A 121,896-nucleotide genomic window follows, 5' to 3' on the forward strand; every position below is an offset into this window, starting at 1 on the left:
TCCAGTATTCTTTTCTGGAAAATTCCATGGACAGAAGGAGCCTGGTGGGCTATAGTACATTGTTATTGTTCAGTTGCTAAGTCTTGTCCGACTCTTTGCGACCCATGGACTGAAGCACTTTCTTGTCCTTCACCATCTCTCAGGGTTTACTCAAACTCACGTCTGTTGAGTTGATGATGCCATCCAACCATCTCATCTTCTGTTGCCCCCTTCTCCTGTCCTTAATCTTTACCAGCATCAGGGTCTTTTCCAAAGAGTTAGCTCTTCGCATCAGGTGGCCAAGTATTAGAGTCGCAGAAGTCAGATGCGACTTGGCAACTAAAAAACAACAGAGGACGTTGATTAAAGTTTGTTCAAGGAAAGAGTCTGTTAGAGCCAGAGGACAGCTCTCAGACCTGCTGGGCCAAGACATGGGACAGAAAGGGGTGGGTCTGGGGCCACCTTCACGGAGACAGGACAGCCTGTGGCAGCTAGGGACAGGGCAGTGCCTGCACAGGGCTGGTCCACAGCGCACGGTCACAACCTGCGTTTCCTCCTCTTTGCTAGAAAAAAAGCTTTCCCCATGAATTTGGTTATGAATATGTGTTCTTCCCAAAGTTTGAAGTTTTATTTTCAAACTTATGAAAGCCAAAGGGATCCCACATGAAGACTTATCTTGGTGGAGATCTTTCCAGGCATTAGAAATGGAAATGGTTAGATCACCATTGTTAGTGTGAATACAAGTAGAAAAGATCACCCAGTTAAAGATCACTAAGTGCCTGACCTCCGTCAGACAACTGTCTCTCTGTGGGTCATAACTGATTTCTGAGGCCAAGTTTGAACTCTATTAAAAATTTAGCAGAAACCTGTAAAATGAGTTCTGTAAAGTGAGTTCCTTCCCAAAAGGAGATTGTGAGTTACATCATGCAGAAGGAACCTTCTGTCCCTGACCAGGTCAAGGGTATTTTCCTTTCCACCCTCCAGGCTTGGGCACCAAAGGTCTTTCCACCCTCCAGGCTTGGGCACCAAAGGTCTTCTTTGCAGCAGTGAGACTATGTGGGGTGCTGGGGTAACAGCAGTGAAGAAGCAGAGAGGAGAAGTTGAGAGAGGAGCTGGGAAGGGATGTTTCTCCTTGGCTCCAGCATGGACCTTCTGAGCAGGCTTATCTAGGAAAGAAAAGTGCTCCTGCCTCAGCACAAATTCCCCCCAACCCTGCCCACCCCAGTTCATGATCTGCCATAATCATCTAACATTGGTGTTATGTGGTCAGGAGGACTGAAAGAAACAAAAGAACTTTACCCTCACCCAGGGCTATGCCCCTTCAGCCCTTCCTGGGGAGTTCTTGGCTTTTGGTCATCCACTGCCCACTGGCATTGCCTACCTGGCTGACCTAGGCATTTGGGCACTGGGCCTGACCTCAGGTGACTTTGGCCTGCTGCAGCTTGAAGCAGAATTTTGGTTTCCTGGCCAGAGACTGAAATCAGTCTGTAGCAGTGAGAGTGCTGAATCCTGGCTTCTAGACCACCAGTGACAGTGGCCAGAGATGAGACCCTGACATGTCAGCTGTGTAGAAATGAATTTCCATGAGATGGAAAGTAGTGAAATGAGTGAAGTGTTTATTAGGAGGAAAAACAGTACGTGCTAATAGAGTCTTGCCCTGGTAGTTTGAATCACTTTTTTTTTTTTTTTAGTATTTATTTATTTGGCTGCATCAGGTCTTAGTTGTGGCATGCAGGATCATGGTTGTCATGTGGGATCTTTCATTGTGGTGCATGGATTCTTTAGTTGTGGTGTGTGGGCTCAGTAGTTGAGATGCATGGATTCTCTAGTTGTGGTCTGAGGACTCAGTAGCTGTGGTGAATGTATTCTAGGTTGTGGTCTGAGGACCTAGAAGTTGTGGTTCATGGGTTCTCTAGTTATGGTGTGAGGGCTCAGTAGTTGTGGTGATTGAATTTTCTAGTTGTGGTGTGAGGGTGCACTAGTTGTGGTGCATGGATTCTCTAATTGTGTGGTGTGAGGACTCAGTAGTTGAAGTGCATGGATTCTCTAGTTGTGGTGTGAGGATTCAATAGTTGTGCTGCATGGATTCTCTATTTGTGTTGTGACAGTGCACTAGTTGTGGTGCATGGATTCTCTAATTGTGTACTGCATGGACTCAGTAGTTGTGGCACATGGATTCTCCAGTTGTGGTGTGAAGGCTCAGTTCTTGCTTCCACATCTGCAGCTAAGTAGTGCCTTCTTTCTTATAGAACTCTGGCCTCAAGTCTCTTTCTTGGGTCCCAAATTCTGGGAAGCAACTTTAACGCTTAATAACAATGTAAGAATATACTTTCTTTTCAAATTTTTTTAATTAAACATTTTATTTATTTGGCTGCATCATCTCCATTGCCTCATGCAGGCTCTGGAGTACACAGACTTAGCTGCTCCATGGCTTGTGGGATCTTAGTTCCTTGACCAGGGATTGAACTCATGTCCCTTCCATTGCAAAGTGGATTCTCAACCGATGGACCACCAGGGAAGTTGCAAGAATATATGTTCAAGCTTTAAAAATACAATAAAATCACAATAACAAAAATAGGACCTTCACAGCAGCTTACAGTCTAGGCCCTGTTCCCTTATGTAACATCACTCAGTTACAAGTCGTCTTTCCCAAGCTAAATGTACTTCATGGTAAAAACTCTCATATGACAACGTAATACTGAAACCACCTACCATACTAGTACTGGAGATTTAGTGTTTAACGGGTGAATACACAGACAGAAATGTTGAGAGAGGAAGTAAAAGCCTCCTGGTTCAGGCTCTCCAAGCAGTCAGTCCCTACCAGCTGAACAGGGTCGACCAGCGGTGACCTAGACTGGGGTAAGTTCACCAAAACAACATAAATTCTAGAGTCTCTTTTCAAAGAGGCAGACAGGCAACCCCAACCACTCATGGGAATGCTACCACTTGCTCTGAGGACATATAAGAAGCTGTAGGCTCATGCAGTCAGTCTCTAACACTCCCCCTTCTTTTTTTTTTTTTTGGCCCTACAACCAGGGTTCTTCACTCCAGTTTCTGAGCCCGTCTGTGCTCAGTCACTTCAGTCTATCCTACTCTTTGCAACCCTATGGACTGTAGCCCATCAGGCTCCTCTGTCCGTGGGATTCTCCAGGCAAGAGTACTGGAGTGGGTAGCCATTACCTCCGCCAGGGGATCTTCCCAACCCAGGGAATGAGCTCATATCTCTTGTACTGCAGGCAAATTTTTTACTGCTGAGCCACTGGGGAAGCCTGAGCCAGTCCCCATTCTGCAAATATTTTACTAGAAGTGGTCTTCACGTTTCACAACACATGAAATCATTTTAACTGCTGAGAAACTGGATGGTTCTTGCAATGGATTATCAGTAAACAAAAGGTTGTCAGGGTCATCAGAGATTGCAGCCACCGTGGAGAGTGAGCTGGTCAGCCTGGGAGAACTCAAGGAGGAAAGAAGACCTGCCATGTAGCAGCCATTGGATTGCAGCCACTCCCCACAGAGAGCCCTGAGGAAACTCAAGCTGTGAACACAGGACACCGGCCCCAGACAGGTGAGGTGTGTAACATGCATATGAGTTCAGTAAGCCCAGACTCTTGTATCTTCCCCAATACAGAAAGGCACTACATTCCTTAACTCCGGGTATCTGGTTTTCTTTAGTTTACAATAATCTTGTGATGTTCAGACCACCTGCCCATCGTTGCAAAACTTCCATGTAACCTGGCTCCCCTTCCCTTGCCTCCTTGGAGCAGTTCTCTCAGGGTCACTTGAGATGCTGTCTTCTGGGCTTGAAATTCTAAAAATTTTCACTGAATAAAACACAACTCTCAACTTTTGGGTTGTGACTATTTTTTAAGTCCACATGGCCAAGGTTGAAAAATGGAAACCGATATGTAAGAGAACAGCTCAGAAAGGTCTCACACTGGCTCGCCCACCGCCCTGCATGGACAAATCCAGGCAGGGCAAACCAGCCCCCATGATCACCCGCCCCCAGGGCCTCCGTCACACCCGCGCCCACGCATCCTCTGGTGTGTCTCCACAGCCCTCCGCCCAGTCAGCGGCGCCTCCATGCCTCCTCCGCCCTCTCCTCCCACAGCCTCATCACTCCTCCGCGAAGGCACAACAGGGCGGGCGGGCGCGGGCCTCTGAGGCCCCCATCTCGCTCTCCCGCTCCGGCAGCCCCTCGCCCTCCGGCAGCCGCCGTCACGCCCTCAGACGCGCGGGCTCGCGGGCGCCGGCTTCCCGGAGGGCGGCGGGGAGCGCGGGTCACCCCACCCTCTCCCCGGCGTCTTCCGGAGCTCGCCCCGGGTCCGCGCCCACGGGCTGCACCGCCCCGCCACAGCCCCACGGGCCGTGCCCGAGACGCGCGGCGGGCGCGGTGCTGAGCGCGGCGAAGCGCCACGGTGACGGGCAACAGGTTCTTGAGTTTTGTTTCCTTTTTGAGAAAGCGTTGCCTTTCGCCTCAAAGCAGCGAGAGCCACACCCAAAATGGCCCCCGCCGTGGACCGGCGCTGTGTGGCTTTGCAGCCCCTTTCACGACACCCCGGGACCCCTTTACGGTCACGCCCTGGGTGGAAACGCTGAGCCACCCCTACCCGGGTACGGGTTGGAGTTGGGCGAATGGGCATCAGTGCTCGCTCATTCCTCTTGCTAGTCGTGGCCTTTCTTTTGGGTTGGGTCTTGAGGACGTGGGTTTTAACTCTGAGTTGCAAAAGTGATGTTCCTGCAGCAGAAACCGAGTTACACCAAGCCCTGTAAGCCAGGGCTGCGAAGCCCACGTCTGCCTTCCCTTCCCGTCTCTGTGAATTCTCCAAAGCAAAGGCTGGTCAGATGCCTCAGCCCAAACCTGGCATAGAGCGGGTCCTCAGGGAGAGTTTATTAAAACAAAATCTTTACCAAACTAAAGTCTGTGAGGAGAGTGCTGACTAACTACTGGGAAAGAATAAGTGGATAAGTTTATGTTCTAGTCCTGTGGCACCCAGACACACAATAAATATTGTGTGTGGGGTGGGGGGTGGGGTGTGTGTGTGTGTGTGTGTGTGGAGAATCCTGTTTGTACAAATGCTGTGGACTTGGGCCTCAGTTTTCCAGTAAATCATGTGAAAATATTAGTCACTTAGTTGTGTCCGACTCTTTGTGATGCCATGGACTCTAGCCGCCAGGCTGTGCTATCCAGGGGATTTTCCAGGCAAGAATACTGGTGTGGGTTGCATGCCCTCCTCCAGGGTATCTTCCCTACCCAGGGATGGAACCCATGTGCCTTATGTTTCCTGCATTAGCGTGTGGTTTCTTTACCACTAGTGCCACCTGGGAAGCCCCAGTAAATCATGTAAAGGAAATGAATGTTGCCTGTCATTCCAGTTCTGTCAACGCCTTTGGTTGCGGTCTCACCTCACTGTGGTGTACCCTGAAAGGAATTCAGGATGGAAAAGTGGAAAGTGTTTTGTGCTTTGCATATACCAACCCCTAGATTTTTAAAAAATTAGTTTATTTTACTTTTGGTTGCGCTCAGTCTTTTGTTGCTGCGTGCTGGCTTTCTCTAGTTGCGTGGAGCAGGAGCTATTCTCCAGTTGCGGGTAGCAGGGGCTACTCACTGTAGTGGCTTCTCCTGTTGCAGAGCACAGGCTCTAGATACATTGGCTCAGTAGTTGTGGTGGAACGCTTACTTGCTCCAAGATAGGTGGCGTCTTCCTGGACCAGGGATCGGACCGTGTCCCCTGCGCTGGCAGGCAGATTCTTAACCACTGTACCACCAGGGAAGTCGCAACTCCCAGATTGTTAAGATACATATCTAAGGAAAAATTTCATTAATATGATCTCCCCCCCACCGCCCACAAAAAGTTCGTATATAGCCTTACCTCTTCCGTTGCCTCACTGCACCAGTTCTTCAGCCCTCGGAGGGGCTTGTTTCCTGAGCTATAGTCCTTAGCAAGAGCCTGAATAAAACTGAACTCACAACTGTTACACTGAGGACTTTTCTTTCAGTTGACAACCAAGTGGAGCTGGTAGTCCCACTTCAGAATGCCCATCAGGGCTACTGACAGGATTAAGTGAAAAAATGGGTGCAAAAGTACATCATAAACTTGGTAAAGTATGAGGCAGATAAGTGGCATTATTTTTAGACTATAGAATGTGGTGGTTGAGGGCTAAGTGTTGGCTTTAGACAGATCTGGGGCTTGGACCCTAATCCCACTATTTGCTGGCTGGAAGTATCTGGGCAAATTAGGTAATGGCTGGAAGATAGCCCTCTGGGCCTCAGTGTCTCCTTTTGTACCTAGTGGTGTTGGGAACCAAGACCTCTAGGGAAGTGTAGGAGGCAAAGTGGCCCCCAAAGAGGTCCGTATTCCTGATCCCTGGGACCTGAGAGTATATTGTGAATTACATATTTGGTAACTGTGAATATATTACATGGCAAAAAGGACCTTGTGGATGTAATTAAAGTTAAAGATCGTAAAATAAAGAGACTGGCCTGGATCATCCGAGTGGACTCAATCTCCGCCCTTTAAAGCAAAGAATGTTTGGGGGCTGGATTTAAAGAAATGAGGTAGAAAAGGAAAGCAGGAAGAATTAGAGATATCCCAAGCATGATATAATTGAATATGCTGATGCTGGCTCTAGTTAGCCTTGCAAGTTGTCGTCTGAGAGACTGGACAAATTTAAAGCACGAGAATGATCTGAGGTGTCATGGCTGAGTCTGAGGTGCAAGCAGCCACAGGTAGGGTGTCAGCCAAAATAAACAGTACAAGAGGCTGCAAATAAGAGAAGACTGCATTTGGGATCTTAGGAATTGCAGTTTGGGACACACAGGTTCAGGGTAACCACGAAAGTGTGTTCTGAGGAATAGAAAGACTCAGGGGCTTATAAGGACAAAAAGCTTTACGCTTGTTAAAAATTGCCTGGCAAGAATTTATCCGCTCTGACGTGAAAATATTTATCCTTAAGGAATCATAAACTGTTTCAGGGTAAGCGTCCGATAAGTAGATGGACTGTCACGAGTTACTTTAGGATAAAGTTGTGATAAGTATCTTGAGTTTCTGACAGGTGTTCTGGAAGACTTCATCAGGTCAAATGTCAGATTCCATCCTTAGGAAATGCGCATTAAGTCACATTTCCTTAGTGGCTTCCAGCTTCATTTTAGAGCTCTCTGAGCAATAATGACTCCACTTTGACTTTTTCCTTTCACTTTTCTTCCTTTTGACCAAGATCTTTCTTTAGAAAGCATTGGTGAGCAATCTTTTGGGTATTTGGCATTAGTATCATCTCCCTTCGGTGCTGGGAAGGCACAGTCCCAGAGAGTCACGTCTCACAGAGGAGAGAGAGCGGTGCTGTGTGAGAAGTGTGCCCTTAGAGAGCTTATGGCCACATTTGAACAACAAGCAGTCATTTTAGGACTATTACTTGGTCATTAAAAAGAATGAAATAAAGCCATTTGCAGCAACAAGGATGGAACTAGAGAGTGACATACTGAGTGAAGTAAGTCAGATGGAAAAAGAGAGAGATCATATGAACACCCCTTATATGTGGAATCTAAAAAGAATTGATACAAATGAACTTGCTTATAAAACAGAGACTCAGGACTTAGAAAATGAACTTATGGTTGCTGGGGGGAAGGGATGGCTAGGGATTTTGGGAAGGTCATGTACACACTGAAGCATTTAGAATGGATAACCAGCAAGGGCCTGTTGTATAGCACATGGAACTCTGCTCAATGTTATATGGCAGCCTGGATGGGAGGGGGTCTTGGGGGAGAGTGGGTACATGTATCTGTATGGTTGAGTCACTTTGCTGTTCCCCTGAAACTATGTCAACATTGTTAATCTGCTTTACCCCAATACAAAATGCTTTTGGTGTTAAAAAATTAAAACTGAATTGTAAAGACAAAAACAAGGAGTCATTTTAGGAAGCGAGTCGTAGGCAGTCTTCAAAACAGACATGGATCCTCATGAGGAGGAATCTTGCAAGAGTGATTAATCATCTCCAGATGGTAAACTATCACTATGCCCAGTTCGATGGTAAGACCTGAAAGCTTATCAGAAACTAATATTCTACAGTAAGTGTCAGAATCCTTTCCATGAATCTCTTGTAAGAGGAAGCATATTTGTGAAAGAATCAGAGTGAAACAGTAACTGCCTACAAGTGATCTAAAAATGCCCGTTATTGAAAACCCGAGAGCTTAAAAAGGATAAGAGAGAGTTGTCTAGGAACCGAGGGTGGCCCCAACCAATAGCCAGCAAGAATGTGGGGACCTCAGTCCTACATCCCCAAGGAACTGGAGTCTGCCAACAACCTGAATGAACCTGAATGAGCCTACATCCCTGGCCAGGCCTTCTGATAAGAGGCCTGTCAGCTAACACCTTGCTTTTTATATTTTTGTTCATTTATTTTTGGCTGTGGAGGATCTTCATTGCTGCATGGGCTTTTCTCTATTTGCCATGCACAGGCTTCTTACTGTGGTGGCTTCTCTTGTTGGAGAGCGTGGGTTCTAGGCTGTGCAGGCTTCATTAGTTCAGACCTTGTGCTCTGGAGCACAGGCTCAATAGCTGTGGTGCACCGCTTAGCTGCTTGATGACACATGGAATCTTCCCAGATCAGGGATCAAACCTGTGTCTCCTGCATCAGCAGGTGGATTCTTTTATCAGCCAGCCACCAGCAAAGCCCCTAACACCTTGCCTTTGACCTTGTCTGAACCAAAGCAGAGAAAACTGTTACATTGACTTGGACTTTGGGTTTTCAGAACTGTTACAATAAACTGTGTTGTTTTGAGCTGCTAAAATTGTAATTTGTTACTGCAGCAATAGAAAACTAGTGCAGGAGGGGGCTGTTGGAAGTGGGGCTTAAAGTTTAGCCTGCAGAACATTTGTATAAGGTTAGAAGAAAGTTGGTCATGAGCCTTAGGATACAGGAAAGTGAATAAAGACCCGCCCCATGCCTTCTCACAGATTTATTATTCTCTGACCTCTCTTTTCACTGATTTTTGACTGCTCCCCTCCTCTATCTCTCTTTTGCTAAGATGTGTGTAGCAAATATCTCCCAACTGAGACTTGACTAGTTTTTAAAATAGCCTTTATAGAACACTTTTTGGCTTACAGAAAAGTTGAGAAGATAGTAGAGAGTATGTGGTTCAACTTTTCACTTTAAGTTTTCTTTGATAAATGCAAGAGTGTAGTTAAAATTAAAAAAAAAATTATGGTCAAGTATGCATAACATAAAATCTGCCATTTAAACCATTTAAAAGTGAGCAGATCAGTGGTATTAAGTATATTCACGTTGTTACACAACCACTTGTTTTTCAGTCACTAAGTTGTTTCTGACTCTTTGTGACTTCATGGATTGTAGCATGCCAGGCTCCTCTGTCACCCACTATCTCCTGGAATTTGTTCAAATTAATCTCCATTGAGTAAGTGATGTTATCCAACCATCTCATCCTCTGCTGCCCTCTTTTCCTCTTGCTCTCAATTTTTCCCAGCATGATGATCTTTTCCAATGAATCAGTTCTTCCCATCAGGTGGCCAAAGTATTACTACCATCCATCTCCAGAACTTTTTCATCTTTCCTAATTAAAACCAAATTGGACCTATCAACCAATAATTCCTCATTTCCTTCCCCCAGTCACTGGTAGCCACCATTCTACTTTGTGTCTGTGAATTTGTATGCTCTAGCTTAAAAAAAAAATTGAGGTGAAATGCATGTCACATGCAATTAATCAGTTTAAAGTGTAGAATTCAGTGATGTTTTGTGTATGCACAATGTTATGTGACTGCCAGCTCTCTAGTTTTTTGTTTTTGTTTTTAAAAATTTTTTTAGTTCTCTACTTTTCATCACCCAAGAAGTAATTACCCATTAAGTAATAACCCCATGTTCCCCTTCGCCTCATCCCCTGGCAACCACTAGTTTATTTTCTGTTTCCAAGCATTTACCTATTCTGGATATGGGCTTCCCAGTTGGTGCTAGTGGTAAAGAACCCACCTGCCAATGCAAGAGACATAAGAGATGGGGGTTTGATCCCTGGGTTGGGAAGATCTCCTGGAGGAGGACAAGACAACCCACTCCAGTATTCTTGCTTAGAGAATCCCATGGACAGAGGATCCTGGTGGGCTACAGTCCCTGAGGTCACAAAGAGTCGGACGTGACTGAAGTGACTTAGCACGCACACTTTCTGGATATGTTGTGTGTAATAGTCAGCTAGGGCTGCCACAGTAGAATAACACAGAATGGGTGGTTTAAACAACAGAAATCTATATCCTTACAGTTCTGGCGGATGGAAGTCCAGGATCAAGGTCAGGGCAGGTTGGTTTCTCTGGATTCTCTCTCCTTGGTGTGTAGACAGTCATCTTCTCCCTGTTTCCTCACATGGCTTTCCTCTGCGAATGAGCATCCTTGGGATCTCTTCTTCTTCTAAGAACGCCAGTCATATCAGAGTAGTATTCCACCCTTATGACCTCACTTAACTTCAATTACCTCTTTAAAGGCTACCTGGTTACCATGGTCTGGCTGTTTGTGTCTCTCCCAAAATTCATATGTTAAAATGTTAACTCCTGGGATTTCCCTGGTGGTTCAGTGGCTGACACTCCATGCTCCCAATGCAGGTGGTCTGGGTTCAATCTCTGGTCAGGGAATTAGATCCCACATGCTGCAACTAAGAATTCACATGCCACAGTGAAGATCAGGATCCCGTGTGCTGCAACAAAGACCCGATGTAGCCAAATAAATAAATATTAAAAAAGAAATCTTGACTCCCAATGTGAAAGAATTGGGAGGGAGGTAATGAAGGTTGTGGAATTAATTAAAGAAAGAATCCTGAGCTGAAACTGGAGTCAGGACAGACCATACATTGTCAACAACTCCAAACAAGAAGAGACTCATGCCTATCTCTCAGCAGGAAGGTATCGCCTACTTTACTATCCAGCAGTAAGAAGAAAACTTCTCTCCACCAGATGACAGTCCAGCCAACCAGAGACTGTAGTGCCCCAACCGGTAAGAAACCTCCACACTTTGGACTGGACCCCTTGTTCCTCCACTGGACTCTTTGGTTATAATAGCCTTTCCCAAAGATCCCTTTTCCCCTATAAAAGCAAGTTCCTCTTCCTTGTTCTCTGGATTTGCATGTGGTACACCATAGTTTCTATATTCCAAATTCAATTCCCCCGGCTTTTCTTAAATCAGCTCAGTTATGCTGGTAAAATAACTGACTATTCTTAAAGTTGGCAGGGTAGAGTCCCCGTAAGTGGGGTTACTGCTGTTATCAGTGAGACCACCCAGTACATTCCAACCTTTCCCACCATGGGAGGATTCAGTGAGAAGGCCCTCGCTATAAACTAGGAAAAGAGACTTGGCAAAACTCAACTATCCTGGTGCCTTGATCTTAGACTTCCAGATAACTTTGTTTCTAGAAACCTAGATAAACTCTGCCACTAATGCTGAAGCTTCCCGGTGGCTCAGACAGTGAAGTGTCTGCCTGCAATGCGGGAGACCCGAGTTCGATCTCTGGGTAGGGAAGATCCCTTGGAGAAGGAAATGGCAACCCACTCCATTACTCTTGTCTGGACTGGACTGTAATAACCAAATGGCTGTAATAACCAAAGTGTCCAGTGGAGGATTTAACTAATGCTGAGGATTTAGCTTTCGCTGTTGTTGTTCAGTCGCTAAGTCGTGTCCGACCCTTTGTGACCTTTGAACTGTGAGAACCAAATTTCTGTGGCTTATAAACTACCCAGTCTGTGATATTTTGTTATAACAGCCCAAAAGTTAGACAAAGTCTTAGTCACATTTGGGGTTGGAGCTTCAACATATGAATTTATTTATTATATTCTTTTTCAGATTCTTTTCCATTATAGTTAATTACAAGATATTGAATACCATTCCCTGTGCTATATGTTTATCTATTTCATATATAGGAGTTTGTATTTGCTAATCCCAAACTCCTAATTTAGCCCTCCCTCCCTTTTGCCTTTGGGAACCATAAATTGGTTTCCTATGTGAGTTTGTTTCTGTTTTGTCAATAAGTTCATTTGTATCATTTTTTTTTTGATTCCACATATGAGTAATATCATATGATATTTGTCTTTGTCTGACTTCACTTAGTACGATAATCTCTAGGTCCATCCATATTGCTGCAAATGGCAATATTTCATTCTTTTTATGGCTGATTAATATTCCAATGTATGTGTGTATTTATATAAGGAGAAGTGGGTGGCAGAGGATGAGATAGTTGGATGGCATCACCAACTCAATGGCCATAAATTTGAGCAAACTCTGGGAAGTAGGGGAGGACAGAGGAGCCTGGCGTGCTGAAGTCCATGGGGTTGCAAAGAATGGACACAATTTAGTGACTGAATAATGAGCAACAGTATATATATCATATCATTTTTATCCAGTCATCTGTCGATGGACACTTAGGTTGTTCCCAGGTCTTGGCTATCATAAATAGTGCTGCTGAGAACATTGGGGTGTATGTGTTTTTTCAAATTAGAGTTTTCTCCTTATATATGCCCAGGAATAGGATTGCTGGGTCATATGGCAATGCTATTTTTAGTTTTTTAGGGAAACTCCATACCGTTTTCCATAGTGGCTGCACCAATTTACATTCCCACTAACAGTGTAGGAGGGTTCCTTTTTCTCCACGCACTGTCCAGCTTTTATTATTTGTAGACTTATTTTTAATGATGACAACTAGATTAGCTTTATGGTAAGTATTGATATCTGGTTAAGTACGGCATGTTCCCTTCCTGATTCTTCCTTAGAAATGTCCTGACTTTTACAAAGTTAATTAATTATTTTCCAGCTGCATTGGGTCTTCATTGCTGCATGGGCTTTTCTCTAGTTGCAGTGAGTGGGGGCTACTCTCTACTTGCAACAACAACAACACTGTATTTTAATAGAATTTTATCATTTTATGCATGAAGATTTTACATCCGTTTGGTTAAAATTTCCTAGTTACTATTTGTTCAGGATTGAATAGTGACATTTCCCCAAATGCATATCCTCTCTGACCCTCAGAATGTGACCGTATTGAAAACAGGTCTTTGCAGATGTAACGAGGTGAGACGAGATCTTACTGGCCTAGGGTGGGCCATCAGTCCATGATGTGTGTCCAATGTGAAGGTCAAGCAAAGACACAGAAACACTGGGAAGGTGGCCACGTGGCAAGAGAGGCAGAGACGGGGCTGGGGCAGCCACCAGTCAAGGAAGGCCACGGATTGCCAGCCGTCACCAGAAGCTGAGGGGGCGCGGAAAGAGTGTCTGCTAGATCCTTCGGAGGAAGCATGGTCCTGACAGCACCTTTACTTCTGATTTCTACCTTGCAGAACTGTGAGAGCACCAGTGTCTATTATTATAACTATTTTAAATTAATTAACGTTTGGCTGTGCCGAGTCTTCATTGCTGCGTGTGAGCTTTTTCTCCAGTTGGTGCACGGGCTCTCCCCACTGCGGGGGCTGCGCTTGTGGCAGAGCACGGGCTCCTGGGTGCCCAGGCTTCAGTAGCTGGGTCACGTGGGCTCAGCAGCTACGCCTCCCGGCCTCTAGAGCACAGGTTCAAACCCGTGGTGCACCGGCTTAGTTGCTTCAAAGCATGTGGGATCTTCCCGGATCACAGATAGAACCTGAGTCTCCTGCATTGGCAGGCAGACTCTTTGCCACTGAGCCACCAGGGAAGCCCCAATTTCCATTATTTTAAGTCACTCAGTTTGTGGCAATTATGGTGTCCAAAGGAAAATAATACATTGTTAAATTTTTTTTTTAAATAAGCAAATGGGACCTTATCAAATTTAAAAGGTTTTTCACAGCAAAGGAAACCATAAGCAAAATGAAAAGGCAACTTACAGACTGGGAGAAAATATTTGCAAATGAAGTGGCTGTCAGAGATTGATTTCCAAAATATACGAATAGTTCATGCAGCTCAATATAAAAAAACAACCCAATCAAACATGGGTAGAAGACATAGACATTTCTGCAAAGGAGACATACAGGTGGCCAACAGGTACATGAAAAGATGCTCAACATCCCTAATTGCTGGAGAAATGCAAATCAAAACTACAATGAGGTATCACTTTATGCCAGTCAGAATGGCCATAATCTAAAGATCTGTAAACAATAAATGCTGGGGAGGGGCTAGAGATAAGGGAAAACTTCTACATTGTTAGCAGGAATATAAATTGGTGCAGCCACTATGGAAAACAGTATGGAGCTTCCTTAAAAAACTAAAAATAGAGTTAACATATGGTCCAGCAACCCCATTCCTGGCACACATTAATAGACAACTCTAATTTAAAAAGATACATGTAACCCCAATGCTCATGGAAGCACTATTTACAACAGCCAGGACATAGACACAACCTAAATGTCCAAGAACAGATGGAGGGATAAAAGAGTTGTGGTACAGTATGTAAAATAGCCAACGGGAACTTGCTCAGAAAACTCAAACAAGGGCTCTGTGTCAACCTAGAGGAGTCGGGTGGGGAGGGAGATGGGAGGGAGGTTCAAAAGGGAGGGGGCATATGTGCACCTATGGTTGATTCATGCTGAGGTTTGACAGAAAACAGCAACATTCTATAAAGCAATTATCCTTCAGTTAAAAAAAAAAGGAAAGAAAAGAGAAAACCCAAAAGATGTGGTACCTATATACAACGAAAGATGACTCAGCTATAAAAAATAGAGGAATAATGCCATTTGCAGCAACATGGTTGCAACTAGAGATGATCATACTGAGTGAAGCAAATCAGACAGAGAAAGACAAATATCAAGTGATATCACTTATCTAAAAAATAATATAACTGCATTTATTTATGACACAGAAAAAGACTCATAGACATAGAAAACCAGAGGGAAAATGTGGGGAGAGGGGAGGGATAAATTAGGAGTGTGGGATTAACAGATACACACTATTACCTATAAAATATGTAAACAATAAGGATATACTGTATAGTACAAGGAACTATTTTTAATAACTTATACTGGAAAAGAATCTGAAAAACTTATATATAACTGAATCACTTTGCTGTACATCTGAAGTATTATGAATCAATTATACTTGAATAAAAATTTAAAAAAGTGTTTTTTGGGTTCTTTTTACAAACAATTCCTTTCAGAAAATATATTTCTTTGGAGAATTCCCTGGCTGTCCAGTAGTTATGACTCCACAGTTTTCATTGCTGAGGGCCTGCATTCAAGATCCCACAAGCCATGCAGTGTGGCCAAAAAGAAAAGAAAAGAATATTTTCTCATTGTTCCCGGTGAATAGAAACACTACTTACTTTTAGGTATTGATTTAGTTTCTGGAAAACTTGAAAACTTGCTACTTGCTAAGTACTAAACTCTACTACTAATGCTGATAATTTATCTTTAGACTCTTTCAAATCTGTGATGTCTTAAAAACATTTCATCAGATTGTAATGATAATAGCTGTGGTGGTTTTAATGTGTCCACAAATTCTTTGCTATTTCCCTTGTTGAGTGGTGAAACTTTTTTTTTTCTGGCCATGCCATGCAGCTTGTGGGATCTTAGTTCCCTGACCAGGGATTGAACCCCGGCCCACAGTAATGGAAGCACTGAGTCCTAACCATTGGACCACAGGGGAATTCCTCAGAGGTGAAACTTGATTCCCCTTTCCTTGGAATGTGGTTCTGGCCTGTTGCTGACAGAGCAAAGCAGAACCGATGGTATATTTCACTTGTGATATTGAGTTGTCTAAAGACTGCAGCTCTTGGGGAATTGCCTGGCAGTCCAGGGGTTAGGACTCTGCGCTCTGACTGCTCAGGTGTTGTTGCCGTTCTGTCGCTAAGACCCGTCTGACTCTTTGTGACCCCCTGGACTGCAGCACGCCAGGCTCCCCTGTCCTTCACCATCTCCTGGGGTTTGCTCATATTCACGTCCACTGAGTTGATGATGCCATCCAACCATGTCATCCATCCTCCTTCTCCTCCTGCCCTCAATCTTTCCCAGCATCAGGGTCTTTTCCAATGAATTGGCTTTTCGCATCAGGTGGACAAAGGATTGGAGCTTCAGCATCAGCATCAGTCCTTCTAATGAATATTCAGGGTTGATTTCCTTTAGGATGGACTGGTTTGATCTCCTTGGGTTCCATCCCTGATTGGGGAACTAAGATCCCAGGAGTTCCTGAGGTGCTGTTACAAAAAAAAAAAAAAAGACTGCAACTTTCACCTGGGCTTTTTCCACGTCTCTCGGATCACACCCTTTGGGGGAAACCTGCTGCCTCGGAGTTGGTAAAAGACCACTGATTACAAGTTCCATTCAGAAAAGGGAAGAACGGTCAGCACACAGCCACCAGAGTCCACAGGTGGAGGGCAAAGCCCGGCTCAGCCATCGAGCGCCCCCTGCTTTGCTGTGTAAGAGGGCCTATGCAGGGAGGCTCTTCCTTGTCACTCACCTTCTCAGGCCACAGATGAAGTATGCCGTGGGGAGTGCACCCTTTTGGCGCTAATGTAGCTTTGGAAGCCTGCTACTTGCCACTGCAAGTGCCAGACTCAGGAGTTCCTCCAGGGTTTAGCACACCTGGTCTGGAATTTCTTTGGCGATGTCATTTCTTCAATACCCAGGGATACTTCCTGTTTACTTCTGGTCAGGTCAATTCTAATGGGAAGGTAATCACAGACAAAAATCTCACGAAGACTCCTGGGTTTTGTTCAGTGGTCTCTGTGTCCTGTCCCTCCCGACTCTTTCAGCCCCGTGATGTCCGAGTGAAGCAGTGGCTTCGATAGGAAGGTGACAGTTATCCTTTGGTCTTTGTTGCTTGGCTGGCATTCACCATCTGGGGAAGCACCTTTAAGGGAGACGCTTGAAACAAAATCTTGGGGCCTTGGTCTCATCTCATTGGGAAGACAACTTCTGGAGCCATCTCTTATAGCTGTTTCAGGTTGGGGTGCAGAAATCCTTGCCATTGTCCACCCCAAATGACAGTGGTGGTGGCCTCCTAGACCTCCTTCAAGGCAGCTACTCAGAAAGCACAGTTGGGTGTCAACCTTCAGCCACAGTTTCTTTTGCTCCACCATACTGTTCATGGGGCTTCCCCGGTGGCTCAGTGGTAAAGAATCCACCTGCCAAGCAGGAGACTCAAGTTCGATCCCTGGGCTGGGAAGATTCCTGGAGGAGGAAGTGACAACCCATTCCATTATTATTATTTTCTTTAACTTTTAAAACATTTTATTTATTTTTAATTGGAGGATAATTGGGGCTTCCATGGTGGCTCAGAGGGTAAGGAATCTGCCTGCGGTACAGGAGACTGGGGTTCAATTCCTGGGTTGGAAAGATCCCCTGGAGAAGGGAATGGCTACCCACTCCAATATTGCTGCCTGGAGAATCCCACGGACAGAGGAGCCTGGCTACAGTCCATGAGGTCACAAAGACTGAGCAACTAACACTTTTACTTTCTGCTTTATCATAATCTGTTGGCTTCTGCCATACATCAACAGGCATCAGCCACAGGTGTAGCTTTGTCCGCTCCCTCTTGAACCTCCCTCCTACTTCCCACCCCAACCCACGCCAGTATTCTTGCCTGGGAAATCCCACGGACAGAGGAGCTTGGCAGGTTACAGTCCATGGGGTCCCAAAGAGTGGGGCCTGACTTAGTGACTAAACAGCAGCAGTAGTGTTCACACCAAGGGCAGACCCTTCTCCCTCAGGGAGACGGAGTTCAGGACTGCCTGTTACTCTGTTCCTCCCGTGGATGATGCAAGTAGATGTCAGCCTCGGGTGCTATTCTTCTGACAAGTTTCCCATAAAGCTCTCCTCCCCCAAACCCTCTCCTGGGCTTGTTGGAGCTGTGCCTGGCTCACCCACCCCCATCTTGCCCCTGGCTGGACTGTCCATGGAGAAATATGCCAACTTTGTGCTCAGGCCTGTGGAGGGAAAGCTGCTCAGTTCCCTGTGTTCCTAGTGCGTGCTCCTCCCCTCCTTCCCCAGCAGTGGAAGACACTGCTGCTATCTTCCCCCTTGTCTAATGGGACAGACATGCCTTTGGAGTGCTTGCTGCTCATCTGAGAGTCCTCTTCCTTTGTCATCCTCCAAGCCCCCTCCCCCACTGCACTGGATCCCCCACTCACTGCAGGTTTCCCACCTGGCTCCTGGCCCTCGTCCCCACCCCATACCCTGCCACCATCATCCTAGCTGAGTTCCATGCTCACACGGCCACCATCCCACACGTGGGGCCCCAGGTCCTCAGTCTCTTTGTATCCAATAAGCAGTTCCCACTAGCTCAGGGCATTGTAAAAAAAAAAAAAAAAAAAAAAGATATATATATATATATATATATATATATATATATATATATATCTTTCTCTTTCTTCCCTTTGTAGCTGTTTGCTCTACTCTGCCCTCTAATGACCCCAAGGCAAATCTGTCCTCCCACTTCCAGGCAGCAGATAAACATATTTTCACCATCTTCCAAAAACAAGCAGGGATTTGTTATCTGCTTAACGCTGTGGCCAGAAAAATCTAAGTCCAAACAGGGCTTGTTTCTGTCACTCACTCCTAAGCATAACTTAAGTCTTGTTACTGCCCCCAAACCTGCTTAGTACCTGCTCAGTCCTCTTTTCTGATCACAACCCCATCCTTTCCACCATTTTCACTATAGTCTCCAGCACCGTTTTACTTTATTTATTTGACTGCGTTGGGTCTTAGTTGGGACACTTGTGATCTTGGTTGCCTCAGGCAGGATATTTCGTTGTGGTGCATGGACTCTAGTTGTGGTGCAAGGACTCAGTGGTTGCGGTGAGCAGGCACTTGGGATTTCAGTTCCCTGACCAGAGATCGAACTCATGTCCCCTGCACTGCAAGGCAGATTCTTAATCACTGGACCACCAGGGAAGTCCCCACTAGCACCCTTCTTAGACCCCACAGGCCCTCAGCTGACTTGAACAGCTTTCTTCCCTGCTCATCCACTTGGTGTGCATGGCCATGGTTGAAACAACACCCTTGTCGTAACCCCAACCTCTTACTCCTCTTTTCTTCTTTTGCCCTTCACTCCTCTCTGTTGAAAAATGCAGCCCTTGATTGATTGGGTGTGGGAACCATCACCAGTGGGGCTCCTGGAAAGCCCAAAGCTTGGGGGGAGTCCAGTCTCAGCTGTTACATGTGGTAGAGAAACTTTCTTTGAAGAGTCAAGGAATATGGATGAGTCTGGGAATAACGGAATGGAGGATTTTATGAGTCACGGAGAGCTTGAAGGAAGAAGGAATGGGGATATAAATCAGGAGAAAAGAACTACAGAGAAAGGGAAATAGAAGGGATCATGGGTGGGGCTTACTTCCAGCAGCAGCAGAAGCAAGCCCTGTTTGGACTTAGATTTTTCTGGCCACAGCATTAAGCAGATAACAAATCCCCACTTGTTTCTGGAAGTGGGGATAAACTCATGTTTATCTGCTGCCTTGAAGGGGGAGGATGGATTTTCCTTGAGAGAAGAGAGGAGAGAGCAGAGGAGAGAAAACAGCTACAAAGGAAAGAAAGAGAAAGATAATTTTTTTTTTTTTTTTTGGACAATGCCCTGAGCTAGTGGGAGATGTGAGGATAAGTGAATATACAGGCCTCAGAGAGAAGGACAAGGCTTTCATCAAAACACAGGAAAGGAAAAGAATGAAAATATCAGTCCTCTCAGTCTAGAGTGTGTCATCCTAACAATTTCCCAATCTCAGTGGTTTAAAACAAGCAAAGTTTTTCCTTGTTTGTGCGACATGTTCATCATTGGTCAGCAAGGAACACAGGCCGACAGTCAACCACCATATGGAAAGTTGTGTCCCTGAGCCAGAAGAAAGAGCTCTGGAGGGTCTCATGTTGGAGAATGTGGCTTGGATGTTTCTCTCACAACTCTCTCTCTCAGACACACACACACACACACACACACACACACACACACACAGCACGACCATAACTGCCAGGGGCCAGATGCATGCAAGGTGAAGAATTGGAATTTATTTGAACAGTACTCAGGACCTCTATGGTATTTTTATCTCAGATGAGCTTTATGCCAAAGAATTGATGTTTTCTCTTTGTGGTGCTGGAGAAGACTTTTGAGAGTCCCTCGGACAACAAGGAGATCAAAACAGTCAATCCTAAAGGAAATCAACCCTGAATATTTATTGGAAGGACTGATGCTGAAGCTGAAACTCCAATATTTTGGCCACCTGATGTGAAGAGCTGATTCACTGGAAAAGACCCTGCTGTTGGGAAAAGGTGAGGGTAAAAGGAGAAGAGGGCAGCAGAGGATGAGATAGCATCACTGACTCGATGAACATGAATCTGAACAAACTCTGGGAGACAGTGGAGGACAGGGGATCTTGGAGTGCTGCTGTCCATGGGGTCACAGAGTTGGATATGACTGAGCAATTGAACAACAAAAAGAAGTCACACAGAAACCCAGGGCTGGAAACCTCAGAGACAAGCCAATACTTGCCCAAGATCACAGAGAGCAGCAGTGGGCCACTGGGAGCCAGGTCTCCTGTCCTCCAGCCCCTGGATTCTGAGCTTTTATTTTTGGCAAGGTTAGAAACACCTGACTCACCTCCCTTCACCTGGAGTCAGACTTTCACTCATGCTCCCCACACACCCTGCCTCAGAGTTGAATGTGTCCTTGGCTATTGCCAGTACTTCTGTTGTGTCCACTAGAATTAAATTTTCTTTCTTCCCCGGGGCCATCTCAGCTGATGAAACCAGATGTCAAAGCCTCTGTAGCATGACTTTTTGATCTCCCTAGCCTGATTGTGATCAAGTAGGACCAGTAGACTTTGAACATTCTGCACCTCTCATCAGATGTTCTGTTACGAAATACCATGTTTATCTCCTCCTGAATGTTTCTCCAGACCTCCATGTTCCCACAGCTGTCATGCTTCTTTCTGTAATAGCACTTTGATAAAAAAGATCACTTTTCACATCTGAGCAAAGATAGGTCCTAGCTTCAGGGGTCTTCTAGCAGAAACCTGTTCAAGGACCCCAACAAGCCTTTTTGCACAGCTGTCCATGACCTACCTCTGAATGGCCTGGGGCCCAGGAGGGACATATGGATCCATGGTAAAAATTCTGGCAACCCTAGTTAGACTTAATCTAATATACAGCCCTATCAAGACTGCCTCTCAGGATGGCTTCTTACCATTCTTTGCTTAGAAAAAGCAAGATTGAATTGCTCCAGTTGCTAGCAAGCCAGGACTGATTTCAGCAAACAGAGAAATTGGGAATTATTGGCTGCACTGTAACTGTTAGTGAAATCACAAGAAAGATGAAGTAAGGAGTGAAAATAATCTAGGACAATTCTCAAACTTCTGGGTATGTAAGAAACCACCTCTGACTTCATAGTTCAGTGAACAAAATTCAGTCTTTAAAAAAAAAATGCCAGCCTGGACGTTGGCTAGGGTTAACTCCCAAACTATAGTTTTAGGTGGAAAAAATAAGTCAAAGGAGTCATAGATCAGTGTGTTCCTATTTATGCAAAATAAAAAGGTTGGAGAGAGCTATATATGTGTATGTTCAGACACACACATTTGGAAAGCTATACAAGGCTGGGAAAGACTGAAGGCAGAAGGGGATGACAGAGGATGAGATGGTTGGATGGTATCACTGACTCAATGGACATGAGTTTGAGCAAGCTCTGGGATTTGGTGGACAGGGAAGCCTGGCGTGCTGCAGTCCATGGGGTTGCAAAGAGTCAGACATGACTGAGCGACTGAACTGAACTGAATTGACTGATAAAAGACACTGGTGAATGGTCATCTTCGAGGGGGACTGGGAAGTTAAGGAGAGGGTCACTTTTCTCCTGAATTCTGTTCCATTTATATTACCTCCTTTAAAAATAAGTCACCAAATGCAATGTGATGTCCTGGCAGAAAAAAAGTGTTACTGAGAAACCAGTCAAATTAGAAGGGGTCATCTAGTTAGTAGTAACTGTACAACATTCATGTCCTAGTTTCGGCAAATGTACCAAATACAGCTTTTTTGGGGGCTCTTTTTCCTGGTTCTTTACTCATCGTGACCACGCTTCCCCACTCCTAGAACTCTGGCTTTTTCTCATGCTATTTCCTGTGTGTGGGATGTTCTCATTCTCTCCTGCTCAGAAGCTGCACAGATCCTTCAAGGCCAAATTCACCAGTTACTTGTTCTGAAGTGCTTTCCTCACCTTCCTTCCCTCGGTGCTCTAAGGCACCGAATCTGGCTGTGACACTTGGTTTACTATCTTTTCATACTTGCCATCAACTGGATTCCTCGGGAACTGGACTTTAAGGTGAAGACTGGAGTGCAGTTAAGTTCTGCAGGATGCAGAATCGTGGGTGCTGAGGGTTAGAGGGCCGACAGTGCTGTCATCTAACAAGGACCTTGAGTAGCCCTGGATTTGGGCCTGTGGGAAGGTGGGGGTCCTAGAACCACCCCCTCCACCCCCTAGAGTGACAACTGCACTCTTCTCAGTCACATGCAGCAACGAACCTTCCCTACGAACCAGGCTTACTGAGAGCCTCAAAAACCGTAAGCAATGATAACATGAAATTTCATTCTTAAAGAAACAAAACTTATTAGTCAATAAAATCTTTCAAGTCTTTTGTCTTTCCAAGCAAATGAATACTTTTATTAACATGGTAAATTTTTTTTTTAAACACACGGTAGGGTTTTTGACCTCAAATGCTTGTCAGGTCTGCTATTGAAATGAACTTACAGCTAGACAATTTACGAATCTTGAAGATACCTAGTCCCTGTCCAGTTTAGGGTCCAAAACAGCCCTTGCTTTTCTTCTCCAGACCTTTAAGAGCCTTTGCAAATATCGCTTTCATTTCATGTCCAGAACCCCCTGAAATGTATCAGGGTATCACAACCATTACATAGAATATGGAGACCTAGCTTGTGTCCTATTCTAGGTTCCGTGTCATATAAAGCTGAGTTACCTTTTTCAAACGAGCTGACCAGACAGGTTACATTGGACAGTGTGCCGCATAAAATTTAAAACTTTGAACAAAATACATTTCTCCTCCTTTGGTCTCACACATAAATCAAAGTCCCCAAACAATAATATCATCCTCCAGCCCTTCTTCTGGTTCATCAGTCCCAGCCAGATCAGCTCCAGTCATAGTCCCAGTTGAAGTCTGGTCCCTTCTTCAGCTTCTTTAGCGATCACTGCATGGAGTCATCTTCCAGAAATAATGTAGTTCCTTCAGGACCTTCAGAGCTGGAAAACCCCAACTCTGAGTCTCATTTGTCACACACAGACCCAAAGTTCCAGGGAGCTATCAGGTCACACAAGAAAGATCAAAGCACCTCAAAACTTAGGAACAACGAAAGCCCAGGAACAAATGTGGCTGCTGCAAGAGCTTACAATCTAGGCCCTAACTCTTGTGAGTGCATTTTCCAAATAAAAGTTACCTCCCCAAACAAAAACATTTAACAGTCAAAACTGAAATTGAGGTCATTAACCACAGACCATAGCAGAAACGTAGTGTAGGTGAGAACAGAGTGTAGACAGAAGGCGGGGTGGGGGGGGGAGGGGGGAGAAAGAAAGAGAAAACAAAAGGCTCTCTGGTTTCAGCTTCTCCAGGGTGTCAGCCAATCTCCATCAGTTGACCAGAATCCATTGGCTGTAAACCTAAAGTGAAAGTGGGAGAAGCTCATCATTAACAGGTCAATCTGGAGTGGAAAAAAAAACAACCCAGTAACATTACGAATTCAGCCTCGCAGGAAACCATCTCTTCCGGAGGCTCCTTCCAGCAAAATCTGGGACCGTCCAATAATGGCCTTCTCTCTGTTATTTCTATCCCCCTCTGCTTAATGGCCTATATTGTGATTTTTGTTGTTTATTATCCTAGCAGTTATCCTAATGACCGTGATTTTAGCTTTCAATCACTTACTAAGTCAAAACCAACCAACCGGCTTTCCCCCTAACTGCCAGTTTAAGAGTAAACAAACGGTACGCCCTAACACCTCCTCACGTAAAAACTTGAGTAGGATTCTATTTTCCTCTCCCAACTCCCACCCGCCGGGCATCCCCTGTAAACAAACGTCCCCGAGGCCGACCCAACCGTCGGGCAACCGCTGGGACCCCCGTGCCGTCCCCCACCCCCGGGCTTACCGCCGACCCTCCTTCAGGACGACTCGCTCTTCTCTATCCGCCGCACCAGCTCCACCAGCATCTCTGCCATCTTCGCGATCTCCTTGGCCTTCTCCTCCGCCTTCTCGCACCTTTTGGTCCCCCGGCCCTCGACTCCGTCGTCCGGATTCTGCAGATGGTTGAGCGCGCTCTCCTCCGAGGCCTCCACCTGCGTCTTTATCTGGATGAGCATATTGTCCATCTCCCACAGCTTGCTCCGGTTCCGCAGGTAGGCCCGCCCGTGCTCGCGGGACAGCGCCGCGATGTCCTCGCGCATCTCGTTGATGACCGGCAGCAGGAACTGTTCGAAGTCCTCCTCAGGCTCCAGCACCTCCACCTCCTCCGGCTCCGCCAGCTCCACGATGTCCAGGGGCCGCATCTTCCCCGCTCTTCCCGAACCACAGGACGCGAGGCGGCTGCAGAGAGAAAATGGAGACCCGCGGGGCTTACCAACACACTTCAAGAATATTCTTTTAAACTTTCACCCCCTTTAAACTTTTCGCCTCACAGAAGCCACGGAAGACGAGCGACTTACGAGCAGAGAAGCGGAGGACAAAATGGAGGCTCAGCCGTCAACCAGCGCCCTGAGTGTTGCTGCCCCTTTCACGACACCGCCGTGCCTCTTTACGGCCGTGCCGCTGGGGGAACTAGCTGCGGGCTCGCGCACGTCAGTAGAGGGCGACGCAATCCGCTTTAGCGCGGCCGCAAGCGCGCACGCCCAAGCTCTCTCTCCCGCTTCGCCTCCGGGCTGCGTCCTTCTGTCACACACGCACGCGCAGATGCGCACGCACGACTCCCTTCTCTCCCTCCCCTATCACCGCCCCCCCGTGCCTCCCGGCGCTGCTAACCCACGCAGCGTGCACGTGCGCTCTCGTCTTCTCCCCGCCATTACCCTCGTGCTGCGCTCGCCTCCGCAACCCACGCAGGGGCAGGCAACACTCGCTCTTGTCTCGCTCCGTTTTCATCCCCAAACCTCCATCCGGCTGCTACGCTGGCTTTGGGCCTGGGTCCAAAGTGTGTCTCCTGAAGGACTTTGTGTGTGTGTGTGTGTGTGTGTGGTTGTTATTGTTTAGTCCATATATTGTATTCAACTCTTTCGTGACCCCCCACATTGGACTGTAGCCCGCCAGGCTCCTCTGTCCATGGGATTCTCCAGGCAAGAATACTGGAGTGGGTTGCGATTCCCTTCTCCAGAGGATCCTCCTGACCCGGGGCTTGAAACCTGGTCTCCTGCATTGCAGGCCGATTCTTTACTGTCTGAGCCACCAGGAAGCCCCTTTTATTCATAATTGCTAAAATTTGGAAGCGACCAAGATAGCCTTCAAAAGGTGGATGGAAAAGTGTGGTACATCCAGAGGCATTTAAGTTCAGTTCAGTCGCTCAGTCGTGTCAGACCCTTTATGACCCCATGAACTGCAACACGCTAGGCTCTGTCCATCACCAACTCCTGGAGTTCACCCAAACCCATGTCCATTGAGTCGGTGATGCCATCCAACCATCTCATCCTCTGTCTTCCCCTTCTCCTCCTGCCCTCAATCTTTCCCAGCATCAGGGTCTTTTCAGTGAGTCAGCTCTTCACATCAGGTGGCCAAAGTATTGGAGTTTCAGATTCAGCATCAGTCCTTCCAATGAACACTCAGGACTGATTTCCTTTAGGATGGACTGGTTGGATCTCCCTGCAATCCAAGGGACTTGAATCTTCTCCAGCACCACAGTTCAAACGCATAAATTCTTTGGCGCTCAGCTTTCTTCACAGTCCAACATGTCACATCCATACATGACCACTGGAAAAACCATAGCCTTGACTAGATGGACCTTTGTTGGCAAAGTAATGTCTCTGCTTTTCAATATGCTAAGTTGGTCATAACTTTCCTTCCAAGGAGTAAGCATCTTTTAATTTCATGGCTGCAATCATCATCTGCAGTGATTTTGGAGCCCAGAAAAATAAAGTCAGCCACTGTTTCCCCATCTATTTGACATGAAGTGATGGGACCAGATGCCATGATCTTTGTTTTTTGAATGTTGAGCTTTAAGCCTTTTTCACTCTCCTCTTTCACCTTCATCTAGAGGCTCTTTAGTTCGTCTTCACTTTCTGTCATAAGGGTGGTGTCATCTGCATATATGAGGTTACTGATGTTTCTCCCAGCAATCTTGACTCCAGCCTGTGCTTCCTCCAGCCCAGCGTTTCTCTTGATGTGCTCTGCATAAAAGTTAAATAAGCAGGGTGACAATATACAGTCCTGATGTACTCCTTTTCCTATTTGGAACCAGTCTGTTGTTCCATGTCCAGTTCTAACTGTTGCTTCCTGACCTGCACATGGGTTTCTCAAGAGGCAGGTCAGGTGATCTGGTATTTCCATCTCTTTCAGAATTTTCCACAGTTTATTGTGACCCACAGAGTTAAAGGCTTTGGCATAGTCAATAAAACAGAAATAGATGTTTTTCTGGACTCTCTTGCTTTTTCAATGATTCAGTGGATGTTGGCAATTTGATCTCTGATTCCTCTGCCTTTCTAAAACCAGCTTGAACATGTGGAAGTCCACGGTTCACGTAGTGCTGAAGTCTGGCTTGGAAAATTTTAAGCATTACTTTATTTTTAAAAAAAATTTAAAATTATTTATTTATTTTACTTTACAAGATAGTATTGGTTTTGCTATACATTGACTTGAGTCTGCCATGGGTATACATGTGTTCCCCATCCTGATCCCCCCTCCCAACTCCCTCCCCATCTCATCCTTCTGGGTCATCCCAGTGCACCAGCCCTGAGCATCCTGTATCATGCATCAAACCTGGACTGGCGATTCATTTCACATGTGATAATTTACATGTTTCAATGTCATTCTCCTATATCATCCTGCCCTTGCCCTCTCCCACAGAGTCCAAAAGACTGTTCAATACATCTGTGTCTCTCTTGCTGTCTCGCATACAGGGTTATCGTTACCATCTTTCTAAATTCTACATATATGCATTAGTATACTGTATTGGTGTTTTTCTTTCTGACTTACTTCACTCTGTATAATAGGCTCCAGTTTCGTCCACCTCATTAGAACTGATTCAAATCTATTCTTTTTAATGGCTGAGTAATATTCCATTGCATATATATACTACAGCTTTCTTATCCATTCGCCTGCTGATGGGCATCTAGGTTGCTTCCATGTCCTGGCTATTATAAACAGTGCTGCAATGAACATTGGAGTACACGTGTCTCTTTCAATTCTGGTTTCCTCAGTGTGTATGCCCAGTAGTGGGATTGCTGGGTCATATGGCAGTTCTATTTCCAGTTTTTTGAGGAATCTCCACACTGTTCTCCATAGTGGCTGTACTACTTTGCATTCCCACCAACAGTGTAAGAGGGTTCCCTTTTCTCCACACCCTCTCCAGCATTTATTGCTTGTAGGCTTTTTGATAGCAGCCATTCTGACTGGCGTGTAATGGTACCTCATTGTGGTTTTGATTTATATTTCTCTGATAGTGAGTGATGTTGAGCACCTTTTCATGTGTTTGTTAGCCATCTGTATGTCTTCTTTGGAGAAATGTCTGTTTAGTTCTTTGGCCCAATTTTTGATTGGGTCTTTTATTTTTCTAGAATTGAGCTGCAGGAGTTGTTTCTATATTTTTGAGATTAATTATTTGTCTGCTGCTTCATTTGCTATTATTTTTTCCCATGCTGAAGGTTGTCTTTTCACTTTGCTTATAGTTTCCTTTGTTGTGCAGAAGCTTTACATTTTAATTAGGTCCCATTTGTTTATTCTTGAAGCATTACTTTACTAGTGTATGAGATGAGTGCAATTGTGCAGTAGTTTGAGCATTCTTTTGCACTGCCTTTCTTTGGGATTGGAATGAAAACTGACCTTTTCCAGTCCTGTGGCCACTGCTGAGTTTTCCAAATTTGCTGGCATATTGAGTGTGGCACTTTCACAGCATCATCTTTCAGGATTTGAAATAACTCAACTGGAATTCGATCACCTCCACTAGCTTTGTTCATAGTGATGCTACTTCACATTCCAGGATGTTTGGCTCTAGGTGAGTGATCACACCATGGTGATTATCTCATTCTGCACTAAATGGAAATGAACTATCCATGGAGGAAATGCAATTACCCATCACAAAGTAAGGAAGCCAATCTGAAAAGGCTACATACTGTGTGATTCCAACTATATGACATTCTGGAAAGAAAGCAATGGAGACAGTAAAAAGAGCATTAGCTGTCAGGGGCTTGGAGTCCAGGGTAAGGAATAGGTGCAGCACAGAGGAGTTTTTAGGGCAGTGGGAAAGGAAAATGAGAAAATTTATTCTGTGGAAAAATGGAAAATGAGAAAAATGATGAAGTAAAATATAAACAGAAGAAAGAAGAAGTAAAGTCCAATCAGTGAGCATGCTGACTTTCCTTAAAAGATAGAATTTGGCATTTGGAGTCAAACTTAAAGTCCAGGTGTGTGTTATTTACAAGAATCACACCAATGATGGAATGCAATGAAAGTATAAAAATGAAGGAATAAAGTAAAATTGAAGCTCCAAAGTGTGAAAGAGAAAGGACATTGTGCACTGATAAAAGGTGTCTTGTGGCTCAGATGGTAAAGAATCTGCCTGCAATGCAGGAGACCCAGGTTTGATCCCTGGATTGGGAAGATACCCTGAAGAATGGAATGGCTACCCATTCCAGTATTCTTGCCTGGAGAATTCCATGGACAGAGGAACCTGGCCGGCTACAGCCCGTGGGGTCTCAAAGAGTTGGACATCACTGAGGTACTAACACTTTCACTTTCACTCTATATTTCAGTCATCTACTGCTGTGTTGTAAAGACTCCAAAACACAATGGCCTAGAACCCTAAGGATCACTTGTCAAAATTCTGGAATTCAGGAATCTGGGCAGGGCTCGCTGGTTGCTTCTTCTCTTTCTTGTAGTGTTGCCTGGAGCCACTTCCTCAGCTGCATTGTCGTGCTGGCTGGATAGGCCAGGAGGCCCCCAAAGGTCTCACTGGTTTCTCCGATTACAGTGGTGAGGTTTCATAGGCAGCCTTTGGATGTCACAGAAGCTGGGAAACGTCTCTGGCTGTGGAGTGTGGAGGGGAAGAATGTATTTTGGTAGAGAGCTGACCATCTTTGCCACAACCAAAGCATCTCCATCTTGTTTAAGTTGGTTTGTGTTAGGCCTGTGTGGTCTGGGTTATGTGAAAAAACCTGTTAGAGGTAAGGTGTGAATTTGGACAATTTTTCTTCTTTTTTCACTTTGACATTGATTATTTTTCACATATTTATACTTTGAAACATTTTAAATATTTTTCTGTGACAATGACATGTATGTAAATATGTAATATATGTCATATATTTATATAGGGACTACTTTATTACATATATTTGTATATTTACTATAATATGAAGTTTTAAAGGACATGCGGATGTAAACATCAACCAGGTCAGGAAGAAACCATGCCAACAGTCCCAGACATTCTGGGATGTCTCTTCTATTTATTCATTTATTTAACTTTTGGCTGAGCGGGGTCTTCATTGCTGTTCACAGGCTTTCCCTAGTTGTGGCAAGTGAGGGCCACTCTTTTAAAATAAAATTTATTTTAATTGGAGGCTAATTACTTTACAATATTGTAGTGATTTTTGCCATACTTGCCATGGGTGTACATCTGTTCCCCATCATGAACTCCTCCTCTCTCCCTCCCCATCCCATTCCTCAGGGTCATCCCAGTGAACCAGCCCTGAGCAGCCTGTCTCATGCATCAAACCTGGACTGGCAATCTGTTTCACATATGATAATATACATGTTTCAATGCTATTCTCTCAAATCATCCCACCCTTGCCTTCTCCAACAGAGTCCAAAAGAGTGTTCTACATACCCTTGTCTCTTTTGCTGTCTTGCATATAGGGTCATCATTACCATCTTTCTAAATTCCATACATATGCATTAGTATACTGTATTGTGTTTTTCTTTCTGACTTACTTCACTCTGTATCATAGGCTCCAGTTTCATCCACCTCATTAGAACTGATTCAAATGTATTCTTTTTAATGGCTGAGTAATATTCCATTGTGTATATGTACTACAGCTTTCTTATCCATTCGCCTGTTGATGGGCATCTAGGTTGCTTCCATGTCCTGGCTATTATAAACAGTGCTGTGATGAACACTGGGGTCCACGTGTCTCTTTCAATTCTGGTTTCCTCAGTGTGTATGCCCAGCAGTGGGATTGCTGGGTCATATGGCAGTTCTAGTTCTTTTTTAAGGAATCTCCACACTGTTCTCCATAGTGGCTGTACTACTTTGCATTCCCACCAACAGTGTAAGAGGGTTCCCTTTTCTCCACACCCTCTCTGGCATTTATTGTTTGTAGGCTTTTGGATAGCAGCCATTCTGATTGGCATGGGATGGTACCTCATTGTGGTTTTGATTTGCATTTCTCTGATAATGAGTAATGCTGAGGATATTTTCATGTGTTTGTTAGCCATCTGTATGTCTTCTTTGGATAAATGTCTGTTTAGTTCCTTGGCCCATTTTTGGATTGGGTCGTTTATTTTTCTGGAACTGAGCTGCAGGAGCTTCTTACATATTTTTGAGATTAATTCTTTGTCAGTTGCTTCGTTTGCTATTATTTTCTCCCATGCTAGAGGTTGTCTTTTCATTTTGCTTATAGTTTCCTTCATTGTGCAAAAGATTCTAAGTTTAATTAGGTCCCATTTGTTTATTTTTGCTTTTATTTCCATTACTCTGGGAGGTGGATCATAGAAGATCCTGCTGTGATTTATGTTGGAGAGTGTTTTGCCTATGTCTACCTCTAGGAGTTTTACAGTTTCTGGTCTTACGTTTAGATCTTGAATCCATTTAGAGTTTATTTTTGTGTGTGGTGTTAGGAAGTGTTCTAGTTTCATTCTTTTACAAGTGGTTGACCAGTTTTCCCAGCACCACTTGTTAAAGAGATTGTCTTTTCTCCATTGTATATTCTTGCCTCCTTTGTCAAGGATAAGTTGTCCATAGGTGTGTGGATTTATCTCTGGGCTTTCTATTTTGATCCATTGATCTGTATTTCTGTCTTTGTGCCAGCACCATACTGTCTTGATGACTCTGGCTTTGTAGTAGAGACTGAAGTTAGGCAGGTTGATTCCTCCAGTTCTATTCTTCTTTCTCAAGATTGCTTTGGCTATTCAAGATATTTTGTGTTTCCACACAAATTGTGAAATTATTTGTTCTAGTTCTCTGGAAAATACCGTTGGTAGCTTGATAGGGATTGCATTGAATCTATAGATTGCTTTGGGTAGTATCCTCATTTTCACTATATTGATTCTTCCGATCCATGAACACGGTATATTTCTCCATCTATTTGTGTCCTCTTTGATTTCTTTCACCAGTGTTTTATAGTTTTCTATATATAGGTCTTTTGTTTCTTTAGGTAGATATATTCCTAAGTATTTTATTCTTTTCGTTGAGATGGTGATTGCAATTGTTTCCTTAATTTCTCTTGCTGTTTCCTCATTGTTAGTGTATAGGAATGCAAGGGATTTCTTTGTGTTAATTTTATATCCTGCAACTTTACTATATTCATTGATTAGCTCTAGTAATTTTCTGGTGGAGTCCTTAGGGTTTTCTATGTAGAGGATCATGTGTTCTGCAAACAGAGTTTTACTTCTCCTTTTCTAATCTGTATTCCTTTTATTTCTTTTTTTTTCTCTGATTGCTGTGGCCAAAACTTCCAAAACTATGTTGAATAGTAGTGGTGAGAGTGGGCACCCATATCTTGTTCCTGACTTTAGGGGAAATGCTTTCAATTTTTCACCACTGAGGATAATGTTTGCTGAGGGTTTGTCATATATAGCTTTTATTATGTTGGGGTATGGTCCTTCTATTCCTGCTTTCTGGAGGGTTTTTTTTTTTTTTTAAATCATGAATGTTGAATTTTGTCAAAGGCTTTCTCTGCATCTATTGAGATAATCATATGGTTTTTATCCTTCAATTTGTTAATGTGGTGTATTACTTTGATTGATTTGCAGATATTAAAGAATCCCTGCATCCCTGGGATAAAGCCCACTTGGTCATGATGCATGATCTTTTTAATATGTTGTTGGATTCTGTTTGCTAGGATTTTGTTAAGGATTTTTGCATCTATGTTCAGCAGTGATATTGGCCTGTAGTCTTCTTTTTTTCTGGCATCTTTGTCTGGTTTTGGAATTAGGGTGATGGTGGCCTCATAGAATGAGTTTGGCAGTTTACCTTCCTCTGCAATTTTCTGGAAGAGTTTGAGTATGATAGGTGTTAGCTCTTCTCTAAATTTTTGGTAGCATTTAGCTGTGAAGCTGTCTGGTCCTGGGCTTCTGTTTGTTGGAAGATTTCTGATTACAGTTTCAATTTCCATGCTTGTGATGGGTCTGTTGAGATTTTCTATTTCTTCCTGGTTCAGTCTTGGAAAGTTTTACTTTTATAAGAATTTGTCCATTTGTTTCAAGTTGTCCATTTTATTTGTATATTGTTGCTGATAATAGTCTCTTATGATCTTTTTATTTTTTAATCTTTTTATCTCTTTTTATTTCTGTGTTGTCTGTTGCAATCTCTCCATTTTCATTTCTAATTTTGTTGATTTGATTTTTCTCCCTTTGTTTCTTGATGAGTCTGGCTAATGGTTTGTCAATTTTATTTACCTTCTCAAAGAACCAGGTTTTGGTTTTGTTAATTTTTGCTATGGCCTCTTTTGCTTCTGTTGCATTTATTTCTGCTCTAATTTTAAAGATTTTTTTCCTTCTACTAACCCTGGGGTTCATAATTTCTTCCTTTTCAAGTTGCTTTAGGTGTAGAGTTAGGTTATTTATTTGGCTTTTTTCTTGTTTCTTGAGGTAAGCCTGTAATGTTACAAACCTTCCCTTTAGCACTGCTTTTACAGTGTCCCATAGGTTTTGGGTTGTTATGTTTTCATTTTCATTCATTTCTATGCATATTTTGATTTCTTTTTTGATTCCTTCTGTGATTTGTTGGTTATTCAGCAGCGTGTTGTTCAGCCTCCATATGTTGGAATTTTTAATAGTTTTTCTCCTGTAATTGACATTTAATCTTACCTCATTGTGATCAGAAAAGATGCCTGGAGTGATTTCATTTATTTTTTTGAATTTACCAAGGCTAGATTTATGTCCCAGGATGTGATCTATCCTGGAGAAGGTTCGGTGTGCCCTTGAGAAAAAGGTGAAATTCATTGTTTTGGGGTGAACTGTCCTATAGATATGAATTAGGTCTAACTGGTTGTATCATTTAAAGTTTGTATTTCCTTGTTAATTTTCTGTTTAGTTGATCTATCCATGGGTGTGAGTGGGGTATTAAAGTCTCCCATTATTATTGTGTTACTGTTAATTTCCCCTTTCATATTTGTTAGCATTTGTGTTCCATATTGTGGTGTTCCTATGTTGTATGCATATATATTTATAATTGTTATATCTTCTTCTTGGATTGATCCTTTGATCATTATGTTGTATCCATCTTTGTCTCTTTTCACAGCCTTTGTTTCAAGGTCTATTTTATCTGATATGAGTATTGCTACTCTTGCTTTCTTTTGATCTCCATTTGCATGGAATATGTTTTTCCAGCCCTTCCCTTTCAGTCTGTATGTGTCCCTTGTTTTGAGGTGGGTCTCTTGTAGACAGCTTATATAGGAGTCTTGGTTTTGTATCCATTCAGCCAGTCTTTGTCTTTTGGTTGGGGCATTCAACCCATTTACATTTAAGGTAATTATTGATAAGTATGATCCCATTGCCATTTACTTTATTGTTTTGGGTTCGAGTTTATACACCCTTTCTGTGTTTCCCGTCTATAGAAGATCCTTTAGCATTTGTTGGAGAGCTGGTTTGGTGGTGCTGAATTCTCTCAGCTTTTGCTTGTCTGTAAAGCTTCTGATTTCTCCTTCATATCTGAATGAGATCCTTGCTGGATACAGTAATCTCGGTTGTAGGTTTTTCGCTTTGATCTCTTAAGTAAGTCCTGCCATTCTCTTTTGGCCTGAAGAGTTTCTATTGAAATATCGGCTGTTATCCTTATGAGAATCCCCTTGTGTGTTATTTGTTGTTTTTCCCTTGCTGCTTTTAATAATTGTTCTTTGTGTTTGGTCTTTGTTAATTTGATTAATATGTGTCTTTGGGTGTTTCCCCTTGGGTTTATCCTGTTTGGGACTCTCTGGGTTTTTTGGACTTGGGTGATTATTTCCTTCCCCATTTTAGGGAAGTTTTCAACTATTATCTCCTCAAGTATTTTCTCATGGTCTTTCTTTTTGTCTTATTCTTCTGGGACTCCTATGATTCAAATGTTGGGGCGTTTAACGTTGTCCCAGAGGTCTCTGAGGTTGTCCTCATTTCTTTTAATTCTTTTTTCCTCTCTGTTTCATTTATTTCTACCATTCTATCTTCTACCTCACTTATCCTATCTTCTGACTCTGATATTCTACTGTTGGTTTCCTCCAGAGTGTTTTTGATCTCATTTATTGCATTATTCATTATATGTTGACTCTTTTTTTATTTCTTCTAGGTCCTTGTTAAACCTTTCTTGCATCTTCTCGATCCTTGTCTCCAGGCTATTTATCTGTAACTCCATTTTGTTTTCAAGATTTTGGATCATTTTCACTATCATTATTTGGAATTCTTTATCAGGTATATTCCCTATCTCCTCCTCTTCTGTTTAGTTTTGTGGGCATTTTATCTGTTCCTTTACTTGCTGGGTAGTTCTCTGCCTTTTCATCTTGTTTATGTTGCTGTGTTTGGGGTGGCCTTTCTGTGTTCTGGCAGCTGGTGGTTCCTCTTTATTGTGGAGGTTCCTCTTTGTGGGTGGAGTTAGATGGGTGGCTTGTCAAGGTTTTCTGGTTAGGGAAGCTTGTATTGGTGTTCTGGTGGGGGTGAGCTGGATCTCTTCTCTCTGGAGTGCAATGACGTGTCCAGTAATGAGTTTTGAGATGTCTATGGGTTTGGTGTGACTTTGGGCAGCTTGTATATATATATATATATATATATATATATATATATATATATATATATTTTTATTTATGCATTTATTTATTTTTCATTTATTTTTGGGCAGCTTGTATATTAAAGCTCAGGGCTATGTTCCTGTGTTGCTGGAGAATTTGTGTGGTATGTCTTGCTCTGGAGCTTGTTGGCCCTTGGGTGGTGCTTGATTTCAGTGTAGGTATGGAGGCGTTTGATGAGCTCCTATTGATTAATGTTCCCTGGAGTCAGGAGTTCTCTGGTGTTCTCAGGATTTGGACTTAAACCTCCTGCCTCTGGTTTTCAGTGTTATTCTTACAGTAGCCTCAAGACTTCTCCATCTATACAGCACCATTGATAAGACATCTAGGTTAATGATGAAAAGTTTGTTCACAGTGAGGGACACCCGGAGAGGTACACAGAGTTACATAGAGAAGAGAAGAAGGAGGAGGGAGATAGAGGTGACCAGGAGAAGAGGGGGGATCAAAAGAGGAGAGAGCAAGCTAGCCAGTAATCACTTCCCTATGTGCTCTCCACAGTCTGGACCCCTTGGAGAGGTTCACAGAGTTACACAGAGAAGAGAAGAGGGAGAAAGGAGACAGAGGTGGCTAGGAGGATAAAAGGGGGAATCAAAAGGAGAGAGACAGATCCAGCCAGTAATCAGTTTCTAAGTGTTCTCCACAGCCCGGAACACACAAAGAGGTTCACAGAGTTGGGTAGAGAAGAAAAGTGGGAGGGGGGAGATAGAAGCGACCTGGTGGAGAAAAAGGAGAGTCAAAAGGGGGAGAGAGCAATCAGGCCAGTGATCTTGCTCCCAAGTTAAAATGGGTACTGAAGATTGGGTTCTTAAAGGTACAAAATTAATAACAAATACCAAAAAGCAAAGATTAAAAATCTAGATTAGAGGTTAGAGTCTCACAAATACAATATTAAAAAAAAAACACAAAGTCACAAAAATTATAAAATATATATATGAAGTTTGCTTTAAAAATAAGGTCTTTCCTTTTCTTTTTTTTGCAAGGTAATAGTAGGTTATAAAAATGAAAAAGGGTTAATGGGGACTTAAAAATAAAAAAAATAAAATAACAAAAAAATTTTTTAATTAAAAAAAATGATAATAGTAAAAATATAACTAAGACTTTCTCTGGAGCTGTTGCAGACAGTGTGGGGTAAGTTCATTTTCAGATAGTTCCTTGGTCCGGCCTGTACTTCTCAAGGTCTATAGTCCCCTTCCTATGTAGTAGGTGCTAACTCCATGGTTTTAATCTATTGCACCTGTCACTTCCAAAGCAGTTCCCTCTATTTTAGCTTCTTCTGTTTACTGGTCTCTTCAGTGTCTAATTTCTGCCCTGACACAAGGGGTGCGGTGGCGGTCAATTTTTTTTAGGCTCCCTTGTTCAGTCGTGCTTTGGGGAGGGAGGAACACTGCGAACAAATATCACTGGTGTGTGCTCACAATGATTCAGCTACACTGGGTTTGCCTCCACTCACGGTGTGTGTGCTTTCCCAGTCTACACTGCTCAGACTCTAGGTTGCTCTGCCGTGAAGTGTCTGATGCGGGCCTTGGTTTGCATGCACTTTCCAGGTCTAAGCCGCTCAGGTTTAGGGTCTTGGGTACTCCAGAAAGGTGCAGACTTGGTTGGGCCTGCGTTTTTTGCCCGTCCCATGTCCGAGCAGCTCAGGTGACCAGGTGCTTGGCGCGTGTAGTTGCCCCCAGTTGGAGGCTGCAACTCATCCCCTCCCTCATCCCAGCCGCTCAGTTTTCTGGGTGTACAACGGGCGCGCCTTCTCAGGTTTGCCGTATGTCTATTCTGGGGAGCGGGTCTCTGGCTGTGACCCTCCTGGCGGATGTCGACTGTCCAGAATCCCAAGAAGTCTTGGTTAGCAACGAAGTCTGCTTGCAGTTTGGTATAGGATGCCTCTCTGGGGTCGCGATTGCCCCCTTCCGGCTCTGGCTGCCCTTGTCTGCCTGTGTCTGGTGGGGGACGGGCCGGTCCGCAGCTGGCTAGCTCTGCTCAGTCCTTTGTTCTGTGAGTGGGCCTGGGAGTGTCTTAGGTTAGGGCTTTTCGCGGGATAGCTATCCCACAGTCTGGGTTACTATCTCAAGCTGGTTCCCTCAGATTGCCCTCAGGTCATTCATGCCCAGTCCTTACCCTAGGCAATGCAGCCTGCTCCTCCCTGTCCTGCCACCGCTTGCTAGTGGGGGATGCGAGCGTCTGGGCTGCTGCTCCGCTGGGAGTTGCTGTTAGGCACGTAATCTGTGGGTTTTAAATATTTATTTATTTTTCCTCCCAGTTATTTTGCCCTCTGAGATTCCAAGGCTTGCCACACACCCGCTGGAGAGAGTGTTTCCTGGTGTTTGGAGACTTCTCTCTTTTTTAAGACTCCCTTCCCAGGGCGGATCTCTGTCCCTACCTCTTTTGTCTCTCTTTTTCTTTTATATTTTGTCCTACCTCCTTTCGAAGACAATGGGTTGCCTTTCTGGGTGTCTGATGTCCTCTGCCAGCATTCAGAAGTTGTTCTGTGGAATTTGCTCGGTGTTCAAATGTACTTTTGATGAATTTGTGGGGGGAGAAAGTGGTCTCCTGTCCTATTCCTCCACCATGTTAGGACTTTCCCCTAGGTAAGTTTTCAACTATTATCTCCTCAAGTATTTTCTCATGGCCTTTCTTTTTGTCTTCTTCTTCTGGGACTCCTATGATTCAAATGTTGCAGCATTTGACATTGTCCCAGAGGTCTCTGAGGTTATCCTCATTTCTTTTAATTCTTTTTTCTTTTTTCCTCTCTGTTTCATTTATTTCTACCATTCTATCTTCTACCTCACTTATCCTATCTTCTGCCTCCTTTATTCTACTGTTGGTTTCCTCCAGAGTGTTTTTGATCTCATTAATTGCATTATTCATTATTGATTGACTCTTTTATCTTCTAGGTCCTTGTTAAACCTTTCTTGCATCTTCTCAATCCTTGTCTCCAGGCTATTTATCTGTAACTCCATTTTGTTTTCAAGATTTTGTATCATTTTTACTATCATTATTTTGAATTCTTTTTCAGGTAGATGCCCTATCTTCTCCTCTTTTATTTGGTTTGGTGGGCATTTGTCGTGTTCCTTTACCTGCTGAATATTTCGCTGCCTTTTCATCTTGTTTAGATTGCTGTGTATGGGGTGGCCTTTCTGTGTTCTGGCAGTTTGTGGTTCCTCTTTATTGTGGAGGTTCCTCTCTGTGGGCGGGGTTGGACAAGTGGCTTGTCAAGGTTTCCTGGTTAGGGAAGCTCGCGTTGGTATTCTGGTGGGTGGAGCTGGATTTCTTCTCTGTGGAGTGCAATGAAGTGTCCAGTAATGAGTTTTGAGATGTCTATGGGTTTGGTGTGACTTTGGGCAGCCTGTATATTAAAGCTCAGGGCTATGTCTCTGCGTTGCTGGAGAATCTGTGTGGTATGTCTTTTGCTCTGGAACTTGTTGGCTCTTGGGTGAAGCTTGATTTCAGTGTAGGGCTTCCCTGGTGGCTCAGATGGTAAAGCGTCTGCCTGCAGTGCAGGAGACCCAGGTTTGATCCCTGAGTTGGGAAGATCCCTGGAGAAAGAAATGGCAACCCACTCCAGTACTCTTGCCTGACAAATTCCATGGACAGAGGAGCCTGGTAGGCTACAGTCCAAGGGGTCACAAAGAGTCAGACACGACTGAGTGACTTCACTATGGAGGCTTTTGGATGAGCTGTTGTCGATTAATGTTCCCTTGAGTCAGGAGTTCTCTGGTGTTCTCAGGTTTTTTCTTTAAGCCTCCTACCTCTGGTTTTCAGTCTTATTCTTACAGTAGCCTCAAGACTTCTCCATCCATACAGCACCAATGATAAAACATCTAGGTTAATGGTGAAAAGATTCTCCACAGTGAGGGACACCCAGAAAGGTTCGCTGAGTTACATGGAGAAGAGAAGAGGGAGGAGGGAGATAGAGGTGACCAGGAGGAGAAGGTGGGGGGGGGGGGGGTGGCTCAAAAGGACAGAGACAGATCTAGCCAGTAATCAGTTCCCTAAGTGTCCTCCACAGCCTGGAATACCCAAAGAGATTCACAGAGTTGGGTAGAGAAGAGAAGGGGGAGGGAGGAGATAGAGGTGACCTGGGGGAGAAAAAGAGTCAAAAGGGGGAGAGAGCACTCAAGCCAATAATCACACTCCTAAGTAAAAGTGGGTACTGAAGATTGGATTTTTAAAGGTACAAAATTGATAGCAAATACCAAAAAGCAAAGATTAAAAATCTAGAGTAGAGGTTAGACTCTCAAAAATATAATATTGAAAAAAAATCAAAAAATTATTAAAAATATGTATGAAATTTGCTTTAAAAATACCCTTTTCTTGCAAGGTAATAGTAGGTTATAAAAATGAAAATTAAAGGAGTAATAAAGGACTTAAAATAAAAAAATTAAAAATTAAAAATGATAGTAGAAGTATATCTAGGAATTTCTCTGGAGTGTTGTGGGCAGTGTGCGGTCAGTTCAGCTTCAGATAGTTCCTTGTTCCAGCTTACACTTCTTCTCAAGGTCTATAGGCCCCTTCCAATGTAGTCAGTGCTAACTACAGGGTTTTAATCTGTTGCACCTGTCACTTCCAAAGCGGTTCCCTCTGTTTATTTTGGCTTCTTCTGTTTGCAAGTCTCTTCCGTGTCTTAATTTCCGCCCTGACACAAGGGGGTGAAGGTGGTCATTTATTTAGGCTAACTTGTTCAATTGTGCTGTGGGGAGGGAGAAACACTGCAAACAAATGTCACTGGCGTGTGTGGGGAGTGCTCGCAGTGTCTGGGCCACACAGGGTTTGCCCCTGCTCATGGTATGTGTGCTTTCCCAGTCTACACTGCTCAGGCTCAAGATTGCTCTGTAGGGGAACTGTCTAAAGTGGGCCCTGGGTTGCGTGCACTTCCCAGGTCTAAGCTGCTCAGGTTCAGGTTCTTGGGTACTCCACAAAGGCACAGACTCGGTTGGACCTGCGTTTTGTACCCTGCCCAGATCCGAGCAGCTCAGGTGACCAGGTGCTTGGTGAGTGCACTCTCCTCATATGGGGCGGTGCGTCTTATCACCTCCCTGGTCCCAGCCCCTCGGTTTCCTGGGTGCGCAGTGGGAGCGCTGTCTCAGGTGTGGCATGTGTCTCCTCTGGGGAACTGATCTCTGGCTGCGACCCTCCTGGTGGATGTCAACCATCCAGGATCCCAGGAAGACTTGGTTAGCAACTGGGAGCCTGCTCGCAGCTTGGTAGAGAATGCTGTCTCTGGGGCCAAGATTGCCCCTTTCCGGCTCTGGCTGTTGCCCGCCTGCCTCTCTGCCTCCGGCGGGGGATGGGCTGGCCCGCAGCTAGCTAGCTCTTCTCTGGTATTCACTCAGTCCTTTGTTCTGTGAGCAGGCCCAGCAGTGCCTTAGTTTATAGCTTTTCGCGGGAAAGTTCTCTCTCCTCTATCTCTGTCTCTGGCTACCTCATAGTTTAGGTTGCTATCTCATCTTAGCTCCCTCAGATTGCCCTCAGGGCATTCAGGCCCAGTCCCTACCCTAAGCAATGCAGCCTGCGCCTCCCTGTTCAGCCCTTGCTTGCTGGTGGCGGATACGAGCGTCTGGGCTACTTCTCCGCTGGGAGTTGCCATTAGGTACGTGATCTGTGGGTTATATTTATTTATCCTCCTGGTTATGTTGCCCTCTGAGATTCCCAAACTCCCCATAGACCCGCCAGTGAGAGGATTTCCTGGTGTTTGGAAACGTCTCCTCTTTTATGACTCCCTCCCCGGGACGGGTCTCTGTCCCTAGCTATTTTTTTTTCTAACTCTTTTGTCTCTCTTTTTATCTTCTATTTTTTGCCCTACCTCCTTTTGAAGACAATGGGCTGCCTTTCTGGGTGTCTGGTGTCTTCTGCCAGCGTTCAGAAGTTGTTTCATGGAATTTGCTCAGTGTTCAAATGATCTTTTGATGAATTTCTGGGGGAGAAAGTGGTCTCCCCATCCTATTCCTCTGCCATCTTAGGACTGCCCCCCAAGGGTCACTCTTTTTTGCAGCACAGACTTCTCAGTGCAGTGGCTTATTTTGTTGCCAAGCATGGATTTTAGAGTGGGAGGGCTTCAGTAGTTGTGGTGCACAGGTTTAGCTGCTCTGAGGCATGTGGGATCTTCCTGGATCAAGGACTGAACACATGTCTCCTGCACTCTCAACCACTGGGCCACCAGGGAAGTCATGAGACATCTCTTCTTAATCCAGCCCTCCCACTCCCCATTAGAGGTAACCCCTTTTGTGATTTTTGGTTATTTATTTATTTTTTGGCTTTTCTTTATTGTTTTATCAGCTATAAATGTAATATGGTATAGTTTTCCCCCAACTTTTGAACTTTATATAAGTGGAATCATAATTAGTTTGTATCTTGCTTATTTTACCGGTTTTATATATGAGACTCACCTATGTTGATGTGGGTAGGTATGTGTGTGCGTGCATGTGTGCTAAGTCAATTCAGTTGTGTCTGATTCTTTGTGATCCTTTGGACTCTAGCTCACCAGGCTCCTCTGTCCATGGGATTCTTCAGACAAGAACACTTGAGTGGGTTGCCATGCCCATCTCCAGGAGATCTTCCTGACCCAGGGATCCAACTCGAGTCTCTTATGTCTCCTGCACTGACAGAGGAATTCTTTACCACTAGCACCACCATGGTAGGGAGTGTTCTCTGGCAGTAGTTCTCAAATTTGAGTGTGCATCAGAAAAACCTGTAGAACTTGCTGAAACACATATTTCTGGGCCCAAACCCTAGAGTTTTGGATTTATTTGATCTGGGGTAGGGTCTGATGGTTTGTATTTCTCACAGCTTCCCAGGCAATGCTGGTTCTGCTGGTCTTGGGGTCACACTTTGAGACTGACTGCACACTTTCCTCATCTGGTTGACAAGGGATCTTTGTATTATTCACAATTTACAGCTGTCATGAACAATGCCACAACTTGCTCAAAAACAAATACCATGATCTGTTAGTCCCATGCGTTCCTGAAAAACAGGTCTTGGGCAGGTCTTAGAAATTTTAGCTGGGCTCTCCCAGAACATTTTGGTGCTTGGAAATCTCTCCACACCCACAGGGACACAAACTATACCATGTAGGGTTGCAGTCCATTGAATTGTATCTCCCCAGAGATTTGCTGAAGCTCTAATGCTCTGGATATGTGAACAGCACCTTATCTGGGAATAGAATCTTTGCAGACGTAATCGAGTTAAAATGAGGTCCTGATGGCACAGGGCGGGGCCCTAATCCAATATGACTGTTTTTATGTCCTTAAAAGAAGGAGGGGGGGGCACAAAGGGAAGATGCTGCTGCTGCTGCTAAGTCGCTTCAGTCGTATCTGACTCTGTGCGACCCCATAGACGGCAGTCCACCAGGCTTCCGTGTCCCTGGGATTCTCCAGGCAAGAACACTGGAGTGGGTTGCCATTTACTTCTCCAATGTGTGAAAGTGAAGTCGTTCAGTCGTGTCTGACTCGTAGCGACCCCATGGCCTGCAGCCTACCAGGCTCCTCCATCCATGGGATTTTCCAGGCAAGGGTACTGGAGTGGGGTGCCATTGCCATCGCCAAGGGAAGATGGCTATGTGAAAATAGGAGAAGAATGGGAACTGACGTAAGAATTGCTGGGAGTCACCAGATGCTGAAATTGGTGAGAAACAACCTTTCCCATGAACCTCAGAGAATCTGGCTCTGCTGACACTGTTTTCAGACTTCTGGCCTCCAGAACTGTGATAGAATAAATTACATTTTTTTTTTTTTTTAAACTACCTAGCTTGTAGTACTCTGCTGTGGTAGCCCCAAGAAAACTAATGTGAGGGTGTTCTTGACATGGAGCCAGGGCCTATGGTCCCCTTCCCCCCATGTCCTCTCTTTCCCTTTTGTCTGTGGAAACACTTAGCCAAAACTTAATCACAGAAGTGAGAAAATGCAGAAACAAAGGAAGATAGTCCAATAAGACTAAGTAATTATAATTTTGTCATTAAGCAGAGCCAGGGACCTTTAGTTCCTTCTTAAAGACTAATGTTTTGAGCCATATACTGTGAGCGTTCTCATAGATCCTGAAACCCCCACCGGGTGGAAGAAGGTAACTACATGAAGACCAGACTGTAGCTATGGCATAGGCGGCCACCGTTCTGAGAACTGGCCTCAAGGAAATGGGAACAAACTGCTGTGAGAACTGAAGATTAACTGTGCTTAAAACAATCAAGCTGATGCTAATGAATGAATTTCAAGATGATGGTCAGAGCTGACTGTGTTGTTTCTTCATGTAGCCCCTTCCCTCTGTCTATAAAAGCTTTTGCCCACTGATTGTCAATGGCAGGGAGTCAGCCTTTGGACAGGCATCTGTCCTCCCCCTACTCCTCTGTTTGTGGGGCTCCAAAATAAAGCAAGTTTTACTTTCCACCATCCTTGCTTCTTTATTGGCTTTTGAGCATTGAGCAGCTGGACCTTTGCTTTCGGTTACATCGGATTCGCTTTTTCCTTCAATGATGTGTCAAGCACGTTTTTCTAAGCCAATCAGTGGGCTCCTCCCCACAGGGTCCATCAGAGCCTGATGCTCAGAATACCCTCCCAGCTCTTCCCCTGGAGATCTGTCATGGGTATGAATAAGTTCAAGGCCCCTGTGTCACTCTGGTGTCTACCCTTCCTTGGTGATACTTGGAGGGATTTGTTAACTAAATCCTCTAAAAATTATATAAGTAGAAACTGAGAATTGACTTTAGGTTAATAAGTACATTTTATGATCTATCAGTTACTCTAAATTGATTATGAATTTACAGTACTCCGCACCCACTCAGCTGTAATTCTGAAACCTAAAAAGCTCTGAAAATGAAACATTGCTTTTTAACCTCTTTGCAGGTAAACATGGCCTGATGGATGTGAGGGCATTTTTAGTACTTTTTCAAGCTACTTCCTGTGTATATCATATCCTCACTGTGTAAATGTAAGTGTTTGTGTGACTTTGTCAGGGTCAACATAACAAAGTATCAGGGACTGGGTGGGCCAGCCAACAGAATTTTGTTATCTCACAGTCTGGAGGCTGGAAGTCCAAGACCAAGATGCAGACAGAGTTGGTTTCCTTCTGAGGCCTCTCTCCTGGACGTGTAGATGACCATCTTCTCCCTGGGTCCTCACACGGCCATCCCTCTGTGAGTCTGTGTCCTAGTCTTCTCTTCTCATGAGAACACCAGTCAGCCTGGATTAGGACCCACCCTAATATCTCATTGAAAGAGCTGACTCATTGGACAAGACCCTGATGCTGGGAAAGATTGAAGGCAAAAAGGAAAGGGGTGGCAGAGAATGAGATGATTGGATGGCACCACCGATTCAATGGACACGAACTTGGGCAAACTCTGGGAGATGGTGAGGGGCAGAGAGACCTGGAGTGCTGCAGTCCATGAGGTCGCAAAGAATTGGACATAATTTAGCGACTGACAACAACAACAACATAAGTTGTTTTATGTTAATTGCCTCTTTGAAGACCATATCTCCAAGTATAACCACATTCTGAGGTGCGAGGGGTTATGACTTCAGCATACAAATTTTGGGGAGACACATTGCAGCCTGTGATCACGGGTGCTGTCCTAGAGCCACTGTTGGGTGGCTCTGTGATGCAGGACAGGGACTGTTTATCTCTTTCTAAGATCCGAAGAAGCTCTAGGAGCTGGGACACCTGGCTGATCCCAGGCTCGGTGTGAGAACCTCTGTTGCAAACAGATCCTGACAGCCTGGAGGCTGTGATCTGGTGTCACCCCCAGGTGGTTCTCCAAGGGTCCAGGTGAGGTGTCGTGTTAGAAGTGACCTGGTTAGATATCTCCTGAGAGCCCCCTACAAGCCTGACATCCCCTGCACCCAGGAGTCTGGCTCCACCAACAGCCCAGATGGGAGTTTGGGGTTTTTTCTTGGTATGACTCCCAAAGGCTCTACTTGGCCACCCCACCTCTTGCCACTCCAGGTCAAGGCAGCGAAAGATCAGAGGGTCCCCTTGACCTCAGCCAGCCCCATGAGTGCTCATGGACACCACCCTTCCCAACACTTCATGGTGCTGGAACTGGCTTAGCATCCATCCCAGCTGCCTGCCTCATCTTCCAGAGGACGGTGCCCAGCGGTCTCTTTTCTCAACCATCCTCCGACTTTTTCAAGACTCCTCCAGAAGAGGAGACTGGATGCACCTTCCTGCATGTAGCTGCTGCATTTGCCTGGTTCTGTTTTGGGAAAGACATCCAGCCTGAGAGAGCAGTGGAGCTACCACAAGAAGTCATCTGCTGGGTGCCTGCATCACCCTGAGTGGACTCCTCAATATGTCTGCCCCAGGTCAATGATAGACTTCCTCTCTGCATTTCTTTTTTGCAGGGAGCGCAGATGAAATTTCCCAGTGCAGGATCCGGGGGACTCTGTAGGAAGAGGGGGCCTCAAGCTGTGTCTGTGAGGTGTTTCTACAGCTCCAACTAGGAATAACCTTTCCACAGCTTTCCCCAAACAGAAACCATAGGCTGTGAAGTCCTCTTCTCCCCACCGTGCTGGGTCCTGGCACCCCAGGCCACTAGTCATGCAGCAGGGCCACTGGTAACACTGATGGACTTGCTGAGATCTGGCAAGGCTGCAGGCATTTTGGTATCACTGGGGATTATTTCCTTCTGTCTTTGGGAGAACTTCCTGGCTTTGACTCTTGCAAGTGAAGCAGGAGTGTGAGCGTGTGTGAAGCTACCATCTGTGACAGGAGAGGAGAGAGAGGGCCGGCTCCAGTGGGCAGGGGAAGACACAGGTCCTTAATGTGATTTTATTTAAGAAGTCAGAACACCCTCATCCATCCATTTCCTGCCTTTAGCCCACCAGCTTGGCAGCTGTTCCCCTCACCCTTTAGGCTGCCTTTCAGTGTCCTGGGACCAAGAATCTGCCAAGGGCTCACTGCTCCTGAAAGTGAATGAAGAACGTCCGGATCTCCTTCGGGTAGATGGTGATGTTGGGGCCTCCCAGGGGTGGTGAGGGATGATTGAATTTGCCTGGGAGCAAAGAGGTTCTGTCCAGCACAGCCCCTGGACCACCTGCTTCCTTAGGTCCCCTCATCCCAGCATCCCCCTCACAACACAGCTCCTGCTGTGTCTGTGGCTCCCACTGTGATCAGAGCCCTCAGCTGCCCCTCTTGACAGGACTGCATTGCCAGGGGGCTTCTTTCATTTCTGGCCTCCCCTGAGGGACAGCACAGTGAAGGCATGTACAGGGGATCCTGGCCTCACTTGGCCTTGTATCTCTATGGGTTGTGGCCCTGTATATGTTCCTAAGAGTCTTCTCACTGAGGCGATGAGGGGGCCCTGGTCCCTCTTGGCCTCCTATTCTCATAGAGTGTGGAACTCAATTCCTAAGAGCTTTCTCAGTGAGGCCATTAGTGGTCCCTGCCCTTGATCTCAATGGACTCTGCTGAGGGGTCACACCCTGGGGTTTAGGCTTCCTCTTTGGGTTGAAACATGCTCACCCATCCATCCTTCCATCCATGCATCCATCTATCCATCAAAACATTCATCATTTAATCATCCATCCATTCACCATCTACTCCACAATCCATCTTCTATCTTCCTTCCTTCCTTCCACCTTTCCTTTCCTCATCCATCCATCCACCCATCCATTACCCATCCATCTTCTTTTCTTCCTTCTTTTCATCTTCCAACCATCTATCATCCAATCACCCACCTGTCCAGCATTCACTTACCTGCCATCCTTCTTTATATCCTTTTTTCCACAACTAACCAGCTTTCTATCAACTAATCAACCAGCTTTCCACAACTAATCCATCTGTCAAGACTGACAAAGTGTCTACCTACGTAGCCAGAATATGCCATGTGCAATAGACAAAGAGGAGATAAATGGGTCAGAGCAAACTGAAGGAGAGGGGAGAGCAGAGGAGGCCCCAGATTCAGTCCTGGACCTGGAAGAGCCCCATTAGGAAATGCCCAGATAAAGGGGGCAGGGCATTCCAGGGAGAGGGACAGCAGAGATAGAGTTGTAAAGCAGGCTGTGGTTTGCAGGAGCTAACTGTGTGTCACAGTGCAATGCACAGCAGGGAAAATGTCAGAACCCCTGAGGGTATGCTTGCAAGATGAGGCTCACCTAAAGAAAAAGATGAGACTCACCCAAGGCAGGGAGAGAGTGTGTGGTCTGGGACTCATGCACACACAACCTACATACATAGTCTGTGTGATGACTGGCTTGAAGACTTTGTGAACCTCCTGCGGTGGATTCAGGAAGACCTAGACTTGGGGCAGGAGGGCACCACTTCCAGGTCACACAGGCCTCAGGGGCAGAGCTGGGGTCTCGATGGGGGTCAGGACCAGGGCATCCGAACCTCTGTGGCGGGGAGGGTCCCGCGTGCTCCAGGTCCAGCGATGCATCTCGCTCACGTCCCAGGTCCCTGTGAGCGAGCGCTCCTCCACGGACACCACGGAACCCAGTCCCCGCAGCACAGACTGCAGGACAGAGCAAGGGAGGGGTGAGCACCCGGACCCCAGACCTGAGCAGAGACCCCGAAGCAGCAGGGCGGCAGCACCAGGGCCCAGGGCCCAGCATCCTCCACATTCATTGTAGAGCAAGTCCCTGCGGGAGAAGGGACAGCCCCATTTTACAGGTGAGGATCTGAGACTGGAGGGAGCTGACCGCCCAGGGCCGAGCTGGATTAGCACACCCAGCAGGTGGCAGGCAGGTGGGGCTGCCCCAGCCTCGAGTCCTTGTCTCCCTGCAATGCTCGGTGGAGCCCTGTGTGGTCCTGGCGTGACGAGAGTCTTGGTGTGCATCCCCTTTTTCTGACTGAGTGTGGACCCAGCCTCTAGGCTAAGAGGGGAGGTGGGTGAACACTCTTCCTGGGAAGGAAGGACAGGTGGCTGCCCCAAGAGCGGGGGTTGTTCTGCACGAGCTTCCCTGAGCTGGGGGAGGGGAAGGCGTGGAGGGCAGGCTCCCTGTGCTGCTCCCATCTGCCCTCTGCTTTTACATCTGCTCCTGAGTGCCGTGCCAACATGGGAGGGCAGAAGTCGGGGTCAGGACACTGACACCCATCAGGTGTGCTAGGTGCCAGGCACCTGTGTGCACACAGTCCCACTGCAGCCTCTCAGCATCCCTGTGGGCAAAGACTCTCTCCTCCCCATTTACAGGTGAGGAGACTGAGGCCCAGAACCCAGGGGCCCACGAAGCCCAGAGGAGGCACCCAGACTCGCCCCTGGACTGTGTGATCACTCACTAGGGAGTCTGCAAGAATCTGTTCACTTTCTTATTATGCATGTAACTTCTGTGTAGTGTAAGAAGATGTGCTACAAGAAAAAATGATAAACAAAATACATCTGTGTTACATGATGGTAAATTCAGAAGACCATCATGACGGAGGGTGAGGGACCCCCAGGTTCCTTTGTGAGACCACCCTGATGTGGTATTTGCCAGGTGCCATATGAGTCTGGGTAGTCACACCAGGGTTTGTCTCCCGAGGGTGTGTCCTCCTGGGGGCCTGACTCTGTGATGTCGGAGCAGGCCACGGGAGGGCGGCTTACCTGCAGGTTCAGCGTCACAGGCTGAGACAGCACAGGGTCCTGGTCCACCTCATACAGGTGCTGGAGCCGCAGCAGGACCCGGCGCAGGTCTGCCTTGGCCTCGCGGTTTTGGTCTTAGGGACGGAAGGAAGGTGGCAGTGAGGACAATAGTCTCTGCCTGGCACTTTACACTCTCACCTCCATTTCACATCTTCAACCTCCCTCGGAGGCAGCTAACACAGCCCAACTTTGCAGATGAGCCAAACCAGGCTCAGAGAGGGGCGGACACTTGCCCAGACACACAGCTGATGTGCATCAAGAAGGAGCGGGGTGTGTGTGGGGGGTGGTATTCCAAGCCAGGTGCACCCAAAGCGACCTCCTCCCACTACCCACACTGAAGCCGGCACTGATTCTTGTTCACTGGTGGGGTCTTCACTGGGCTCATCCTTCCACCTCCCAGTTCTCTGGGAGATTCTTTCTGGCTTGGCCCCTGCGAAGGGTGGTATGGCCTCGTAACCCTGAAGACGAGGTGCCATCGCAGAGTGGATGTGTCAGGTCACTGCCACCAAGACCTAGGAAATGTGTTGCGATACAGCTTCCACCTGCTGGGTCCTTGGTGACCAAATGAGAAGACCCGTGCTGCCAACCCCACAGAGCACAGAAACATAATGACCTGTGCTGTGTGAGGAAAGAGGGCATGTGGGCTCCTAGTTACTGCAGCCTAAGAGGTCTGCAATGTCTCTTATCTCCATTCAAGGGCTGAGGTTAGGGACTAGAGCTCTAGAATCACGGAAGGACTTCGCAGAGCAGAACATGAAGTTGACCAGGATAATGGTGATGAAGATGGTGATGTTCGTGATGATGGTGGTGGTGATGATGGTGATGGCGGTCATGGTCGTGATGGTGATGGCCGTGATGGTGATGGTGGTGATGGTGATTATGTTGGTGATGGTGGTGATGATGATGGTGATAATGGTGATGAAGACGGTGATCATGGTGGTGATGGTGATGATGATTTTCATGGTGATGATGGTAGTGATGGTGATCATGTTGTTGATGGTGATGATGGTGGTGATGGTGGTGATGATGGTGTGGTGATGATGATAATAATGGTGATGATGACGGTGATGGTGATGACAATGTTGATGGTGATGATGGCAGTGATGTGATGGTGATGATGATGGTGATGATGGTGATAATGGTGATGATGGTCGTGATGGTGGTGTGGTGATTATGACTGTGATGCTGATGGCAATAATGGTGAAGACAATGGTAATGATGGCAATGATCATGCTGGTGGAGATTCCTTGAGGACTCAAGCATCATGAGAGGCAGCAGGCCTCACGCCATCCCCTGTGGCTCCCCTGATTCAGTCTCTACCGATGTCTCTCTAGGAGGACGGACTTTCCCAGCCCAGCCCCCTTCGCCTCCTCTTTGGTACAAGCTGCCCCTGGAAGATGTGCTCTCAATGCACTTAGCCTGACACATAACAGTAGAGGAGGCTCTATCACTGCAGGTGAGGCTCCCCCATCTCACCTTCTGTGACAAGTGGGCAGGCTGTGGTTCAGTGATGGAATTCTCATGTCTACAGAGTTGAGCCACAGTTGGCAACACCCCTCTATCAGGTACAAAGATGACCTTTGGCCTCTGCCCTTTTCCACCTTCTCCTCATTTCACAGACACTTGGAGTGTGCCTGCCCTAGGTGGGTCTCTTGGAGCAGGGCAGTGGCTGAGGCACAGTCAGTCCATCCTCTGAGAAGCATGGAGTTAAGGGAGCAGATAAGGGGCAGCAGCCCCAATATGAACAATGGGTTCCTGGCAGTTGTTACCTCCTCCAGGAAGCCCCCCCCCGATCCCCTGCTGGGGGCTCCCCTCTGTACACAGTCACAGCGTCTGACGACATCCAGACCCACCTTGTTTCTGCTTGCTGAGGCACCTGCCTCCCTGAGGGCCTCAGGTCCCTCCTTGGACAGTTAAGGGAACCAGGTGACCTCACAGAGCCTGGAGGACTCTGAGGAGGGTCCTTTGTCTGCTGAAGGGCTGGGGACCAGGCTGACATGTGGAGGCAAGAGTGAATGTGGACACCTGGCACCGGCGCACCTTTCCGGAGAGTCTGCAGGTGCTTTGTGTGGTTCGAGCTGTACTTCCAGCCGGGGATGCTGAGGATCTGTAGGTGGACACTGGAGGGGAGCGTCACAGCCTTTTGCTTCCAAGAACCGTTCCAACTGCCTCTGTGGGCAGTTTCTGTAAGGCAGATGAACAACAAGGAGAGGCTTTGGGCCAAACTCTCCTCTCGGCATTCTTAGCTCTCATACTAAGGCCCCCATTTAGTCTGATCTCTTTCCCTCGACCACACCGCAGGCAGGCTGAAGCCCCTGCTGGTGCAAATGCCCCAGACTGCCTTGAGTCTCTAGTCCAGCCCTTACAAAACTGCAGATTGGGAGATGGGACCAGAGAGAAGACGCCATTTCCTCCAGAAAATGCAGCGAGTTCACACAGAGACCTGCTCTGTGAACAGTTCTAGGAAGCCAGCTCCCGCGCTGTCATCTGTGGCTGCCTCTGCCCAGAGGGACTCAGCCCTCCACTTCCAGGAGATGCTCTGTTCAGCCCTGGGCTCCCGCTGGAGCCGCCATCCCTCACAGCTCCCAGGCCTCAGTGATTGGTCAGGCCTGGGTCACGTGATTTGATCAGGGCCAATCAGAACCTTTCTCTGGGATCTCTGCTCTTGAAAGAGGAGTTTCAATTCCTCCTACTGGCTGTATGACCTTAAGCAAGTCACTTAAAACTCTTTAACCTCAGGATGCCCACGTTTACAAGGAGGGGCTTAGATCTGAGGTCCCTGGTCACTTTCTGCCCCATAGGAGCCCAGATCCCTGCAGGCACCAGCTCAGCCGCATCCCTAGACAGGGCGGCTCACCCGGGGGCAGTGATGACAGGTGCACTGAAAGGACCCCCCACCTCACCATTCATCTCTCTGAGCATCACGACGGGCCGGTGCTGCAGCGCCAGCCCACTCCTCTGGTGCAGGCCACTGGTGAGGGTCCAGGGTCCCAGCAGAAGCCAGAGCACCTGGTGGACGACCGAGGAGTCGTTCAGTGTGAGGTCGTTGTCCAGGGCCCACTTACCATTGTTCCACAGCCGCCGGTGGAGCATGACCTGCAAAGGACAACTGCCTGACCGAGTCTGCCTGGACCATGGGCTGCTTGTGAGTGACCAGAGGGGCCTCCTACCTCCACCTGCCCGTTCCCTTGGCTGGAGATGCCGTGCGCCTGCTCGGACAGCAGCACCAGCCTGCTTCGTCTGTCCTGGATGAAGGCTGACTGCACCATGGGGTAGTAATTCTGTGGACAGAAACATTGGCAGGCTGGTGGTGGGAGCAGTGGGCCAGGTCAGCCAGCAGGTCCGGGGTCTCCCTCTGGCCCCAGGCGGCCCCCTGCATGGGTGCAGCAGCAGCCCAGGGTGGCATGGTAGACAGGGGGAGGGGCTCTGAGTTCTGAGATGGACGCACTGGGATTCAAAGCCAGCTGCACTGCTTCCTGAACTTATGCCCTGGGGGACCCAGCCCACCCAAGCCTCCATTTCCCCATCTGTAAAATGTGCCCAAAAGGTCCCCCTGCTGCAGGGAGACAATTAGGCATTTGTGCCAGTCCAGCCTGGGATGCCCTCCAGCCAGGGGTTCCCAAATAGAAAGGGGCTGGTATCTGGGCTGGAAAGCACTCACACAGCCCTGCCCTTTGCTCTGTTGGAGCAAGATGTCCTGGGCTGATGGTCCTGGACCCTCTGGAGCTCAGACCACAGTGGGTGAGGACCAGTCACAGAGATGAAGGGACAAAAGCTCATGGAAGACAGAGGAGGGAGGAACCACACCCCTTCTCAGGGCCCCCGTGGAAGGAGAGGGAACTAACATGGATGGTGGCTCAGGAGGTGCCCAGCACCAGACTGCCCCTAAATCATCCCAGCACTCAGCACAGCTCTGGGGCAGGTCACTGTCTTCCCAGGAGAGCACCGAGGCCTAGGGACACCCAGGGAGTCACCTGAGGTCACGCTAATGGAGGGAGAGGCCTTGGGAGCTGATTGATTTTGGAGTTCAGCCCCTGCTCAGCCCTACCTGGCAACCAGGCTGTGGCTCAGCAAAGAGAAACTGAGGAGGTCACACCCCATTCAGGCCTAGCCAGGTACCACATGCTTAATCCTCAAGCAACCCCCAGTGGGTCATGCATTGACTGAGGAGGACCTACTGTGCACACAGGATACCTCAGGGACATGCCTCACGAACGGCAGCCCCAGACTCTGAGACCAGGTCTGAACACACCTGGGTTGCAGCCCCTGGGGCAGACAAAGGGCAGAGGGGCTCTGGGAGATGCTCTGGACCTAATGGGTCACTCCTGCCTTCTGGAAAAAGGCCATCAAGACTGGATCTACAGCAGCCACACCCCGGGACAGCTCAAGGCGTACCTGAGCGATGGTGTTCCACGTGTCCTGCCGGTAGGGCCTGCGCTGCATCTGGTAGCCATTGTTGTCCGAGTAGAGGACCCGCCCCGTGTTCAGGTCGGTGCTTGTCCTCAGGATGGCCTCACGGTTCAGCTCCAAGGGGCCCACCCGGTACTCCTGCTCTATGCGATGGCAGAGCAGCTCCCCGTCAGAGCTCTGGGGCCCGTGGACCAGCCGGGAGTAGATGGCGAACGTGGGCTCACTGTCATCCACCTCCCTGGAGGAGAAGCAGCGCAGGTAGGTCAAGCCCAGGGAGCCTTCTGGTCACCCCGCTCCCCCCTTATTCTTTCCTTCGTCTCCTTCCTTTTCCCTCCCTCCATCCTTCCTGCAGCCAGGGGGATGGGGAGCCTGCTTGGAATAGAGAACAGGAGGGACCCTGTCCTCTGAAGACTCCGGGTACCCAGCCATGCTGGCGGCTCTGTCTGTCTTGCTGATGGAAACACAAGAACTGCTCTCAGGTGTTGGTGACTGTCACCGTGGGCTCCTGTCCCGCCTCTGGACTCAGGTGATCCCAGGGTGACACAGCGCAGGCCAGAGAGCAGGCCTGCAGAGACTGGAGCAGCTCATGACGTCATGGGGCTTCCAGGGAGGAAGGACCGTGCACCAAGCCCAGGTCCAGGAGCTGGGTGTCTGCAGCAAGGACGGGCCCCCATTGCCTCAGTCATCTGCCTGTGAGCACCTCCACATGCTGAGCACAGCCAGGGGGCTGCCCTCACCTGTAGAAGTACTGCCGGATCTCAGTCACCAGCGGCCCTGCCATGATCTCCATCCTCACAGCCTCCCACACAGGCTCTGCTCTACCGTCGGGTCTAAACACATAATTGTCTGAAATCTGGTCTTGATTGAAGTGGCTGTTCACGTGATACTCCATGAACTGCTGGGTCACCTGTACCTTTCGGTTACTCTGCCTGCACAGAGAGAAGAGAGAAAACAGTGTCATCATGATGGACAACATGTCATCCTCATGCTGGAACCAGGCTCACAGAGCCTCTATGGAGATACCAGCCTGGAGCCGGGGGTCAACAGTGATGGACTGTCCAGAACTAAAGCAGTGTATCTGTACAACGGAATATTACTGAGTGCTCAAGGGGAATCGGAGAAGGCCATGGCAGCCCACTCCAGTACTCTTGCCTGGAAAATTCCATGGATGGAGGAGCCTAGTGGGTTGCAGTTGGTGGGGTTGTGAAGAGTCTGACATGACTGAGCGACTTCACTTTCACTTTTCACTTTCATGCATTGGAGAAGGAAATGGCAACCCACTCCAGTGTTCTTGCCTGGAGAATCCCAGGGAAGGGGGAGCCTGGTGGGCTGCTGTCTGTGAGGTTGCACAGAGTTACATGACCGAAGCGACTTAGCAGCAGCAAGGAAATGAGGGGTCTCATTTACCCTGCAACATGTATGAGAGTTGGAAACATGATGAGAAGAGAAAGAAGGCAGCCTGCCAAGGACCCATATGGTATAATTTCATTGCATGATTCATCCATGTAGGCCAATCCAGAGAGACAGAAAGGAGGTTCGAGTCACCAGGGCTTGGTGCAGGTGAAAGATGCGTGGGGCCTGAGCGATGATGGAGCCTAAGTCCACAGTGCTCACTGCACCTTTCCCAGCCTGACCAGGGAGATTCAGAACGTTCTGGGGCTGCACCCCATTTCTGCTGCTCCCCACACTCTCCACTGACCACCTCTGCTGGATCCTGTAGGTCCTGCCTACTTCTGTGGCCTGACCTAGACTTACACACTTAGAAATACAACCCAATGCACTTCAGGGAGCTTCACCACCATCACACCCTTGCCCTGCAGCTGAGGAAATGGACACCCAGGTAGGGCATAACCTGCCCAGGTCCCAGGGTCTTCCTGGCCTCAGAGGCAGCAACAACTGCACCTCACCTCTCCCAGACGCTGTGCATCAGGTTGGTGTCCGTGTCCAGGAAGATGATGTAGCAGTCGTTCACCACAGGCACCAGGCTCTGGCCCACTCGCCTGCCACGTCTCCTCAGTCGGACTGCAAACTGCTGGGTGCTGGCCACAGAGGGCTCAGTCTCCCCAGTGTCCTCCTGGGAACTCCTGCTGGGCCGGATGCTGTAGTGCCGGTAACTGAGTCCTGGGATCGTGGTCAGCACGTGCAGGTCATAGGCAGAGGGCAACTCCTTTGAGTGCTGGACCTGCAAGACCCGAAGGACAGGATAAATGATACATGTCAGAGATGGAAGATGCCTCAGTCTCCTCGGAAACCCTGGGCTTACACACCTGGTGGATGGAGTGCTTGCTGTCCATGGAGACAGCGGTCATCCATCACTGGGGTGCTCTGTGTGCCCCTCCTGGATCCACCCTGCTCAACCAGTCTCCTTCCTCTTTCTCCTGCAGGGCTGCAAACCACCTGCCCTCCTCACATATTTCCTCCTGTTCCTGCCTCTGAGCCTTTGCTCACGCTGTTCCCTTGACCTCTTTGAAGGGGGCTCCCTTTTCTCTTAATCCTCCAATTTCCCCGAGGAGGGAGGTTTCCAGGTCACCCTGCAGGCCTGTCTCCATCTGCATGTCATCTGATTCAGGGGAGGGAGTTGGGTGAGGACACTGGGTCCATGCAGGGTGTCCTTCACGCTCTAGAGATCAAGTATCATTTCTGGGTCCTGTGGGAGGGTTTGGCGGGCCATGAGCAAACCCATGTGGCTCCTCACAGCCTCCAGCCCAGCCTTTTCTGAACTAAAACAGACACCCGTCCCCACCCCACACCCCTAACCTGTCCTGAAGGTTTTCCTCCACCACAATTGTCATCTGTCACTCCTACACTTTTTGATTTTCTTCTTGCCTGGATCCCCCCACTGAAATAGGAGCCCCTTGAGTGCAGGGACTTTTGTCTACTTGCTTATTAAAGTTTCTCTAGTGCCTAGAGTAACGCTTGACACATACTAGATGTTCAGTAGTATTTAAGAGAATTTCGGCTTGATGGTTGGTGCCTTTGGGTAGTGAAGGGGGATGTTATGTGTTGGGTCTACTCCACCCAACACCCTTGCCTCCGCCAACCATGACAGAGAGGAATCTTCCTCCTCTTTCTCAGCTAAGGGCCACTGCCCTGGCTTCCAGGTCATCACCCCATGCCTTAACTTTCCATTTCTTTGTGTGTTCCATGAATCCCAGGGTGGCTCCAGAGTCCAGGAATGAACACTCATCTAGGGCCAGGCCCAGAACAGACATCGGGAGTGTTTGCTGAATGGCAGAGATGGCATTACCTCTCCCACCTCTTCAAGGAAGGGCTGGCTTGGTGACAGTAGGGGCACCTCTAGAACCAAGTCTAGCTCCAGGTCTGGGAAGGAGATGAGGAATGACCACACAGGATGTCAGTGTCTCAGCTGGGGCCTGCCCCTAAAACAGCACTTCCATCAAGATGCATATTGAAGAGTATTGCTGACTTCTCCATGAGAAGTATAAATTTATATATATACATGTGAATGCATAAATTTACACAGGGATATATATATATATATTCCCAATGGGGAGCAGGGGAGGGTGGATGCCTCCCATGTAGCTGAAGATACCATGAGATCTTCCTTGGTGGGAACAGTAGAACAGACTTCTGGTCAACTCAGATGCCCAAAGCCCAGGGTCAGGCCTCTGGGTGGATCCACTGACCCTGATGGTGACTCACCCCATGACACTGTCCTCACAGTGAGGGCAGCCTGTCATATGTTCCCTTTAGATGCCCACTTCTGGGGACCCAGCCCAGAGCAGGGGTAGCAACAGGGCATGCACCATAGATGGGATGTCCCCCTTACCTGTGCAGGCACGGGGCGGCCTGACTCATCTGTGATGCTGACACTGGGGAAGTCCACAGTCAGGGTGATGATGGTGGTGATTGTCCAGGCCAGCGGGTTGTAGACCACCGCAAGGCGTCCCCCAGGCTCTGGGCCTGCAGACAGAGAACAGGCTCTACTGCTGGACCTGACCCACCCCTCATCCCTGGTGCCCCTCAGAACAAAGGAAACTGAGGCAGGTGAGAGCAGCCCTGCAGAGTCTAGGGGGAAGGACAGGCAGACACATGGGCTCTGACATCCAACCCCTTCCTCATCTGTTCAAGTCGGGTCCTGGTTCCCAGGAGGGGTTGGTAAGTGTGCAGCCAGAGATGAGGGTCCTTGAGCTCCTCACTCATCTCTCCCTGTCAGCCACTTTACTGGTGAGGACACTTAGGTGCAGAGAGAAGGGTCAGATTTCAAAGGTGACCTGTGTCCTAAGGCCTGCCTCCAAAGCTTGAGCGCTTGGCAATGTACAGCAAATTCTCTGGAGCTTAGAGGGTCAAGGTCAATCACTAAGGTCAGCCCTGGAGGCCTCTTTGGTATGAACCTGGATTCTCTTTCCGCTCCTTCCCCACCCCACGTGCCCCAGGCTATGACCACATCCGATGACTCCCAGATCCCTGGACACGGCACACACTGTCCAGTCTCTGGCTTCTGCCCAGGCAGTTCCCATGGCTGGATGCCTTCCTGGGCTCTCCACCTGCCCCTTGCTTGGGGAGCTGGCCCCATGAGCTCATGCGAATGGCTGGCCCTACAAGACACTGGAAGGACCCAGTTCTACCTCTTCTATGACCATCATCCCCTGCTGACTGCAGTCCCCGTGGACAGGATTCCAGTCTGCTGCACCCCTGACCCCAGGGCCCTTCCAGAGTCTGAAGGTAGGATGGGACTGTACACAGACGCAGATCGGAGGTCAGAGCTGGGGAGGGGAGGGGAGGGCAGAGCGGGGAGGGGAGGGGAAGGGGGGGTGGGGAGAGGGCACAGTGACAGAGGGTGAGTATGGGCCGTGGGAAGGTGGGTGGGCCACATGATCCTGCAGGGAGAACACCTATCTCTGATGGCCCAGGATTTGCAGGGGTGAAGCCCATCAGCTCCAGGCAAATGGGGTGACCACTCATCCTCTACCTGTGAAACCCGCAAAGTCAAAAGAACATGTGCATCCTGTCTACAGAGCTGGGCAGCACAGGGGTATGGGTACCATGCCTACCTGTGTGACCCTGGGCAGCTCCGTGACCTCTCTGTTCCATGTGTGTCCTCAGCTATGAAGTGAGGACAGTGACACTTCCAGCTTTCAGGATGTGTGAGGTTTTACACTAAATTGTGCAAGCAGTGTGCTTGGCAACACCCAGACTGCATTAACATTTATTCCTCTAGTTGGAGGCAGGAATTACCCCTTCATCAATCACAGAGAGGAAACGGCTCAGTGAAGTGAAGGCACCTGTCCAGCTCACACTGAAATGAGAGCCTCCCCTGGACAGGACTCGACTCTGATGTTCAGGTGTCCCAGTCCGTCCCCTGATCCTCAGGCTCTCTTTTCAGGCCAGAGCAGACACCCACCATAGCCCACTGTGCCCCCAGAGCCTCGCTTACCTGAGTGGGCTGGAGACCTGTCCTGGATGATGGAGGCCATCAGCGTGTGCACCCCTTGCATCCTGGTGCTCAGGTGCTCCACAAACATGTCATCAACCTTGAGGGCGTGAGTCCCGGTGATGGCGTCGTGGTGTTGGACCTGGGTCCCCGCAGGAGCAGGACAAGAGTGGGGTCAGGCTGGCCTCTGCTCAGCACCTGCTGTCCTCACACCCACTGGGCCCTGACTCCCCTTCCCTCTCAGCAGGTGCTGCTGGAGAATTGGGGGCTCCTCCCACTTTACAGAAGAGAAAACTGAGGTCAGAGAGGCTGATGATCTTGTCCAAATGTTGTTGACCTTGGGAAAACACATAACCTGTATCCCTGACCCTGGACAGAAGACAGACCTTTGGAAAGGACCCTGCCAAGCTTCCCACTGTGACCCAGTCATCCCAGAAGTGCTGATAACCTGCTCCAGAGAAGCCCCACACCTGGCCTGGTACTTGACTACACCATGTAGGGTGGATGACCTCCTCTTCCCAGAAGGGAAACTTGAGTCCCCGTGAGGTGAAGCCACGCGTCCGCTCACCCTGATGGATGCTAAAGTCAATCCCATCTCACACTGCACAATGAGTGGTCCTGGCAGCAATTCCCTTTAGCGACTAAGAATGTCATGGGCTTGTGGCCCATTTCTGACTGGAGAGGAGACAAGTTACAGGAGATCTTGGGTCTCAGTTTCCCATCTGTATAGTGCGGGAACAAGTAAGATACAGATTCATGAGCAACTTTGTTTGTGTCAGCCACAGAGCCCACCACCTTATGAGTACGATCACATTCAACTGTCCCATCAATGTGCTGAGTCAGCATGTGGGTCTCACTTTCCAAGGAGGAAATGAAACCTCAGAGAGGGAGAGTCAGTAGCCTCAGGTCACTGAGCTGAGCTGGGATCTGAACCAGCCAGGAGGGTTGGACACCAATGCCGCTCCACATTGCCCTTTCCACTCTGGGGCCAACTGGCTCTAAATCTCGGCAGGCCATGGTGCTAGCCTTGGGGCAGCTTCATCATGCATGGTCTTGTGACCCAGTTGACCTCAGTGTTCTCATCTGTAAAAGGGACCTGTAGTGACCGGGGACTGGGAGGTGTGCTGGGCTGGGAAGGGGGAAGCACACAGCCCAGGATGGTCCGATCCTGTCCTGTCTCTGGGAGGCTTGCGTTACCTCGGAGACTGCCCAGTGGAGCTGCTGGAGCTGCTGCAGGCCCCAGGCCGGGTCCAGGTTTGGGTGAGGAGCCAACAGCAAGTAGCGTGTGAACATGGACTCCCCGGCGTACAGCAGAGTGCTGGCTCGCCTTGCCAGCATCTTAAGCCCGCTTTGGGAAGCATAGAATCCAGTCCAGGCATGATACTTGTCTAGGAGCAAAAGGCCAGGAGTGCCCCTGAGCCCGATCTGGGAAATGCTGAGGAAGATGAGGTCAGAGGTGGATCTGCCTGAGTCTCCAGGGACACAGCCTAGGCCTGGGATGATCTCAGGGTTCCTGGTCCAGACAGGTCAGCAGTGGTACAAGATCCCTGGATGACCTGGGTAGCTGTCAGGGTCAGGTTGGGCCGGGGCATGCCTGGAGATACCCGAATGCTGAAAGACTGTGACAAGGACTAGAATTCAATGTGCACCTGGGCATCTGGGACAGCCTGTGGATAAAGGCCCTGGAGGACCTCAGGGGAGGAGGGAGAGGGATGGAGCCAGAAGGGCAGGACACAGAGGGAGGGCTGGAGTGCTGGCAGCCCCTGTGTGCCTCTGGAGACAAAGCAGGTCCTGGACAGGCATGCATTTCAGCAGTTCCCTCTGGTTGTCCATGGGGGAGGGCTGGCAGCTCCCAGTGGGAGCTGAGAGAGCCCTCAAGTCACTTTCCTGACCCTGGATGCAGAGGTCATGGCCTGACTAAGTCCCCAAGAGGCATTACCTACCGCACCAGTACCCTGCTGGAAACCAAGGTTGCCTCTGGACATCACTCAAGCCTCTCTTGTGAGAGGAGGGAACTGGGGAAGGATCAGTGGACAACACTGAGCCCGCCTACCCTCTGTCCCTGTCTGAGACGATCCACGCGAGGCAGGCGGGTGAGGTAGGGCTGCCTGTGATCCAGCGGCCCTGTGGGCTCCACCAGCAGAGCTGAGCAGCCTGGGAAACCGCCTGTCACTGCTTTGGTGACCTCTCTCTGGCACCGAATCCCCCCCCTACCCCCGAGGCTCCTACCCGAGGAATAGGGCAGGAAGTCGTGGTGGTCTCGGACCTGCCAGGCGACTTGGTCAGAGTGCACAGCCCGGAAGTAGTCGCCTAGCGTGGCGTACTCCATTGAGAAACTGAACTCCGATGTGTTGTTATTGATGTATTCCATTATAATGTCCATGTTGGCGAATTGCTGTGAGGCATTGAAGAACTCCCTGTCACATCCCTGCAGCCGGGGGACAGAAGCAATGCCCAGCCCTTCTAGGTGCAGAGCCCAGCCTGCCCAGGGAGTGCTCCCCTTATCTCCATGACCATTCCCCTCTCCCCATGGTGGACCCTGAAGCCCCCCACGTAGCTCACTAGCTCTCTCCTCTGGGAGCACAGCAGGTGCTCCATCCAGTTTGGCTGTGACCACAATGGTGACTGGGTGTCGGGCACTGTCCCCCGGGGGTGTCTTTCATTATAAGACAAATCCAGCCAATGGAGCAGGTCCTGTCATCCCCATATCACAGATGAGGAAAGTGAGGCTCAGAGTGTTCAGAGTCTCACAGCCCCTGAGTAGGGAGCCAGGATTCAGGCTGAGGCCTGTGCTCCCAGCATTGAGTAGGGGAAAGGAGGGGGAGAGCTGGGGAGAGGCTCGAGTCTGCATCTGGGAGGGGATGCATCAGAGGTGGAGGTTGTGGGGTGATACAGGGTGGGGCCGGAGCTGGTAGACTGGGTGAGGACTCGGGGTGCAGGGAAGGAGGACTGAGCTGGGGCTGGGATGGCCCACTGCCTGGATGGACATTGGTTTGTTTAGAGCTGGACACACAATTCTTGGTGGACCCAGGTGCTGGGGTGGGACACATGAAAGCAGTCCCTACACAGAGTTGAGGAACCAGGGCCTGGGACCCCAACTTACCCAGGGCCAGAGGATGTGTGCTGTCTGGAACCAGGAGGCTCGAGCCAACACATTGATCGCTATGGAACTGGAATGAACTGGGACGGTGTCTTCATTGACAGGCATACCCATGCTGGGGTATAGGTAATCCCAGTGTTGACGTGGGAAGACAGGTTTGCCATCCCAGTTAAATCCCTCACTGAGAGAGAGATGAGAATTAGGGGGCCCAGCCCTGAGAAGGGCAACAGCCTGAGGTCTAGGAGGCAGGCAGAGCTCAGCAAGTCCAGAGCAACTGTGCCTGCAGATCCTGCTCGGAGCCTCTGTCTCCCATCAGAGGGTGGACAGGGTGGTAGTGGGCAGATGAGAGCTGTTGGACAGAAGATGCCCCCATGTCAGCCCTGTGGGCACTTGGGCACATCACCCTGACTCTGCAGGGCACCCAGAACCTGCTAGTGAGTCCCCCTGGCTCTTCTCCCAGCTGCCCTTTCATCCCACCTCCCCTGCTCACGAGGGCTCAGCCCCCACCCACAGCCTCCCAGACACAGAGGGCAGAGGGGACTGGACTCAGGATTGCCCATCAGACAGCCCACAGCGTGGCTGAGGACACGGAGGCCTTGGTGTTGCATCCTGAGTCTAGTGCAGCTGCCCCACAGCTGTTAACAGGGGGCCTTGGCTGGGTGTCCAGGCCTCAGTTGTTCTTTCTGTAAGATGGGTGCTCAGTGTGTGCCCTCAGGGTTGGCCATGAGGGCCGTGGCTGAGGTGGTCCAAGGAGGGTCCTGGGACCGGGGCTGGCCCAAGGCAGGTGCTCACGAGCAGTAGCCAAACTGGTCCAGGACGTGTGTGAAGATTTCCTGCTGCGCCGACAGGGATCTGGACCCTCGCCACACGAACTGCAGCTCCTGCAGACCCGGAGGGAACAGAGTGAGGCCCAGGGGCGACGCGGCTTCCGGCTCCCCTCTCCAGACCCGACCCGGGTCTCCTAGCCGCCCACACCCGCTCCTCTCAGTGGTTCATGGTCAAGATCTCGGTCTGCTGCCCCCTCCTCTAGATTCCCCCTGCCCTCCCAAAGCCATACTGGTGGAGGAATTGGCCCTCCAGATGGTGCCTGCCTACACTTTCATCTGACCCTTCTCAGGGCAGGAATCTTTGCCAGGGTCTGCCATCCAGGCTGTTTCTAACTCGGCTTGAATGCCCCCAGACAGCAGGAGCTCATCACCGACGACTAAAGGTGCAGTAGTATTTTTAAATTTTGATGGTTAGAATGTGCTCAGGATTACATGCGGGATACAAAGCCCTGCTTCTGTAAGCACTAGCCCTGGCTCCACACACAGGTCACTGACTCCTCTGTGACTTGTTTGCTGCCTGTGACTCTCACGGAGCCACGCCAAGCTCACAGAGTTATCTGCGGGAGAAATGAGGTGCCAGGAGAAGTGCGCTCAGGTTTCAGTGTGGGGCTCAGTGGGGGCTCATTAAAAAGCCTAGTCTTGCCCACCCAATGCCCAGATCCTCTTTGATAACTCTTACTGTCCATGCAACCACGGCGCCTTGGAACTTCATTAAAAGAGTGATCCTACAGAAAGTACTTACCATTTGGCTTGATTTTTCCATCACTGCAATAGGGCAATTATAGCAGTCCTATGGGTCATTGCGTGAAGAACACCCCACGAAAATACATGCTGAAGTCTTAACCTTAGTGCCTCAGATGTGACCTTATTTGTAAATGGTTCTTTGCACCCAGAACTGAGTTAAAATGAGGTCATGATGCTGGGCCCTGCTCCCATATCAGTAGGGTCCTTATAAGAGGTGGAGTCGCTCCCAGACATGGGAAATATGATCTGAAGACTTGGGGAGAAGTCAGCCATCCCAAGCCAAGGATGTCTGAGGCCACCAGGAGCAGAGAGGTGTGTGGAGCTAGCCCTCTCCTAACCCCCTGAAGAGGCCATGGCCCTGAGCAGGATACACCTCAGACTTCCGGACTCTAGATCTCTGAGCCACACACAGCTCAAGGTGGCCACAGGAAGTGAGCACTCCGGGCCTAAGGTGACTGTGAAATCAAGAGGGCAGTGGCTCCTGTCAGGCTGGAACCTTGTTGGATGGACAGGCGGCATCTGCTGTGGGTCTTCAGTGTTACCTTGGTGCCTTAGAATGCACCAATACACGGAAGCGTTATGATGTCCAAGATACCCTGAATACCTCCTCCTCTCTGCATCCAGCACAGTTCACTCAGGGCAGGTCTTGGCACAGCCTGTCCCTCCGGAGACTCAGGGGGAAGAAGCCCCACCCCACCCTGCCTAAGGGGGAGGGGACTCAGAGCAGCAGGGTCCCAGCTGGGCCTGCAGGAAGAGAGGGCCACTCGTGCTGGGGGCACAGCAGGGCAAAGTCAGGCCTGGGACACCACATGTCTTAGGCAGCCAAGAGCCCCCCGAATGCTCTGCAGAGCAGCAGGGGCTCTAAGATGCAGGGGGTTAGAGGGGGAGAGGCAGAGGTGAGTAGACACCAGTGGATGCCACTCACGACTCAGCCGTTTATATTGCATGGCCTCCTTCATGTTGTAGTCGATCCTGGAGATGACGTGGGCATTGAAGCCCGCCAGGGCAAAGAGGGTGGGGGTCGTGGCAGATGCACCAAATGAGTCCACCTGCCAGGAGAACTGTGGCCGGACCCCAAGTGTTTCATAGAGAAACCCGTGACCTTCTGCAAAGAGATTAGCCTCCTCAGTGACTGAAGGGTGACCCCTCACCCCCTCAAATTTAAGAGCTGGAGCCGACTGTGGCTCAGATCATCAGCTCCTTATTGCAACATTCAGTCTCAAATTGAAGAAAATAGGGAAAACCACTAGGCCACTCAGATATGACCTAAATCAAATCCCTTATGATTATACAGTGGAGGTGAGGAATAGATTAAATGGAGTAGATCTGGTAGGCAGCATGCCTGATGAACTACGCATGGAGGTCCATAACATTGCACAGGAGTGGCAACTAGAGCCATCCCCAAGAAAAATAAATGCCCAAAGGCAAAGTGGTTGTCTGAGCAGGCCTTACAGATAGCTGAGAAAAGAAGAGAAGCAAAAGGCAAAGGAGAAAGATATACCCAAGTGAATGCAGAGTTCCAGAGAATAGCAAGGTGAGAGAAGAAATCCTCTTAAGTGAACCATGCAAAGAAATTGAGGAAAACAATAGAATGGGAAAGACTAGAGATCTCTTCAAGAAAATTGGAGGTGCCAGAGAACATTTCATGCAAAGATGGGTACAATAAAGGACAAAAAACAGCAAGGACCTAACCTAACAGAAGCAGAAGAGACTTAAAAAAAGTGGCAAGAATATACAGAAGAACTGTGTGAAACAGCTTTTAATGACCCAGCTAATCAGGGTGCTGTGATCACTCACCTAGAGGCAGACATCCTGGAGTGTGAAGTCCAGTGGGCCTTAGGAAGCATTACTGGAAACAAAGCTAGTGGAGGTGATGGAATTCCAGCTGATCTATTTATAACCCTAGAAGTTGATGGTTTTAAAGTGTTGCACTCATGCCAGCAAATTTGGAAAACTCAGCAGTGGCCACAGGACTGGAAAAGTTCAGTTTTCATTGCACTCCCAAAGAAAGGCAATGCTGAAGAATGTTCAAATTACCGTCCAACTGCACTCTTTTCACATGCTAGCAAGATTATGCTCAAAATCCTTCAAGCTAGGCTTCAGTGGTACGTGAATCAAGAACTTCCAGATGTGCAAACTGGATTTAAAAAAGGCAGAGGAACCAGAGACCAAATTGCAACATACACTGGATCACAGAAAAAAGCAAGGGAATTAAAAAAAGAATCTGCTTCATTGACTACACTAAAACCTTTGACTGTGTGGATCAGAAAAAAATGTGGAATATTCTTAATGAGATGGCAATACCAGACCACATTACCTGCCTTCTGAGAAACCTGTATGCATGACAAGTGGCAACAGTTAGAACTGGACATGGAACAAGGGACTGGTTCTAAATTGGGAAAGGAATGCAGCAAGGCTGCTGGGAAAACTGCCATCCCCCCATTGAGATATTCTATCTAAAATGAAGTCTCGAGAGTGTTTATCAAGACCTAGGAGATGAAAACACAGTGACTCAAAACCTATGGGATGCAGTAAAAGCAGTGCTAAGAGGGAGGTTTATACCAATAAAAGCCTACCTCAAGGAACAAGAGAACCATCAAATAAACAATCTAAGTTTGCACCTGAAGCAACTCAAAAAGAACAAGAGACCCCCAAATGTAGTAGAAGGAAAGAAACCATAAACATCAGAGCAGATAAATGAAAAGGAAATGAAATAGACACTAGCAAAGATCAATACAGGAAAAAGCTGGTTCTTGGAGAAGCTAACCAAAATTGAGAAATCATTAGCCAGATTCATCCAGAAAAATAGGGAGAAGACTCAAATCAATAAAATTGGAAATGAAAAAGAAGTTAGAATAGAGAACACAGAAATACAAAGGATCATAAGAGACAACTATGAGGATCTATATGCCAATCAAATGGACAACCTGGAAGAAATGGACAAATCCTTAGAAAAATATTACTTTCCATAATTGAACCAGAAAGAAATAGAAAATATGAACAGGCTAGTCACAAGCACAGATTCACCAAACTCTATTCACAAAATCTTCCAACAGACAAACACTCAGGGCAAGATAGATTCACAGGTGAATTCCACCAAATTCACAAAATTATCAAAATTCTCTAATTTTGAGAACTGCTGATACCTATCCTGCTCAAACTCTTCCAGAAAATTGCAGAGGAAAAAATCCTCCCAGTTCATTCTATGTGGCCACCATCACTAGGGTGTCAAAACCAAAGATGCCACAAAAAAGAAAATTACACACCAATATCTCTGGTGAACATAGATGCAAAAATACTCAACAAAATTCTAGCCAACTGAATCCAACAACACATTAAAAAGATCATACATATTGATAAAGTAGACTTTATCCCAGGCATGCAAGGATTCTCCAATATACGCAATATTGCCATCACAAGATACACAAATCATTCAACATGACACACCATCTTAACAAACTGAATGATAAAAGCCATATGATCATCTCAGTAGATTAAGAGAGAATTTTTGAGAAAATTCTACACTCATTTATTATAAAAGCTCTCCAGACAGTAGGCATAGAAGGAGCATAACTCACATAATAAAGGCCATATATGACAAACCCATAGCAAACATTATTCCCAACAGTGAGAAACTGAAAGCATTTCCTCTAAGATGAGGAATAAGACAAGGGTGCCTACCCTTGTCAGTATTATTCAACATGGTTTGGGAAGACTTAGCCGCAGCAATCTGAGAAGGAAAAAAAAAAAAAAAAAAAAAAGGCAATCCATAGAGGAGATGAAGTAAAATTCTCACTGTTTGCTGATAGCATGATACTATACAGGGAAAACTCTAAAGATGCCACCAGAAAATTACTTGAGGGAATCAATGAATATAGTAAAGTTAGAGGATATAAAATTAATAAACTGAAATCCCTTGCATTCCTATACTGTAATAATGAAAGACACATGTACCCCCAATGTTCACTGCAGCGCTGTTTGCAATAGCTAGGGTATGGAAGCGACCTAGATATCTGTCGACATGGATAAAGAAGTTGTGATACATATGTGCAATGGAATATTACTCAGTAATAAAAGGAACACATTTGGAGGAAAGGAAAGCCCAATGCTATCATGATGTCCTACACACAGTCCCTCTTTAGTGGAGTGCCAACGGATAGAGCTCAGCCCACGCTGCAGTCAATCCTGGCTCATCCACTGACTCTTTGTGCTTCTTGTAGCCTCATTCTTAGTGTCTCTTCTGCAAAGGAGTCTGAGAGCATGATGCCCTCTGCACACCCTGCCTTTAGTGGTGAGTGAGGTGATATGTGTAGAGAACACTTGTTAAATGGAGAGGAATGTGCCTGTGAGTGGCCAGTGTGTGTGGAGATGGAGGGGATGGTGGTGATGGTGGCAGTGGCATTGGTGTTGGAGGTGGTCCAGGTGTAGATAGTGATGGTGGGGGTAATAGTTGTGATGGTGATGGTGATGGTGTTGGAGGTGCTGGTGTTAGAAGTGATGCAATGACGTGCTGAGCTGTTAGTGGTGGTGCTGGTTCTGGTGCTGGTGGGTGAGGTGATGGCAGAGATGGCATCTGACGTTTACTGATCATTTACTAGGGACCCACACACTGTACACTATGTGCTCTGTTGGAATTATCCCAATTTAATCCTAGTAACACCCCTTTGGGGTGGATCTTACATCACTATCAAGCAGTTTTCCAGATGAAGGAACTGAGGCCTAATGAGGTTGCATCACTTGCCCAGGGTTACAGGGCTGGGAATGAGCAGAGTCAGGAGACAGCCAGGCCGGCTGGTCTAGAATCCACACCCTTATCCCCTGCACTCAGGCACAGACATGGACGCAGTACCAGCAATCACAGTGTTGACTGGTTAGTCTCCTGCTGAGAGGGGAAGATGGAGCCCAGGACAAGGGCTCAGACACCCAGTCCCAGTCCCACAGGAGGCCCCAGGGACCCTGGTCTGGGGAAGGGTAATCAAACCTGTGAGCTGGATGATCTGGTCATCAAAGTGGGTCACGGCCTCGTCATGCATGACCTGGCCTCCGAGGACAAACTCCAGGCGACCCTCAGCCACGAGCTGGTGGACCTTGTCATGGTGGGCAGACAGAAAAGACCAGGTTATATCCCCTGGGCTGAGCCAGTTGTATTTTCTGGGCACATGCCTATAGCATCTTGTGGTCCTTCCTTCAAACTCCTCAGCCTCATTTATTCTGCAAATAGCAGGACACTGTCTGTCCTGGTCAGCACTGTGTCCAGCTCTGAGAAAGCACCTGGCCCTGGCTGCTGCTTCGTCAGGCATATATATAGGTACATATGTTCACAACTTTTGCTTTTTAAAATTTTTTTATTATTTTATTTTAAAATGATTTATTTATTTTACTTTATGACATTGTATTGGTTTCACCATACATTGACTTGAATTTGCCATGGGTGTACATGTGTTCCCCATCCTGACCCGGCGTCCCAACTCCCTCACCATCCCATCCCTCTGGGTCATCCCAGTGCAACAGCCCCGAGCATCCTGTATCATGCATCAAACCTGGACTAGTGATTTGTTTCACATATGATAATTTACATGTTTCAATGTCATTCTCCTATATCATCCCACCCTCGCCCTCTCCCATAGAGTCCAAAAGACTGTTCAATACATCTGGGTCTGTCTTGCTGTCTCACATACAGGGTTATCGTTACCATCTTTCTAAATTCCATATATATGCATTAGTATACTGTATTGGTGTTTTTCTTTCTGGCTTACTTCACTCTGTATAATAGGCTCCAGTTTCATCCACCTCATTAGAACTGATTCAAATCTATTCTTTTTAATGGCTGAGTAATATTCCATGGTGTATATGTACCACAGCTTTCTTATCCATTCATCTGCTGATGGGCATCTTGGTTGCTTCCATGTCCTGGCTATTATAAACAGTGCTGCGATGAACATTGGGGTACACTTGTCTCTTTCATTTCTGTTTCCTCAGTGTGTATGCCCAGTAGTGGGATTGCTGGGTCATATGGCAATTCTATTTCCAGTTTTTTGAGGAATCTCCACACTGTTCTCCATAGTGGCTGTACTACTTTGCATTCCCACCAACAGTGTAAGAGGGTTCCCTTTTCTCCACACCCTCTCCAGCATTTATTGTTTGTAGACTTTTGGATAGCAGCCATTCTGACTGGTGTGAGATGGTACCTCATTGTGGTTTTGATTTGCATCTCTCTGATAATGAGTGATGTTGAGCATCTTTTCATGTGTTTGTTAGCCATCTGTATGTCTTCTTTGGAGAAATATCTGTCTACTTCTTTGGCCCACTTTTTGATTGGGTCTTTTATTTCTCTAGAATTGAGCTGCAGGAGTTGCTTCTATATTTTTGAGATTGATTCTTTGTCCATTGCTTCATTTGCTATTATTTTCTCCCATGCTGAATGTTGTCTTTTCACTTTGCTTATAGTTTCCTTTGTTGTGCAGAAGCTTTTAATTTTAATTAGGTCCCATTTGTTTATTTTTGCTTTTATTTCCAATGTTCTGGGAGGTGGGTCATAGAGGATCCTGCTGTGGTTTATGTCAGAGAGTGTTTTGCCTATGTTTTCCTATAGGAGTTTTATAGTTTCTGGTCTTACATTTAGATGTTTAATCCATTTTGAGTTTATTTTTGTGTATGCTGTTAGAAAGTGTTCTAGGTTCATTCTTTTACAAGTGGTTGACCAGTTTTCCCAGCACCACTTGTTAAAGAGATTGCCTTTTCTCCATTGCATATTCTTGCTGTCTTTGTCAAGGATAAGGTGTCCATAGGTGCGTGGATTTATCTCTGGACTTTCTATTTGGTTCCATTGATCTATATTTCTGTCTTTGTGCCAGTACCACACTGTCTTGATGACTGTGGCTTTGTAGTAGAGTCTGAAGTCAGGCAGGTTGATTCCTCCAGTTCCATTCTTCTTTCTCAAGATTACTTTGGCTATTCGAGGTTTTTTGTATTTCCATACAAATTGTGAAATTATTTGTTCTAGTTCTCTGAAAAATACCATTGGTAGCTTGATTGGGATTGCATTGAATCTATAGATTGTTTTGGGTAGTATACTCATTTTCACCATATTGATTCTTCCAATCCATGCGCATGGTATATTTTCCCATCTATTTGTGTCCTCTTTGATTTCTATCATCAGTGTTTTATAGTTTTCTATATATAAGTCTTTTGTTTCTTTAGGTAGATTTATTTGTAAGTATTTTATTCTTTTCATTGCAATGGTGAACGGAATTGTTTCCTTAATTTCTCTTTCTGTTTCCTCATTGTTAGTGTATAGGAATGCAAGGGATTTCTGTGTGTTAATTTTATATCCTGCAACTCTACTATATTCATTGATTAGCTCTAGTAATTTTCTGGTGGAGTCTTTAGGGTTTTCTATGTAGAGGATCATGTCATCTGCAAACAGTGAGTGTTTTACTTCTTCTTTTCCAATCTGTATTCATTTTATTTCTTTTTCTGCTCTGATTGTTGTGGCCAAACCTTCCAAAACTATATTGAATAGTAGTGGTGAGAGTGGGCACCCTTATCTTGTTCCTGACTTTAGGGGAAATGTTTTCAATTTTTCACCACTGAGGATAATGTTTGCTGAGGGTTTGTCATATATAGCTTTTATTATGTTGGGGTATGGTCCTTCTATTCCTGCTTTCTGGACGGTTTTTTTTTTTTTTATCATAAATGGATGTTGAATTTTGTCAAAGGCTTTCTCTGCATCTACTGAGATAATCATATGGTTTTTATTTTTCAATTTGTTAATGTGGTGTATTACATTGATTGATTTGTGGATATTGAAGAATCCTTGCATCCCTGGGATAAAACCCACTTGGTCATGATGTATGATCTTTTTAATATGTTGTTGGATTCTGTTTGCTAGAATTTTGTTAAGGATTTTTGCATGTATTTTCATCAGTGATATTGGCCTATAGATTTCTTTTTCTGTGGCATCTTTGTCAGGTGTTGGTATTAAGGTGATGGTGGCCTCATAGAATGAGTTTGGAAGTTTACCTTCTTCTGCAATTTTCTGGAAGAGTTTGAGTAGGAGAGGTGTTAGCTCTTTTCTAAATTTTTGGCAGAATTCAGCTGTGAAGCCATCTGGTCCTGGGCTTTTGTTTGTTGGAAGATTCTGATTACAATTTCAATTTTCATGCTTGTGATGGGTCTGTTGAGATTTTCTATTTCTTCCTGGTTCAGTTTTGGAAAGTTTTACTTTTCTAAGAATTTGTCCATTTCTTTCAAGTTGTCCATTTTGTTTGCATGTAGATGCTGATAATAGTCTCTTATGATCCTTTGCATTTCTCTGTTGTCTGTTGCGATCTCTCCATTTTCATTTCTAATTTTGTTGATTTGATTTTTCTCCCTTTGCATCTTGATGAGTCTGGCTAATGGTTTGTCAGTTTTATTTACCTTCTCAAAGAACCAGGTTTTGGTTTTGTTAATTTTTGCTATGGCCTCTTTTGCTTCTGTTGCATTTATTTCTGCTCTAATTTTAAAGATTTTTTTCCTTCTACTAACCCTGGGGTTCATAATTTCTTCCTTTTCAAGTTGCTTTAGGTGTAGAGTTAGGTTATTTATTTGGCTTTTTTCTTGTTTCTTGAGGTAAGCCTGTAATGCTATGAACCTTCCCTTTAGCACTGCTTTTACAGTGTCCCATAGGTTTTGGGTTGTTATGTTTTCATTTTCATTCGTTTCTATGCATATTTTGATTTCTTTTTTGATTTCTTCTGTGATTTGTTGGTTGTTCAGCAGTGTGTTGTTCAGCCTCCATATTTTGGAATTTTAATAGTTTTTCTCCTGTAATTGACATCTAATCTTACCGCATTGTGGTCAGAAAAGATGCTTAGAATGATTTCAATTTTTTGAATTTACCAAGGCTAGATTTATGGCCCAGGATGTGATCTATCCTGGAGAAGGTTCCATGTGCGCTTGAGAAAAAGGTGAAATTCATTGTTTTGGGGTGAACTGTCCTGTAGATATGAATTAAGTCTAACTGGTCTATTGTATCATTTAAAGTTTGTGTTTCCTTGTTAATTTTCTGTTTAGTTGATCTATCCATAGGTGTGAGTGGAGTATTAAAGTCTCCCACTATTATTATGTTATTGTTAATTTCTCCTTTCATACTTGTTAGCATTTGTCTTACATATTGTGGTGCTCCTATGTTGTGTGCATATATATTTATAATTGTTGTATCTTCTTCTTGGATTGATCCTTTGATCATTATGTAGTGTCCATCTTTATCTCTTTTCACAGCCTTTGTTTAAAAATCTATTTTATCTGATATAAGTATTGTTACTTCTGTTTTCTTTTAGTCTCTATTTGCATGGAATATCTTTTTCCAGCCCTTCACTTTCAGTCTGTATGTGTCCCTTGTTTCAAGGTGGGTCTTTTGTAGACAACATATATAGGGGTCTTGTTTTTGTATCCATTCAGCCAGTCTTTGTCTTTTGGTTGGGACTGATCAAAGCCACACCAAACCCACTGACATCTCAAAACTTATTACTGGACACTTCATTGCACTCCAGAGAGAAGAAATCTAGCTCCACCCACCAGAACACTGACACAAGCTTCCCTAATCAGAAAACCTTGACAAGCCACCTGTCCAACCCCACCCACAGTGAGGAACCTCCACAATAAAGAGGAAACACAAACTGCCAGAATAAGGAAAGGTCACCCTAAACACAGCAACATAAACAAGATGAAAAGGCAGAGAAATACCCAGCAGGTAAGGAACAGAATGAATGCTCACCAAACCAAACAGATGAGGAAGAGACAGGGAATCTACCTGATAAAGAATTCCGAATAATGATAGTGAAAGTGACCCAAAATCTTGAAAGCAAATTGGAGTTACAGATAAATATCCTACAGACAAGGATCGAGAAGATGCAAGAACGGTTTAATAAGGACCTAGAAGAAATAATAGTCAATATATAATGAATAATGCAATAAATGAGATCAAAAACACTCTGGAGGGAACCAACAGTAGAATAACAGAGGCAGAAGATAGGATAAGTGAGGTGGAAGATAGAATGGTAGAAATAAATGAAACAGAGAGGAAAAAAGAAAAAAGAATTAAAAGAAATGAGGACAACCTCAGAGACCTCTGGGACAATGTTAAATGCCCCAACATTCGAATTATAGGAGTCCCAGAAGAAGAAGACAAAAAGAAAGGCCATGAAAAAATATTTGAGGAGATAATAGTTGAAAACTTCCCTAAAATGGGGAAGGAAATAATCACCCAAGTCCAAGAAACCCAGAGAGTCCCAAACAGGATCAACCCAAGGGGAAACACCCCAAGACACATATTAATCAAATTAACAATGATCAAACACAAAGAACAAATATAAAATGTAGCAAGGGAAAAACAACAAATAACACACAAGGGGATTCTCATAAGGATAACAGCTGATCTTTCAATAGAAACTCTTCAGGCCAAAAGGGAATGGCAGAACATACTTAAAGTGATGAAAGAAAATAATCTACAGCTCAGATTACTGTACCCAGCAAGGATCTCATTCAAATATGAAGGAGAAACCAAAAGCTTTACAGACAAGCAAAAGCTGAAAGAATTCAGCACCACAAAACCAGCTCTCTAACAAATGATAAAGGATCTTCTCTAGACAGGAAACATAGAAAGGATGTATAAACTCAAACCCAAAACAATAAAGTTAATGGCAACAGGATCATACTTATCAATAATTACCTTAAATGTAAATGGGTTGAATGCCCCAACAACTTTTGCTTTTGAACGATGCCAAAATTATGGAAAAATTACAGAAGCTGTACCAAAAAGCTCCCATGAATCCTTCTCTAGATTATCTCATTGCTAATATTCTTTACCTATTTCTCTTCACACTCCCCAAAGTCATTACACACATCATGCTTTTCCGAAACTATTTGAAAGTACAAGTTAGCAACTGCATGGCTTTATCTGAATAGTTCAGGTCATTTTTGAGAGACAAGATCATTACAACTGCTAGGTAATGATCAAAACTCAGGCTATTTCACATTAGTAACAAGTGCATGTGTTCATGCTCAGTTTCTTGGAATGTCCTCCTCTTTGCGACTCCATGGATTGTGACCCACCGGGCTCCTCTGTTCATGAGCTTCTCCAGGCAGGAATACTGGAGTGCATCCTCTAATATCCAATGCTTCCTGAACATTCCTCTTTCATAATTTTGATGATTTCAGCCTCATAGTTTTGCTGAATGCTCTTCAAATTGCATTTCACATGTGCCTGCCTAACAAATATTTTTGAATAAACAAATGAAGGAAATTTCCTGGGAATTCAGTGTGTAGGGTACACTTTCAGTGCCAAGGATGTGAGTTTGATCCCTTCTTGGGCTTCCCTGGTGTCTCAGATGGTGTGGAATCTGCCTACAATGCAGGAGACTCGGGTTTGATCCCTGGGTCAGGAATATACCCTGGGGAAGGGATTGGCTATCCACTCCAGTATTCTTTCCTGGGGAATTCCACGTACAGAGAAGACTTGCAGGCTACAGTCCATGGGGTCACAAAGAGTGGGACACGACGGAGCGACTTTCATTTCTACATTGACTAGGGAACTTAGATCTTGTAAATCTCATGGTGTGGACGATAAAATATATCCATGAAAGAAGGGAAAAATGGAAACATAAATACAGTCAAGGGCTGTGACACTGAGCACATCATGCTCCTGGGAGACTGTGGTTTTGATTTGATCTGAAAGTACGTGGAATGACATCTACCGTGTATTGTTTCAAATTTGCACCTGCTTCATGTTGGGCACCATTCAGACTCTGGGATTCAGCCCAAACAACTCAGGGAAAATTGCTAGTTTCCAGGGACGTACTATTGAGTTGCCTCTCTAGATCTTAGCCAGCGAAAACTTTACTGTGGGAGTAGGGTTAAGTGACTTGGGTCTGGAGATGTCCATGTAAAGAAGGAAGAACTGCCCAGTGGACACCCAGAGAGCTGTGCTTTGATTCACAATAGTGACCCAGAACCCAGCTGTCAGCTATAAGCTGTGTGACCTTCAGCCAGTTGCCTGCCCTCTCTGAACCCGGACTAGCTCTGTGCAGTAGGATCAGTGTCCTCACCGTGTGGGTTGTGGGAGGAGTCAGTAGAGTAACCTGTACAGACCTGAGCCCAGCACCCGGCACGCGGCAGAGCCCATCAGATGGGAGTCTCGTCCTCTCGGCTCCACAGGCTGCAGGTTCGCATCCCCTGTGGGGGCCTGGCGGACACCCAGCTTCACCGTCTGAGCTCTCTGCCTTGAGCAGGTGGCTGAGCCTCTGAGTTTCACCATTGGTGACTGTTCTGAGGGCAGGTGATGCCTGGAGGGGCCCATGCCCCTGAGGCACCCTGGGTGCTCACACCATGGGCACATTCTGGGCACAGCCTCTCTGAGGAGGAAGGCCACTCTGTTTCCATATGTGGGACCTGCAGCTGAAGAGGCAGCCCCACCTGTGATCCCACGGGGAACGAGGGGAGGCCCTGGCCCCAGGCTGCCCCTCCATGGACCAGGGCCTCTGACCCCCTGGACATGGAGTTAATCAGCCCCGGAGGTTAATCCACAGGGCCTCCTGCACCCTGGCTGGTCCTGGGCTCTGGGGCCCATGGGTCAATGCAGATCGACAAATGAAGTCAGAAGGTGTGGACACAGGTCACCCCGGATTGCCCAGGGTCAGAGGGGACCTCATTCTCACCAGCTGAGTGCCCGGCTGGGCTGCCAGAGCTGCAGTTATTCAGGAGGAACCATAAAGGCACGATCAAACACAACCCTGTCCCCTGGGCGTGGGGCTGACCACAAAACTGTGCTAAACGGACCCTGGGCACAGCTCAGCCGGGTTGGGGCCCCCTGGTTTATGCAGCCCTGCCCTGGCCACACAGAGCACAACCCAGGAGCTTCCTGAAGGGTCGTTCCCAGGACCCCCAGGGCATCTGCTCTCAGCTGCCTGGTGAGGACCCCCTGAGGGCAGCGTTACCTGGCCTTTCTGCTCATCCGAGGCGACGCCATCCCACCAGAGCCGGAGATACTCCTGCTCCACAGCGATGAACCTGCGCTTCTTCTCAAGGGTCAGCTCCTCCACCACGGTGTTGTAGACGTTGGTGACATAAGCCTGCATGCTCTCCTGGGGTGGGGAGGGGGAGAGACCATCACTCCATCCCCGTGGGGGAAACCAGAGGGCATGGACCAGGGACCGAGGAGGAAAGTGCAGGGAGACATGGTGTCTGGGGGTCACTGGCGCTCCTGCCAAGCCTGCCCCAGGCCCTGCCCTAGCCTCCCCCTCCTCCTCAAACAACGGAGCCTGGTGTCCACTCTCTGCTGGACAGGCGGTGAGCCCTGCACTGAGAGAAGGACCCGGGCGGACCCCCTTAGATGGGAGCCTGCCCCTGAGGAGAGTCATGAGGAGACGGACACTCTATGTGACAGAGGGATGTGCCAGCCCAGTGGGGTGAGCTGACCGCTCCTGCCTTGGAGGACAGACCAGTTGACAACAGGGCCCCTGGATTGAGGTCCAGGGACCCCAATGGGCCTTCTTGGGATGAAGCGATGGGGAAGTGTGTATCAAGGGCTGAGGCTGAGAGGAGCTGACCCCGCGAGTCGTCTCTCTGGATCTATCTCCTCCCCCCAAGGCTGGGAGCCCTCAGGATGGAGCTGAACCTGCTCCCATCTGGGTCAGGCTGGCTCACCGTGGTGCCTGGATGCTGATAAAGGAATGCAAGGAGCCCTGGGCAGGGTGTTAGCAGGCAAGGCGGCAATGTCTGCTGACTTGGGCAGCACCCCACCCTGGGCCTCAGTGTCCCTTCTGTCAACTGGGGGTGACGAGCCTGCTTCCCACACGTCAGCAGTTCCACACGCAGGTGGGTGACCACCCACAGAGGCTGCCCAGTGAGCCGGGACCAGACTCAACACTCAGCCTCAGGGCCTCTTGCTGCCCGACTCCCTTTAAAGTGAGCGACTCACTTATTAACGTCTCGTGGAAACTATTGTATCCATGATCACAGAGTGGTTCTATTCATTTATTTTCTACCTCCTTCCAGAAAGAGCTTGCACAGACCTGGGTAATCATTCAGTTTCCTGCACCAGAAACTTATGGAAATCAGTCTTTCCCTCGGCGCTGGTGCACTCATTCACTCACTCAACAATTATTCGAGGAACCCTTTCCATCCATTGCAGCTGGGGACACATTCTCACCCCTGTCCAGAGCCAGTACATGTTAGTTGCTCATTTGGGTCCAACTATTTGTGACCCCTTGGAGGATATCCCGCCAGGCTCCTCTGTCCATGGAATTTTCCAGGCAAGAATACTGGAGTGCATTGCCATTTCCTTCTCCAGCATATCTACCTGACCCAGGGGTCGAACCTGGTTCTCTTGTACTGCAGGCAGATTCGTCACCATCTGAGGCCCCAGAGCCGTCCTCAGCCAGTCCATAGCCGAGTAGTGATGGACCCTAGGCCGAGACCCCTGATGGCAGAGACCTGGGACACAAACCCACTCTGGAGTCCAGAAGGAAAAAGAGCCGCAGCTTCAAGAGGTGTGCAGGGGTCACTCGGGGCACCTACCTGTACAGTGTGCAGCCAGCCCACGTCCATGTGGCTGTGCGGAACCACGAATACCCTCAGTCGGGACTCAGAAGGAGCCCCCAGGGGCCACATCAGGCCCAACCGCAAGAGCAGAGGCAGCCAGTCCCGCGGCTCCATCTCCTCGGCCAGCACAGGGGCTGGAGGACGTCTGCCTGCCTGCGGGACCCACCTCCTGCCAGCCGATGGGGCCACCACCCTTTGGTGGACAGAGCGGGAAGGAGACCAGGAGTGACGCCCACACAGAGGCTGTCACCTGAGTGGTGCAGGCGGGGGCCCTAGCTCACTGCCCTGCAGCACTCTGCTCCATCTGGGGTTTCCTGACCATCTGCCTTTAGCCAAACCCCAAACACCACCTCCCCAGGGATGCCTGCCTGCTTCCCTCTGGCTCCCCTTACCCCAGTCCTCATGCCCCTTCCCTAGGCCTCTCCGGTATTTCCCACTGGGCATCTTACCCATCCCTGCCCCCAACCCGCTGGACTGGCTCCTTCACACTGTCCTGCAAATCCTAACTCTCAGTATGGGGCCTGCCACCACCAGGAACACTCTCCTTCACATGAAACCCCAAGTCTGAGACTTGCAATAGTGGTTGTCATCTCTCTTTTAAGGGGTTTTCACAATAGGACCTGACTATCCCAGGTCGCACAGTTAGTGTAGGAGCAAGAAGGCCTGAAAGTTTCAGAATTAGGTCTGGATCATGGATAGTGACCTTGGCAAGATGCCTGAACCCTCTAGGACTCAGCAGCCCATCTGTAAAATGGGACCCATAGAGGAGCTGGGGACCTTAGAGGGAATTCACGGGAGATGACAACAGCGGGGTCTCCTTCCTGGAGGATGGCTGGCACGGCGGTGCAGCCTGCAGGGGTCAGAGTGTTGCCTGGGGGTCTCTGTAACCCTGACTTAGAGCAGGGGTCTGGGAGTGGGTTCTGCTGTCTGACCTCCAAATGCCTGAGCGGCTCTTTCTGTGGCTGCCCGACCTGAGACTCACTCTCCCTTTTGGCCACCTTGTCCCCTCCCCCAGCAAATACATCTGAAGAACACGGTCTCCAAGCAGGTCTTTATCCTTCCTGTATCATCCCCCTCCCTGGTACCCACCTGACCTGACTTGACCTGGACTTTCCTCCCATTTGGGTCTTAACCAGCAGACACATCCCATCTCACAGATCTGGAGACCGGAAGGCCCCCGGAGAGATAAGGCTCAGGGCAGATTCTGTGACAGCCTCAGGGGCTCGCTCTCCTTCACTGGGTGCTTACCAAATCGTTTTACTTGTGTCTGATTCTTTGGGACCCTATGGACTCCAGGTCCTCTGTCCCGGGATTCCCCAGGTGAGAATACTGGACTGTGTTGCCATGCCTTCCACCAGGGGATCTTTCCAACCCATTGATCAAACCTGAATCGCTTACGTCTCTGGCATTGGCAGGCAGGTTCTTCACCAGCAGGTCGTTCAGATGGTAAATTCAGGAGACCTGAATAGCCTACAATTCAGGAGACCTAGGTTCGATCCCTGGGTAGGGAAGATTCCCCTCAAGAAGGAAATGGCTAAGCACCCCATTGTTCTTCCCTGGAGAATTTCATAGCTAGGGGACCCTGGTGGGCTTTAGTTCATGGGGTCACAAAGAGTCAGACATGACTGAGTAACTAACACACTTGTCCTTCAACAGAAGGTAGCATTTCCTGGCAGGGACAGGCTTCAGCACAGGAGCGGTTCTTTCTAGATCAGGCTCTGTCATGCCCAGTAGCCCAGTGGAAGAGGCTACTTGAGTTTCTGGGACCCATGACCTTGGTGCCTGGCAGCAAATTGTCGAGCAAAAGGGCCGGTGCACATGTGTTCATCTCCAAGGAGAATCACCGTGAACTCCACACTGAACCCGAGCACCGTGAGAAGAACACGTGGTCCCTGAGGACCCTGAGCAGTGCAAGCTTGTGCCCAGGGTCACATGTGGGCGTGCAGCCTGTGACCTCTTCCTGATCTGGGCCATAGCGCCTCATGAGAGTGTGAAGCACGACTTGGGCTGGGTGTTCCAGAGAAAGAACAGCCTGACCCTACTCTGTGCTGCGTGGGAGCTTGTAAGGTGGACCCACCAGCACCATTTCCACCTATTCTTTGTGACATTAGTGCTGTCTGTCCTCTAGGTCGGGTGAGCAGCCTGGGGGCTCAGAATGCCCTGATGGGCAGACTGCCTGGGGCTGCAGCCAGTGCCAAGTGTCTCCCCCAGCAGCAGGGGCCCGGCATCCTCCAGCTTCCAACCTTTCAGCTCCCGTGTCTGCTGCTGGGAGTCTGATCTGAAGCCTACAACTATATCACCCATCACTTGTCCCCTCTGCCTTTCCGGCCTCAGCTCCCACCCCCTCTTCTGCTCAGTCCATCCTGTCGCTGCTGGAAGGTCCACTGCCCCCCCCCCCCCAACCCTCACGACCCTTTTCCTCTGCTGTGTCCTGGCCTGGAAGGAGCCCCGTCCTCCCAGCACCACAGCTGCAGGGTCAGGGTCTCCCTGCAGGTCGGGCCCTTTCCCAGGTCAGGCCCTTGCATGTGCTGTTCCCTCTGCTGGGAAGCATCTTCCTCCACTTTCTGTCTGGCAGGTTGCTATTCCTCCTTTATTTCTCCCCATCTCTGAGAGACTTTCTCTGGGCCTCCCATCCCACCTCCATAGCATTGACTGAAGAATACAATTCTGTATTAAACTGTGTGCTTGGCCCACACCCTTCTCACCCACCAGACAGACTTCATGCACTCACTCTGTCCTCTGCTGGATCAGGACTGGGAACAAAGCAGGAGCTCCTGATCTTTGGGGGAAAGAACCCAGGGATGTAACTGTCATGGACATGGCTGCCCCCTCCTAACATGGACAACATGGGTGATACCCACAGCACGGCATATAAAGCTCAGCTCAGTGGCTCCTCCCAATTCCACCTCCATCCACTGTGTGAGCCAGCCCCTCACCCCCGGAGCAGGCCAGTGCACACCTCCTGACAGCCTGATGAGACCCCCGGCTCCTGACCTGTATGGGGGGGGCACTTGTAGGTCTGTCCATAGGGTGGTTTGGATACTAAGCTGTTGGAGATGTCAGTGCCTCCCTCAGGGCCCTCCCACCAGGGCCTGACCGCAGAGATAATTCTCCTCATACACAGCAGGTCCGCTCCACCCCCGGCTGCAAGGCTGCTCTGCGTCCTGTTCTCAAGTTTTGATCAGTAAACAGCCACTGAACTCTGACTCTGTGCCAGGCTCTGTGCTGGGAGGTGAGGGGACAGGAGTTGTGCTGCCCCCAGGATGTCCTCGTGGGGAGACAGGACATGGCCGTGGTGGCTGTGCCCACAGGACGATCTGCTCTGGTGATCTGGAGGTGCTTGGAGGACCCTGGAGGCCTTCCTGGAGGAGGTTTGGAGGGGACAGGGTGTGGGGGAGATGGCTGGTCCTGGGCCATCGTGCGGGAGGACAGCCAGGGTGAGGCTGGGTCTTGCAGGCTCTTTCCCTCTCTCTGCTCTGGCTTCCTCTCTTTATAACTCCACCTGGTCCCTCTCCCTGGCCACCTCCCCTCTAATCTTGCTCTGGGGCTGGGGGAGGGGCTGGCAGGGTATTCAAGTCCATCCACTCCTGCACATTAGGGTCATTAGTGTCCACAGTGGAGGTTGTTGTTCCCGTATTGGGTGAGGCAGCTGGAATCAGGTCAGTCCTCCACTCATCTGTCAAGATTACATGGGGAGCATCTCTATTGTCCTCCTTGGAACTGGCTTCCAGGGCTTTTTGCAGCTCTATAGGGCATCCCTGGGGAGCAGGGGAGTGCAGCCATCTCTGCTCCCAGCAGAGGGCGTTTGGTGACTGGGGAGAAGGACGATTTTCAGGGCAGTCAAACATCCACCGTTTGTGAATCTTTCTCTCTACCACTTCAGTTTGTCTTGCAAAAAATGGGCTTTATACTAAGGCGGGCGACGCCAGTGCGGAACCTGGGCACAGAGGACACAGCCGAATGGCATCCACACGTTTCCATACAGTCATCTCCTCCTGACATCTCTCCTTTTCCCCTTCTTGTGCCAACACTTCCAGGAGAGCCCCCCCCCCCCCCCCCAGCTCCAGAACCTCTCCATGTCCTGATGTGTCTCATAACGGTCACCGGGGGCCCAGAGTTCTGAGGCGGCTGCTGTTCTTGGTCCAGAAATTATGAGACCAGTGGGATCTTTAATATTAATAATCCTTACCCCGGGTCTTCCGTGTTTCACTTGCTACATGGTTTCCTTCCATCTTTTGACCTGAGCTGTAGGAACTTCCTGTAGGGCAGGTGTGCCCAGGGGCCAGGGCAAGAGTCTGAGATTGGACACAGAGCTTGGCATCACACATCCTGGTCAGTAGCTCCCTCCCGTATATCTTAGGCATAGCCCTCCACAGCAGGGGCGTCTCCACCCTGGGATGAGCCCATGTAGGTACCCAGGACACAGCACGGCCACTGCTAACCCTGGGGGACTTGCTGATCTCTGGCAGGATGCGGGCAGATGCATTCTGGTATCCCTGGGGATTATTCCTTCTGTCTTTGGGAGAACACCTGGCTTTGACTCTTGCAGGTGAAGCAGGAGGGTGAGCATGTGTGAAGCTACCGTCTGTGACAGGAGAGGAGAGAGAGGGCCGGCTCCAGTGGGCAGGGGAAGACACAGGTCCTTACTGCGATTTTATTTAAGAAGTCAGAACAGCCCCATCCATCCATTTCCTGCCGTTAGCACACCAGCTTGGCAGCTGTTCCCCTCACCCTCTAGGCTGCTTTTCTGTGTCCTGAGACCAAGAATTTGCCAAGGACTCACTGCTCTTGAAAGTGAATGAAGAACGTGCGGATCTCCTTCGGGTAGATGGTGACCTCGGGGCCTCCTGGAGGTGGCGATGGATGACTGGAGCTGCCTGGGAGCAGAGAGGGTCTGTCCAGCACGGCCCCTGGACCACCTGCTTCCCGAGGCCCCCTCCTCCCAGCATCCCCCTGGCAACACGGCGCCTGCTGCGTCTGTGGCTCCCACTGTGATCACAGCCCTCAGCTGCCCCCTCTTGACAGGACTGCACTGCTGAGCGGCCTCTTTCATTTCCGGCCTCCCCTGAGGGCCCAGCACAGTCAAGGCGTGTGCAGGGGGCTTCGGCCTGCTTGGTCTTGTTTCTCCGTGGGTTGTGGCCCCGTATATGTGCCTAAGAGTCCTCTCACTGAGGCCATGAGGGGGTCCTGCCCTTGATCTCAGTGGGCTGTCCTCAGACACACCCTGGGCTTTAGGCTTCCTCCTTGGAGTGAAACTTGCTCCTGCATCCATCTCTCTATCCATCCATCCATACAAACATCCAATCATCCACCACACACTCTTCCATCCTTTCATACTGCCCTCCATCCTGCATCCTCCGATCCATCTGTTCAACCTCCAGCAACACAGTCCATGTTCCGACCACTTTCCTTCCTTTCATTCATCCTTCACTCATCCTCTTTCCTTCCTTCCTTCCTTCATCTTTCCATCCATCTGTCACTCAACCATTGAGCTGTCCATCATCCATCTACTTTTCTTCCTTCCTTCCATCTTTTTTTTTTTCTATCAAACCATCCTTCATCCATCTGTCTATCATGCTTTGACTAAGTGCCTCCTTATGCAGCCAGACCAAGCTGTGTGCAGGAGCCAAAAAAGGAGATAAATGGGACAGAGCTCACTGAGGGAGGGGGAGAGCAAGGGAGGCTCCTGACTCAGTCCTGACTGGGGGAGAGTCAGGGGAGGCCCAGAAAGGGGACAAGTGCTTTCCAGGCAGAAGGAACAGCAGAGGCAAAGATTTCCAGGCAAGAAGCAGTCTGTGTGTGTGCAGTGTAATGCACAGCAGGGAAATTGTCAGAACATCTGAGGGTGCAGCTAAAGTTTGCTCACTCAAGGCCTTGCTCACTCAAGGCTCACTCAAGGCTCACTCAAGGCTCACTCAAGGCTCACTCAAGGCCTCAGAGGGTTGTGGTCTTGGACACACAAGTGCACACACGCACACACACAACCTGTGTGGAGCTCTGGCACGTGGAGACTGACCTGAAGCCTAGAGTCTATAACCTTCTGTGGCTGATTCAGGAAGGCTGAGACCCAGAGAAGGAGGATGGCCAGCTCCAGGTCACACAGGCCTCAGGGGCAGAGCTGGGGTCTGGCTGGGAGTGAGGGTGGGGACCTGGGGCGGGGCCAGGACCAGGGCATCCGAACCTCTGTGGCGGGGAGGGTACCGCGTGCTCCAGGTCCAGCGATGCATCTCGCTCACATCCCAGGTCCCTGTGAGCGAGCGCTCCTCCACGGACACCACGGAGCCCAGTCCCCGCAGCACAGACTGCAGGACAGAGCAAGGGAGGGGTGAGCACCCGGACCCCAGACCTGAGCAGAGACCCCGACGCAGCAGGGCAGCCGCACCAGGGCCCAGGGCCCAGCATCCCCCACATTCATTGCAGGGCAAGTCCCTGCAGAAGGAGGGGCAGCCCCATTTTACAGATGAGGACCTGCGGCCAGGGGCAGCTGGCCCCCCAGTGCTCGCTGGATCAGCATGCCCAGCAGGTGGCGGGCAGGTGGGGCCACCCCAGGAAACACCCAGGCACCAGGGTTTGTCTCCCGAGGGTGCGTCTTCCCGGGGGCCTGACTCTGTGATGTCGGAGCAGGCCACGGGAGGGCGGGTCACCTGCAGGTTCAGCGTCACAGGCTGAGACAGCACGGGGTCCTGGTCCACCTCATACAGGTGCTGGAGCCGCAGCAGGACCCGGCGCAGGTCTGCCTTGGCCTCGCGGTTTCGGTCTTAGGGACGGAAGGAAGGTGGCCGTGAGGACAACAGTCTGCCTGGCCCTTTACACTCTCACCTCCACTTCACAACTTCAACCTCCCTCGGAGGCAGCTAACACAGCCCCACTTTGCAGATGAGCCAGGGGCTCAGAGAGGGGCAGCCACTTGCCCAGAGACACAGACAGTGTGCATAAAGAAGGAGGGGGGGTAGGATTCCAACCCAGGTGCAGCCAAAGTGACGCCTCCCACCACCCACACCAGGGCCGTTGCACTCGTCTGAAAGTCTTCATTCTTGTTCACTGGTGAGCTCCTCATTGGGCCTGTCCTTCTGGCTTCCTGTTCTCTGGAACTTTCTCTCTGCCCTGGCACCTGTGAATGGGGGGTGTGGCCTCATATCCCTGAAGATGAGGCACCATTGTAAAGGTGATGTGTCACTTCTCACAGAAGCTTATTTCTGCCACGAGACCTAGGAAATGTGTTGTAATATAGCCTCTATCTGCTGGTCTTTGGAGACCAAATGAGAAGAGCCACCCTGCTGATCCCACAGAGCAAGGGGTCGAAATGAACTGTGATGTGTGAAGACAGTGATGCTGTGGGCTCCTTGTTACTTTGCATAAGAAGTCTGCAAAGTCTCTTATCTCCATTCAAGTGATGGGATTAGGGACTGGAGCTCCAGAATCAAGGAAGGATTTCTGGCACTGGAAAATGTAGCTAGAGATGATGACAATGGTGATGCAGGTGATGATGACAATGGGGTTGTATGTTTCTGGGGAGGCAGGCGGCCCTCTTGGCATCCCCAGTGCTCCGCTTGTTCGGCCTCTTAGTCACCTTCCTGGGAACAGGGTCTTGCTTGGCCCAGCCTGTGTCTCCTTTACTTCATTCAGTACAAACAGCCTCCAGGAGGTACTTTCTCAGTGTCTTGGCCACACACACACACACAAGTGGGAGCCAAATGACTCTGCGGCTGCTGGGAACCCTGTCCACCCCATCATATGTGTCAAGTGGGCAGTGGAGCAGGGATGCTGGAGGTCACGATCAGGAAGCCATGTGGCTGCAGGCTTGAGCCAGTCTTTCAAAGATCCAGTTTATCAGGCACAAAGGTAACATCGGGCCTTGACTTCTTTCTATTCCTCCTTCTTAATTGGGCTGACACTTATATGGGAACGTCCTAGGCCCTGAGTGTGGCTTAGGGGAAACAGCAATGGCTGGGGCAAAGTCAGCCCTGCCCTGGAACTGCTCAGAGTCTAAAGGGGCAGGTAAGGGGTACAGGACCTATTTGTTTCTGGAAGGTGTTGCCTCCACCAGGAAGCCCTCAGTGATGCCTAGCTGGAACTTTCCTCGGATCATTGTCATTGCTTTCTGATGAATTGCCTGCTTCCCTCTGTAGATAGGGGCCACCGAGCCTGGGGGTGTTTCATGTGTCATCCATGACTCAACCCACCATGACAACCTGTGCCTGACATTAGAATTATTTTTCAAGGCATGAAAAGAACCTCATCAAAGTCATGCCTGAGCCCAAAATACAGGTGGGACACCGGTGTCTGAGGCTCCAGGAGAAGACCCTGGAAGAAGCAGGAACTGAAAGAGCCTGGACGACTCTGAGGAGAGCCCCTCTGTCCAGTGATGGGCTGGGGGGCCGGGCTGGCATGTGGCGGCAGGAGTGAACCTGGACACCTGAACACCCGCCGCACCTTTCCGGAGAGTCCGTAGGTGCTCTTTGTGGCTTGAGCTGTACTTCCAGCCGGGGATGCTGAGGATCTGCAGGTGGACGCTTGGGGGAAGCGTCACTGCCTCTTGCTGCCTGGGGCCTGAGCCATGCTGGGCAATCTCTGCAAGGCAGATGGACAACAAGGAGAGGCTTTGGGCCAAACTCTCCTCCTGACACTCACAGCTCGCCACACTAAGTCCCCCGCTTCATCTGATCTCACTCCCTCCCACCTGCGGTCCACAGGGCAGGCATCCTGAAGCACCTGTTCGTGCAAAAGCCCCAGCCTGCCTTGAATCTCTAGTCCAGCCGGTTCAAACTGCAGACCGGGAGATGGGACCAGAGAGAAGACGCCATTTCTTCCAGAACTCGCAGGGAGTTCACACAGAGACCTGCTCTGTGAACAAGGTCTCAGACGCCAGCTCCCGTGCTGACATTTATCGCTGCCTCTGCCCAGACGGACTCAGCCCTCCTCTTCCAGGAGATGCTCTGGGCTCCAGCTGGAGCCGCCATCGCCTCGCAACTCCCAGGCATCAGTGATTGGTCAGGCTTGGGTCATGTGACTTGATCGGGGCCAATCAGAGCCTTTCCTGGGATCTCTGCCCGTGGCACAGGCCTCAGTTCGTTTGGTCCATGAGCTGTTCCCAGCCACGTCCCAGACAAGAGCAGAAAGAGGGTCTGCAGACAGCGGAGCTCAGGTGACAGAAGGAGGGAGGGACAGCCGCATGAGGGGCCCAGCACCCGAGGAAGCAATACACGCTACCCTTCCCTGAGGTGCGTCTGCCCTGGAATAAAGGCTCCTCTGGCTCCGTCTCAGACCTTTGGTTTCTCCGTGTGCAGGTGGGGCCCTGGGACGAGCTGACCACAGCCGTGGACGGGACCGTGGGTGGCGCTGACCACAGCCGTGGATGGGGCAGTGGGTGGGGCTGACCACAGCCGTGGACAGGACCATGGGTGGAGCTGACGGGACTGTGGGTGGAGCTGACCATGACTTGTACCCCCTTTGAGCCCCTGAGAAATCCTTCAGGACAAGAGCTGGGTCTAATGCAGGTACAGTCTGCAGCATATGGCAGGCAATCAATAAATGCTCAGTGAATGGTCAGAGCTACCACGCACCTTCTTGCTAATGCCTTGTGAAGGTCTAGCCTAAATCTCAATCTGGGAAAACCTAAAATCATGCCCTCATCAAAACTTCTGCAAGATCAGCTGTTATCCTTATGGGAATCCCTTTGTGTGTTATTTGTTGTTTCTCCCTTGCTGCTTTTAGTATGAATGGATAAGGAAGCTGTGGTACATATACACCATGGAATATTACTCAGCCATTAAAAAGAATTCATTTGAACCAGTCCTAATGAGATGGATGAAGCTGGAGCCCCTTATACAGAGTGAAGTAAGCCAGAAAGATAAAGAACATTACAGCATACTGACACATATATATGGAATTTAGAAAGATGGCAACGATAACCCTATATGCAAAACAGAAAAAGAGACACAGAAATACAGAACAGACTTTTGAACTCTGTGGGAGAAGGTGAGGGTGGGATGTTTCGAAAGAACAGCATGTATATTATCTATGGTGAAACAGATCACCAGCCCAGGTGGGATGCATGAGACAAGTGCTCGGGCCTGGTGCACTGGGAAGACCGAGAGGAATCGGGTGGAGAGGGAGGTGGGAGGGGGGATCGGGATGGGGAATACGTGTAAATCTATGGCTGATTCATGTCAATGTATGACAAAACCCACTGAAAAAAAAATAAATAAATAAAGGAGGAAAAAAAAAATCTTCTGCAAGAGATGAGAAATAGAAAACAGCTTAAGGATTATAGGCAAAATTTTGAATTAATATGGGTTTGACTGCAACCATTGAAATAAGTCAAATATTGTAATAAAGCCAGACTTGAGTGTCTTGGTTTCATAGTCCATATAAAATTTGTGTTTACACTTAACTATAATCTATTGTGTGCAATAGCACTTTGTCTAAGAAAAACAGTTTATATATACATTAGATTTTAAAAGCTTTCTTGTTAAAAAGATTACCTCAGGGGAGACTTCAGTGATTAGCAATCTTTGTGCAAGAACAATGACAAAGATCACTAATACTATAGCAATTATAGTAATAATGAAAAATATTTGAATACTGTGAGAAATAGCAAAATGTGATACATTGATGTGAACTGAGCAAATGCTGTTGAAAGAGCAGTGCAGACGAGCATGCTGCTGCAAGATTCAGCAAACCTTCAATTTGGAAACAATACAGTATCGTCAATGCTCAAAAAAAAAAGAAAAAGAAAACAAAAGCATACATGTAGAGGTATACCTGTAGACAGAATGTACAGATACATACTGTTTATGTCTATAAAATTTTAAAGATTCTCTATAGTAGCATCTTCAAATCCTTTCATGCACTCATTGTTTAAAGTATTTCATGTTCAACTATTTAGCTATGATGCCCAACTGTAGTGAAGGAAACTTACACAAGTCTCAGGAGAGACAACTCATAAAACTCGCAGATCAGGACATAGAAGACAATCACCCTCACTTCCTGACAACACACTTAATTCAGACAAAGCCAGTCTTAAATGCTGAGCCTCCAGACCTGAATGGCGACATATATCATAGGAAGAAGTAGAAAGTGTCCTCAGAGAAGGAAATAGAGGAGATTGAGGGAAAAGAGATAAGAAGGGAATGGCAGTAAGTCCCAGCTGTGAATCTACTAGCTGTATGACCTTGAACGCGTCACTGAACCTCTGTGCACCTCAGGTTGCCCACATTAAAAATGAGGGGTTTGGATGAGGACTCTGGTCCCATCCCACCCCAAAGTAGCCCAGATCCTGGCAGGTACTGAGAGAGTTAATCCTTAGGTAGATTGATAAGCAGTCCAGGGCCTCAGAAGAAGAAATGGACAAACATTTTTTTTCTACTTTTCTTCGTCTTAGACACAAAGATGTTTTTACTTAAACTCTGAGATGTTATGACAACAATCTTTAAGACTAACTTTCTTTAAGCCCAGAGCTAATGATTACACAACAAAACAACTCATCTTGCTCAAGAGTATATATTTTTTTAAACTCTGCTCTAATGATTATATAATAAAAATGTATCCTGCTCCAGGACATGTTTCTCCTTCTTAAGAGGTACCTTCTGACTAATCTTAAGACTTACTTGTGGCAATGGGTCTGGTAAGACCTCTCTATTGTTAGTTCTCATCTTGTTTTTAAGATGTCTGTTGTGGGAGTGGGTCTGGTAAAAGTATATAAGGCCTTGATATGACTACCAAGTGGGGCTCTCTCCCTGCCCCTTCTGATGTCTATGTCAGAGGCTACTTTATCATTTTCCGGTGTAATGGGGCATCTGCCACACAAAAGGTCTGAGTGATCAATCCTGGGACCTGATGCCAAAGCTAAATCTTCTTCTTCAGAGATCACAAATCAACACCATTCACCATTAGCTATCAATACAAGCTCAGCCCCATCCCTGGACAGGTAGGTTCCCTCAGGCAGTGATGACAGGAGCACGTTTACCGCTCATCTCTCTGAGCATCACGATGGGCCGGTGCTGCAGCGCCAGCCCACTCCTCTGGCGCAGGCCACTGGTGAGGTTCCTGGGTCCCAGCAGAAGCCAGAGCACCGGGTGGACGACTGAGGTGTCATTCAGTATGAGGTCAGCAATGATCTTTGCTGGATCATTGTTCACCAGCTGCCGGTGGAGCAAGACCTGCAAAGGACAACTGTCTGACCGGGCCTGCCTGGGCCCTGGGGTCTCCAAGTGTGACCAGAGGGGCCTCCTCCTACCTCCACCTGCCCATTCCCTTGGCTGGAGACGCCGTGTGCCTGCTCGGACAGCAGCACCAGCCTGCTTCGTCTGTCCTGGATGAAGGCTGACTGCACCATGGGGTAGTAATTCTGTGGACAGAAACATTGGCAGACTGGTGGTGGGAGCAGTGGGCCAGGTCAGCCAGCAGGCCTGGGGTCTCCCTCTGGCCCCAGGCAGCCCCCTGCATGGGCGCAGCAGCAGCCTAGGGTGGCATGGTAGACGGGGGCGGGGCGGGGGCTCTGAGTTCTGAGATGGACACACTGGGATTCAGAGCCAGCTCCACCGCTTCCTGACCTTATGCCCTGGGGGACCCAGCCTGCCTGAGCCTCTGTTTCCCCATCTGTAAAATGTGCCCCCAAGGTCCCCCTGCTGCAAGGAAATAATGAGTCATTTATGCCAGTCCAGCCTGAGATGGCCCCAAGCCAGGGGTTCCCAAATAGAAAGGGGCTGGCGTCTGGGCTGGAAAGCACTCACACAGCCCTGCCCTTTGCTCTGTTGGAGCAAGATGTCCTGGGCTGATGGTCCTGGACCCTCTGGAGCCCAGACCACAGTGGGTGAGGACCAGTCACAGAGATGAAGGGACAGAAGCTCACGGAAGACAGAGGAGGGAGGAACCACACTCCTTCTCAGGGCCCCCGTGGAAGGAGAGGGAACTAACACGGATGGAGGCTCAGGAGGTCCCAGCACCGAACTGCTCCTGGATCATCCCTGCACTCAGCACAGCTCTGGGGCAGGTCACTGTCTTCCCAGGAGAGCACTGAGGCCCAGGGACACCCAGAGACTCGCCCGAGGTCACGCCGATGGAGGGAGAGGCCCTGGGAGCTGTCTGATTTTGGAATTCAGCCCCTGCTCAGCCCTACCTGGCAGCCCGGCTGTGGCTCAGCTCAGAGCAGTAAAGGAGGGTCACACTCCTTTCAGGCCTAGCCAGATACCACCTACTTAGTCCTCAAGCGATCGCCAGTGGGTCACCCCTTGACTGAGGAGGACCCGCGGTGCACACAGACCTCAGGGACACGCCTCACACACGGCAGCCCCAGACTCTGAGACCAGGTCTGAACACGCATGGGACGTACCCCTAGGGGCAGATATAGGGCAGCGGGGCTCTGGGAGATGTTCTGGACCTAAGAGGGCTCTCCTGCCTTCTGTAAAACAGCCATCAGATTGGATCTACACCAATCTGATGTAGCCACACCCCGGGACAGTTCAAGGCATACCCGAGGGATGGCGTTCCATGTGTCCTGCCAGTAGAGCCTGCGCTGCATCTGGTAGCCATTGTTGTCCGAGTAGAGGACCCGCCCCGTGTTCAGGTCAGTGCTTGTCCTCAGGATGGCCTCACGGTCCAGCTCCAAGGGGCCCACCCGGTACTCCTGCTCTATGCGATGGCAGAGCAGCTCCCCGTCAGAGCTCTGGGGCCCGTGGACCAGCCGGGAGTAGATGGCGAACGTGGGCTCACTGTCGTTCACCTCCCTGAAGGAGAAGCAGGGCAGATAGGTCAAGCCCAGGGAGACTTCTGGACGCCCTGCCCTTCTCCTTTCTTCCTTCGTCTCCTTCCTTTTCCCTCCCTCCATCCTTCCTGCAGCCAGGAAGCCGGGGAGCCTGCTTGGAATAGAGAACAGGAGGGACCCTGTCCTCTGAAGACTCCGGGTACCCAGCCATGCCTGGGGGCTCTGTCTGTCCTGCTGATGGAAACACAAGAACTGCTCTCAGGTGTTGGTCACTGTCACCGTGGGCTCCTGTCCCGCCTCTGAACTCAGGTGCCCCCAGGGTGACACAGCGCAGGCCAGAGAGCAGGCCTGCAGAGACTGGAGCAGCTCATGACGTCATGGGGCTTCCAGGGAGGAAGGACCGTGCGCCAAGCCCAGGTCCAGGAGCTGGGTGTCTGCAGCAAGGACGGGCCCCCATTGCCTCAGTCACCTGCCTGTGAGAACCTCCACATGCTGAGCACAGCCAGGGGGCCGCCCTCACCTGTAGAAGTCCTGCCGGACCTCAGTCACCAGCGGCCCTGCCACGATCTCCATCCTCACAGCCTCCCACGCAGGCTCTGCTCTACCGTCGGGTCTAAACACATAATTGTCTGCAAAGGGGCCTTTACTGAAATCAGTGATCGCATGATACTCCATGAACCTCTGCGTCACGTGTACCTTCTGGTTACTCCGCCTGCACAGAGAGGAAAGAGAAAGCAGTGTCATCATGATGGACAACATGTCATCCTCACGCTGGAACCAGGCTCACAGAGCCTCTATGGAGATGCCAGCCTGGAACCAGGGGTGAAAAGAGACAGCCTCTGCAGAACTAAAGTGGTATATCTGTACAACGGAATATTATTGGGTCCTCAAGGGGAATGAGGGGCCTCATTCACGCTGCAATGAGGATGAGAGTTGGAAACATGATGAGAACTGAAAGAAGGCAACCTGCCAAGGACCCGATATGGTATAATTTCATTGCATGATTCATCCATGTAGGCCAGTCCGGAGAGACAGCAAGGAGGTTCAAGTCACCAGGGCTTGATGCAGGTGAAAGATGCGTGGGGCCTGAGCGATGATGGAGCCTGAGCCCACAGTGCTCACTGCACCTTTCCCAGCCTGACCAGGGAGACTCAGAACGTTCTGGGACTGCACTCCATTTCTGCTGCTCCCCACACTCTCCCCCTGATCACCTCTGCTGGATCCTGTAGGTCCTGGCTGCTTCTGTGACTAGGCCTAGACTCACACACCTAGAAATAGAGCTCGATGCACTGCAGGGAGCTTAACCACCATCACACCCTCGCCCCTCAGCTGAGGAAATGGAGATCCAGGTAGGGCATTACCTGCCCAGGCCCCAGGGTCCTCCTGTTCTCAGAGGCAGAAATGACTGCACCTCACCTCTCCCAGATGCTGTACATCAGGTTGGTGTCCAGGTCCAGGAAGACGATGTAGCAGTCGTGCACCACAGGCACCAGGTTCCCACCCATCCGCCCACCACGTCTCCTGAGTCTTCGTCCAAACTGCTGGGTGCTGGCCATGAAGGGTGCAGTCTCCCCAGTGTCCTCTTGGGAACTCCTGCTGGGCCAGATGCTGTATTGCCGGTAACTGAGTCCTGGGATCGTGGTCAGCACGTGCAGGTCATAGGCAGAGGGCATCTCCTTCGAGTGCTGGACCTGCAAGACCCGAAGGACAGGATAAATGGTAGATGTCAGGGATGGAAGATGCCTCAGTTTCCTTGGAAACCCTGGGCTTACACATCTGGTGGATGGAGTGTTTGCTCTCCATGGAGACAGCGGTCATCCATCACTGGGCTGAGCTGGGTTCCCCTCCTGCATCTTCCCTGCTCAACTGGGTCCAGCCTCTTCTCCCTCCTTCCTCCTTCTCCACCAAGGCTGTAAACCACCTGCCCTCCTCCCAAACTCCTTCCTGTTCCTGCCTCTGAGCCTTTGCTCATGTTGTTCCCTCGACCACTTTGGAGGGGCCTCGCTTTCTCTTAATCCTCCAGTTTTCCTGAAGAGGGAGGTTTCCAGGTCACCCTGAGCCCTTTCTCCATCTGCAAGTCATTGGTTCAGGGAAGGGAGTTGGCTGAGGACAGTGGGTCCATGCAGGGGGTCCTTCACTCTCTAGGGAACAAGTGTCATTTCTGGGTCTTGTGGGAGGGTTTGGGGGGCCATAAGCAAACCCATGTGGCTCCTCACAGCCTCCAGCCCAGCCTTTCTCTGAACTAAAGCAGACACCCGTCCCCACCCCACACTCCCAACTTGTCCTAAAGGATTTCCTCCACCACAATTGTCATCGGCCACTCCTATACTCTTATTTTCTTCTTGCCTGGATCCCCCCACTGGAATAGGAGCCCCCTGAGTGCAGGGACTTTTGTCTGCTTGTTTGTGAAAGTTTCTCCAGTGCCTAGAGTAACGCCTGACACATCCTAGGTGTTCGGTAGTATTTAAGAGCATATCTGCTTGGTGGGTGGAGCCTTTGGGTGGGGAAGGGGGATGTTATGTCTTAGGTCTACTCAACCCAGCACCTCCCCTCCCCAGACCATGATATAGAGGAATCTTCATCCTGTGTCTTAGCTAAGGGCCACTGCCCTGGCTGCCAGTTCACCATCCCACACCTTAACTGTCCATGTCTGTATCTGTTCCTTGAATCCACTATGGCTCCCGAGTCCAGGGATGAACACTCATCTGGGGCCAGGGCTGGAACAGACATTCAGGAGTGTTTGCTGAATGGCTGACTGATGGCATCACCTCCTCCACCGCTCCAAGGAAGGGCTGGCTTGGTGACAGTAGGGTCACCTCTAGAGCCAAGTCAAGCTCCAGATCTGGGAAGGAGATGAGGAGGGACCACACAGGATGTGGGTGTCCCAGCTTGGTGCCTGTCGCTAACACAGCACCTCCATCAGTTCAGTTCATTCTCTCAGTGGTGTCCAACTCTTTGTGACCCCAAGGACTGTAGCACACCAGACCTCCCTGTCCATCACCAACTCCTGGAGTTTACTCAAACTCATGTCCATTGAGTCGGTGATGCCTTCCAACCATCTCATCCTCTGTCATCCCCTTCTCCTCCTGCCTTCAATCTTTCCCGGCATCAGGGTCTTTTCAGATGAGTCAGTTCTTTGCATCAGGTGGCCAAAGTATTGGAGTTTCAGCTTCAGCATCAGTCTTTCCAATGAATATTCATGACTGATTTCCTTTAGGATGGACTGGTTGGATCTCCTTGCAGTCCAATGAACCCTCAAGAGTCGTCTCCAACACCATAGTTCAAAAGCATCAATTCTTCAGTGCTCATCTTTCTTTGTGGTCCAACTCTCACATCCATACATGACTACTGGAAAAACCATAGCCTTGACTCTACGGACCTAGTTCACAAAGTAATGTCTCTGCTTTTTAATATGATGTCTAGGTTGGTCATAACTTTTCTTCCAAGGAGAAAGTGTTTTTCAAATTCATGGCTGCAGTCACCATCTGCAGTGATTTTGGAACCCCAAAAAATAAAGTCTGCCACCGTTTCCCCTGTTTCCCCATCTGTTTGCCTTGAAGTGATGGGGCCGGATGCCATGATCTTAGTTTTTGGAATGTTGAGCTTTAAGCCAACTCTTTCACTCTCCTCTTTCACTTTCATCAAGAGGATCTTTAGCTCTTCTTCCATTTCTGTCATAAGGGTGGTATCATCCTCATATCTGAGTTTATTGATATTTCTCTCAGTAATCTTGATTCCAGCTTGTTTTTCACCCAGTCCCACATTTCTCATGATATAATCTGCATATAAGTTAAATAAACAGGGTAACAGTATACAGCCTTGGCATACTCCTTTTCCTATTTGGAACCAGTGTGTTGTTCCATGTCCAGTTATAACTGCTGCTTCCTGACCTGCATACAGATTTCTCAAGAGGCAGATCAGGTGGTCTGGTATTCCCACCTCTTTAAGATGTTCCACGATTTGACGTGACATAAATTTGCACAATGAAGACTATTGCTGGCTTCCCCATAAGAAGTAGAAATTTACACAGGGTTATGGATACATATACAGCAGTTTGCCTCAGTGTTGTCTGACTCTTTGCAACCCCATGGACTGTAGCCCACCAGGCTCTCTGCCCATGGATATTCCAGTCAAGAATACTGGAGTGGGTTACCATGCCCTCCTCCAGGGGATATTCCTGACCCTGTATTGAAACCATGTCTCTTGTGGCTCTGAACTACAGGTGGATTTTGGTCAACTCAGATGCCCAAAGCCCAGCGTCAGTCCCCTGGGTGGATCCACTGACCCTGATGATGACTCACCCCATGACACTGTCCTCACAGTGAGGGCAGCCTGTCACATGTTCCCTTTAGATGCCCACTTCTTGGGGCTCAGCCCAGAGCAGGGGCAGCAACGGGGAATGCACCTTAGATGGGATGTCCCCCTTACCTGTGCAGGCACGGGGTGCCCTGACTCATCTGTGATGCTGACATTGGGAAAGTCCACAGTCAGGGTGATGATGGTGGTGACTGTCCAGGCCAGCGGGTTGTAGACCACCGCAAAGCGTCCCCCAGGCTCTGGGCCTGCAGACAGAGAACAGGCTCTACTCCTGCCACCTGACCCACCCCTCACCCCTGGTGCATCTTGGAACAAGGGAAACTGAGGCAGGTGAGACCAGCCCGGCAGAGTCCAGGGGGAAGGACAGACAGACACAAGTTCTCTGACGTCCAACCCCGTCCTCATCTGTTCAAGCTGCGTTCTGGTTCCCAGGAAGGATGGGGGGGGGGGCATACCCCCAGAGAGGAGGGTCCATGAGCTCCTCACTCTTCTCTCCTTGTTAGCCCACTTTACTTCAGTGTGGACACTGAAGTCCAGAGAGAAGGGTCAGCTGTCCAAGGCAACCCATGTCCTAAGGCCTGACTCCAAAGTTTGAGCGCTTGGCAATGTACAGACAGAATTCTCTGGAGCTTGAAGGGTCAAGATCAATCACCAAGGTCAGCCCTGGAGGCCTCTTTGGTATGAACCTGGATTCTCTTTCTGCTCCTTCCCCACCCCACGTGCCCCAGGCTATGACCACATCCGATGACTCCCGGATCCCTGGACACGGCACACACTGTCCAGTCTCTGGCTTCTGCCCAGGCAGTTCCCATGGCTGGATGCCTTCCTGGGCTCTCCACCTGCCCCTTGCTTGGGGAGCTGCCCCCATGAGCTCATGGGAATGGCTGGCCTCACCAGACACTGGAAGGACCCAGTTCTACCTCCCTTTCTATGACCGTCATCCCCTGCTGACTGCAGTCCCCGTGGACAGGATTCCAGTCTGCTGCACCCTTGACCCCAGGGCCCTTCCAGGGTCTGAAGGTAGGATGGGACTGTACACAGATGCAGATCGGAGGTCAGAGCTGGGGGAGGGGAGGGGAGGGTGGAGCGGGGAAAGGAGGGGCAGAGCGGGGAGGGCACAGTGCCAGAGGGTGAGCATGGGCCCTGGGAAGGTGGGCGGGCCACATGATCCTGCAGGGAGAACAGTTGTCTCTGTTTGCCCAGGATTTTCAAGGATGAAGACTGTCAGCTCCAGGTAACTGGGGTAACCAGTCATTCACCAACTGGGACATCCGCCAAGTCAAAAGAACATGTGCACCTGTCTGCAGAGCTGGGCAGCACAGGACTCCTGGCCCTAATCCTTGCTGTGTGGCCCTGCTCAGGTCCATGACCTCTGCCTTCTGGGTGTGTCCTCAGCTATGAAGTGAGGACAGTGACACTTCCAGCTTTTCAGAGATGTGAGGTGCTACACTAAATTGTGCGAGCAGTGAGCTTGGCAACATCCAGACTGCGTTAGCATTTATTCCTGCCTCTAGTTGGCATATCAGCCTTTGCTGAATCACAGAGTGGAAACGGCTCAGTGAAGTGAAGGCACCTGCCCAGCTCACACTGAAATGAGAGCCTCCCCTGGACGGGACTCGAGTCTGATGTTCAGGTGTCCCAGTCCATTCCCTGATCCTCAGGCTCTCTTTTCAGGCCGGGGCAGACACCCACCATAGCCCACTGTGCCCCCAGGGGCCTTGCTTACCTGAGTGGGCTGGAGACCTGTCCTGGATGATGGAGGCCATCAGCGTGTGCACCCCTTGCATCCCAGTGCTCAGGTTCTCCACAAACATGTCATCAACCTTGAGGGCGTGAGTCCCGGTGATGGCGTCGTGGTGCTGGACCTGGGCCCCCGCAGGAGCAGGACAAGAGTGAGGTCAGGCCAGTCTCTGCTCAGCACCTGCTGTCCTCACACCCACTGGGCCCTGACTCCCCTTCCCTCTCAACAGGTGCTGCTGGAGAATTGGGGGTTCCTCCCACTTTACAGAAGAGAAAACTGAGGTCAGAGAGGCTGATGATCTTGTCCAAATGTTGTTGACCTTGGGAAAACACATAACCTGTGTCCCTGACCCTGGACAGACAGACCTTTGGAAAGGACCCTGCCAAGCTTCCCACTGTGACCCAGTCATCCCAGAAGTGCTGATAACCTGCTCCAGACAAGCCCCACACCTGGCCTGGTACTTGACTACACCATGTAGGGTGGATGACCTCCTCTTCCCAGAAGGGAAACTTGAGTCCCCGTGAGGTGAAGCCACGCGTCCACCCACCCTGATGGATGCTAAAGTCAATCCCATCTCACACTGCACAATGAGTGGTCCTGGCAGCAATTCTCTTTAGACTATCAATGTCATGGCCCGTGTGGCCCATTTCTGAGTGGAGAAGAGAAAAGCTATAGGAGATCTTTGGTCTCATTTTTCCCTTCTGAACAGTGGGAAACAAGTAAGATACAGATTCATGAGCAACTTTGTTTGTGTCAGCCACAGAGCCCACCACCTTATGAGTACGATCACATTCAACTGTCCCATCAATGTGCTGAGTCAGCATGTGGGTCTCACTTTCCAAGGAGGAAATGAAACCTCAGAGAGGGAGAGTAAGTAGCCTCAGGTCACTGAGCTGAGCTGGGATCTGAACCAGCCAGGAGGGTTGGACACCAATGCCGCTCCACATTGCCCTTTCCACTCTGGGGCCAACTGGCTCTAAGTCTTGGCAGGCCATGATCCTAGCCTTGGGGCAGCTTCATCATGCATGGTCTTGTGACCAAGGTGACCTCAGTGTTCTCATCTGTAAAAGGGACCTGTAGTGACCAGGGACAGGGAGGTGTGCTGGCCTGGGGGGGTGGGGGTGGGGAAGCACACAGCCCAGGATGGTCCAATCCTGTCCTGTCTCTGGGAGGCATTGCATTACCTCGGAGACCGCCCAGCGGAGCTGCTGGAGTTGCTGCAGGCCCCAGGCCGGGTCCAGGTGTGGGTGCGGAGCCAACAGCACGTGGCGTGTGAACATGGACTCCCCGGCGTACAGCAGAGTGCTGGCTTGCCTTGCCAGCGCCTTGAACGCACTTCGGGAGGCGTAGAATCCAGTCCAGGCATGATGCATGTCTAGGAGCAAAAGGCCAGGAGTGGGTGTAAGGGCATGCCCACGGAGGCCCCTGAGCCCCACCTGGGAAATGCTGAGAAAGATGAGGTCAGAGATGGATCTGCCTGGGTCCCCAGGGACACAGCCTAGGCCAGGGGGTGATCTCAGGGTTCCTGGTCCAGCCAGGTCAGCAAAGGTACAAGATCCCTGGAAGGCCTGGGCAGCTGGCAGGGTTAGGTTGGACTGGGGCATGTCTGGAGAGCCTGAGTGCTGAAGGACTGTGACGAGGACAAGAATCCCAGTGTGCACCGGGGTTCCTGGGATGCCCTGTGGGGAAGGGCCCTGGAGGACTTCAGAGGAAGAGGTAGAGGGATGAGGCCAGGAGGTCAGGACACAGAATGGAAGGGCTGGAGTGCTGGCCGCCCCTCTGTGCCTCTGAGGAAAATCAGGGTCTGGAGAGGCATGCCTTCGAGTGGGTCCCTCTGGTTGCCCATGGGGGCTGGCTGGCATGGCCAATGGGAGCTGAGATCCCTGAAACCACTCTCCTCACCCTGGACACAAAGGTCATGGCATGACGAAGTCCCAAAGGGGCATTACCTACCCCCGCCAGTGCCCCGCTGGATACCAAGGCTGCCTCTGGACATCACTCAAAGCCTCTCTTGTGAAAGGAGGGAACTGGGGAAGGAACAGTGGACCACACTGAGCCCGCCTATCCTCTGACCCCACCCCAGGTGATCCACGCGAGGCAGGCAGGTGAGGTAGGGCTGCCTGTTATCCAGCAGCCCTGTGAGCTCCACTGACGGAGCTGAGCAGCCTGGGAAACCGCCTGTCACTGCTTTGGTGACCTCTCTCTGGCACCGAATCCCCCCTCAACTCCAGAGGCTCCTACCCGAGGAATAGGGCAGGAAGTCGTGGTGGTCTCGGACCTGCCAGGCGATTTGGTCAGAGTGCACAGCCTGGAAGTAGTCGCCTAGAATGGCGTACTCCATCGAGAAATTGAACTCCGATGCGTGACTGTTGATGTATTCCATTATAATGTCCATTTGGCGAATTGCAGCGAGGCATTGAAGAACTCCCTGTCACATCCCTGCAGCAGGGGGATAGAAGCAATGCCCAGCCCTTCTGGGTGCAGAGCCCAGCCTGCACAGGGTGTGCTCCTCTTATCCCCACGGCCACCCCCCTCTCCCCTGGTGGACCCTGAAGCCCCCCACGTAGCTCACTAGCTCTCTCCTCTGGGAGCACAGCAGGTGCTCCATCCAGTTTGGCTGTGACCACAATGGTGACTGGGTGTCGGGCACTGCCCCCCAGGGGTGTCTTTCCCACTTGACCTCAAATCCAGCCTATGGAGCAGGTCCTGTCATCATCCCCATTTCACAGATGAGGAAAGTGAGGCTCAGAGTGTTCAGAGTCTCACAGGCCCTGAGTAGGGAGCCAGGATTCAGGCCAAGGTCTCTGCTCCCAGCACTGAGAAGGGGAAAGGAGGGGGAGAGCCGGGGAGGAACTGGAGCCTGCGTGGGGGAGGGGATGCATCAGACACGGAGACTTTGGGGGTGATCCAGGGTGGGGGAAGAGCTGGTAGACTGGGTGAGGACTCAGGGTGCAGGGAAGGAGGACTGAGCCGGGGCTGGGAAGTCCCACCGCCTGGATGGACACTGGAATAGTTAGGGGTGGACACAGAATCCTGGTGGACCCAAGTGCTGGGGTCAGACCGAAGAGAGCAGTACCTGCGCAGAGCTGAGGAACCAGGGCCTGGGACCCCCAACTCACCCAGGGCCAGAGGACGTGTGGTGTCTGGAACCAGGAGGCTCGAGTCAACACATTGTTCAACAGGAGACTGGTAAAGTTTGGGATGCTGTCCTCAGTGACAGGGATTTGTATTTGGGGGTACAAGCCATTCAGGGGTGTACCTGGGAAGATGGCTTCGCCATCCCAGTTAAATCCCTCACTGAGAGAGAGAGAGGAGCATTAGGGGGCCCAGCCCTGAAAAGGACAGCAGCACAATGTCTGGGAGGCAGGCAGGGCTCAGGGAGGCCAGAGCATCGGGGCCTCTGTCTCCCATCAGGGGGTGGACAGGGCAGCGGTGGGAGGCAGAGAGCTGCGTGGACAGAAGATGCCCCCGCTTGAGCCCTGTGGCCACTTGGGCACCTCACTCTGATCCTACAGGGCACCCAGAACCTGCTAGTGAGTCCCCCTTGCCTCTTCTCTCAGCTGCCGCTTCATCCCACCTCCCCTGTTCACGAGGGCTCAGCCCCCACCCACGGCCTCGAGGAACAGAGGGCAGAGGGGACTGGATGCAGGGCCCCCCACCAGACAGCCCACAGGAGGGCTGGTGCCAGAACTCGGAAGCCTCAACTCAATTGCCTGAGCCACTCCAGCTGCCCCATGCTGCTACCGCGGGGCCTTGGCTGGGTGTCCAGGCCTCAGCTGTTCTTCCTGTAAGATGGGTGCTCAGTGCGAGCCCTCAGGGCTGGCCATGAGGGGCGTGGTTAAGCTGGTCGAGGGAGGGTGCTGGGACGGGGATTGGCCCGAGGCAGGTGCTCATGAGCAGTAGCCAAACTGGTCCAGGACGTGTGTGAAGATTTCTTGCTGCGCCGACAGGGAGCTGGACCCTCGCCACACGAACTGCAGCTGCTGCAGACCTGGAGGGAACAGAGTGAGGCCCAGGGGCGACGCGGCTGCGGCTCCCCTCTCCAGACCCGACCCGAGTCTCCTAGCTGCCCACACCCGCTCCTCTCAGTGGTTCATGGTCAAGATCTCCCTCTGCTGCCCCCTCCTCTAGATTCCCACTGACCTCGCAAAGCCATATTGGTGGAGGAATTGGCCCTCCAGACGGTGCCTGCCTGCACTTTCATCTGACCCTCCTCAGGGCAGGACTCTCTGCCAGGGTCTGCCAGCCGGGCTGTCTCTAACTTGCCTTGAATGCCCCCAGACACAGGGAGCTCATCACCATCACTAAAGGTACAGCAGCGTTTTTCAGTTCTGATGGTGAGAAAGTGGATGACTAGATGTGGCTCACCACTCACCTGGTGTTTCTGCATGGCCTCCTTCAGGTCGTAGTCGATCCTGGAGATGACGTGGGCATTGAAGCCCGCCAGGGCAAAGAGGGTGGGGGTCGTGGCGGATGCACCAAATGAGTCCACCTGCCAGGAGAACTGTGGCCGGACCCCAAATGTGTCATAGAGAAACCCGTGTCCTTCTGCAAAGAGATAAGTTTCGTCACTCCCTCAGGGCCCTGTGCCCTTCTCCAGGGTTGGGATGCCACCTAATAGGCAAGGAGGGTCTTGTGAAATAGATGCTAATATTAGGACTTCTTCCCAGAATCATTGGTCTATTCACATCTTTATCCATAGAAGCAGGAATCAGGGTGACTGCAGAAAGTCCCATATTTGAGATGCCATTGATTCCAATTCCCCGAGGGTTTCTCCCCAATATAATCCAATCTCTGGCCAACCCCCTACCACCTCTTTGGCTATGCATATACTGGCCTGGTTACTCTCAGATGGGATATCTTGGCTGTTGTGTGTCCCTTTATGACTCACTGCTTCTACTGCGGTCACGACTGTAGTCAGGCACATGAAAGATGGATGCCTTCCCTAGGAGCCCACGCTTGGGAAACATTCTGGGAAAAGTACTCTGCTCCAACCCAGGTGGCTTCAGAGAAGAGGGCCAATCAAACAAAGGTTTTGGTGGTATGGCACTACATCAGTCTGAGATGCTCTCAGGTCTTCCCCTTGTGCTCTCCCCCCTGCCTCGGTGGTAGATCTGAGAAGGACGGGTAAGATGCCTGCGTTGGGAAGGGACTGACAGAGTCTGACCAGAGACGGAAAGGTTTGGTGGAGAGCCTGTGTACACCCCCATCTAGAGCAGGGAAGGACGCCTCTGGTGGAAAAAACCATGGCTGTGGGTGCCGCTGTTTTCTCTCTTACAGACAGGAGCTAGCAGTTCCAGAACCACTCCTTTAGAATGTTTTTCTGTTTTTTTGTTTGTTTGTTTGTTTGTTTTTAATGCAGGGAGAAGTTTGATCCCCATGGGTTAAAAAGACATGCCTGATCTTCTTCTGTGATATGGAATGGTCATGGTATCCTTTGAAAAATGGGGACTCCTGGCTGAAACATCTCTCTCTCTTTTTTTTTTTTTATTAGTTGGAGGCTATTTACTTCACAACATTTCAGTGAGTTTTGTCATACATTGACATGAATCAGCCATAGAGTTACACGTATTCCCCATCCTGATCCCCCCTCCCACCTCCCTTTCCACCCGATTCCTCTGGGACTTCCCAGCGCACCAGGCCCGAGCACTTGTCTCATGCATCCCACCTGGGCTGGTGATCTGTTTCACCATAGATAATATACATGCTGTTCTTTCAAAACATCCCACCCTCACCTTCTCCCACAGAGTTCAAAAGTCTGTTCTGTATTTCTGTGTCTCTTTTTCTGTTCTGCATATAGGGTTATCATTACCATCTTTCTAGATTCCATATATATGTGTTAGTATACTGTATTCGTCTTTATCTTTCTGGCTTACTTCACTCTGTATAATGGGCTCCAGTTTCATCCATCTCATTAGAACTGATTCAAATGAATTCTTTTTAATGGCTGAGTAATATTCCATGGTGTATATGTACCACAGCTTCCTTATCCATTCATCTGCTGATGGGCATCTAGGTTGCTTCCATGTCCTGGCTATTATAAACAGTGCTGCGATGAACATTGGGGTGCACGTGTCTCTTTCAGATCTGGTTTCCTCAGTGTGTATGCCCAGAAGTGGGATTGCTGGGTCATATGGCAGTTCTATGTCCAGTTTTTTAAGAAATCTCCACACTGTTTTCCATAGTGGCTGTACTAGTTTGCATTCCCACCAACAGTGTAAGAGGGTTCCCTTTTCTCCACACCCTCTCCAGCATTTATTGCTTGTAGACTTTTGGATAGCAGCCATCCTGACTGGCATGTAATGGTACCTCATTGTGGTTTTGATTTGCATTTCTCTAATAATGAGTGATGTGGAGCATCTTTGCATGTGTTTGTTAGCCATCTGTATGTCTTCTTTGGAGAAATGTCTGTTTAGTTCTTTGGCCCATTTTTTGATTGGGTCATTTATTTTTCTGGAATTGAGCTGCAGGAATTGCTTGTATATTTTTGAGATTAATCCTTTGTCTGTTTCTTCATTTGCTATTATTTTCTCCCAATCTGAGGGCTGTCTTTTCACGTTACTTATAGTTTCCTTTGTAGTGCAAAAGCTTTTAAGTTTCATTAGGTCCCATTTGCTTAGTTTTGTTTTTATTTCCAATATTCTGGGAGGTGGGTCATAGAGGATCTTGCTGTGATTTATGTCAGAGAGTGTTTTGCCTATGTTCTCCTCTAGGAGTTTTATAGTTTCTGGTCTTACATTTAGATCTTGAATCCATTTTGAGTTTATTTTTGTGTATGCTGTTAGAAAGTGTTCTAGTTTCATTCTTTTACAAGTGGTTGACCAGTTTTCCCAGCACCACTTGTTAAAGAGGTTGTCTTTTTTCCATTGTATATTTTTGCCTCCTTTGTCAAAAATAAGGTATCCATAGGTTCGTGGACTTATTTCTGGGCTTTCTATTCTGTTCCATTGATCTATATTTCTGTCTTTGTGCCAGTACCATACTGTCTTGATGACTGTGGCTTTGTAGTAGAGTCTGAAGTCAGACAGGTTGATTCCTCCAGTTCCATTCTTCTTTCTCAAGATTACTTTGGCTATTCGAGGTTTTTTGTATTTCCATACAAATTGTGAAATTCTTTGGTCTAGTTCTGTGAAAAATACCGTTGGTAGCTTGATAGGGATTGCATTGAATCTATAGATTGCTTTGGGGTAGAATAGCCATTTTGACAATATTGATTCTTCCAATCCATGAACATGGTATGTTTCTCCATCTGTTTGTGTCCTCTTTGATTTCTTTCATCAGTGTTTTATAGTTTTCTATGTATAGGTCTTTTGTTTCTTTAGGTAGATGTACTCCTAAGTATTTTATTCTTTTTGTTGCAATGGTGAATGGTGTTGTTTCCTTAATTTCTCTTTCTGTTTTTTCATTGTTAGTATATAGGAATGCAAGGGATTTCTGTGTGTTAATTTTATATCCTGCAACTTTACTATATTCGTTGATTAGCTCTAGTAATTTTCTGGAAGAGTCTTTAGGGTTTTCTATGTAGAGAATCATGTCATCTGCAAACAGCGAGAGTTTCACTTCTTCTTTTCCTATCTGGATTCCTTTCACTTCTTTTTCTGCTCTGATTGCTGTGACCAAAACTTCCAACAATATGTTGAATAGTAGTGGTGAGAGTGGGCACCCTTGTCTTGTTCCTGATTTCAGGGGAAATGCTTTCAATTTTTCACCATTGAGGGTGATGCTTGCTGTGGGTTTGTCATATATAGCTTTTATTATGTTGAGGTATGTTCCTTCTATTCCTGCTTTTTGGAGAGTTTTAATCATAAATGAGTGTTGAATTTTGTCAAAGGCTTTCTCTGCATCTATTGAGATAATCATATGGTTTTTATCTTTCAATTTGTTAATGTGGTGTATTACATTGATTGATTTGCAGATATTAAAGAATCCTTGCATTCCTGGGATAAAGCCCACTTGGTCATGGTGTATGGTTTTTTAAATATGTTGTTGGATTCTGTTTGCTAGAATTTTGTTAAGGATTTTTGCATCTATGTTCCAAAGCATCTCTTAACTACAATACTGTTTCACAACTAGATCGATTCCAAAGAAAACAAGAGAAATGGGTGGAAGTGCCATCTGTGTTGCTCCTTATCTCTCTGTGAGACATTCCAGACTTGTGTCCTAAGGGTACAGATTTGGGTGTGAAACCTACAGCTCCTTCCTCTTCTCCTACTTTGCCCCTGTATCTGGAGCTCCCAAATGAACAGGCTGAGAGCCAGGGCTCCCTTCTAGGAGAGGTTGCCTCAGTCTCAGCAGAATATTTAGAGGATCCAAAAGGTACATGGAAGGCTTTATGGGACTAAGTTTACCTTATGACCTTACTTGGCGACATGTAATACATGTCACGGGAGAGACACTGACTCCTGTCTCAAGAGATTGAGTTTTGGGGGAAGTTGTTACTTTTGGAGATCAATGGCTTAAGGTAAGGAGAAAGAGTGAACACAAAATAGCCCTCCTCCCTGTCACTCTTTTCCATTGTTTCCCCATCTATTTGCCATGAAGTGTTGGGACTAAATGCCATGATCTTAATTCTTGGAATGTTGAGTTTTAGGCCAGCTTTTTCACTCTCCTCTTTCATTTTCATCAAGAGGCTCTTTAGTTCCTCTTCACTTTCTGCCATAAAGGTGGTGTCATCTGTATATCAAGGTTACTGATATTTCTCCCTGCAATCTTGATTCCAGCTTGTGCTTCATTCAGCCTGGTATTTTGCATGATGCTTTCTACATATGAATTCAATAAGCAGGCTGTCAATATATAGCCTTGGTGTACTCCTTTCTCAATTTGGAACCAGTTTGTTGTCCCATGTCTGGTTCTAACAGTTGCTTCTTGACCTACATACAGGTTTCTCAGGAGGCTGGTAAGGTGATCTGGTATTCCCATCTCTTGAAGAGTTTTCTGTTTCCTATGATCCACAGTCAAAAGATTTAGCATAATCCACAAGGCAGGTGCAGATGTTCTTCTGGAATTCTCTTGCTGTTTCTATGATCCAATGGATGTTGGCAATTTGATCTCCAATTCCTCTGCCTTCTCTAAATCCAGGTTGAATATCTGGAAGTTCTCACTTCATGTACTATTGAAGTGTAGCTTGAAGGACTCTGAGCGTTACCTTGCTAGTATGTGAAATTAGGGCAACTCTATGGTAGTTTCAACTTTCTTTGGCATTACCCTTCTTTGGGATTGGAATGAAAGCTGACCCTTTCCAGTCTTGTGGCCATTGCTGAGTTTTCCAAATGTGCTGGTCTATTGAGTCAGCACTCTAACAGCATCATCTTCTAGGATTTTAAATAGATCAGCTGGAATTCCATCACCTCTACTAGCTTTGTTTATACTATGCTTCCTAAGCCCCATTTGACTTCACAATGCAGGATGTCTGGCTCTAGGTGAATGACAACACCATCGTGGTTATCCAGGTCATCAAGACTTTTTTCTCCAGTTCTTCTGTGTATTCTTGCCACATCTTCTTTAATCTTCTATATTTCTGTTCATTCCTTACCATTTCTTTCCTTTATTGTGCCTGTCGTTTTGCATGAAATGCTCCCTTGGTATCTCCAATTTTCTTGAAGAGACCTCTAGTCTTTCCAATTCTGTTGCTTTCCTCTATTTCTTTGCTTAAGAAACCTTTGTTATAGCTATCGTTGTTATACTTTGGAACTCTGCATTCAGAAGGACATATATTTCCATGAACTCTGCATTCAGATGGGCATATTTTTCCATTTCTCCTTTGCCTTTCACTTCTCTTCCTTCCTAATTTATTTGTAAGAACTCCTCAGGCAACCATTTTCTGTGTTGCATCTCTTTTTCTTGAGGATGGTTTTTGTAACTACCACCTGTCCAATGCTATATACTGAGCCTGTAGGATGGGCACAATCACAATAAAATGAAATACCATCGCCGTGGGGTATGTTCGCTACAAACTGGGGAAATGTAATACCAAAGAAGCCCTCCCACTTCTGTGAAGGTTCTCAACCACATGTCATGCTTCTCAGCCTGGGGAACCAACAAACGGCCTGAGAATCCCCAGGAAATCTGACCTTGAAGGCCAGCGGCATTTGCTTATAAGACTTGCACAGAAATGGGGGGAACAGAGACTCCAGTGTTGGAGGACACAAACAAAATCTTGCACACACCAAGACCTCCAGGAAAGGAGCAGTTACCCCACAGGACGCTGAACCAAAACTACCTTCTAATGTTGAAGGGTCTCCTGAAGAAGCCTGGGTCAGTCAGGGCTCACCTCAGAGACAGAGGCACTGACAGCCACAGTCCTGGAAGGTCCCCCTTGCTGTAAGTCCTCTTGCAGGTCGCCATTAACCCTACCATAGACCCTGTAGAGCCCAGTGCTTGGTCACCTCAAGCCAAACAACTACCAGGGAGGGAGTGGAACCCCACTCATCAGCAAATAATTGGATTAAAGCAGAGCAAGGATCTGCCCCCTGGAGCAAGACCCAGATTTTCACACTGTCAGTCCCTCCCATCAGGCACCTTACCCAAGCCTCTTGGACCCTTCCATCAGAGGACAGACAGAAAAAGCAAGAAGAACCACAGTTCCACAGTGGCTAGAACGAAAACCACATTACAGAAAGTTAATCAGGATGAAAAGGCAGAAAGTTATGTCCCAGAATAAGGGACAAGGCAAAACCCCAGAAAGACAACTAAATGAAGTGGAGATAGTCATCCTTCCAGAAAAAGAATTCAGAATAATGATAGTGAAGATGATGCAGGATCTTGGGGAAACAAAGGAGAAGAGCAAGAAATGTTTTCCAAAGCCCTGGAAGAGCTAAAGAACAAACAGTGATGAATAATACACTAGAAGGAATTAATCACAGAATAACAGAGGCAGAAGAATGGACAAATGACCTGGATGACAGGATGGTGGAAATCACTGCCATAGAACAGAATATAGAAAAATGAATGAAAAGAAATGAGGGCAGCCTAAGACACCTCTGGACATCATTAAATGCACCAAAATTCGCAGTATAGGGGTCTCATGAGAAGAGAAGAGAGAGTCCCAGGTAGGATAAACCCAAAGAGGAGCACACCAAGATACATAGAAATCAAGCTGACAATAATTAAAGACAATGATAAAATGTTAAAAGCAACAAGGGGAAAATGACAAATAACATACCAGGGAACACCCATCAGGCTATCAGCTAATTTCTCAACAGAAACTCTGCTAACCAGAGGGAATGGCATGATACATTTAAAGTGATGAACGGGAAGAGACTACAACCAAGAATGCTCTACCATCAAGGGTCTCCTTCAGATTTGACGAAGAAATCAAAAGCTTTCCAGACAAACAACAGTGAAGAGAATTCACCACCACCAAATCAGCTTTTTTTTTTTTTAATTGGAGGCTAATTACTTTACAATATTGTAGTGCTTTTGCCATACATTCACATGAATCAGCCATGGGTCTACATGTGTTCCCCATCCTGAGCTTCCCTTCCACCTCTCCCACCCCGACCCCCGAATCCCATCCCCCTGGGTCATCCCAGTGCACCAGCCCTGAGCACCCTGTCTCGTGCATCAATCCTGGACTGGTGATCTGTTTCACATATGATAATATACATGTTTCAATGTCATTCTCTCAAATCATCCCACCCTTGCCTTCTCCCACAGAGTCCAAAAGACTGTTCAATACATCTGTGTCTCTCTTGCTGTCTCACATATAGGGTTGTCGTTACCATCTTTCTAAATTCCATATATATGCTTTAGTATACTGTATTGGTGTTTTTCTTTCTGGCTTACTTCACTCTGTATAGTAGGCTCCAGTTTCATCCACCTCATTAGAACTGATTCAGATGTATCCTTTTTAATGGCTTAGTAATATTCCATGGTGTATATGTACCACAGCTTTCTTATCCATTTGTCTGCTGATGGATATCTAGGTTGCTTCCATGTCCTGGCTATTATAAACAGTGCTGCGATGAACATTGGGGCACACGTGTCTCTTTCAATTCTGATTTCCTTGGTGTGTACGCCCAGCAGTGGGATTGCTGGGTCATATGGCAGTTCTATTTCCAGTTTTTAAAGGAATCTCCACACTGTTCTCCATAGTGGCTGTACTACTTTGCATCCCCACCAACAGTGTAAGAAGGTTCCCTTTTCTCCACACCCTCTCCAGCATTTATTGTTTGTAGACTTTTGGATTGCAGCCATTCTGACTGGTGTGAGATGGTACCTCATTGTGGTTTTGATTTGCATTTCTCTGATAATGAGTGATGTTGAGCACCTTTTCATGTGTTTGTTAGCCATCTGTATGTCTTCTCATCTGTATGTCTTCTTTGGAGAAATATCTGTCTAGTTCTTTGGCCCATTTTTTTATTGGGTCGTTTATTTTTCTAGAATTGAGTTGCAGGAATTGCTTGTATATATTGGAGATTAGTTCTTTGTCAGTTGCTTCGTTTGCTATTATTTTCTCCCATGCTGAAGGCTGTCTTTTCATCTTGCTTATAGTTTCCTTCATTGTGCAGAAGTGTTTAAGTTTAATTAGGTCCCATTTGTTTATTTTGCTTTTATTTCCACTACTCGGAGAGATGGGTCATAGAGGATCCTGCTGTGATTTATGTCGGAGGATGTTTTGCCTATGTTTTCCTCTAGGAGTTTTATAGTTTTTGGTCTTACGTTTAAATCTTTAATTCATTTTGAGTTTATTTTTGTGTATGGTGTTAGAAAGTGTTCTAGTTTCATTCTTTTACAAGTGGTTGACCAGTTGTCCCAACACCACTTGTTAAAGAGATTGACTTCTCTTCATTGTATATTCTTGCCTCCTTTGTCAAAGACAAGATGTCCATAGGTGCGTGGATTTATCTCTGGGCTTTCTATTTTATTCCATTGATCTATATTTCTGTCTTTGTGCCAATACCATACTGTCTTGATGACTGTAGCTTTGTAGTATAGCCTGAAGTCAGGCAGGTTGATTCCTCCAGTTCCATTCTTCTTTCTCAAGATTGCTTTGGCTATTTATGGTTTTCTGCATTTCCATACGAAAATGTGAATTATTTGTTCTAGTTCTGTGGAAAATACCATTGGTAGCTTGATGGGGGTGGGGTTGCATGAATCTATAGATTGCTTTGGGTGGTATACTCATTTTCACTATATTGATTCTTCCAATCAATGAACATGGTATTATAGTTTTTTTTTTTTTTGTTGTTGTTGTTGTTTTTTTTTTTTGGTATTATAGTTTTCTATTTACAGGTCTTGTGTTTCTTTAGGTAGATATATTCCTAAGTATTTTATTCTTTTCATTTCAATGGTGAATGGAAATGTTTCCTTAATTTCTCTTTCTGTTTTCTCATTGTTAGTAAATAGAAATGCAAAGGATTTCTGTGTGTTAATTTTATATCCTGCAACTTTGCTATATTCATTGATTAGCTCTAGTAATTTTCTGGTGGAGTCTTTAGGGTTTTCTATGTAGAGGATCATGTCATCTGCAAACAGTGAGAGCTTTACTTCTTCTTTTCCCATCCGGAATGTTTTATTTCTTCTTCTGCTCTGATTGCTGTGGCTAAAACTTCCAAAACTATATTGAATAGTAGTGGTGAGAGTGGGCACTCTTATCTTGTTCCTGACTCGAAGGGAAATGCTTTCAATTTTTCACCATTGAGGATAATGTTTGCTGTGGGTTTGTCATATCTAGCTTTTATTATGTTGGGGTATGTTCCTTCTATTCTTGCTTTCTGGAGGGTTTTTATCATAAGTGGATGCTGAATTTTGTCAAAGGCTTTCTATGCATCTATTGAGATAATCATATGGTTTTTATCTTTCAATTTGTTAATGTGGTGTATTACATTGATTGATTTGCAGATATTGAAGAGTCTTTGCATCCCTGGGATAAAGCCCACTTCATCATGATGTATGATCTTTTTAATATGTTGTTGGATTCTGTTTGCTAGAATTTTGTTAAGGATTTTTTGCATCTATGTTCATCAGTGATATTGGCCTGCAGTTTTCTTTTTTTGTTGCATCTTTGTCTGGTTTTGGTATTAGGGTGATGGTGGCCTCCTAGAATGAGTTTGGAAGTTTACCTTCTGCAATTTTCTGGAAGAGTTTGAGTAGGATAGGTGTTAGCTCTTCTCTAAATTTTTGGTAGAATTCAGCTATGAAGCTGTCTGGTCCTGGGCTTTTGTTTGCTGGAAGATTTCTGATTACAGTTTTGATTTCCGTGCTTCCGGGTCTGTTAAGATTTTCTACTTCTTCCTGGTTCAGTTTTGGAAAGTTGTACTTTTCTAAGAATTTGTCCATTTCTTCGAAGCTGTCCATTTTATTGGCATATAGTTGCTGATAGTAGTCTCTTATGATCCTTTGCATTTCTCTGTTGTCTGTTGCGATCTCTCCATTTTCATTTCTAATTTTGTTGATTTGATTCTTCTCCCTTTGTTTCATGATGAATCTGGCTAATGGCTTGTCAATTTTATTTATCTTCTCAAAAAAACAGCTTTTAGCTTTGTTGATTTTTGCTATGGTCTCTTTCGTTTCTTTTGCATTTATTTCTGCCCTAATTTTTAAGATTTCTTTCCATCTACTAACCCTGGGGTTCTTCATTTCTTCCTTTTCTAGTTTCTCTAGGTGTACAGTTAGGTTATTTATTTGACTTTTTTCTTGTTTTTGAGTTAAGCCTGTACTGCTGTGAACCTTCCCCTTAGCACTACGTTTACAGTGTCCCATAGGTTTTGGGTTGTTGTGTTTTCATTTTCATTCGTTTCCATACATATTTTGATTTCTTTTTTTATTTCTTCTATGATTTTTTGTTTATTCAGCAGCGTGTTGTTCAGCCTCCATATGTTGGAATTTTTAATAGTTTTTCTCCTGTAATTGACATCTAATCTTACTTTATTGTGGTCAGAAAAGAAGCTTGGAATGATTTCAATTTTTTTGAATTTACCAAGGCTAGATTTATGGCGCAGGATGTGATCTATCCTGGAGAAGGCTCCATGTGCACTTGAGAAAAAGGTAAAATTTATTGTTTTAGGGTGAAATGTCCTGTAGATATCAATTAGGTCTAACTGGTCCATTGTATCATTTAAAGCTTGTGTTTTCTTGTTAATTTTCTGTTTACTTGATCTATGCAAAGGTGTGAGTGGGGTATTGAAATCTCCCACTATTACTGTGTTATTATTAATTTCCCCTTTCATACTTGCTAGCATTTGCCTTACATATTGCAGTGCTCCTATATTGGGTGCATATATATTTATAATTGTTATATCTTCTTCTTGGATTGATCCCTTGCTCATTATGTAGTGTCCTTCTTTGTCTCTTTTCACAGCCTTTATTTTAAAGTCTATTTTCTCTGATATGAGTATTGCTACTCCTGCTCTCTTTTAGTCTCTATTTATGTGGATAACTTTTTCTAGCCCTTCACTTTCAGTCTTTATGTGTCCTTTGTTTTCAGGTGGGTCTCTTACAGGCAACATATATAGGGGTCTTGTTTTTCTATCCATTCATCCAGTCTTTGTCTTTTAGTTGGGGCATTCAACCCATTTACATTTAAGGTAATTACTGATAAATATGATCCCATTGCCATTTACTTTGTTGTTTTGGGCTCAAGTTAAACACCCTTTCTGTGTTTCCTGTCTAGAGAAGATCCTTTAGCATTTGTTGGAGAGCTCCACCAAACCAGCTTTACAGCAAATGCCAAAGGAACTTCTCTAGGCAGGAAACACAGGGAGGAAAAAGATCTACAGGAAATAAACCCAAAACAATTAAGAAAATGGTAATTGGATCAAACATATTGATAATCATCTCAAATGTAAATGCATTAAAAGCACCAACCTCCACTCACCAGGTCACTCTGTTTAACCCACAAAAATAATTTGTTCCTATTTTATATTGTTAGGTTAATCATGTTCCCATAATCATTTGTAATTGCAATTATCTTTTTATTTTTTGCCTGGCTATTGATTGTGAAAATCGATAAGAATCATTTACCTTTGTGACTATGTAACTATTACTCAGTGCCATTGTGTCATGATTAGTCAACAGAAAAATAATAGAACTCTATATCACCAAAACTACCATTTAATAGAAAAACTGGTAATCACTTTTTAAAATGCAGATACATATCAGAATTTTTTTTGGAATATATTTTTTAACACAAATGCCCAAGTATTGCTTTTTTTCCCTCCAGAGCTCCAGATATGATTCTAATGAACCACCATAGATAAAAACAACTGGACTATATGATGATCTTTTACTTTTATCTAGTTTGTTTACCTTTTTCTATTTAATACTCAGTGCTCCCATTTCATTTAGTTTTTGTTTTCCAGTTTATTCATTTCTTTTTTAGTTCTCTTTCACCCCTTCGTCAAGTGTAAGAGAAATTCTTTTTTCTATATGTGTATATATGTATATAATATGCATAACATATACTCATATATTTTAGAACATTTATGAATTTCTGCCTAACTAAAAATGTATGACATTTTGACTTTACTTGTTTGACTAAGTATGAATGGAATTCTAGATTTTTAATTAAAAAATAGATATGCAACAAACAACAAAGGTATACTGTACAGCACAGGGAACTATAGTCAATAACTCATAATAACCTATAAAAGAAAAAAAATTCAAAAATAATATGTGTGTGTATGTATACCTGAATCACATTACTCTGCACCTAAAACCCTGTAAGTCAACCGTACTTCAATAAAATATATAATAAGAAAAAGTAAGTAGCATTTTGAAAAAAGAATGTGACCATCACCTGCTAGCAGCATGATTCATGTAAGTTTCACCAGCATTTTTGCCTGATAGTCAACCTGCAAGAATGGGGTTTTGTAAGTCTCCCCATCCACAGTCCCACAGGACTGTGACCAGGACTGGAGGAAGTAAGTGTATGTCTTGTTCATAGAACAGGAGGTCATCATGAGATGAAGTCAGGGCCCATCCTCTGAGGGTCCCACATGCCTGGCTGGTCTTGGAAATGGAGCCTCAGAGAATGTCCTGGGGAGGATTGAGAGGTCCACAGCCCTTCCTGCCCCAGTGATGGGAACCTGTCTATGCTTGGACTCTGGCTCCTCTGGTCTGGCTTGCAAGGTCAGTGTGCAATGTTCAGGGAGGTGAGTATGGTGGTCTGAGACCAGAAATGAGGAATGATCATTCTGTAGGTACCCAGAGGAAGACAGATCAGTGCCCTTTCCCTCCCTCTATGCCCACCAGCCCTGGTCTGGTCAAATCCTGGACTGAGCCCTGGGGACCCAGATGAGAATCAGGCACCAGTCATTGCCAGAAGAGGGGAGGTGCTCGAGCACTGTGGCCCCAGTGGAAGGTTCCAGGACATAAGACTCCCCAGGTGAGTCTGCTGGAAACAACAGGAAACCCTGTTCTGAAAGTGCAGGAGGCCGTGTCTTAGGGGCAGATCTGGGAAGCAGGAAGCAGAAGGAAAAGGAAGAAGGCAGGAGGTGAGGTCTGAGGCTGCATTTTGCAGACGGGTGAGTTTATATGGAAAAACATAAAGATTCCCATGAGCTTATCACTTACATCTAGAAATAAGGCAGTAGAAACTCAGGAGGAAGGAAGCACAGATTAAAGAGTTGAAAGGAGAGACAGGGTAAGAAAATCCAAAGAGAAAGCCCATTGTGATGTCCTGCACGGGGTCCAACTACAGTGGAGTGACAGTGGGCTAGCGCCCAGCCCACACTGCAGTCAGCCTGGCTCTCCCACTGACCCTTTGTGCTTCTTGTAGCTTTGTCTTAGCGTCCCTTCTGTGAAAGGGACTGAGAGCCTGACGCCCTCTGGACACCCTGCGCTCCGGGGTGAGTGAAGTGATGCCTGTGAAAAACACTTGTTCAGTGGAGGAGAATGCGCCCTTCGTGACAGTGTGTGTGGTGATGGAGGTGGTGAAGGTGATGGTGGTGCGACGTGCCTGTGTCAGTAATGCACATGGAAGAGATGGTGGTGGTGGTACTGATGACGGCCGTGATGGTGACGATGGCTATGATGACAGTGGTTGTGGTGTTGGCAGGGATAACGATGGTGTGAATGGAGTTGGCGGTGATGATGATGGTATGAGGATGGTAGAGGCGCTGGCAACGTTTATCAGTTTCCTGTTATGGTGTTGGCACTGATGATGGTGGTGCTGCAGTAGGTGGTAGAGTCACCCTGGAGGTTTTGGTGGTGGTGCTGGTACTGATGGTGCCAGAAGCGGTTGGAGTGTTAGAGGTGACCATGAAGGTGATTGTGCTGGGGATTCTGGTGGGGCTTCAGTGGTGGAGATAGAGTTGTTGGTGGCAGAGGGTGTAATGTTAGCAGTAGACGAGGTGCTATTGGTTTTCGTGGTGATGAAGGTCATGAGATTTGGATGGTAGCAGAGGTGTTGGTGTTGTGAGGGTGTGGGTGTAATGGTTGAGAGAGTGGTTGTATGCACTAGAGTTAGAAGTGGTATTGATGTTGGTGGTGAAATGAGAAATGGGGAAAAGAGAAAAGAACACATTTTCAATAGGTTTCCCATATTTTTCAACATTTGTTTCTTTTTGTCCCCATTCTGTACAAGAACGGTGTTTTTAAAAAGTAATGTACATTTAATTTTTCTGGTGGTGGGAGTGCTAATAGTGGTGGGGAATGTGGTGGTTTTGGAAAAGGTGCATAGTGGGTAGGTTGTGATAATGGTGGTAATTTTGGTGTTGGTGTTGGAGGTGTTGGTGTTAGGAGTGATGCAATGATGTGCTGAGGTGTTAGTGGTGATGATGGTGGTGCTGGAGGACTCATGGACTTGGAGGCAGTGGTATTGGAGGTGGTACAGGTGCAGATAGTGAAGGTGACATTTGTAATGGTGGTGATGGTGATGGCGCTGATGCTGGAGGTGTTGGTGTCATAAATTATGCAGTGATGTGCTAAGATGTTAGTGGTGGTGAGGGTGGTGTAGGGGGCGATCATAACAGACTTGGAGGTGGTGTTGTTGGAGGTGATACAGGTGCAGGTAGTCATGGAGGCAATTGTCATGGTGGTGATGGCGGTGGTGTTGGAGGTGTTGGTATTGCTTGAACAGTTGGTATGTGAGGTGATGGCAGAGATGGCATCTGACCTTTATTGATCATTTACTAGGGACCCACGTGCTGTACTCAAAGTGATGTATTTGAATTATTTCAATTTAGACTTTATAACACCCCTTTGAGATAGATCATACATCATTATCAAATGTTTTTATACAGGAGGCAACCTAGGCTTAATGAGGTTGCATCACTTGCCCAGTTTCACAGGGTTGGGAGTTAGCAGAGTCAGGACACAGCCGGGCCGGCTGGTAAGAATCCACATCTTTATCCCCTATACTCAGTCATACACATGGACGCAGCACCAGCAATCACAGTTTTGATGGTCACAGTCTACTGCTGAAGGTGAAAGATAGAGTCCAGGACGAGGGCTCAGATACCCAGTCCCAGCCCCATGGAGGCCACAGGGACCCTGGTCTGGGGAAGGGTAATCAAACCTGTGAGCTGGAGGATCTGGTCATCAAAGTGGGTCACGGCCTCGTTGTGCATGACCTGGCCTCCGAGGACAAACTCCAGGCGACCTTCGGCCACAAGCTGGCGGACCTTGGCATGGTGGGCAGAGAGAAAAGGCCAGGTTACACCTCCCAGGCTGAACCGTTTATGTTTGTTGGTCTCATGTCTACTGCATCTCACGGTCCTTCCTTCAAACTCCTCAGCCTCATTTATTCTGCAAATAGGAGGACGCTGTCTGTCCTGGTCAGCACTGTGTCCAGCTCTGAGAAAGCACCTGGCCCTGGCTGCTGCTTCATCAGGCATATATACAGGTATATATGTTCACACCTTTTGTTTTGGAATAATTTCAGACTTATGAAAGCCTTGCAAGGATTGTAAAAAAGCTCACTTCCCATAAATCATTCCACAGATTGTTGTTTTTCAGTTGATCAGTTATCTCTGACCCTTCGCAACCCCTTGGCCTGAAGCACTCCAGGCTTCCCTGTCATTCACTATCTCCCAGAGTTTGCTCAATTGGATGTCCACTGAGTTGGTGATACCATCCAAGCGCCTTATCCTCTGTCATCCCGTTCTCCTCCTGCCCTCAATCTTACCCTGCATGAAGGTCCTTTCCAATGAGTTGGCTCTTCACGTCCGGTGGCCAAAGAACTGGAGTTTCAGCTTCCCCAGATTATCTCACTGTTAATATTGTTCACCTATTTCCTTAACACTATTTACTTATTTTAATACAAAATATGGTTTACTTAAACCACTTGAAAGTAAACGTTAGCAGCTGCATGCCTTTAATTCTATAGTTCAGTAAGTGTTGAGCAAGAAGATCATTATAGCTGTTTTATAATTAACTAAATCAGGAGTTTAACATTAATCATGCTACCAGTGAATTCACATGCAGCTGAAGAGATCAGCCCCTACCTGTGATCCTGTGGAGAGGGGGAGAGGACCTGGCTCCAGACTGCCCCTGCAAGGACCATGGCCTCTGACCCCTGTGAAACAGAGTTAATCAGGACCTGGAGGCTAAACCACAGGGTCCCTTGCACCCCTGGATGGTCACTGGCTCCAGTGTCCGTGGGAGCCATGCAGACTCATAAATGAGGTCAGAGGGTGTGGACACAGGTCACCCCATAGTGTCCCTGCAAGGACCATGGCCTCTGACCATCTGTGACACGGAGTTAATCAGGTCTGGAGGTTAATCCACAGGGTCTCCTGCAGCCCTGGATGGTCACTGGCTCCAGTGTCCATGGGAGCCACGCAGACTCATAAGTGAGGTCAGAGGGTGTGGACAGAGGTCACCCTGGATTGCCCAGTGTGAAAGGTGATCTCATTCTCACCAGCTGAGTGCCCGGCTGGGCTGCCAGAGCTGCAACCTTTCAGGAGGAACCAGAAAGGCAGGATCAAACACAACCCTGTCCCCTGGGCATGGGGCTGACCACAAACCTGTACTAAACAGACCCTGGGCACAGCTCAGCTGGGTTGGGGTCTCCTGGTCTAGGCAGCCCTGCCCTGGTCACACGAACACAACCCAGGAGCTTCCTGAAGGGTCATCTCCGGGACCCACCAGGGCGTCTGCTCTCATTTGCCTGGTGAGGACCCCCTGAGCACAGCGTTACCTGGCCTTTCTGCTCCTCCGAGGCGACGCCATCCCACCACCGCCGGAAATACTCCTGCTCCACAGCGATGAACCTGTGCTTCTTCTCAAGGGTCAGCTCCTCCACCACGGTGTTGTAGACGTTGGTGACATAAGCCTGCATGCTCTCCTGGGGTGGGGAGGGGGAGAGACCATCACTCCAGACCCATGGGGGAAACCAGAGGACGTGGACCAGGGACCGAGGAGGAATGTGCAGGGAGACACGGTGTCTGGAGTCCACTGGCGCTCCCGCCCAACCTGCCCCATGCCCTACCCTTCTCCTTTCTCTGCTCTTCCAACAAGTAACCTGGTAACCACTCTGTGCTGGACGGGCGGTGAGCCCTGCACTGAGAGAAGGACCCGGGCAGACCCCCTTAGATGGGAGCCTGCCCCTGAGGAGAGTCGTGATGAGACAGAAACTCTATGTAACAGAGGGATGTGCCAGCTCAGCCAAGGCCCAGGCCAGCTTCCCAAAGGGGTGTGCTGACTACTCCTGCCTTGGAGGACAGTTCAGTTGACAACAGGGCCCTGGGATTGAGGTTGAGAGAGTCAGATGGGCCTTCTTGGGATGAAGCGATTGGGGAAGTGTGTGTCAAGGGCTGAGGCTGAGAGGAGCTGACCCCGCGAGTCGTCTCTCTGGATTTATCTCCTCCCCCGAGGTTGGGAGCCCCCAGGATGGAGCTGAGCCTGCTCCCATCTGGGTCAGGCTGGCTCACCGTGGTGCCCAGATGCTGATAAAGGAATGCAAGGAGCCCTGGGCAGGAGGTTATCAGGCAAGGTGGCGATGTCTGCTGACTTGGGCAGCACCCCACCCTGGGCCTCAGTGTCCCTTCTGTCAACTGGGGGTGACGAGCCTGCTTCCCACACGTCAGCAGTTCCACACGCAGGTGGGTGACCACCCACAGAGGCTGCTCAGTGAGCCGGGACCAGACTCAACACTCAGCCTCAGGGCCTCTTGCTGCCCGACCCCCTTTAAAGTGAGCGACTCACTTATTAACGTCTCGTGGAAACTATTGTATCCATGATCACAGAGTGGTCATATTCACTTATTTCCTTCCTCCTTCCAGAAAAGTGCTTGCACAGATCTGGGTAATCATTTCAGTTACCTGCACCAGAAACTTATGGAAATCAGTCTTTCCCTCTTTTCCTCTGCCCTGGTTCATTCATTCACTCAATAGAATTATGAAGAACACTTTCCACACATTGCAGGCTGGGAACACATTCTCACCCCAGCCCACAGCCAGTATATGTTAGTTGCTTAGTCATGTCCAACTATTTGTGACCCAATGAACTGTAGCCCACCAGGCTCCTCTGTCCTTGGAATTCTCCAGGCAAGAATACTTGAGTGGGTTACCATTTCCTTCTCCAGGGGATCTTCCTGAGCCAGAGATCGACTCAGGTCGCCGGCATTTTAGGCAGATTCTTTACTATCTTAGCCACCCGAGAGGCCGACATCCAGTCAAGTAGCCAAATACAGGTGGGCCCAAGGCCGAGTTCCCTGATGGCAGAGACCCAGGACACAAACCCACTCTGGAGTCCAGATGGAAAAAGAGCCGCAGCTTCAAGAGGTGTGCAGGGGTCACTCGGGGCACCTACCTGTACGGTGTGCAGCCAGCCCAAGTCCATGTGGCTGTGCGGAACCACGAATACCCTCAATCGGGGCTCAGAAGGAGCCCCCAGGGGCCACATCAGGCCCAACCGCAGGAGCAGAGGCAGCCAGCCCCGCGGCTCCATCTCCTCGGCCAGCACAGGGGCTGGAGGACGTCTGCCTGCCTGCGGGGCCCGCCTCCTGCCAGCCGATGGGGCCACCGCCCTTTGGTGGACGGAGCGGGAAGGAGACCAGGAGTGACGCCCACACAGAGGCTGTCACCTGAGCAGTGCAGGCGGGGGCCCTCGCTCACTGCCTTGCAGCACTCTGCCCCATCTGGGGTTTCCTGACCATCCGCCTTTAGCCAAACCCCAAACACCACCTCCCCAGGGAAGCCTGCCAGCTTCTCTCTGGCTCCCCTCACCCTGGTCCTCATGCCCCTTCCCTTAGGCCTCTCCGGTATTTCCCACTGGGCATCTTGCCCATCCCTGCCCCCAACCCACTGGACTGACTCCTTGACACTTCCCTGCAAATGGTAACTCTGTGGAGCCTGCCACCACCAGGAGGCCTGCCCTGATACACTCTCCTTCACATGAAACCCCCAGTCTGAGCCTTGCAATAGAAATTGTAACCTCTCTTTTAAGGAGGAATGTTGGCTTTCACAAATAGGACCTGACAACCTAGATTGCACAACTAGTGTAGGAGCAAGAAAGCCTGAAATGTTCAGAATTAGGCCTGGATCAGGGATAGTGACCTTAGCAAGATGCCTAAACTGTCTGCATCTCAGGAGTCCATCTGTAAAATGGACACATAGATTGCTGGGGACCCGAGAGGGAATTCACGGGAGATGACAACAGCGGGGTCTCCTTCCTGGAGGATGGCTGGCACAGTGGTGCAGCCTGCAGGGGCCAGAGTGTTGCCTGGGGGTCTCTGTAACCCTGACTTGGAGCAGGGGTCTGGGAGTGGGCTCCTCTCTGATCTCCAAATGCCCGAACAGCTCTTTCTGTCACTGCCACACCTGAGACTTACCTTCCCTTCTGGCCACCATGGCCTCTCCCCCAGCAAATACATCTGGAGAACATGGTTTCCAAGCAGGTCTTTCTCCTTTCTGTCTCATCCCCTCCCTGCTACCCACCTGACCTGGCTTGATCCTGACTTCCTCCTATTGAGTACAGGACCTGCGTCTTTTCCCTTTGTAGCTGGTGAACTTGTGACCGTCTAGGAACCAATCGAATGTAAAAAAGATGGCCTGTGTGACTTGGAGGTTGTCAGAAGTGGCAAGACACAGCTTGCCTTGGTCCCTGGTGTGCTCATGTGTGGATCCCTGGGCGCCCGGCTGTGGGGATGCCCTAACCAGGCCCTGTGGGAAGGGGACATGGAGCAGCCCTAGGAGCCCTTCAGGGAGAGAGGCAGGCCAGTGCCTGGCCCGCACGCCTGCACCCACGTGGAGCCATCACCCACGTCCCACAATTATCCACTCTCGTCCCTTCCACCAGGCCTATGTATTAGCTGTTCTTGTCGTAGATCATGTGGGATGTGGAAGATACTCATGTCCCTACCTACCATCCATCTCCTTTCACCTCCAGCACGCACCTGTGCTGGCATGATGTTGACCTGGGGGTACTCAGAGCCTCCTTCCTGAGGGCCTGACCCTTGGTCAGCATGCCTTCCGGAGCCACAGCCCCTACCTGTCCATTCAGCATCCAGAGCAGGCAGAGAAGACCAGAGATGCCCCCGTGAGCTCCAAACCGAGTCTTCTCAGCCTCCTTGTGCTCAGCCAACCTGACCTACCTCCTCACA

At 48.2% G+C, this 121,896-nt stretch overlaps 2 protein-coding genes and 1 pseudogene across 4 annotated transcripts; all 3 read right to left on the reverse strand.

The window, feature by feature from the left end:
- Nucleotides 1-22,519: 22,519 nt before the first annotated feature.
- MRFAP1 (Morf4 family associated protein 1) lies at nt 22,520-24,728 on the reverse strand. Of its 2 annotated transcripts, XM_061145451.1 has the most exons (3): nt 24,593-24,728; nt 24,040-24,473; nt 22,520-23,556 (listed from the first exon to the last, which is right to left on the reverse strand). In XM_061145451.1, exon 2 carries the CDS (start codon nt 24,434-24,436, stop codon nt 24,053-24,055), a length of 384 nt encoding a protein of 127 aa, XP_061001434.1. In that variant the 5' UTR covers nt 24,437-24,473; nt 24,593-24,728; the 3' UTR covers nt 22,520-23,556; nt 24,040-24,052. The 2 variants fall into 2 exon arrangements, with proteins under 2 accessions (XP_061001434.1, XP_061001433.1); XM_061145450.1 differs by lacking the exon at nt 24,593-24,728 and having other exon boundaries at nt 24,040-24,586.
- A 21,196-nt stretch (nt 24,729-45,924) lies between these two features.
- On the reverse strand, nt 45,925-77,760 carry LOC133058451 (epididymis-specific alpha-mannosidase-like). Of its 2 annotated transcripts, none has more exons than XM_061145150.1 (21): nt 77,623-77,760; nt 76,041-76,187; nt 68,045-68,150; nt 63,997-64,168; nt 62,815-62,818; nt 62,285-62,370; nt 61,818-61,841; nt 61,547-61,673; nt 60,622-60,715; nt 59,590-59,780; nt 58,396-58,534; nt 56,788-56,921; nt 54,905-55,179; nt 53,735-53,926; nt 52,983-53,235; nt 51,758-51,868; nt 51,445-51,683; nt 50,628-50,752; nt 48,549-48,661; nt 47,360-47,480; nt 45,925-46,022 (listed from the first exon to the last, which is right to left on the reverse strand). In XM_061145150.1, the coding sequence occupies exons 1-21, from the start codon at nt 77,758-77,760 to the stop codon at nt 45,925-45,927; spliced, it is 2,889 nt and encodes a 962-aa protein (XP_061001133.1). The 2 variants fall into 2 exon arrangements, with proteins under 2 accessions (XP_061001133.1, XP_061001132.1); XM_061145149.1 differs by having other exon boundaries at nt 56,788-56,939; nt 60,622-60,820; nt 61,496-61,673.
- Nucleotides 77,761-82,425: 4,665 nt separating this feature from the next.
- Nucleotides 82,426-120,242, reverse strand: LOC133058452 (epididymis-specific alpha-mannosidase-like; annotated as a pseudogene).
- Nucleotides 120,243-121,896: the final 1,654 nt, after the last annotated feature.

Source organism: Dama dama, chromosome 6, assembly GCF_033118175.1.
Source record: "Dama dama isolate Ldn47 chromosome 6, ASM3311817v1, whole genome shotgun sequence".
Classification (NCBI taxonomy): domain Eukaryota; kingdom Metazoa; phylum Chordata; class Mammalia; order Artiodactyla; family Cervidae; genus Dama; species Dama dama.

Bases quoted from the DNA above. Each gene is read 5' to 3' on its own strand.
- MRFAP1 (XM_061145451.1), bottom strand. From the start codon at position 24,436: ATGCGGCCCCTGGACATCGTGGAGCTGGCGGAGCCGGAGGAGGTGGAG.
- LOC133058451 (XM_061145149.1), bottom strand. From the start codon at position 77,760: ATGGAGCCGCGGGACTGGCTGCCTCTGCTCTTGCGGTTGGGCCTGATG. The intron at 59,781-60,621 runs GTAGGAGCCTCG...TTTTGCTCCTAG, and splicing joins CTTCCTGCCCTATTCCTCGG to ACAAGTATCATGCCTGGACT. The intron at 53,927-54,904 runs GTGAGGTGCAGT...CTCTCTGTGCAG, and splicing joins ATGCACAGCGTCTGGGAGAG to GCAGAGTAACCGAAAGGTAC.